Source organism: Chenopodium album, chromosome 20, assembly GCF_948465745.1.
Source record: "Chenopodium album chromosome 20, dcCheAlbu1.1, whole genome shotgun sequence".
Classification (NCBI taxonomy): Eukaryota; Viridiplantae; Streptophyta; class Magnoliopsida; order Caryophyllales; family Amaranthaceae; genus Chenopodium; species Chenopodium album.
Genome location: NC_137853.1, coordinates 8,847,750 through 8,991,928, shown reverse-complemented (window position 1 = coordinate 8,991,928; position 144,179 = coordinate 8,847,750). Strand labels below are relative to the sequence as shown.

Here is a 144,179-nt window from a genome sequence, read left to right as displayed (position 1 = left end):
GAAGGTGGTGTCCAGTGCCAAACAGTACAGAAGGCCAAGGTCTTATCTCCTTTTTATCTTATGGTTGATGATATTTTAGCTCTTTTTAAGTACTTTAATTTGTTTCGTTTTCTATTTCTCATGTAAAGAGAGCGGGGAACACCTTAGCTCATATGGTAGTTTGGTGGGATACTAGACACTGTGATGATCTGAATTTGTATGTCTTGGTCCAATTCCTCAAAGTATCTTAAATTTGGCGGAAATTAACATGTTTTTATAATATTTTCCTTGCGTATCTAAAAAATGAGTAACTTTAAATAACTTTAACCCGTATTACAATATATTAACACTCCCACTTTTTTTTGGAGAATTTGTGATCGGAATTATATTGCGGTGGTTTGGGATCCAATATGAAAAATCAAATTAATACGTAGTATAAAATACCTTTTTTTCAAGTCAAATGACTGTTTCATACAAATACGAAACATCACGAACTGGCTTATATTTATCCATAACCGTGAAATTAAGGTCTGTTCACATTTACTGAATTGAGCTGAACTGAACTAAACTGATTGGAGCTGAACTGAACTGAATTGAATACTTTATGAGAAAAGGAAATTAAGAGCTGAACTGAACTGAATATTTTATGAGAGAAGGAAATTAAGAGCTAAACTGAACTGAACCGACTTGATTGGAGTGGAACTGAACTGAACTGATTGGAGTTGAACTGAACTGAACTAAAATTAAGTTGAAGTGAACAGGCCCTTAGCTTATGTTATTTTTTACGGTACATTATTAAGTGTTAAAACACTTCCACTTGTTCGGTTTATTCGGGCTATTCGGGTACTAGCTAATCCCTTCAATTCCATTTGATAAAAAAAATCCGAATTCGGATACTAACTAATTTCGAGAAGTTGCAATGTTACGAACATGTTATTAATAAGAGTGAGAAACATCTTAGTCATCCGATTATAAAGATCTAAGGGTCTAGATTGGTTATTTGTTCTCATTAATTAAGCTTAATGTTATGTTGGCGTCAATGAATTAGTGTTTTTTAGGGTACGTGGATATAATTACTTACAGCACTTAGGAATTTGCGGATTTGACATGATATGATAATTAGGGACAAATTGTAAAGTAAGCTACTAAGCTCCCAACAAATCTATAATGGACCTTGTAACTTGGTAAGCCGTTAATTATCATTATAATAATAAAAGGACAAAGACAACCACAATTTATATGGAGACAATTTCGAAGACAATTACGAATTGACCCATCATCCAAGAGACTATTGACTCCATATAGCCCAAAACCATCTAGAATTCGGGGATAAAAGCATGGAATCAAGCCCATTGATATATTGGTCTTTACTTAGGGCATGTTCTGATTTACTGAACTGAGCTGAACTGAATAGAGCTGAAATGAATTGTTTATGAGAAAAGAAAATTAGGAACTGAGCTGATTGAAGCTGAACTGAATTAAAAATTTTAAGTTGAAGAGAACAAACCCTTAGTTATTGAAACATGTACTTATTTGCAATTCGTAGAGACATGTATACAAATATTTAATTAGCTCTACTATTGGAGATATCGTAGAGTATCTAGGATATTATTGTGATATTATTGTGAATATTTTAGGAAACATATCTTGTGAGAAGATATGATAGGATATTTAGGGTATTATTATATTAGTATTATATATACTACCTCCGTTACATATTAGTTGCAACTTTGGGCAATATTTGTGAGAGATAAAATATTCCAAAGTTGCAACTAATATGTAACAGAGGTAGTACATGTATTATGGCCATTGTTATGAATGAGAAATACAGAGAATATTTTCATAATTTGTCTCTAATTTAACATGGTATCAGAGCCAAAGATAATTATGAAAATGCACACATATAATCAATTCAGTTTAAAAAATTCTCTTACAAAAAAAAAAAATCATTTTAAAAATCGGAGTTTCTGCAATTTTTCCTTGTGAATATAACTTGTTAGGTGCAACCGTGTAAGTATGAGTAGTGTTTATCGCACATTAAAAAAAGAAAGCAAAGGGTTTTCCATTTGTAACTCATGCAGGCTACTCCTACAATTGCCAATTGATTTTAGAATAAAAGTTGAAACCTCACTGTAGAGTGTAGACTCTGGTTTGTGGGTTACTGAGCTTCTCTTTTACTGAATTTGAACTCTTAGACAATCTTGTATCCTCCCAATCAACATTCACAACCTAATTACACACCATCACTTCCACTTCACTAAGAAAGTGCAGGGCTCACTTGGATTTTGCCCTATACCAAATCAAAACTAGAAACATTAAGTTTGAATTATTAGATTATTCAAAAATTTAGATTGAATCTGTGCCTAATCATTCATCAATCCAGCTATTTGCCTAATGCTAAATTGGGCTACAAATATTATCAAATTAAGCATTGAGGGTCTATTAATTGGTCCATAAACCCATCAAAACAAGATCCATGTTTAAATCTTGACTAATCTGTTACAGGGCCGTACCATGCGGTCCATGCCCAAGATGAACATATACATTGAATGAAAGAAGGTGAAGATTACAAAATTGTTCTTTTTATATTCCAAAGCAAAAATGAACTTATACGGAATATAAGAATATTTATACTTCTAGAGCAAAAATGAACTCCCTTCTTTTTTTTTTTTTTTTTGAATGGTGAACTCCCTTCTTTTATTTATTTATTTATTTATTTATTTTTATTGTAACATTGTGAATGTAAGAATGTTACAGAGTTTTATGCAATTGAGTTGTATTTCTTCGTTTCTATTTGACATGTTTAATTTAGACACACGTAATAAGGAGAGGAAAAAGAATAATAAAGCAAGTGGGGTACATTAAAAGAACAAGGTATAAAATTTACCCCAAAAGAAAACGTGTCAACTAAAAAAAACAGAGGCACATATTTATTAAATAAATATTGTATAAATGGATAGTTTTATCCGCTAACATTGGTCAAGGTTTTACCAACAATTAGCTTGGAAGGTTTCCTCTCATAAAATTTAAGGTATTTTCATTAAGTTCCTTTATGTATTTGTTTTATTCCATGGAATTTGTCAACTAATCAAGGAGCTTACTACAATTTAACCCCCCATCTTGTACTGTAGTAGTTTCTTGTAGCAGTTCGTCTCAAATATCAAGGTATTAGATAATTGGAGCTACATAATTTTGGATTGGTTGTGGGTAGAGTCAATCAAGATCGCTTATTGCAGATCACTATTACTAGATTGTACTGTATAGACCAATTTTGCACAGTTTCATCATCATGTCAGAACTTGCAGCTCACATAGGGGTGAGAAGAGCATAGAAAACTGTGCTCTCACATAAAGATGTGCCAAAATCAATAGAGGGTGTGCCAAAATCAGTTTCCCTAAACTCCATATAAGAAACTTCCTTTGTTTTCTTTAATTTTTTTTTTTACTTGCAAAGTTACAAAAGTTTGACTTTTACGCTATTTAAATATTTCACTCTGACTAGTTTTTGATGATGTATATCTGTATATAGCTAAAGAAAAATATAATCATGTTAAATCTTGTTAAATTTGTCTCAATTTATACTTTCATTATATCAAGTTTTTATAATCTTTACGTATTGATAATTAAAGATATTTTTCAATTAAAATACTACCTCCATTAACATTTACTTGCAACTTTGGAATATTTTATGTCTCTCAAATAATACCCCGGCCAAAGTTGCAAGTAAATGTTAACGGAGGTAGTATGCATTAGCAAGCATGAAAAGAGAAAGTGTTACTAGTAAATAAAAACCATATAGGCATATATAACAAATTAACAATGAGAAAAAAAAAAGAGTAAAGTCATTCAGAAAAAAAAAAAAAAAAAGTAAAGAGTACAATTTAGAGGGTGTTTATTGTTGGAGCTAATTCGAGAGTGGAAATGGGAGTTTTAATCGCAAAGCTTGAAATCAATCACATGTTCGATTTTAAAAATTGACATTAGAATATTTGTCTTTTAATCCCAAAGAATTTGCAGCAAAAGAGGTTGGTACTAAGGAGATTAGAATAACATTAAATTACTAGTAAAACAAATAAAGTGCCCTTATTTTTATTTTTTTTTTTTTTTTTTTTTTTGAAGACTAAAGTGGCCTTTATTTGTTACGGGACCGAAAAAGACATTGGCTAATTATAAGTAATTTTTAATCTCCATCTCACGTGCTAATTCTCAAACTCCTCATGTTAACATAGCAAACGCATACTTTCGTGAATAACTATGCTAAACGTCACAATCTACCTTGAGGGTCCTTGACTCAATCTACATTTCAAAATCATACAAAAAAAAAAAAAAAAAAAAGGAAAACCCATTACGGGAATTATATTACTAAATCATAAGAAGCAACATCAACAATACAAGTAGGGATTACATTATTCTATACTCTCTAACCCATATCCCAAGGTTAGAAATTAGCCAAATCATGGCTGGGCTACTTTATTACCACTACGCTTAACAAACGACCACTTAACACTACTAAAACTAGAACAAAAATCTATAATATCATCCAACATCAAATGAGAATGCAAACAATACATAGCAAATTAGCAAGTTAATAGATAGGATGAGAGAGAGAGAGAGTCCTAGTGAGAGAGTGAAACCAAGCACTTCGAAAAAGCCACCGGATCCACCACCTCCTCCAACTCCACCAAACACCACTTCACCCCACCACCCACCTCTCCTCCCTCTCCCCCTCCCCAAATCTGCCGTCAAGAACTCCCACCCTTCCTTCCCCACACCAACTCCCCCAAAACAACCCACCACCACGCACCCCTTCTCCTTCAAAAAAGCACTTCAATTGGGTGGTAGTACGAACCCCTTGCAGGCCTTGTCCACCCTCCCAGCCTCCTCACCCCCCTCAAATTTCGATGAAACAAAAGAGGTTTTTCTTCCAATTACCCAGGAAGAATATAGTTCCCTTTGCCAACCATGGATTAATGCAATTATATCCAAACCTCATGGAAAATCCTTCTCCACTGAATACCTTGTGCAAACTCTGCCTCGCATATGGAAACCAAAGGCAAAGGTACTATCCTTTCCAATTGGGAAGGGATTCTTCATATCTAAATTTGAAGACGCGGCAGACATGGGAAAAGTCCTGTCAGGCGGACCTTGGTTCATTAATGGTACCTTCTTACATGTTCAGAAATGGAGAGCAGGGTTTAAACCCTCAGAGGAGAAGATCAACCGCATTCCAATTTGGGTCGAGCTCCCGGAGCTACCTATTGAATTCATGAATGACTGCATACTTAGGAAAATAGGGAACTCACTGGGAGTTTTCATTCGAGCCACTACCAGAAAATTAGAGCAGGGCAACCTCAGATATGCCCGAATCCTGGTAATGATGGATTACGAAAAACAGAGGAAGGACGGACTGTGGATAGGAGGATTCAAACAGAGATTGATTTACTTGGATCAAATCTCAAGGAGAAACCAGGGTCAGCACTCCACGGACATCAAACTAACGGATACAATGGCCGGAAATACCATTCCGGCAACAACGAAATCGCCGATGCAGGAACATCAAAAAGTTTGGCGCCAAATACAGAATAGGGGGGTAATATCCACCGGTAATTTGGCTTCCAAAAATCAAAAAGTAAACACGTGGGGCCCACACTCATCCAAAAATACGGAAAATCAATTTGAGATTTTATCTCAACTTGTGGGGCCCGAGGAAACTATAAATCCCACCAAAAATGACAGTTTGCCTTCTAATTCCTTACCTTCTCCCAACTTGTCACTTCAACTTCCCTGCAACACTCAACAACAGCTAACCCCTACCTCTCGCCGCCCTTCCCCCTCCTGTCTCATCACCAATTTTTCCTCCTTTCCCATAAAAAATTTTAAAATGACTATTTCCGAGAAACCCTTTACCCTTCTTTTATCCATCCCCTTTCACTATCTACCACTCCTCCCACCTTACCACCACTGCCATCCATCACAAGAAAACCAAAACAGCGACCATGGCAAGCATGTCTCTCCCAGACTACTTGAACAAGCTCATCAATTTAGACCCGGACGAGCTAGCGGATCAGGGAGGCTTCCTGAGACCTCCGATCATGCCCCCTTCGATTGTCCATCTTCAACCATCGCAGGACAGGAACATTATCACCAAGACGAAGCCGGTGATAACCTTCCCGGAGACAATGCTCAACCTAATGTCCTTCTACGCTCAAGGCCTGTTCGGGGAATGGCATGCGATCTCGCCGACGAGCATCAGGGGGCTTCTCCTAAGCCCGGAAGATCAGTCCCCCCTCTACTCCAACCTGCGAATGGCGTCCCCGGACAATCCTTTTTACCTTGTTCCAGCACATGTCCCCTCCCTGTCGGATGTCTCCATCATCAGCGAACCACTCGGGATACTATTCAAATGGTGGATGGAAAAACTGAACAAGGAAGGCTCACTAATGGCGGTACCATGGGAATTACAATTCATACTAGACCCGGTTCCCGTTCTTCCGAGCGTAAGAAAAGCGTTGTCGATTACCGACGACTTGCTGGTGCTTCAATCAGTGTCAGGCACAAACAACGTCAAACTCATGCACCTTGCACAGGAAGCCCAACAACTTCATCTCTCAGTGGGGTGGGGGAAACAAAAAGGGAAAGAGACCCAAATGTCGGGAATCAAGATAAAAAAGAACACCACCTCCATGTTCAGTCCGTTTCTGAGCAAATATGTCGACCTCAACACTCAGATTGCCTACCCCACGAGGAAGGAACTATCAAAGCTCCCCCACATGAAACCCGGAATGTCGATCCTACTATGGAATGCTAGGGGGATAGCCCGTGATGGCTTTAAACTCAACATCCGTTGCTTGATTAGGGATCACAACCCTGATATCATCATCCTAACCGAAACTAAAGTGCCAAAAATCAGCTGTGAACACATACTCTCAATCCTACCCTATAACTCCTTCGAGGTGGTGGATCCAATTGGCTACTCCGGAGGCATCCTCATTCTGTGGAACTCTGGTTTCAACTCTCTCCATGTTGTGAGTAAAGAACCACGTGCAATTCATGCTGTGGTACAGGTAAATTCAAAACACAAATTCTTTCTTTCTGCAATCTATGCTTCTACTTCTTTTAATGCTAGATTGGAAATGTGGGAGTCTTTGAAAAAGATGAGTGAATCTATGTCCTTACCTTGGCTTGTATGTGGTGACTTTAATGAATTATGTTATCAACATGAAAAATGGGGGGGCAATCTTCATCCCTTGCATCAAATGAGTGCCTTTAATGATACCATTGAACACTGCAATCTTGTAGACTTGGGGTATGTGGGGCACAAATTTACTTGGTTCAACAAACAAAAAAGAAATCCAATCTTAGAGAGATTAGATAGATTTTTGGCTACTGCTGACTGGGTTCAAATGCACCCTCAGAATGTTGTTAGAAATCTCCCTAGACTTTCCTCTGATCATAACCCCTTGTTACTGACTCTCACAGCAACACAAATTTTCCCTGGTGAGAAACCATTCAGATTTGAACCTCTCTGGTTAACTGACTTAGATTTCATTTCCTTTGTCCAACATAATTGGCCCTCTTACTTGGGAGATCTCCACAGCAAGCTGCACATGCTCACTGCAGATTTACAGACCTGGAGTAAAAATCACCCTATGAATTTCAGAAGCCAAATTAAAAGAATAAATGCTAGACTAAATGGAGTCCAACTAGCTTACCAATCAAATCCCTCTAACCCCTTCCTGTTTGACCTTGAGAGTAGCCTACAGAAACTTCTGAGTGAAACACTTGACCAGGAACAACTTTACTGGGCTACTAGAGCTAGAACTGACTGGCTGTCACAAGGAGATAGAAACACTAGGTTCTTCCATTGCTCAGCAACTATTAGGGACAGAAGGAACAAAATTCATGCCTTGAAAAATGATGTAGGGGATTGGATCACTGACCCTGGTCATATTCACTCGCATATTCTTGCTCACTTCATAAAACTCTTCTCTTCTGAGCCCTGTTCTGTCCCCTCCACCCCACACTCTTCTGGTAGTATACACTGTGCAGGGCCTTCCTCCCTGCCTGAAATCCAGGAGGCCATGTTCTCTATTGGAGCTCTCAAGGCTCCTGGAATTGATGGTTTCCATGCCTCATTTTTCCACTCCTCTTGGCCCTTTATTCATCAGGACTGCTTGTCATTAATAAACTCTATCTTCTCCTCCAAACAAATCCCACCAGAAATAAACAAAACAGTTGTTTGCCTCATTCCCAAGGTGCTTTCTCCATGTAAAATCACTAGCTTTAGACCCATTAGCCTTGTCAATACCTCTTACAAACTTTTGTCAAAAATTCTGGTTAACAGAATTAGACCTCACCTGTATTCAATAATTTCTCCAAACCAGAACAGTTTCCTAAAAGGGAGGGGGACAGAGGTAAATTACATAATTGCCTCTGAAGTCTTACACTCTATGAGGAAAAAAAGAGGTTCTAGAGGTCTTTTTGCTTTGAAACTAGACTTGGAGAAAGCCTATGATAGGCTTGAGTGGAGTTTCATAAGGCACTGCCTTCTCTTTTTCAACTTCTCACCTGAGACTGTACACCTTATCATGTCCTGCATCTCTTCTGTCTCTTCCCAAATTCTCATAAATGGTAAGCTCTCTTCCCCCTTCCACCCATCTAGAGGGATTAGACAAGGTGACCCCCTATCCCCTTACATTTTCATCCTTTGTCTTGAGTTCTTATCCAGACAGATCCATGATCAATGCAACCTGAATAAATGGAAACCATTTAGATTTAGAGGGGGCCAGACCTCAATCTCTCACCTCCTTTTTGCTGATGATGTCCTACTCTTTGGGGTTGCTGATAGCAAAACACTAAAATCCCTGAGTGACACCCTCAAACATTTTTGTTCCATCTCTGGTCAGAAGATAAATGAACAGAAGAGCCAAATTTATTTTTCTACTAACACCCCCATCCACATGATTGATGATTTTGAACAAACCCTAAATGTTACTAGATCTGCAGACTTAGGCATTTACCTAGGTTACCCCCTGTCTGAGAAAAAGCCAACTAGGAGGCAACTAAATGGCCTTATTGAAAAAATTGGGAAGAAGTTAGCCTCCTGGAAAGCAAAGACACTGTCAAGGGGGGGAAGACTCACTCTTCTCCAGTCCACTTTGTTCTCTATCCCCAGGTACCAAATGAACTGTGTAAAATTACCAAAGTGCATCCTAAATAAGCTTGACTCCATATGCTCAAACTTTCTCTGGGGGGGGGATATCACTAGAAAGAGGATAACTTGGATAGCTTGGAATTTTGTCTGTCAACCTAAGGAGAGGGGTGGGCTGGGATTCCTGAAATTTTCAGACCTTAATCTCATTAGCCTTGCTAGACTGTGCTGGATGGTGGATACCAGATCAAATTGGGCTGGAAAACTCCTTTTTGAGAAGTATGTAAAAAACAAACCCAACCCAACCCCTTTTAACAAAGGCTCCCACATTTGGTCTGCCATAGGAAAAGGATGGGAGCTCTTCAAACATAGTTTGATGTGGGAACCTGGGAATGGAGAGAAAATCACTTTTTGGGAAGATAAGTGGCTACATCATGAGACTCCAAGAACTTTGATTGTGGGACCTTTAACACTCTCTTCACAATATAAATCCCTCAGTGCAATACTTAGTGATAGAGAACAGTTAGAAGGTGAGCTAGGCTTTGTATTTCCAGAGGATATCAGGGCTCGAATTAACAGTGTTCAATTATCTGACTGTGAAGATTTTAATTTCACAAGTTGGACAAAAAGAGGGAAGTTTGATAGTGCTGCTGCAAAGGCTTGGATAATAAACTCAGATCTTACCACCCCTTGCATTGAGTACCATTGGAGATGTGTATGGGAGGTGCATACCCTGCCTAAAATCAAACTGTTCCTATGGCAACTGTTATGGGATAGACTTCCCACTGCAAGGAACTTGTATAATAGACACTGCAAACCCACACCATATTGTGCTTTTTGCCCTGCAAACATTGAAACCCTTACCCATTTGTTCATTGACTGCCCAAGAGCTATGGAATTCTGGACTGAGCTTAAGCCACCTCCCTCTACATTTGACTCACAGCTAGATACCTTCCCAAATTGGCTATCTAGGAACCTGAAAGACAAACTTCTAAGCCACCACAATATCCCTTGGCACATCACCTTCACCTTTGCTTTGTGGTTCATCTGGAAGAGGAGAAACTCCTGGATATTCTCACACTCAAATTCCCCTGTTCAAAAATCTACATCCCAATGCACTTGGGCTGCTGCTGAATGGTACTTTTCCAGTGTTAGTTCAGCCAGAACAGAGCCTAAGCCTATTGCCTGGGATCCCCCCCCCCCAAAACTTCATTAAAATAAATGTGGATGCATCATACATCAACCACTCCAAACAAGTGGGCTGTGCAGGTGTTGCTAGAGATGACAAGGGTATATGGATAGAAGGTTTCAAATGGAAAGGTTTCTCACCTTCAGCACAAGATGCAGAACTACAGGCAATCTCCCTTGCATTAAAATGGATCAGGAACAATGGATGGGATAGATGCCAAATTGAAACAGACTGCAGGAACATAGTGCTTGATCTAAATGACACAAGCAATAGTGTCCTAACCCCACCATTGCTTGAATGCAGGGCGCAGCTTCTTCAACTGCCTGAGGTCCAACTATACTATGGAGAAAGAGGGAAGAACAGAGTTGCTGACATCATGGCAAAGGAGGCACGGAAGGAGGCAACTGAACGGAACCAGCTTTTTGTTTTACAAAGTCCCCCTCCTTATTGTATAAACTACCTAGATTCTGACTGTATCTCTCTAGATGATCGTGCTTCTGATCAGACTGTACTTTTGTTCTCTCACAGTGAGAGATCGCCTTTTGTAAACTTAACTACCTCCTTAATTATTAACTAAGTTCCTTTTCTACCTCAAAAAAAAAAAAATCCAACATCAAATGAAAAGAACTTGAGCCCTTCTGTTGTCTTCGCAGCTCCTCAATAACCCCGAAACAGTCACTCTCTACTTCAATTCTCTCATAACCTTCCTCCTTGGCTAACAATGTTCAGCACCTTGAATCACCCCACAACAAACAGCAAAAAAAACCCAATCTTCCCACAAATTTAAAAAGATTAACAAAAAATTCCACGCATATGTATTAAATTAGTAATTCATCAAGCTGTTCCTAACTCCCTATACCAATCTTCCCATCCATCCATGAATACCTCGGCAATGAATTCTTCAGCTCTTCTCTCAAAATCAAAATCGTATTCAACCACCGTATCTTCTTCCCATCCTATCCCAGCATAGCCCCCACTATCATTGTCGTCATCGTAGACAAAACCATGATCGTTATCGTTGTCATCAACGTAACTGTCTTCAGATTTCCAGGAAAAACTGCCGTCGCTATCTTCATCATCATACGACCTTATGTTTATAATGAAGCCTTCATTATTACCACCATCACCATTATAATTAACACCATCTCGGTTACCGCGAAAACAGCAAGCTATGCCGTGGATATTGTATTTCTTGAGTATAGCAACAAGAATAAAGTTGAACAGCAAGTGAATATAAAAGATATTATCGGAAAAGAGTTGTTGAACAATTGTTTGTATGAAGGGAGCTACAATGAAGAATATGGTAGATAATAGGGCAGGTAAATTCGGGGGTGATACTTTTACAATGATGTACATTTTTTATTTTTATGTTGTGCACCAAAAAAAAAAAAACTATGTAAAAATGAAATTTATGCTTGATAATCGCGATTTGAGAATTGTTATTTATAGCACATTTTATTACGTTGGAAAACGCCCTTACAATGCAACTTGCATATACGATTACATATACGAGAGGGGAAGACAGAAAAAAAGGATCAAAATCTTCCGTTTGAAAATTCCAGAAGTGCCACGTGTATATCATTTGTGCCAAAACAAATTTGTTGGCTTTATGAGTTGTTATTTATAGCATATTTTATTATGTTGTTGGAAGAAGCCATGGCATGCAAGTTGCATATACGAGAACACATAATCTGTCACCTCTCCTTTCCTCCTCTCTTTTAGGGTTTCTTCAAAACTTTGACCGTCGGAAATTAGACTATTTCTGACCCTTTTCCCTTAATTTTATTTAGTTTTGCTATTTAGTTTTTCAATAAATCTACACAAGTAGTGTAGATATTCGTTCGTCTCCCTGTGGTGAAGTGTCTCCTTATGGCGAAGTCTTTAGTTTTTATTAGTTTAGTTGTTTGTTTATGTTCGTTTAGGGTTTGTTTGTGTGTTAGTGTTTATCAAAAAGGTAATATCTTTTGCCCTATTGTCAGTTCTCTGGTAAAGATTTGTTTGGGATCGCAACGGTTAGTTGTCAAGTTTTCAAATGCGTTCAAGCGAATCAGATGAGAATCATCCTTACGGCTACAACAAATCGCTAGACTGTCCAGATATGGGTAGGCTATCTTAGTGTGTGGTTCATTCAGGAGTTTGTACCATGCATCGTACAAACGATTTGCCGAAAGAACATATTAAACAAATGTAAAAAACACACAGCTGTAGTGTAAAGAACATACTGTTAAAATGTAATGAACATATATCTAAATTAAAAAGAAAATATGTCCATGTTCTTTGATTGTCAGTGTAATGTACTTCTATAGTTTTATTTGTGACATAATGTTTATTGCTTATTGTGTAATTTTTTGAAATTAGTCTTTAAGTTATGATGGGTATAATAAATAATCTACATTACATAATATTATCATGTTCTTTATTAATATTACAGATGTATGTTCTTTAGATATTAAAACACATAAATTGGATGTTGTTTATAAAATAGTTATATGTTTTTTACAAAACAGATGTATGTTGATTACAAAACAGCTACATGTTCTTTTCTCATTTTTTGTCTGTACCAAGCAAGGTATCATACATGCGGCTGTACCTTAAAATTTTTAAATTCTTAGGGTGTTTTGAGGTGGGTTAGGGTGTTATCCGTGGTGGCGGATTAAAATAGTGCAATGGTGAAAAAGGTGGCACTGTTGGTGGGACATGAAAAGAAAAGGAAAAAATAAACTTTTTAAAAGTCACATGACTGGCAAGTGGGTGGGTGGTCAACACTAGAGAAATAAGTCAATGGTGGAAATTCGGTGAAAATTATTAGTCTATTACAAAATTTAGATTTTAACAAATAGTTTCTTATAACTGTTTCTGTACAATATTCAGATACCTAAAAATACTCCCAAATTCGCTCCTTACTCTCTATAATCTCTCTATTACAATAAAGTGAATCCTCACGAGTTCTCTCACCATAAAAACCAAATACTATGAAATGAGCAACTCTTAACACAAGTATAGAAAACAACACATGAAACCTAAAACTAACATGACAAAGCTTACGTACACTTGAACGCCCTCCTCAGCTCATGGATGACTATGATTACTGGAAATTCACTTAGGACGGTGTCTTCTCATCTAAGTCAGCTTACGTACACTTGATCCAAGCTTCAGAGTGGTTTCCTCGGACCAGCTCTCCTTCTTATCCTCTTGCTTGGAACAAGTTATGGGCCTTACCCATTCTCCCCAAATGGAAACTCTTTATTTGGAAGATTTTACAGGATGCTCTTCCAGTGGCGCTTCACTTACAGAACAAGGGCCTCCCTATAGATTCTACTTGTTCCCTCTGACATTTGGCCCCTGAGTCAATGAAGCATCTTTTTCTTCACTGTTCGTTCTCTCGTCGGCTTTAGGTTTGTGGCCCTTTGGGAATTCGACCTCTTGCTCCTAATCTCTCTTTCCTGTAGTGGTTTACCTCTTTTATTAATCTCCTCTGTTATTAATCTTAAGGATTGGTTGGGTTTAGATTCCATTTTATCTTCCACCTAGGCAATCTAGAATATCAGAAACAAATATCCGCTTCAGACAGATTGCCCACCGTGAAAGAAAAACGCGCTTTTATGATACATAGGACCATTGCCCACCGTGAAAGTGCCCTTCACCCTACTAACCCTGATATCTCTGCCGATACTGAAATTCTTGACGTTGAACCTGTTAGTGTCCGTTATCACTTACGCAGCTTTACTGGGAGACGATATTTTAATCAATACGGCACTAACGTTGGCAATATAGGTATAAACACTATGCCAAGGGTAAAGAGTACAAGTTATCAACCCCGAGCTGCCGCTCGTGAAGCCGCTGAGGCCGCCAAAGCAGCTAAAGCAGCTGAGGCCGCCAAAGCAGCGGAATCTAGTAAAAGACCTGGACAAGGTCAGGTTGTAAGTTCTTCTGAAGAAGAACTTGAGGATGACATCCCTTTGACCCCTGAAGAAGGTCCGTCATCTCCTATTCATGATTCTGCTGTCAACTCAGTTTTAAGAGATGACGACGCTCAGGAAGACAGTGTAAATAATGAGAGTAGGGATGACATCGTTGACTTAACGGCCGAGGTTATCCAGGAAGAGAATTTGGACGAGGGGTATAGTTCTGAGACTGATAGGGCTGAGTTCCGACAACCTATAGTTCTTGCCAACAACGGAAAAGTTGCAAAGGAAAAGATAAGTGAAGCTTTTAGGAAAACGGCAATTACAAAGGACTATTGCCGTCGTGCGAAAAAGTTCTTTAACTTACCTGATGGGTACGAGTTGTCTCTCCCTCCATCTGGAGCTTCAGTGTTGGATTGTCCAGCTGGTTCCGTGGTTGTTTACATGAAGCACTTGGATTTTGGCCTCCGTTTTCCCCTACATCCCTTTGTTGCTAAAATCTTGAAGGCTTGGAATGTTTGCCTGGTTCAGTTAACCCCTCAAACTATTCGTGCCGTTATTGCTACAGTTTGGGTTATGCTATATCGGAACTTCCCTCTAACCCTTAATGTATTCAGACGGCTTATTACCCTGAAGAGAGATGGTCAATCAGATGGGTGGTGGTCTTTATATACCCAACCTCACAAATATACCGTCCATCCTAAACTATCTAGCTGCAAAGGTTGGAAGGATAAGTTTTTCTTTATGTCAGTTCCAGAGGATTTTCCTTTGAGGAGAACTTTTTTCAAGCCTCATCCCCATTTTGATTCAATCCCAGAGAGATCTCGGGAAGCATGAAGAAAGGGCTGTCAATCACTTTGACATCTCTGAACATGATGAAGGCGACGGCAAGGTCCGTCTAATTCCTGCGGTGTGGGTGCCGAATGTGAGTTACATTCTGGGCAACGCGCCACTATCTCGTGTCGGTCTTTGTTGGACTGACCAGCATGGTATAGCTTATTCTTTTTGGTTTTATTACTCTTATTCACTAATTATTCATGTTCTTATTTTCATAATGAAAACGGCGTAGTTTACTCTTACCCTTTTATTTATTTATTATTTTTTTATATATTCGCATTTAACTGATTGAATTTACATTCCTTTTTACCAGGTATTGATAAGTTGGATAATAGACAACTCGGTCTATCTTCTGACGGGACAAGGGTTATCAGGCGCTGCCCCAAAGCTTCCGACCCCTACGATACTCTTGCTTCTATCTGCGGGCGTGCTCCAGCCATTAGTGCTAAGAGAAGAGCTGAGATCATGGCCGATGATAATGCCAAGAAAAGAAAGCTAACACCTCTAGCCAATCGGCGAGGTGGCATTGTGATCTCCAGCCCCAGGCAACCTGAGGGGCGTGCCGAAAAGAAAAAAGATCAATCGGCGCCCGAGAAGAAGAAAGACCAGTCGGTGCCTGAAAAGAGCCCGACTGTCAACAAAGCTAAAAGCCCTGAGGCCGTTGTGAAGAAGGTTATTCAGGGTATTGAGATCGAAGATCTCACTTCCGCTGAATCTCCCCGTCAACCTCAGGCAACCACCGCAATTGCTCCTACAACGGCTGGGTCGGATTCCAGCATCCCAGCCTTGACTTATCGGTCCAATCAATGGATTGAGCGTGTTTCTGGAAGGTTTCCAGATGAGGTTCTGAAGGGGTTTGCTGTCCCTCCCGGCCATTCCGGCGACCGTTGGCAACCTGCTATGGATGTCGGTCGGAACGAATCCATGATAACCGATGACCCAATGCAAGGTGGAAATCTCGGTTATCGGCTGTTAAGCAATTTGACATTGCCAATGGACAGACCTGCTGGTCCAATCGGCCCCCTTGCTGCTACCCATATGCACAACATGATGAAGGTATGTACACATGATTATTTTATTTCTTTATATATATATTTTTATGTAGCGTTCTCGGCTTTCCTACTTTTACTTAAATATACATTTCTGTAGGCCGTCATGTCTGGCACAGAGCTGGTTGAGATGTATCGTTACTACCAGGAGAAACATCATCAAGCCTCTGCCAGCGAAAGTGCCATGCAGGAGGTCATCAAAAATGTTGAAAAGGCCCTCGATGATCTGAGGAAAATAAAAGAAAAAGATGACAGGGAGATGTCGGAGCTGAAGGTCAAGGCTGAGAGGGTTGCCAATCTCGAGCTAGAGGTGCAAAGCTTGAAGACTCAGATCACTGAGAAAAACAAGGCCGTTGAGCGGCTTCCCTCAGTTGAAAAAGATCTCCGGGATGCCAGGATTAAAATTAAGAGCCTTGAAGAAAAGGTTCAAGAGATGGAAGCCGACAAACCTGGTATCCGTCGGAGAGCAGTCGGCCGTTATCTAGCCTCTGATGAGTTCTGCTCCAAACTCCAAGATCGTTTTGATGGAGGTTGGACCGCTGCTCAGAGATGTATTGCCCACGCCGCCGGTTGGAAGAAGGACGATTGGGCAAAAATTGAAAAGGCTTTCGGCGAGGAAGCCTACAAGATCCCTTCTGGCTTTGAGGCGCAGCAATTTTCTAATGAGGACTTGTATAACCTGGCGCCAACTGTTGATGACGGCCCCAGCAACCCCAGCATTTTGGATTCCCCAGTGCCTGAGAATGCTCAATCTTGAAGGGGCGGGCAGTCATCACCGACATCCTCTTGTGGGTCTTGTATCATTGGGCCTTACCAGCCGTAACTCTTTTATTGTTTTTTGTATGTTTGAACATGTTTTGGCAGTGCTGTTTTATCGGCATATACCCCTCTTTTGTGGTGATGCCTGTCGGCTGTTAATTTTATCTGTTGTGTAAACTTATTTTTGTTTTTATCGTCTGCCACTTGCCTTCAAAATTCTACACTTTTATCATAACTGTGTTGTTCTTTACTTGTCATTTTCTAGTTTGCCCGTTTTTAAACAAGGTTATGATAATCATGTTGCCTCGCCTTGCTAGTTTTCAACGCATAAAAAATTGCAAAAAATAATTACTCACCTAATGCTTTGTCTGAAATCCGAAAACTTCCAGTTAGAAACCTTTTTAAAGACGCCAGCTTCCGAAGATACCAGTTCTAAAACCTGGCTCGAGAAATTGCATATAAAAATTACCAGCATACTTTAAAAACTTATCAGCATACTATGGATATCACAACGCATATGAACGCCATATCATTCCTTGTCCCCCCCCAGTGTACATAGTTCACGTTAGAGCTATGCACACTGAGCTGCGAACATAAAAGCGAACGGTTGTTGCTGGTTCAGATTATAACACTGGTCACCTACTGCTGTGTTGTTTTAGCCAGTTAGGTACCCTCTCGGCGATCATGTTCTGAGCTACTCCTCATGTCGGCGTATACTCGAATTGATTTGGCCGGTATTTATATTTTGAACCAGCAACCTCATGAGTTAACGTATACAACTGATCAGGTTGTATAACTGTTATCTTCATGGAAGCGGTTTTTAGCTGTCCATCCCACTTAACGATGTTCTGCTAAATGGAGGATGCCTATTTCAATGCGTGTTGTCTGAATACTTCTTCATTCATCACCGATATCTTTTTTGATATCAGTTTCAAAAAATAAGGATTTGTTCATTACACATAGTATTTTTTTAACACAGCGGAGTTCCATACATTTTTTAGAGGTGTCCCATCCGGGGTTTCTAGATAGAATGACCCTTGGATGACGACATCTCTTATTCGATAAGGCCCTTCCCAATTCGCAGTCAGCTTCCCATCTTCATTACCCTTACCGGTTGCTGCGGTTCTTCGTAATACTAGATCTCCTTTACTTAACGGCCTATGTGATACTCTTCTGTTGTAGGCCCGTGACATTCTTTCTTTAAAGACAGCTGACTTAACTGCTGCTTTTTCTCTTAGCTCTGGCAAGAAATCTAACTGTTGCCGTAGGAGTAAATCATTTTGATCTGCACAGTAATGCTGAATCCGGAATGTCGGCAACCCGACTTCTGCTGGTATGACTGCCTCCGTTCCAAAAACCAGAGTATAAGGGGATTCGCCTGTGGCTTCTCTCATCGTTGTCCTGTTGGCCCATAATATTTCTGGTATCAAATCTGCCCATAAACCTTTTGCATCTTCGATCTTTTTCTTAATTGCCGTTATTATCTGCTTATTTGCTGCTTCTGCCTGGCCGTTAGACTGTGGGTGGCATACTGCTGCATAAGCAAATTTTACTTTATACATCATTAAGAGATCTTTGACTGGTTTACAGTCAAATTGAGTTCCATGATCAAAAACCATCGCCATTGGCAGCCCGAACCTCGTGAAGATGTTTTTCCATATAAACTTTTTCACCTCCGATGCCGTTATCTTCGTTACCGGTTCTGCCTCTATCCACTTGGTGAAGTAATCAATTCCCACTATCAGATATTTTCTTCCGCCTGTGGCTGATGGGAATGGGCCTGCTATATCCATTCCCCACTGGGAAAAAGGGATTGGGTTCAGTATTGGAGTTAGATCGTTCGGGGGCAAGTTGATAACTGGGGCAAACATTTGGCACTTTACACATTTTTTAACATAAGCCTTTGCATCTGCGTTCATTGTCGGCCAGTAATATCCCCTTCTCATTGCCTCTCTGGACAAAGCTCTTGCTCCAAGGTGATTACCACAACTTCCCTCATGCAATTCTTCTATTAATCTTGCGGATTCAAGATCCGCTATGCACCTTTGCAACGGCAGTGAGAACCCCCTTTTGTATAACTGGCCTTGGTACATAACGAACCACACACTGTCCTTCTGTAACCTTCTCAGCTCCCCTTTATCTGTTGGCCCTACACCATGAACGATGTACGCCAGTATTTTATCGTACCACTGATCCTCCACTTCAACACAATTGACATCCGCTGGTATCTCATCTATGCTTCTCTGCTTTAAAATCTCAACCATAACTGTTCTTTCCAAGTCATTGAAGCTTGAACTTGCCAATCTTGCCAATGCATCTGCTTGAGCATTTTTCAATCTCGGAACCAGTTTAATCTCAAAGTACTGCAACTGAGCTGCCAACTGTTTCATTTTCTCCAAATACTTCACCATTGCTGGCTCTCGAGTTTCATATTCTCCACTAAACTGGATTGACACCAGCTGAGAATCAGTTGTCAAAACTAGCCGTTTTGCGTCTGCCGCTATTGACAGCTGCATTCCGGCTATCGCAGCTTCATACTCGGCCTCATTATTTGTTGCCTTGAACTTAAATTTCATGGCGTATTCAAATATTTTTCCATCTGGAGCCGTTATCACAACTCCGGCCCCTGCCCCCGTTGCTGTGGCTGATCCATCAACTGATACCTGCCATGTTCCCAACTCCTCTTCTTCATCTGTGTACGTGGTTTCAACAATAAAATCTGATAATGCTTGAGCCTTAATTGACGTCCTAGGCTTGTAACTTATTTCATACTCCGATAATTCTACTGCCCATGTCAGTAGTCTACCAGACGTATCCATTTTTCGCAGTGACTTCTCCAGGGGATGGTTGGTGAGTACTTCTATCGGATGTGCATCAAAGTAAGGTCTTAACCTCCTGGCTGCTACCAGTACAGCTAAAGCCATCTTCTCTATAACTGAATATCTGCGTTCTGCCGCATTCAAGACATGGCTGACAAAGTAAATTGGTTGTTGTTGTCTCTTCCTTTCTACCAACAAAACGGCCGCTATTGTTTTTGGTGATGCTGAGATGTATAATTGTAACATTTCTCCCTTCTCAGGCCTGGAAATTGTGGGAAGAGATTTAAGATGATTCCTCACTACTTCTAAGGCATCACTTTGTTCTTTTCCCCATTCAAACGCCTTGTTCTTTCTCAGCACCATAAAAAACGGAAGTGCTTTATCAGCTGATTTGCTGATAAATCTTGTTAGCCCTGCCATCCTGCCCGTTAACCTCTGTATGTCACGGATGGTTTTTGGTTGTTTCATTTGAAGCACCGCATTCACCTTATCAGGATTTGCATCTATCCCCCGTTCACTAACCATAAAACCTAAAAACTTCCCTGATCTCACCCCAAAAACACACTTCTCTGGGTTCAACTTCATTTGATATTTTCTCAAGGTTCCGAATGTCTCCTTCAGATCGGCTATATGGTCTTCTTTGTTCTTACTCTTTACTATCGTATCATCCACATACACCTCAACATTCCGCCCTTTCTGTTTCTCAAAAATTTTATCCACCAACTTCTGATAGGTTGCCCCTGCATTTTTCAACCCAAAGGGCATTGCCTTATAACAATACACACCTACATCTGTTATGAAGGCCGTTTTATTTCTGTCGGCCTTATGCATGCTGACCTGGTGATATCCTGAGAATGCATCCAGAAAACTAAGCATGGCATGACCAGAGGTCGAATCTACCAGCCTATCTATCCGAGGTAATGGGTAGCAATCCTTAGGGCAAGCTTTATTCAAATCTGTAAAATCCACACACATTCGCCATTTCCCTGTCGGCTTCCTCACCATTACTACATTTGCTAACCATTCGGGATATGTACAGGGTTCTATAAACCCTGCTGCCAAGAGCTTATTCACCTCGGCCTGGATCGCTTCTATCTTCTCAGTCGAGAAATTACGCTTCTTCTGCCTTATCGGCCTAAACTTTCTATCGACATTCAGCTTATGCTCCATTACCTCAGGATGTATGCCTGACATCTCACTGGCCGAGAACGCAAAGACGTCGGCGTTCTCGCGCAATAAACTTATCAGGTTACACCTGGTCTCCACATCCATATCTGCCCCAACTTTCACTGTTCTACTGGGGTCGCCTGGCTGCAATTCAACTTGGACGGTTTCTCCGCCCGGCAACGGCCTTGGTGTTTCTTCAGGTCTTGCATCAAAGTTTTTCATTGTCAAATCTTGCACCGTCGGTTCACCTTCCCTTGTCGGGTTGCATGGAACTGCGGCATCACCAACTGGGTTCTTCAAAGCTGTTACATAACAGGCTTTCGACGTAACCTGACCTCCGTACACCTTTTCCACAGCTCCCAAGTTTGATACATAGGCTATTGCCAAATGGTATGTTGATACAACAGCCTGCATGTCATGAATTATTGGTCTGCCGATAATTGCGTTATAAGCCGACTTGACACCTACCACCAAAAACTCTGCCATCACATCCCTCGCTTGTGGTCCATCCCCAATCCTTACAGGCAACACAATACTCCCTTCTGGCCTCACTGTCGACCCATTAAAACCGATCACTGGGTATGATACCGGTTTCAAGTATTGCCTTCCTATATTCATTTCGGTAAAAGCCTGCATAAACAACACGTTCGCTGAACTACCTCCATCCACCAGCACCCTTTTGATGTCAGCCCCATTGATCTTGGTTATCAGGACTAACGGATCATCATGTGGGAACACTACACCTCGTGCATCTTCTTCCGTAAATACAACTTGTGGTATTGATGCTGGCCGAGGACGATTATCTACATCTAAAGCACAAACTAGATGACGGTGCTCCGCTAAATGCTTTTTCGCTCCACTAATCGTCCCTCCGTGAATCGGCCCCCCCGTTATCACATCCACTCTCCCTGTAGATAACGGCGGTATTCCTGCATCCCCTTGTCGGACTATCCTCCCCTGTGTCCTTTCGGGCCTCGCTTCTATCTGCTGCCTCTCAACTGTTTGTGTTGGTTGTAGATTCCTGCCGGTATTCAACCGGTATTGGGTTAGGTGCCCTTTCCTGATCAACTCCTCAATGTTGTCTTTCAGTTGGGTACACTCTTCCGTATAATGCCCCACATCCCTATGGAACATACAGTACTTCTTCACGTCCCTCGACCTTGCCTTCATGGGAATCGGCCTTGACCAATCTTCTCTGTTCTGATTCACTGAGAAGATTGCAGCCCTTGGCGTATTCAGGGGGGTGTAAGTGCTGTATCTCATTGGCAGTCTTGTCGGTCTGGTATCTTGCCGACTTCCTCCTCCCCTTCCTGGGGCAGGAGCTCTCGGCCTGCTCCCTCCGGACGAGGTCCCCTCATTTTGACTTTGCCCCTTTCCAGCCACCATATGCCTACTACTCGTCTTCAACAGCTCCTCGCTCTTTATGTAATCGTGAGCTTTGCTGAACGCTGCCGCCAATGTCGGCAAACTCTTCCTTGTAAGATACCTTTTGAAATCCAAATCAACTAACCCATTCATCAAAGCCATCACGGCTATCTCCTGTTGTAACTTTGGAATAGTGTTTGCTTCATTGTTGAATCTCCTGATGTAATCCCTCAAAGATTCATCTGGTTTCTGCTCCACGGCCATCAGTTCTCCAGAAGTTCTCTGCCTCACGCTATTACTGACATATTGCCCTACAAACATCTTAGTCAGTCTTTCAAAGCTATCTACTGATCCAACTTCAAGGTTGTTAAACCAATCGGCTGCAGCCCCAATCAAAGTTGTCGGAAAGACCTTACACCAAACTGCATCTGAGTTTGTGTACAGCATCATGTGTCCCTCATAAGACGTTATGAATCTTGCCGGATCCCCTCTTCCATCATATCTGCAAGTCGGCATTTTCACCTTCTCCATCGGTTGATCTAAGATGTGCTGGGCAAATGGGGATGCCCTTAACTGCACTACCGTACGTACTGCTTGACCTACTACTTGCGAGCTTCTTTGCTGCTGAGTTCTGGTACTCACAACACGACTCGAGGATTGCTCATCCTGCCGTGATGTTGTATGCGTCCTTACTAACGACTCATATCGGGGTCTCCTTGACGAGTTCTCCAGCTGATTGTGTTGTTCCCCCTGGTGACGGTGCGATGTTCCTCTATCGGTCTGGGCAGCTTCTCTTTCAGCCCGTGCCGCCTCAGCCTCCTTTCTCTTCTTACTCATTGCACTCATCACCCTCGCGGCTGTTTCCAATTCATCTGGAGTAAATGCCGCCATAGGATCCTCTGCCTCCCCTCCTCCTGCAGGGGGGGTTATCGGCATGTGGAACTGATTACCCTCTAGGGTATGGGTTTCGTCTACTATCTCCACCTGGGGTTGTCCTACTGGTATTCCATTGTTAAAATTGTTTCCGGCCATGATTTATTGTTGTTGTATATATATTTTGTGTGAGGTTCTTAGGCGATAGAAGTGATCAACTGTCCCCTCCTTCTAGCGCCAAATTGTTTCTGTCGGATCCCAACTTCTCCAGGAACTCGGACCTGAGATTCTGATACTCCTATCGGCAAGCTGAGAACCTACACAATGAGAAGAAGTTAGCTAACCCCGGGGTGATCCGGGGATAACCACTCCAATGATAAAGTCAGAAAGTGTTTGAGAAGAGAAGATAAGTAAGAGAGAGAAAGTAGAGAGAGATTAGAGAGAGAGCAATTCATGTCCTCATTAATGAGGTCTTACCTACTTATTTATAGTAATCTATCTTGACAGGTGGCTTTCACCCATGCACAACCTTTTGTGCCAAGTGTCGAGTTTCTGTTGCCACGTGTTAAATATACATTTCTGCAGGCCGATATGTCCTCTTTCTGTAACATATCAGCATCTTCTTGTGATCTAGTCATGCCCAGATATCATCCCATACAAATACAATAATTAATACCAGTTTAAAATAGTCAATGACAATTGACAAACCTTATAAATTTAAAATCCCGGAAGTTAGTTGCTTACAAGGAACAAAAGAGAATAATAATAAAAAATAAATAAATAAAAAAAGTTAATTACCTCAGTAGATCTTTATGGTATATATCTTAAAATCCTTCTTGTTTAGTTTCAAAAAAAAAAAATCCTTCTTGTTTTTCCTATTCAGTGTTCATCTTCAGTTATTTGGATCCGCCCCATTCGCCACGGACATGACTCTTTGGAAGATGGCAGTAGGGCACGGTGGTGGATGGCGTTTAGATCTAGTGATTTTAACGGAGAGGTGGTGTTTCTGAGCTGTGTTTGGGTTCGGAGAAGGCCAGGCATTTTTTTTCTTTCACTTTCTCTACACGTTATTTATGATGTACTTTGTTCACTTCGACAATTATAATTATAATGCTACTCGTCATATATATATGCAACTAGACTTCTCATCTAATTAACTTAGCACTATTCTCTTCCCCTTATATTTGCTTAACTGAAGTTATTCATAAATTTAAAATTTTTTTTACAAATTCTTTATTATATTTATTACTAGATAGTCTTTAGAAAATTCTTTGAAACATATAATATATATTGTATGTATTCATATTACTTAATTACTTCATATAAGAAACATAAAATGTGCATTGGATACAAATAGTTGATAAAAAAGAAAATTAAATAAAGAGCATGGTGAATTTAAATTTGAAATTTGAAACTAAAGAAAAATATAATAATATAATATTTTATTTAGGTGGGAAAATTTTTCTTATAAATCTGTCATGTGACAATATGATGTCAGCGGTTGCTACTTTAATTATATTTATTTATTTATAGTTTTAAATTTGTACTACATTAAAATTATTTTTCTAAATATCATTATTTCAAGCTGAAAGGAATTGAACTTAAAATTAAATATGTTAACCTCGATTGTTCCGCGATTACCATCATCGAAGTTGATTAATAAAATACTGTTCTCTTTATTAAAATTAAATATAGTTGAAGCTTCTTCAAAATAAACTGGGATTTCGTCAAAAAAAAGATAAAATAAACTGGGATGAACCCATCCACTGAGGAACGTAAATTTGGTAACCAACTAACACTTGATTTAAAAAAAAAAAAAAAAAAAAAAAAACCCAAATGTTTTTTGTGTTACCCACTGAAATCATATATATTGATTATACTTTGAAAAAAAGAAAGACATACTTTCTACATTCTAAAATATGAAGATTAGTGTAATAATATCAATCACTTCAACTTTCTCTCTCTTCTTTTCCACAACTCTCTTCGTTCTCTTCGCCCTTTATTCTCCTGTCATACGACAAACTGTTCTCTGTTGTACTAATTTTTTCTACATTCACTTGCCATTCAACTTCATAATTGTGACCATTTTACTACTCAAAAAATGCAACAGGGGCCTGCATTACGACGACAAGCTTGGCAGGACATCGCCGGTTTCCGTCAATGGTGGCTGTTTCGGCACTGCTGATGAGTATGAGTACATTATTAGTATTGGATTTTGCGAGGAAGATAGCGAAGGTAATTATTCGCTTGGTTCTGATGATGAGGACGATGGTGGTTATGGTTCCGATGGTGGGATAGGATGGGAAGAGGATGAAGAGGAAGAGTACGATTCTGACTCAATTAGAGCGGAGAGCAGAAGAGTTCATTGCCAAGGTTATTAACGTTGGAGAGGAGAATGGATGAAAGACAACTTGAATTAGTCATGGTGCATTTTTTAGGATTTTTTTTTAGTGTTTATTTTTATGAAGCTTTGTTTAGATAGCAGAGAAGGAAAGAGGATGAAGGAGAACGAAGACAAAGGGAAAGGAAAGGTGAGCTTCATTTCTCCTTAAAATATCTGTAATTTTAAATGGGATTATGCTTATTAAGGAGAGGGAGAAATTGAATTCCTTTCTCCTTCACCCAATCCTTTACCCAAATAGAGAAATTCTTCGTTCTTCTTACTTCTTTCTTCTTTTTTCTTTTCCTTCCATCCAAACAAAGTGTAAGAGTCGAATTGATTATGCCTATGTTTGTATTGGTATGGTATTGCTAGCAAAAAAATTATGCTGGAATTGCATTTTACTAGTGTAGCTATGATAATGTAACATTATATACCTTTATATTTTTGCACCTTAAAATGAAGGGGGAAAAGTCTCGTCCACTCTTTGCATCCATCTTGTTAAATTAACTTTTCTAAAGTAAGAGTTGTTTAGTAATAGGTATAAGAAACTGACATGACATGATGACAATCATTAAATATATATTAACTCTGTTAGTGGACCAACTCAACCAAAAGCTTAAGCTGATGGTTGAGGCCCAGGAATATGTTTTATACTCTATCACTCCCCCTCACATGAAAGGCCCTTTGGATTTGAAATGTACACAGGTCCACCCATACCTGGTGAATTAATTCCACTTTGAAGGAGGGGTGGATGAGATTCGAATCCGTGACCTTTGTGTCACGTTGGCTCTGATACCATGTTAGCAAAAGCTTAAACTGATAGTTGAGGCCCAGAAATATGTTTTATACTCTATCACGCCCCCTCACACAAAAGCCCGTTGGGCTAGAAGTATGGATGCAGCATGGGCCCTCCTCATACCCTGCGCTAATATTCCACTTGAAAGTGGGGGGTGGATGAGATTCGAACCCGTAACTTTTGTGTCACGCTGGCTTCGATACCATGTTAGAGGACCAACTCAACCAAAAGCTTAAGCTTATGATTAAGGCCCAGAAATATGTTTTATACTCTATCAAACTCATATATTGACTCAAAAGATCTTCCTCTTCTCTCTGTTTATCTTCTTCCTTTTCCTCTCTTGTACAAAATATACAACAAAAATAAGTCCTTCACCAATTCCTCTCCTCGTTATTCTGCCAACCTCAATTCTTTTTCATGATCAATTCAGACAAAGTCATTTCATTGTCAACCAAATCAACCATATATTTCGATGAAGTAAACAGCAGGGCCGAATTGCGAAGGTGGCGAAGAAACCCGCATCAGTGTCGCCGATGAGTTCAGTCAGTGGTCCAAAATATTACAATATTTTGTTTTTCCTATTTAAAAAATAATAATAATAATAAAAAATAAAAAAAAAACCTTACATTTTTTTTATTACAAACTTCCTCTGTCCTTTATATTTTGCTGCATAGCTAATATTTGGTTCCAACTTTAAAAACTTTGACCATAACTTTTTGTGATACTGAATATAGTCAATTTTGTTCGATTCACTTCATTTTATATTTTCTTAATATATAATATCAAAATTGTTTTAAAATAATTTTTACACATATAAAACAAAATTTTATACGCTTTAAAACGGGAAATTCCCTGTTTCTCACGGTGAGAAACGAAATTTGTTTTTCATGGGGGCATTTTTGTGAATAAATCAACAACTTTTTCAATATTGTGGGCTCCACAGTTGAATAAAGTTGAAAAAGTTATTGATTTATTCGAGAAAATGCCTCCATGAGAAACGAATTTGTTTCTCACGGTGAGAAACTGGGGCTTCAATTCCTCCTTTAAAACACATCTTGAATACCGTAAAAAGTCAAAAGAGGGAAAAAATTATACGAAGGGTTTGTTCTCTTCAGCTTAATTTCACTTCAGTTCCTAATTTTCTTCTCACTAATAATATTCATTTCAACTTGGTTCAGTAATTCAAAACAGCCTCGAAATAGGCCATAAGGAGTATGATTTTTTTTTCCATCTTTTACTAATCAAACCATTTTAAAAAATAAATAAAAAAAAAAGAAAAAAAAAATATTTTCATCAATACTTTGAGATGGCTACTCACCTGTTTTAAGTGGGTAAATTGAAAATTATTTCTGTTAAGAAAAATGAGCAAGAAGCCTATAGCTCAGGGGAGCTTGACCTTGGTTCGAGAAATTCCCTATTTCTCATGGTTAGAAATGAAATTTGTTTCTCATGGGGGAATTTTTGTGAATAAATCAACAATTTTTTCATTATTGTGAGCTCCACAATTGAATAAAGTTGTTAATTTATTTACGAAGATATCATGTGAGAAATAAAATTTATTTCTTACCATGAGAAACTAGGGCATCCTCCTCTGATTCCCGAGTTGTGACCCCGCTTTGATGCTCATATCCTCCCTGGCCTCCCCTTGGGTAATACTCCCTTGATATTCCTGTGATAGGAAATCAAGGTGGGGCCCACCCCTTACCTCAAAAAAAAATAAAAATAAATGTATCTTAATTCTAATATAATCGAATTTATCTTTTCAATTTGTACAGCCCGCAAAGTGTGACTCATGAAAATAGTTTAAAATAAACTTTTGATTAAATTTTTTTTTTAAAACATTACAGATAAGAGGGGAGTATAAAAGGTAGGGAAGCGGAACGGAAAAAATTAGTAAGGATTTTGAGGCATGAAATGAGTTGAAGGCATGAAGACCGACCTCAAGACTACACAAAAAGTCAAACGTGTTGCATTATTTTATTATGGGATTTTATTACTGATACCGTTAAAGATTTGACTTTTATCAATGGTGCACCTCATTAAGTTTTCATTATCAGCGGTGCCCCTAATATTTTCACCTAATTGCTACAGTGATCATATGTTATTAAAACGTTTAGTAAACGTTAACTAGGGGTTTTTGGCTGGTTAAATGGGTTAGAAAGGTGTAACTACTGAAATGCCCCTACCCTAAAAACTCCCTCCAAAAATCAGTTCTCCTTTTCCCTTCCTTTTTTCGATTTTTCCCTCTTTCCTCTGTCTCCTATTTATTCTCTCTGCTTCTTTAGAATTCCCCTCTTCTCTTCTCTTCATCAGGTTAGATGACATGTTGGGTACAACGAAAATTAATATCCCCCAAAATTGGGAGTGATAGATAATAAACTGAAGTTGAGATTATTTTCGGCGGATGAGACAAAGTTCAGATTAATGAGAGCAATTTTTCCTATACCAAATATCAAGGATAAATATAAGAACAAAAGAATGTAGCAAAAACATCACAATCTACCTGTACTTTAGCTTCTACACTTCTGAAAAAAACATTATTATTATCGTTGTAACTCTTAAACAAAAAAAATTAATCGCAAATGCCACTATGTTTAGTGTAGTTGAAGTTGTCCCTAAACCATTCTTCCCTCCATCCATCAACCACCTTAGCAATAAACTCTTCAGCTCTATCTCCTCTCTAAGTCAAAATCATCGTACTCTTCCTCTTCATCTTCATCCGATCCTATCTCACCATTGTCGTCCTCCTCATCGTCACCGAAACTATCAGAACCATGACCATGATCACACGATCCGATATTATTAATGAAGTGTTCAAACTCAATTTCACACTCATCATCAGTACCAACACCCTTAACATTCTCGGAAACCGACGCTGCTGTATCACCGTGGTTGTCGTCGGAGCTGAATTTCTTGAGTAGAAGAATAGTAACAAGAATTAAGTTGAATAGGAAGTGAATGTAGAAAAGATTAGTAGAAAATAGAACAGTTTGACGTATGATTGGAGAAAAAAGGCCGCCAACAATGAAGAGAGGGATGTTTCTACTATGTCATTTTTCAAAAAATGACACCATAATATGATGAGGTGTCATGTTATGATTAGTCCATTTTTTATTTATTTTTAAATACCTAAATATACTCTACATGTATGTACAACTGTAAATACATGTATTTTTTTAAAGAATACATAATTATAACTTTTTAAAAATTTATTTTTATCTTATTAAAATCATTTTTAAAAATTAAATTCTAATTAAAATTTAAAAAATAAAAAATTCATCATTGTTCTTCAATCATGATCTTAATTTAAAAACCCCCACAAATCTTGTATAATCTATTCGGAATTCAGACCAAACCAATAAAATTCCGTTCAAAGATCGGATTGATTGCATTGGTTTCCGAATTTGCTTTCATAATTCGTATACAAATTTCGTTTTAGGGTTCGATTGATAGTGTTTATTTATGTAAAAATCAAGTTGTTTGATGGTTTTGAGGATGAAAATAACCTTAGGAGCGTGTACTATGATGATTTAAAACAAAAATATTTCAATTTTTTAACGGGTCAATGGATAATGAAGGCGTGATTTGCGTTTTAGAGTTCGTAATATATATTTCTTTCGCAAACCTGTTAGATCCATAATCGAGACCTACAATTATTGTAATATGTTTGTCGTTAGGTAATTACCTGTATTTAGTTAGGTCATTACTTAGAAAAAATTAGTTTTAATTTGTAATTGGAATTTGCTTGTGGCATTCATTAGTATTAGTTTTGGTCATTACCTAAAAAATTAAGTTTTATGTTATAATTGGAATATGCTCGTGCTCAGGGCACATATGAATTACCTAACAATTGCATTTCCAGTTTTAGAGGAAATCATAATTTTACGCTAAACATATAACCAAAAAAAAAATTTATGGAATTCTTATCATATCATTTTGGTAAAAGAAGATTTATGGGATTATTATCTTATTATATTTTGGAAAAAAATATTTTTGAAATCTTGGGCATATAATTTAATTAGTTCCTGTAATTTTGGTATATTCCTAATTAGTTGTTTATATGATTTGTATACAAACATAGCTTTGTTATATATATGATATTAAAATATCTAAGTACGTTGTTACGAATTTACGATTAGTGAAGATTTGACAGAAAATATTAGTTTTGAAAGATTATTATTTTGATATATTATATCAAAATATCGAACTACATTGCTACGAATTTACAATTAGTGAAGGTTTGACCGAAACATTTAGTTTTGAAAGATTATTATTGATCTTAATTATAGTTTATTGATAGCATTCACCTAAATTTTTGTCAACTGACATATCCATAATAACGTTTGCCCCTTTTGTTTTAGCAATTTTATAGAGAAATATTCTCTCTCAAAAAACTTTCTTTTTTTAAAAAAAAATATCATAATATTAGGAACCATATATATATATATATATATATATATATATATATATATATATATATATATATATATATATATATATATATATATATATATATATATATATAATATCCATAATTTTAGGACCCATCATATTTATTATCGTTAAGGAACATGTTTTTTGCCAATTTTATATACATCATATATTTGTATTTTTCTTTACACTATTATGCCTACACATATTATGAGAAAGTATATCATAATTTAATATTTTGTCACGTTTATAATATAATAAGATTAATATAGACGGGGATAGGAATACCAAATACTTCCATCACAAAGCATCGCAAAGGAAAAAGAAAAACGAGATTGTCGGCTTGCTTGATGAAAATGGTGGCTGGTGCGATGATGAAGAGGAATTTGAAGGTATTGTCACACGGTTCTACGATAATCTTTTCACTTCAAATTCTGGCACCGAGACCTGCTGTGATGATGTCCTTGCTGCAGTTGCCCCGTGCATTACTCCTGAGGATAATGAGAGACTTCTTCGGCCTTTCAATAAGGAGGAAATTTATGCCGCAATTTGTGAAATGCACCCTTGTAAAGCCCCCGGTCCTGATGGAATACATGCTGTGTTTTATCAGAATTTTTGGCACATTATCGGCAACGATGTGTCAAAATATGTTTGCAACATTCTCCATGGTGTATGCTCCCCGGCGCCCATAAACAATACCAACATTGCTCTCATCCCAAAGGTACAATCTCCCCGTTCAATGTCTGAATTTCGTCCTATTGCTCTCTGCAATGTCTTATATAAAATTGCTTCAAAAGCCATAGTCATGAGATTAAAATATGTTCTCCCTGGAGTTATTTCGGAAAATCAAAGTGCTTTCGTTCCAGGAAGACTTATCACCGACAATGCCCTTATTGCCCTAGAGCTTTTCCATTCCATGAAAAAGAGAAGTTCGGGGCGAAAGGGAACCATTGCTCTAAAGCTTGATATGAGCAAAGCGTATGACAGGGTTGAATGGCATTTCTTAGAAAAACTTCTTCAGCGTTTGGGTTTTGCGGATAGTTGGGTGAAGGTCGTGATGAGCTGTGTCACAACTGTCACTTACTCTTTCATCATTAATGGTTTTGTTTGTGGGAATGTCACTCCGGGGCGTGGTTTGAGGCAAGGAGATCCTCTCTCTCCGTATCTATTTATCATGATTGCTGATGCTTTTTCTGGTCTTTTGACAAAGGCCGTGTCGGATCGAGAAATTCATGGGGCAAAAGCAAGCCACAATGGCCCCGCTATTTCTCACCTCTTTTTTGCTGATGACAGTTTGCTTTTTGCTAGAGCCAACCGAAAGGAATGCTCCAAGATAGTTGATATTCTCAACAGTTATGAAGCAGCTTCCGGACAGAAAATTAATTATGAAAAATCGGAAGTCTCTTTTAGCAAAGGCGTGAGCACTGAAAAGCAAAAAGGTTTGTCTGACTTTTTGAAGATGAAGCAGGTAGATTCCCATGGTAAATACCTTGGCATTCCAACAATTATCGGGAGATCGAAAAAAGTAGTTTTTGCTGCTTTGAAAGAGAGGATTTGGAAGAAACTTCAAGGTTGGAAGGAGAAACTTTTATCTAGAGCGGGGAAGGAAACTTTGATTAAATCCGTCATCCAAGCCATCCCAACCTACTTGATGGGTGTCTATAAAATTCCACAAAGTGTCATTGATGAGATTAGATCCATGACGGCCAGATTTTGGTGGGGAAATTCGGATTCTCGACGAAAGGTTCACTGGATTAATTGGGACTCTTTATGTGCCCCGAAATGTCTAGGTGGGCTCGGGTTTAGAGACATGGTTGTCTTTAATGATGCCATGCTTGGGAAACAGATTTGGAGACTTATCTCCCAACCAGACTCTCTTCTAAGTCATGTGCTGGGCAAAAAGTACTACCCGAATGGAAATGTCCTTGATGCTTCTCTTAGCCCGGTCAGTAGCTTTTCGTGGCGTAGTCTCTGGGGCTCCATCCCTCTCGTTCAAGAAGGCTTAATTTGGCGTGTGGGCAATGGTTGCAAAATTAAGGTATGGGAAGACTCTTGGGTAGCAGATGAACATGGCAGCAAACTCACTTCTCCCAGAAATGATGAGGTCTCTTTTGTTCGGGATTTAATTGATTTTGATAAATCTGACTGGAACTTGGAGCTGCTGAATCGAGTCTTCAATGAGAGGGATATCAATTGTATCCTATCCATCTCTCTAAGCATTAGACACCCAGAAGATTGCATCACTTGGGCGTTCTCTAATGATGGTCTGTACTCAGTCAGAACTGCATACATGATTGGCAAAAAATGCAACCTCGACTTATTTCATCAGGCTTGGGTCAAGGTGTGGATGCTTGAAACTACCCCTAAGGTGCGACATGTACTCTGGAGGGCCTGCACCAATTCCCTTCCTGTGCGTGCATTGCTAAAATACAGGCATATTTCCGAGGATGATAAATCCCCATGGTGTAAGAAGGAAATCGAAACGGTGTATCATGCTCTCTTTACTTGTGACACTGTGAGGAACCTGTGGACTGAAGCAAATTGCGAGAAGTTAGTCAAAGTTCAGGAGTTCCCAGACTTCAAAGATCTATTTGACTCTTGGAGCTCGGAGGATGGTATGATGCAGAAACGAGGAGCTGCTTTAATTTGGCTAATCTGGTCGAGACGAAATGATAAAGTCTTCAATGACAAGGAGGTTCCTCACCCTGTTGTTGTGTCCAGAATGCAGCAGCTGGTGGCTGACTATGATCAGTACAATTCCCGCATCTATGGCAGCAAGCCTCACTCTAGAAAGCGCAAAAGTCCTTCAGTCTGGTCTGCCCCTCCCCAAGGCTCCATCAAAATTAATTGCGATGCCTCTCTTAGCACTGATGGTTGGGTAGGTGTGGGTGCTGTTGCCCGAAATCACAAAGGTGAAGTCTTGTTTGCTGGGACGAGAAGAACTAAGTGCAGGTGGCCCCCTGAAGTTGCTGAGTGTAAAGCCATTCTATTTGTTGTGCGTCTTGCTCGCCACCATGGCCTTAAGGATGTAATCCTTGAATCTGACTGCTTGCGGGTTGTCTCTCGTCTCTCAAGTGCTGCTGTTTTCCTATCTGACCTTGATAACTTGCTTGAAGATGTGTTAGATGTTTGTACTGCTTTTTCTGCTTTTAGTTGGTCTCATGTAAAAAGGGAAGGGGATTGGGTTGCGCACCACTTAGCTAAATTGGTGCCGTTTGGGGATGAACAAGTTTGGATTAATCATTGTCCGAGTGATGTAACCCCGTATGTTGTTATGGACAATTTGTCCACTGATTAATGAAATTCTCCCTTTCCTTTGCGTCAAAAAAAAAATATACTAGAATATAAAAAAAAACATTGTTTTTCTTAATTTAGTGACCAAACATAGTTTAAGTCATTATCTAACCCACAAACAATTTCAAGAAAACTTAATTACATTTATCGGATCAAAATGCGACCACTTCATCTTCTACACACAAACTTGATAACCTTGTTCTGTGACAAAATTACACAATTTGAGTCCACAAAAATCATATTTTCGAACGATTCAAAGCGGAATTCATCCTTTACAAATACTTATAAATGAGATTGTTGTTGAGATTTTTTTATGAACAACAACCTAAAATCAAGAATGGCAAAAAACTCAATTTGTTTACGAATTTCTATTCAATTTTAGTCCAAATTTGCAAATTCATCAATAACTAACATTGATTTTGGGAATAGGAGACTAATCTATGACATGATTGATGAACAATATGAACAATTATGAACAATATGAAGTATGAACATTAATGAACGATTGTTGAACAATATGAACAATGTTGAATGATTTTAATTTTGTGATTTTTAATTATAATTATAAATTCAAAAATTAATTAATAATACAAAAAATAGATTTTTATAATTTATAATTATATATTTTTTTAAAAAAAATACATGTATTAAAAAGAATACAAAAAAAAATACAATTTTAATACATTATTGGTATTAAATATAATTCAAAATGAAAATAAAAATACTAAATATAGGCCAATTAAATTTTGCCACATCAACAAATTGTGGTGTCATTTTTAAAGAATGACATTGTAGAATTTTTAATGAAGAGAGTGGTAGCTAAAAGAAGAAAGAAATTTGCTGGGATTGATATTATTACACTAATTTTCATAAGCATGTGTTTTTTTTTCGAATTATTAACCAATCTGATTTTTGAAAGTATTTATAGCACATATATAAAAAAAATTGTCGAAGAAGCTTCAACAATGTTATAATATTTTAGTATTAAGAACAATGATGAGGTGGAACCGCGGGATTACCGTGGATATTTCGAGTTGGGTTGGGAGTTTTACGTGCAAAACTATATAAGCATTATAATATTGGTCGGTTATGATGCATTATTGCATTAATGATAAGTCCGGCTCTAGCTCCCGTTTAAATCGGGTTTAGCACAAATTCGATTGGAATAGGTTTGTATTTTGGATGAAATTTAAATTGGATTTGCTGATAAATTAATCAATCTTTGAATAATTTTACTATGGATTAAACTTGTTTAGTTCCAATTCCCATGCAACGCCCGATTTTAAACAAACATATTGTAAGATTTGTTTATAATACAGAGAAAGAAAGTTTTCTATGTTACTTTGTTAATTTTTGTATGCATGTTAAGTTGGAATTATTCCAGTATAATCTAAAGTTGGAATTATTCTACCAAAATTGATGAAAGTTAGGATTATTATTTCTAATTTTCCTATATACTCCCTTCGTCCCAAATTACTCGCAACGTTTTAACTTTTTTTTTTTTTTACTATTCACACATCTCACTTTGACCATATTTTTTAGCTATTATATCAAAGTCAATGTAATCATGTAAGATGTTGTTGGGTCTATTTTAATGTATAATTTTTTAATATGAATTTTTTATAGATTTTATAAATATATAATAAAAGATATTGACGGTCAAACATGTACATCGGCAAGTGTGTCCAGCAGTCAAAATGTTACAAAATAAAAAACTAAAAGCATCTGAACTTGGGGGAAATCTTTGTTTTATGTCTGATGGAATGAATGCAAAAGACTATCTGTAGTTTAATCAAGTTGGGCCTCCGATAAATGGATTCTCGTAATAGCTCATTTTAAGTGGTTTCACAAGATCCAATCAACAAAGACTATAGTCCGTAATTTGCAACATCATTGATCGCCCATACCCATATGTTAATTGTCAAACATCAATGTCTCTCTCTTAATATTCCAACGACGTGATGAAAACCTTAGAAACTTTATTTGAAAATAATTACAGAGAGTTGTATTATAGCATTAAGTATTATCATATCATTCATCATTTTAACGCAGAGAAGTACATACTTGGTTTTCATTACAATTTACAACTTAAAGGTACAGTCTGAATATACCAAGAATAGAGAATATACATAGTACAACTACGAATTGTTAAGTAAAGATACTTTGGATAATTTACAGTGTCACCCACAACACTAGACAGGAAGTGATAAAAAAAGAACTTCCTAATCACCTAATTAGTTTCTTTGTACAAGCACTCTTAATAAGGACTTCCCTTACTTTCTTAGGATGCCCCCCTTGATCCTACCCATACAAAATTATACTTTCTTTATACATATATAGCAAACATAATTATCCTAGTTTTTTAAAAGAAGGATTAAAAAAAAAAAAAAAAAATCATTACGAAGAGATGCATTAGTCATTTAGGTTGTCACTACACCATTCTTCCTTCCATCCATTGATAACCTTGGCAATGAATGCCTCGATTCTCTTCTCTAAATCATAATCATATTCTTCTTCTTCTTCATCATCGTCATCCTCCTCATCCCATCCTACCTCACCATCACTTCCATTGTCATCATCATCCTCGTCGTAACCATCTGAGCCATGATCATAATAATCGTTGTTGTAATCATCTTCGTCATCACTCTCATCATAATAATCATCACCCTTGTGGCGGTGACTATCACCACCTTCCTTGTCATCCATGTAGACGTTATTTAAGTCTTCATCATCATCGTTGTTCATCTTTTCACCATGCTCCTCCTCCATCTCATAATCAAAGCAAATAAGAGGAGAGAACGACGTATCATGCTTGTTGCTCGATTGTATGTAGCATTCCTTGAGAATAATAGCTATAAGTATAAAGTTGAAAACCAAATGAAGAAAAAGATTAGTAGAAAATTGTTTTTTGAGGAGATCTTGGTGTATTATTGGAGACAAAAAGTTAGTTGCTACTAAGAGAATGGTGGCTAAAAGGAGAGGCAAAAGTAAAAAGATAGAAATTCTAACACTAATCTTCATATCTTTATTCTAACTTGCAAGAAAAATTACAACAATACTTGATACAAAAGTATATGCTTAACTTCCAAGGTTTTATGCTAGTTAAAGAGGGGCCCATGCTAATATAACTATATAAGAGAATGTTTGTTATTGAATTATATAATCAAGCTAATTTTCGTGGAAATTAATAGCATAGGAATGTGCTTGGTAGTTACCGACAAACTTTATTCATTAATGGATATTGTTTGGATTAGTTATAATTATGATTTTAACGGTATTAGATTATAACTTTATACTTGTCTAAAAAAAAAAGATTATAACTTTACACGTATGTAATGAATATTCTACTTTGTTATACGTGAAGTACGGAGTACTAATTAAGGTATTCAAGGGGTATAAATTAAATAATTAATTGAATGTAGGGCTTATGTTTGACATTTTAATTTAAAGGGATTTACATTTTTTTTTTTCTTGAACTTCATACATACCCTCTTGTTCTAAAATATTAAATTAAATATTTTTTAGGGCAAAATGATAAATTTTTGACTGCATATATATATCTTGACAAAACAATGTTATGACAGAGGGAGTAGCTGATGTTGTGAGTTACTTACTAATATATAACACATATATGAACATTGATATAAGTGATCAAAGTAATACATTCTTTGTAAGAATGAAGTAGGTATACTATTAAACTAAATCCTCACACAAGTCTATCTAACTCAAGTTAATTAGCGAATAAGATCTCTAAAAAGCTAAGAGATAGAGGGAGGTTAAAGGAATTCTTAATTCCAAAATGTCGTTAGTAGGAATTGATAGTATACATCAAGAAATTGTTTGCATTCAACATCTTAATAAAGTAATATTGAAAAGTTGATCTTGACTTCATCATTGTGAAAAGTTCAAAAAGAAATTTAAAACTAATAAAGGATAACGTAAGATATTTTCGTAGGGTGATAGTATAGTTGATGTCCGAATGCCGATACTTGCGGAGCGAAGTAGTAATAGTGTACAAATTCTTAAATGGACCTGGTTCACACTAATTTATTGTGGACCACTAACATTAGAGAAACTATAGTCGTTTTATTAATAAATAAAAAAAAGTCACTGTAATAAAATAAAGGTCATTATATTGAAAAGAAAAGTCATTTTGGTAATATATAGGCTATAAGAGGTTAATTTTTTCAATGAAATATTTTATAAGGTCAATATAAATAATAAAGGTCACTATGTTAAAATTAGAGTCATAACATCGTACTTCAAGTTCACAATCGTATTACACGTTATACAACTTTTAATAAAGGTTATTATGTTAAAAATAAGGTTATTATGTTAAAAATAAGGGTCACTATATTCAATATAATGTCAGTTGCTTGTGTATAAACCTCGGGTCCACAATAATGTTATTGTGGACCAGGTCCACGCAAGTATTTCTGGTAATAATGAAATTTCGAAGAAAAGCAGAAATGTGCCGCAAAAGTCGCAAAGTGATGACTTATAAATTGATGATGTAAATATGCCGGCCCAAGCTCCTTGACGCCCAAGCTCACTCGTAGCATGCCTACCTCCCTCTAGTACTACTATTATTATTATGTGGACATGGAATATTACGTACACATATGTTCGTATTGATGATCTATGATTTCATCTAGGTGGATCCTATAAGGATTAATTCTAAACTTGTCTCAACTTGTTATTTTAAGAATAGTTATTATTAATACATTTGGGATTGTGTATTCCAAGATGCTTTTTTTCATGTTTGGACTCAAACCATATAGCATAAGTCAGAGAACTAAGGGCATGTTCTAATTGACTGAACTGAGCTGAACTGAACTGAGCTGAACTGAGCTGAACTGAACTGAAATGAAATGAACTGAACTGAAATGAATATTTTATAAGAGAAGGAAATTATGAGCTGAACTAAACTGAACTGAACTGAACTCAGCTGAACTGAACTGAACTGAACTGAATTTCAACGTAAGAGAACAGGCCCTAAGTACGACTTGATCTATGATTTTGAAGCTCATGCTTCAAAATCCGGTTTGGATTTCTCTAATGAGAGTGGAAACTCTCTAGTTTGAGGTTGTCTAGTGAATCAATAATTACTCTCATTTTTAATGACAATAACAAGTGTCTAGTATTTTAAGATCTCATATTGATACAAATATACAATAATTATACCAACATAAGGTCTAAAATACCAACAAAACTATTGATACTTTTATAGTTTTGTATCATACATAAACCTGGGTATAAGATAGACTTGCAACCCATATTTAATTCAATATCTGAATCAAATTGGATGCATGCCTTGTTTGGGCCTATAAGGGTTCAATTTATATTTATAACTTTATAAGTATAGTATCTTACAAGAGAAATATGAATTTCATAGTCAACTAAGAACAGAGTTTTGGTTTTCTTAAAAAAAATAAAAAAAAATAAAAAAATAAAAAAAATTATAATAATAATAATAAATAAATAAATAAATAAAGAACGGAGTTTTGGTGATTTAATTAATATTAATTTTCGGATTGGATCAAAACTACTACCTCCGTTACATATTATTTGCAACGATTAGATATTTTTCCTCTCTACTTTATGTCAAATCGTTGCAAATAATATGTAACGGAGGTAATACATAACTCTTGATTGGATTTGAAGAAAAATTGGTTTGTATAGACTCAAAATCCAAAGATCGAATTTAATTTTATTTTGGATCATACTTGATTAGTTGAGCAAAACACAAATTAAAAATTAACCTTTCACTCCTAGCAAGTAGCTACCAGGCCTACCACTAATGATTTACTGCCATGCAAGATGCAACTAGTCAAGGTGATGACTGATTAGTTATCAGTTACCGCATTCTCAAAGTGGAGTTATCACTAAGGATTTTATATCACCAGTTAACAAGTCATTATTCAGATTTCACCTAAACGCCAATTTAATACTTGAAAGTTGGAATCTTGATGATAATGGTACACTTTGGAAGTTTGGATAATATACATAAACAATGGTTTTGGTCCTTTTGGAGCTATGAAAGTTACATAATTAATAATTTATAATTCCACCGTTTATTCACTTGTACAATTATACCTTGTACAATTATATCATATTGACCTTTAACATACAGGGTAATTGCCACTTAGACACTATTCACACTCATATTCACTTTGGTCATTAGTGTTATTTATTAGATACAGGGTAAAAGCATATTCTTGTTAGATCTTATTAAATACGAAGTACATCTCAATATAAGTGTCAAAATATACAGAGTAACATTTTATAATTTTCACTGACTACAGTGATGATATTAAGGGTCGATGACAAACACACACAACTTAACTAGATTACTGGAACAACTAAGGGTCTGTTCTCTTTAGCTTAATTTCAGATTTTCAGTACAGCTCCAATTAGTTCAGTTCAGTTCCTAATTTCCTTCTTTCATAAACAATTCATTTCAACTCTATTCAATTCAATTCAATTCAGTTAAGTTCAGCTCCAATCAGTTCAGTAAATCAGAACAGGCCCTAAGAAAATACAGAACTACAATAATGACATGTAAACATAAACGAAGTGCTCAGTATTAATATCAAACAGAATTTTTGAGTACAAAAGAGTCGTTGAGATTTGCCATCAAACGCCCATGTGATAAATCACTTCAATTGACTTTCCAAAAGATTAGTTTTAAGAGAATGATAATACACTAATGAAGACCAATAACCATTTTGCTCAGAATTTTGATGTCGTATGAACACAAGTTTATTCTACATAAATAAACACCTGTAGAAAATACCTATCTATTAAGTTAAGCTAAGACTAAAATTCCTACATAATCAAGGATTAACAAACCACTGTCGTGAATAAGCACTTGACCCGTGCAAGTGTGAATATCACACAAGGTTATACAAGATGTGACAAACAGAAGAGATGTATTTCATGGGCAGTCACAATAATTTATATATGGCCAGTAGTAATTAGTAGCATCTCTTGTTGCCAATCATCTAGGTTTCCAGTTCTTGGTTTCTAAGTTTTAACCATCGTGCATAGATTCATTGTGATCAGCTGAGCCATTCCTATTGTCTCCTTGGTAAGACGAGTAGGTGGTACCTGAAGTGTGGTACCCTTGGCCCCCGTAATTGTCCTGCATTCCTGTATTTGAAAAGTTTACGGTAGAAGCTGGTGGACCGCTGATTATGTACTCTGATTTTTGTTTCTTTGGCTTCTGTTCGTGCTGGTTTCCAGCTAAGAAACTTCCTACCACAATCTGAAAGCAACAGAAAATTAATTGTAGAAACTGCTGGTTAGTAGTGGCCCAACTAATGTTAGGATCCTCAAGAGGAGACAAAAAAGAAAAGAACAGGAGATAATATAAAAGTGGATCATAGTAGAACGAATGTGGATCGGATGGTAAAATTTTCAGGTGATAGTGATGATTATGGAAATAATAATATTGGATTGTGGTAGTCTAAGCTTGGTTTGCATTATAGAATAACATCATTTGGCATTACCAGGCTGAATTACAAAAATTCACATTTCCGAACTTTATTTTGGTGTTGATCACAAATAACCTCTACTCTCTCATATGTATGTCTATTATATTGGCAATGCTGCTGAAGCAACAAATGTGATATAGAAAAAGTATATTCTTCATATGAAGGAAGATGGAAAATACCTGCACAGGACTAGCAGCAACGAGCAAACCAGCAACACCACCACCTACAACACGACCATCGGGGCTTGCCAATGAAACACTCATCCCTCCTGATCTGTTCCTTATCCCACCACTCTCAGAAGGCATGAACGAGCCAGTTAAAGAAAGTATCTCAAAACGGCCCTGTTGAGATACAAAAGGTAACAAAAAGTGCTCAAGAGCTAGCCCAGGAGTATAAAGTTCCAGCATATAATAAAGTTGACATGCTGAGACCCTTTGGAATATCAATTTATATACTTCACAGTAAATTTAGGATAACAATAGTCCATAAAGTAATCAAGCAATTAATTTGCATCATCAATTGATTGCTTAGTACAGTGGATTATTATCTGCTATGAGGAAAAAGTGTATAGCAGAAATAGTATAAGATTTTATCATTTAAGGTTATAAAAATTTTAAAAGAATGTTGCGAGTTTTTCTTAATAGCAGATAGTGATCCGCTGTACAAGACATGAACTAGAAGAACATGAATTAAATTCAGAAAGGACAAAACATGAACTAGGAGAAAGAACATTAAGAATGACCCTTAAGAAAGAACATTAATTTTTGGCTTTGAAAGGAGTGAGGCTTGTGACAGAGATTTTTGGCTAGCAACACTTTTGAGTTTTAATAAATATTTTAAATTTTTTTAACAAGCCGAAGTTCAGAAGAGAACAGTTGGCATAATATCATGACCAGAAAGGTTCATTTTGTTGAGGTGAGCAAATGTTTTTAGGCAAAGTCGCTGAACAAAACATTTTGCAAATCAGAAAGAAAAAGAGTGAGAGATCACTACAAGTTGTTTACATACAATAAAATATGCATTGTAAAAGTGATTTGGGAAAAGCTTCAAAAGTAGCATGTGACATTAGATGTTGCCAGATCATTGAAAAGGAAATAGTAGAATCTCTTTGCATAAATTACAGTTATGGATATAAGATGTAGCACCTCATATGTCAATGTACCACCAGAAGAGTCAGGCTGCCGAAGTGTTACACTGGAAATTACGCCAATTGCAGATAAAATACATATAGCTCGAGGACCTTGCTGAGAAAATGATATAACCTTCATAGTAACATCCTGAAACAATCAGAGACGTATAGTGTTAGTAACACAGATAAGTGACATAAAAAATGGTGCACACAGTTTCACATAGAGCTTGTTCAAACTTTACAAATTTTGTAACAATCCAGGTAAATGAGAATTTACACAAGCCAAAATAGAGCTTGTTCAAACTTTGCAAAGCCTGCACTATCTACATGATGCTGAAGTAGAAAGTGTTTTTTCAGGTAGGTCACAAGTAAGCATTGTTGTAGAAGTGGTACTTAAACACTTCAAAAAGGTATATGTAGTTTAAGCCTTAACAAAACTTATCAGCACAATGCATCATTACCTCCAACCACCACCACCTTAGCCACAGAAAACTAAAAAAATGATTCATATGCCTTATATCATTCTTTTCATGCTTCCTAGTGATCCTTAAGGACCACAACATAAAGAATATTTGATAATTAACCAGAGAAAGGAGCTAGGTGCACCCTCATCACACTTTGACAAGTGTCAACTCGTCTCTTTCCTCTTTTAATAAAAAGATGTGGACACTTGTCAAACAGTAAAGCTGGGGTTGCAACAAACTTCAGATAATTTAGTTTTGTGCTAATCAATTAAGATTTGCACTCTGGCAGTGAGGCTGCTAAGCCAGATCAAATGGATAAAGCGCGACTACAAAATAAAGCATTACAGCATTACAGCATTATAGCATGATCTTCTATTACTCACCTCACCAGCATTGACTGTAATGATATGAGGTGTGAAATTAGCACCAACTGAGCAAGATACCCATTCACCTGCAACCAAAACACATTTACTTTCATTACCAAATGAGACTACGGAAAAATATTTAAAACCTTAAGCACATCTCAAAGGAAACAGGGCAACCAGCACATATCAATTAGCCTAGATGCTCTTCAGTCAGCTATCACACTTTATAAGCATTCACCTTTTTATCCCAAAAAAAAAGACGGTGTCAACACTACTTAGCCATAGCCTCCTTACTGCCATTAATAAAACCAAAATGAAGGGAAAAAAAAAAAGGCTTATTGTACCTCTCGAAATGAACAATCAGTCCAACCCACAAGACCCGTACATCTAATGGTTACAAATTAACTTACAATGAACATTTTGTAAATTGTAAGCATGTGGATCCTTTCATCACTAATATATATTCGTTCAACCAGTATCCAAAGTCCGTCACATCATACCAAGTGTACCAATTGAGCAAAGAACAGGATAACTTAGATACCTATAGCCAAAGGCGACGTGGGGCTAAACAACAGCCTAAGGCATACGGAAACACACAACAGCAAGCAACAAAAAGAAATGCACAAACAGTATATTCACCACCCCTTTCATACCGTCATACCAAGTGGCAAAGGCAAAGGCAAAGCGAAGATAAGACACCCAATAAAGGTCATACATACCGATAAACTAAGCTAAATATCCAGAAAGAAACCATTCAAAAATCTGAAAACAACCTCTGCTAACCCCCCCCCCCCCCCCCCCCTTCTTTATAAATCAACCATCTGTGCATAGACAGGTCACCTGACTAAGTTTAGGTTTTATGCAGAATCAGCAAACTTATACTTTATCAAACCAATCATTGCAAGTAACCTTCCACAACACCTCTTTTTATTCTCCTCCAACATTAAAGTTCTCACCCACATACACACGTCCTACAATCTGATTTATATCTTCTGGAAGATTCCAAACCTAGGACAACTAACCACCCTCAGTCCACTAAAAGGTCACTAACGTTTTCTTTCCGATTGACCCATTTACACCCACCACCCCCCTTAAAGATCTTATTTAGGGTGCATATATACAGAGGTCCCACTTCAATTCCCACCCAATAACATAACCCATCTCAAAAATTTCATAAAAACCCTTATCAAACCCACAAAACCGGAATTTGATACATCGATTTCAAGAGTTAGCGACTCTCACACCGTGATTAACCTGTTATAAAATCGGCCTATCAGGGTCAACCAAACATTTTCTCGCAAAAATCCATGGTACCACATGTACTAATCCTACCACAAAAATTCAGATCTAATAAATCATAACCTCCCCCACAAAATATCAAAACCTCCAGCTCAAAAAGTCAGAAACACTACTCACTCTATCACATGCATAACTATAAACCCATCCAAATAAAACAAAATTAACTTCAAAAATAAAAAATAAACTTATTAACATCAACGGTTTATCTAACTCATACATACCACTGTTTTCAGACTCAAACTTAGGCTGAGCTGCTTGTGTGGGCTGGTGTTGCTTGACATTAACCGAGGCGGCTTTCGCCTTCGGCGCTTTGCTCACCGGTCGCTTCTCGGCTGAGAAATCGATAACGTTGGCGGCAGCCGAGGCCGGGGCTGAAGTTGATATGGGTTTCGCTGAAAGAGCAACTGTTACAGCACCATCAGGACCATACTTTCTTGGTCTTCCTCTTTTCTTCTTCGACCCCGGATGCACCTCCGTCAGCGCCACCGGAGACGGCGATGATCCGGCGACCGGAGTATCGCTTGAGTTATTTTCAATTCTAGGAGCTATTTGATAGTCTGTTGGAGCATCTGACCCCACTACTGTTACTCCACTATTACTTCCTCCTTCCTTTGCTTCCATTTCATTTACTAATTGTTTTTACTGAAAATTAATTTTGAAAAAATGAATTTGAAGAAATTATTTATTTCCTTTTTTAAGAACTACCCTTTTTTTTTTTTTTTTTTTTGAATTTTTCAGCAAAATAAAAATAAAACCCAGCTAAAAAATTAAAAATGGAAAAGGAAAAAGGTGGGTTGTAAATTGTTTGATTTGAGTAGAAGCTAAGCTTGTTTAGTGATTAAAAAATGGATTTATGGAAATAAAACATGGGTTTAATTTCCACCATTAAAGAGTGAAGAAGCAAGGTCTGAAAGAAGCTGAGTGTATTTATATTTTTATTTTCCAGAAAATTTTTGGAAAATAATTTTGGGTATTTTGAAGAAGGGGAAGAAGAAATATTTGGGAATTTTTGGTATGATGAAATAATTAGGTCTAATTTTGGTTGAGGTAAACTGGGTTTTATTGGTGAGAGATTAAAAGACATTGTTTTAAAAAAAAAATATTGTCGGAATTGTGATTATTAATTAATAAAATAAATAAAAGGAAATATATTAATTATTGCATATTGATCATTATAAATATATAAATAAATATTATATTAATTTGGCATAAAATAAAGAAAGAGATATGCGTTTTAGTTAAGGAAATGGGTTGGTGTCCGGAAATAAAAATAAAATAATTTTGGTAAAGTTAAATTAGGTTGCCAACGCAAAAGGACATTTCTTGAGAGATAAGGATAAATAAAAAGCAGATCCACAAGAAAGAACTTTAAATAGTAGTAATTGATTATGACAAAAATCAATTACTGATTTTATAATAATAAATTGTTATTAATTAAAAATTCATGTATATGGTCTAAGAAAAAAAAAATGTATATGATACTCTGTATCTTAATTCCAATAATCTTATACTATGTAGAAGATATTGTTAGAAAATAATTGTCTTATTATATTTGTAAATATTTATAATTAAAAATCTCATAAAAGAATTGATAAGATGAATTATTATTTAATTTCATTTTAATAACTCTTCTTCTTGTAAGAAAATAGGTAATATTCTTGTATTTCTACAAATACCCTATATTGGTCATGGAAAAATGCTTACTAAGTTACTACGTATGAATTAAAGACTCAACAACTTAAATTACGTATCTTATATAGTTATATTGGCCTGGTCATGAAGATTATTAATTTTCTCATACATTATTTCAAAAAAAAAAAAAAAGAAAAAAAAAAAACTCATATATACATGTAATATAACTTTTATAGCATACTAAAAAGAGCATTTCAAAGATTTTTTTTACAAGTTAGCATTTTAGCAATACAAGTTACAACCTATGGATAAATTATATTACGTACATGTATGCACTACTCTACATACCAAGCTTCAATTATTAGTGTACAAGATGAAAAAGTACAATTTTTTTTTTTTTTTCTGAGGGAAAGATGAAAAAGTACATTACCTAAGTCATTTGAGATTTTTTACACACACATGTATAAGATTGTACTTATAAACTACTTACAATATGTATATTTATAGTCGTTTATTTTAATTCTACTATATATAAGATGGAAAATAATCTTAAATTTTCAAATAATATGAAAAAAAAAAAATAAAAAACACCCAATTAATCTTGGACATATTATGTAATTGAACAGTACGAGTATAAAAATTTATGAGAGTTTTATTTATATTGGCAACATATCGTACCATATTTCTAATGAATACATGATTAAAAAAAAAAAAATACACACACGATAATATACTCAATCCCTTCCAAAAACAAAATACTTAACCCTTTCAAATTACTACCTCCGTTTATTATTAAGTGCAACTTTGGGCTTGACACGGAAACCAATGCAAAAGTTGATAATAGTGATTAATGTATTTTAGGGGTATGTAATTAAGTTGGATATTTATTCTACTATCACATCTCATAAGTTAAAAATTTGTGTATATCAAGTATTTATATTATTCGTGGACCGAAATTAGTAAGTTACGGAATTAAAAAAAAAAAATTGAGCAGAATTATATGAAGCCACTGAGCTTAACAATTAAATTAACTCGATCTTGTCACAAAAAAATAATAATAATAATAAAATTAAAATTAACTCAAACAAAATCATGAAAGGTTTTTTTTTTTACAAATTCAAGTATATATCGATTTTTAAAAATAAAATAAAAGAAAAAGGAACAAAATGTATTCATTTGACTTATTTTCTATACGTTTTTCTATCTATAAAGGAATTGTTTGTTGGTAAAACATTTTGTTTGAAATAATCTGGAAAAAATAAATAAATTTTGCTTCAACTTATCTGAAATTAATTTTGTTTGTGAATTATTTGAACTTATTTTATACTTCATTAATCAACATAAATTGAGTTACATAAGAAGTATATCATAAAATAATAGGTGATAGCTAGGTAAATGATGGCATATGCGAAGTATCAAATAAAATTTATAGTTCCACCAATACAGATTGTAACTAATATTATAAAATGAATATTATCATTTAAAAAGGCAAAAGGATGAAGAATTTGATTGTGACTTTGTTTGAGCAATTTCCATAGTCGCATGCAGGGGCTTGCTTGTAATTTCTCAAAATATAACAAACTTGCTAATCATTGGATTCCTTGTAAAGTTGTAATACGAAGTATACTCGTATTAGTTTGTGTTGTATTAGCTAGCCAAGTGCCAAAGCAAACTAGCTCTAGGGCTGTACCTAAGCTAATTGGTTTGTAATATGTAAATTGAATATAATAAATATGGATTACAATTTATGAGTCACGTAAATTTCAAGCGACTTGCTAAGATGCTAACCATAGGAAGATATATTGTACTCCGTAGCTAGAAAACTGATGTTGCCTGAAAATATATAATTTGCATAAAAAAATTAAGAAAAAAATTAAAAAAAATTAAAAAAAAAAAAAAAAAAAGCTACTTGTACATAATGCATGATTTGTGCACCCGGGTACCATGCGCATGGTGCACCCGATTAAACAAAAAAGAGGCAGAACCGCGGAACGAACTTTATGTGTTTGAAAAAGAACATGTTTATTTTTAACAAAGAACTTATTTCAAAAAAAAAAAAAATAGAGAACATAAAAACATTACAAAAAGAACATGATAAAACTTTATTAAAATTTCATTAAAAATTACACATTAACGGAAAAAATCTTTACCAAATATATCATTTTCCCAAAAATAGTTTTTTCTCTCTAAAAATTAATTTTCCATAATAACTAAAATTTTCTCTCTCTAAAATTATTTTCAACTAAAAATAATTCATGATTTCATTTTCAAATTAAATTTCAAAATAACATATATAAAAAGAACATAAGTTAAAGAACGACGTATGTTAAAGAACTCATTACCTCAAAGAACATACGAGCCAAACTCAAAAAACATATTTTGTATTAATCAACATATGTTAAAGAACATAAGTATAGATGAACATAATATCAAATATATATAGGTATGTTCTTTGTCAAACATAAGTATATTCTTTGCCATACACGGTATGTTCTTTGTCAAATAACAGTATGTTCTTTCCGCTATTCGGATATACCATGCGCATGGTGCATTCAGGTGTACAACACTATTTTCAACTCGTACAAGATTAATATATTCTTTTTCGTATACTTTTAAAAAGAATATTAAAAAGACAAGGATATTTTTTTTCCCCTTGTCTTGAGTGAGAAATTTCCAGAGAAATGGTTGAAAATTTTGAAATAATGAGACGCTATGATAATTTTTTTTTCATAAATATCAAAAAGTGAAGATTTTTGTTTTTCTCTGGGTCATTAAAGTATGAAGATGTTGAAAAAACAAACAAAAATAGCTCCAAAAAAATTCTGAAGGGCCACTCATCAGCCACTTTATTTATAAAACATTGACTAAAAGCATCCAAATACATGTACATATAACACAATATTTATTTCAAAATGATGGAGAAATAGAGAATCTAAAAAAGCAGGCCAAAAATAAAATGATTTTACTAAAATATATTTAAAAAATTTAAAAATTAAAAAATAAATAAATAAATAAACCTTTTTTTAAAATTAAATTTGGGTTGGGAAACAAACAAGTTTATTTAGATAAGAACCGGCTAATTTTAAATAATTATTTATCTGTATTTTCAAAGTAGGGCGGCAAATTCAATGCAGTGTAGTGCAAATTCTTCCCCATAATTATCAACTCAGAATTTTATATTTTATAAATCCCAAGTATTGAGATAAAATGGTTGTCCCATATATAGAAATAAGCAAAATGGTTTAGTGGAAAGGAACTTTTTATTTAAAAATTGCTAAGTTTATTTTAAAAATAAGTGATAGAATTTCAAGTTGCTCAATTTAATATTCATCACCCATTGAATTAATGAAATTAGGTAAGTTGTAGAAGAAAAGATTTGTTTAACAATAATACTTAATTATAACTCCCAAAATAAATGCTTAGCATTAACAAAATGCTCAAAGATGAGTGGTTAAACAAAATCAAATTTAATTAGGGAGCACTAATCAAAAGTTTACTCTTATTCATTGGATTATCTCATTACATAGTCAAATTGTGAAAAGTACTTTCGTGGTTTTTACTTTTTAGACTCAAGCTGCACTTCACTATAGTGATGCATGCATTCTTGTGTTTACCATACTCTAAAAAGAACCTCAACATGTATTGTGTATGTTACTATGGTGACATGGTGTTGTGCTTACAGATGCAAACAAGTTCATCCGAGTTGAATGATTTTTTTTTTCTCACTTGTGCAATTTTTATTTAAGGATGATTTGTGCTTAAGCATGGCATTAGATTTCTTCTTTGAAAAGGGTGCGTTCTCTTCACCTTATTTTCACTTATTTCAGGTGTAATAAGTTCAGATAAGTTCAGTTCAGGAAAAATAAGTTATGTTAAGTGTTATCAAACTACAAATTACAACTAAGGGCCTGTTCTCATATGATTATTTTCAGTCCAGTTCAGCTCTAATAAGTTAAGTTCAGTTCATTTCAGTCAATGAGAATAGACCCTAAAATAAGTTTGAATAAGGTTTAATAACTTTAGATGAGCTCAGGTTAGTCCAAATAAGAAAAAATAAGTTCAGATAAGTGAAAACTAGGTGAATATAACACACCTAACTCTTTAAGCGCGCATGTTTAATTTATAAATAGTCTTTTAAAAATAATATCAATGTAAGATTGTATGTGTACGTTTCTCTATATGCAAGCTTTGTCGATTATCTTTAGGAAAAATACACTTTAATAATCCCAACTATGGGCGATTTACCTACAATAATCCTAACTATTAGGTCAGTTTTCCTCCAGCTACAGTCCCAAACCGGTCAACAAAAGTCAACAACCTACTATTGTAGGTAGTTTGACACGTGTTAGCGTGTGAGTGGTTCAAAAAAAATTAAAAAAAAAAACAAACAAACAAAAAAGAAAACCAAATAAAAAATTCTGGCAGCCACCATTCCAGCCCTAACCACCACCTCCACCTCCTGCCGCAACCCTAAAACACCACCTTCTCCAGCCACCCAAGCCGGGAACGACTCCCACGACCAGCCGCACCCTTAAAACCGGCCAAAACACCTAACCCTTGCCCGTGAAACCACCAGCAGCCCCAAATTGCACCAAAATAACCAAGATAAATGCTTGAGAAAGTCTCCCAAATTCGTCTGAAATCGGAGCCTTTTGATGGAAACCGCCATCAACCCTTTGCCGAACCTATTAGAGCACTCACATTAGTGAGCAAAAAAAAATTGTTCATTCTCTCTCTAGCCACTTTAACTCTTCCCAACCAATTTGCTCATGAGCATTTTTGGTGAGGAAATTTTATCCCACTAGTGATCAAAAAATAATTGAATTGCTCATGAGCATATTTTATTTTGCTCATTGATGTTGTAACATTTCTATCAATTTTGGATGAATGCTGGGGTCCACGAGATTATTGTTCATCATGAAATTTGCTCATCCTATGAGCAAATTCTGAAATGCTCATGAGCATTTTTTCATTTTCCTCATTGATGTAGTACCAATTCTACCAAATTTGCTCACCATTTTTGCTCATGAGCAAAAAAATGCTCACTGATGTGAGTGCTCTTAGCTGGAGAAAGGTGGTGTTTCAGGATGGGTGTTCGCGGGTGTTCGTCAGAATTCGGTGGGTATTCGTGGGTGATGTTCGTGAGAATTCGGTAGGTATTCGTGGGTGTTCGTGAGAATTCGGTGGTTGTTCATCGGTGTTCGTCAGCGTAGGTGTTTGTCAGCGGAGGAGAGAGACAGAGGCACGAGAAGGAGAGAGAAGGGAGTCTCATGGGTGGTTGCGAACAACAGTGTGGGGCTGCGCTGCTGCGGTTGGTCGTAGGGGGTAGGTGAATGGTCGAGGCAATGGTGGAGGGGCCGGAGCCGCGGTGTTGGGCTAAGAAAAAGGGTTGAGCCGCCATGGCCTAGGGTTTCATGGTGGGTGTAAGGTGGCTGAAGGGAAGAGAGGCTAGCTGGGATGACTTTTGATTTTTTTTCTTTTTATTTTTTTTATATCAAGCCAATCATGTGTTGACATGTGGCATTTTTTTTCAAAAAAAAAAAGATTTTACCCTTTTAGCAGGTAACTGGTTTTTGGGACTGCTGGAGGAAAACTCACCTAATAGTTAGGATTATTAGAAAATAAACGTTAGTTGGGATTATTGTAGGTAAATCACCCATAGTTGAGATTATTAAAGTCTATTTTTCCTTAACTATATATCATCCCACAAGAAATTTCTCACCCAAGACAAGAAAAAAAATAGTTAATGAATGTTTTTCTCCATGACCAATATTTCATGCATTCATTACTTCATTAGCTACAAGAATTACAATACAATACGATATAAACCCTCCATACCCAATATTTCATGCTTTCATTAGCTACAACCTACATACATACGAGAATTTGTACTCCATGTATTGTAAATATATTCATTTTTCTGTCAAATGTAATAAAATTCATTTCTTTGAAAATATATTAAGCGTTATGATTTACTTAAGTACGATCGAGTAGCTGTTAAGTTATTACTTCGACTTTTTTTCTTCAAACGAATAATATATGGAATTGAAGAACTTACAAATGAACTACTTTAACTACTTTCTCTGTTTTTTATTACTTGACCTACTTCTTTTAGGCACAAATATTAAGAAAAAACTACAAAGAAAACTAAAAGACCATATTGTCCTTTCCCACTACCTCCCCCTGCTCACTGACGCCAAAGTTCCAAACCCCCTACCCTTCTCCATCACTGTCACCCACCTCACCACTACAACCACCTGCAACTCTACAACCTCCACCACAAATACAACCCCTTCACCACCGGCTAACCCTTGTCTGATCTCTCCTCTACGGCTACAACCAACCCCCTCAAACCATTTTACATCACCAAATTCGACCACCACATAAATATCGTCAACAACAATCACCGGCTAACGACGACGAGACCAACTGTCATCACATCAAAACTAATACTCCAATATAACATCATAATTTTACCACCTTCTTCAATCCCCTTGACCACCGTCCATAGTCTCATACCACACCGCCGAATTAAATACCCACACTCCACCAACCACCGTCCCTAAGCATATTTTTCAGAATTTGAGAGCTTGGTGGTCGAATTTGGGTGTTTCAGATCTACTATTGTAGGCCAAATTCGACCACCATAGCCTCGATTTTGGTGAATATTAAGTATCGCATACATGAGCAATTTTACAGAAATTGCAAAATTGAAGCTTGAATTTGGTTGTGGGTATTGTAGATCGTGCGTTTGGTAAACTTGGAGTACTTTGATAGTGGTGAAAACGGTTTAAATGTATCGCCGCATGTAAGTGTCCCACATTGGTTGAAGAAGAGAGAGTTAAATACTTTATAAGGCTAAGGGGCTACTCCCATCATTGCCATATGGTTTTGCGATGGAACCTCCTTAGACTTGTGAAGTGAACTCTCTCTCTTGGTTTGCGGGTGTGGCTCGGGCCCGCGTTTAATATGGTATCAGAGCCAAGCCCACGGTTTGGGACCTTTAATGACTTGAGTATATTGCCAGGTCCACGGTTTGGGACCTCTAATGGCTTGAGTATATTGTTAGCCTAAGTTTGGGACCTTTAATGACATTAAGTATTCTAGGCCAAATTGAATTGGATCAAGTGATTCTTGAGTTAAAGGGACCTTACATGTGAGGGGGAGTATTGAAGTATATCCCACCTTGTAACACATGTAAGAGTCCCACATTGATTAAAGACGAGAGAGCTAAACACTTTATAAGGCTAAGGGGCTACTCCTCCTATCGCCATATGGTTTTGAGGTGGAACCTCTTTAGTCGTATAAACACTAGACGAAAAAAGCATTTGGCCACCGGTTCAAAACCCCCTTATGCCACCAGTTTTGAACCGGTGGTCATTTGGGGGGTGGCAATAATATATTTAAAAGCCACCGGTTCAAAACCGGTGGCAATAAATATTTTTGCCACCGGTTAACCGGTGGCAATATTAATTGGCGCTTTTTTTTTGGGTATTTATTAGTTTTGCCACCGGTTAACCGGTGGCAATATGATGTATAACATATTTATTTTTTTTCACTTGAACTATAGTCAGAGTTATGAGTTCATATTTTTGGTTTGCTTATTTCACTTGAAATATGAGTAACTCAACATCAAAATCAACTGAACTTGTAAATGAAATATATAATCAGAAATAAATTTATCATTAAATTGTTATTGTACAATAACCAAAAAAAATAAAAAAAATTTACAACATCAATATAAAAAAAAATTACAACATCAATATCTTCTTGATTCTTCTATGTGGAGTCATAAACTAGTACCTGCATAATTAAAAACACCAAAATTAATTAAACTTACAATATGGATGCGAAAAGAAGAAGAAAAAAAAAAACAGAAAACATGAACTTCAAAATAAAAAAGAAAACCCAGAAAAAATAATGAAAATTAATCAGACCTACCCACCTAAACACCTACAACCACCCACGACTTTACCACCTACAACCACCCACCACCCACGACTTTACCACCATACCCACCACCCACTTAACCCAAACCCTCACCGAACCCCACCAAACCCAGATCTACCCACCTAAACACCGAACCCACACTCCAACCCACCCACCTAAAACCCTCAATACGTAACACCACCACCAACACCACCGAATCGACACTCCAACCCACCCACCTAAAACCCTCAACACGTAACACCACCACCAACACCACCGAACCGACAATCAAACCAACCTAAAACCATCCAAAAATTAAATAAAAAAATCAAAAACAAAAATAAAAACATTAAAACGTACCTTAAAAGTAAAAAAGCTTCGAAATTCCCTCGAACTTGGTTTAATAGTCAAATTCGACTATGAAAACGCTAGATCTAGCATTTTCATGGTCGAATTTGACCTTGAAAACCATCACCACAAATGAAAGAGCATGACAAAGGAGGGATGTTGTTGTTGATGTTTGAGGGGAAAGAAGAGGAGGGTGACGAGAGAGAAGGAGAGAAGGAGATGAGAGATCGCATGAGAGGAGAGAGAAGGTGGAGAGAGAAAGAGACAGGAGAGAGGAGGAGATGAGAGAGAAAGAGACAGGAGAGAGGAGGAGATGGAGATCGCATGAGAGGAGAGAGAAGGTGGAGAGGGGAGAGTGAAGGAGAGAGGCTGAGGGAGAGGAAAGTGTTAGGGTTAGGGGTTTACAAAGGGGGGGGCGTTGTTTATTTTTTTTTTAACTAAGCCACCGGTTTGAACCGGCAGGGAATTAATATTTTCCCCACCGGTTTGGTCTAAACCGGTGGCAATACTAATCCTTCAACATCCCGCCCATTTTCCCCTTAATTTTTGCCACCGGTTTTCGAAACCAATGGCCATTGAGCGGTGTCTTTTTGCTTTTTTCTACTAGTGAAAGTGGACAGTTGTGTCGAGTGTGGCCCAGGCCTGCGTTTAACATGGTGTCAGAGCCAGGCCCACGGTTTGGGACCATTAATGGCTTGAGTATATTGCCAGGCCCATGGTTTGGAACCTTTAATGGCATTAAGTATTCTGGGCGAAGTTAAATTGGATCAAGTGATCCTTGAGTAAAGGGACCTTACATGTGAGGGGGAGTGTTGAAGTGTATCACCACATGTAAATATCCCACGTTGGTTGAAGAAGAGAGGCTTAAACACTTTATAAGGCTAAGGGGCTACTCCTCCTATAGCCATATGGTTTTGGGATGGAACCTCCTTAGACTTGTGAAGTGAACTCTCTTTCTTGGTTTGCGGGTGCGGCCCAGGTCCGCGTTTAACACGGTTGGAGGTGATGAGAGAAAATGTGGTGGGAGAAGGGTGGAGGCCATTGTCAGTGAAGAGGAGAGAAAGGGTGGTGATGATGTTTAAAAAAAAAAGTGAGGTGTTGGATGTAGTGGCTGCCATGGTTGAAGTGGAGGAAAGAGGGAGGATGTGGTGGTGGCTGGTAAACAATTATCCATGGGGTTGACTGAGGTGAGGAAGAGGGAAAGAATAAAGGGTATAGTGTAGTGTTATATTGAAATAGATATGAGGGTAAATAAGTAAAAGTGTATTGTTATATTTGCCATAAAAAGAAACAGGTCAAGTAAAAAGAAACTTCCTAAAAAGGAATACAAGTCAAGTAATAAAGAACAGAGGAAGTAGTTTGTTTTGCCCAATCTCGATCACGTAGATGATGATTTAGGGTTGATCTCACGTGAGGAATGAACTAATTAATAAATCAGTAGCTAGTATAATCATATATAAGATGATATAATATATGTAACCTAATATATACATTATACGTACACACAAAAATATATTTTAAACAAATTAAAAGACAATTAGGGCGATTATTTATCACATCTAATTCATTATCAATCCTCATTCAATCTTAGTAAATTAAATCATAATGCTCAACATGAAACATGCAACTTATCCCCCATGCATATTTTTTCATACTTAAAAATCATAAGATCCAACATTTGAGACTAGTGAGAGCTAACATTAAGCATTGCACCCTAAATTAAAACTCTCAAATCCTAAGAATCAACTTTTCTTTGTTTTCAAGGAGAATATCATGGCCTTATTTGGAATCTTCATAATCTACAAAATTGTACCAAACTTTTGTTGAACTCATGACATCAGTCTTCAAAAAACCAAATCTGTATTATTTTTAATCAAGCAATGATAATAAACATGTTCCTAAGTCCAAATAATTGAGAGCTTTTAAAATCCAATTAGTAACATCATTGCTAGACATGAATTTGTTCAATTTGACTTGTTTAATAAACGAGACTGCAATTTTGATTAAATTACTTATTTTATAGACTATGAGCGAGCATTTTTGCAAACGGTATTACTATAGCCAAAGTTCAAGGGAAAACTTTTGTATACACCCGGTTTTCAGTAATTTACTGTACATCGGTTACACTTTTGTCAGATTTAGTGTCACTTTTGTCAAATTTATCAATAAAGCATAAATAACTCTTACATATGTCACGGTAACTTTTGTGCGTTTTAGTGTAACTTTTGCACATTTTATTGTCACTTTATAACGGATGTTCAGTAATTTACTGAACATCCGTTTTATTTAAAAGTTTGTGAAGTTCAAGATCAATTCATCGGCTTAATACAGTAATATAAAAATATACCATCCATTTGATCTCTTCTTTTATTTCAATATTGTAACTTTAATTTTTTAAAATATATATTAATTCTAATAATCTTATTATAGAGAAATGTTTATATACATTGTATACCCAAAAAAAAAATAAAAAACGTAATAATAAAAAAAAATACTATGTATTCTATATGCAATTTTTTCCTTCAGAATTTACCCTATATTATCCGTAAATTAACTTCGGTTACCGGTGACTAATATTTATTTCATTCAATATATACTGAGATATAGATATTGACCACCTATATGGCTATATGAATACGGAGTAGTGGAGTACGGAGTATATCATAGCATACAAGACACATTGAATATGATTCTCTGTATTACTGTATACAATCAACCCAATCTTCTGAAGATTAAAATTTATATCCAAGTTTATATTACTTGTATATCATATCTTTTTTTTCTTTTTTTTTTTTTTTTTTTTTGAAGGAAAGAATGTATATCATACGGAGTATCAAATAAACAATACTAGATGAAGCCCGTGCGATGCACGGTTTGTTTGATTTTTTTTTTTTTTTTTTTTTTTGTATTTATTAGCTAAAATTTGTTATATATTTAGATAAAGTTCCTAATATTAGCTAATGTTTCAAAAAAAAAAAGTTGCTAATATTAAAAGATAATATTTAATATTTAGTTATTTTAAACTTAAAAATCTCATTCGCCAATTTTACTTACGTGGCATTTGAATTATTTAATTCTAAAAGAAATTAATAATCTCTTATTTAATTGGCTATTACTAAGATTTATAATCCTACATGGCGCGCTAAGAAAATTAGATCCTGCGTGGCTCTCTAAAAACTCGGGAAAAAACTCCCCTTTATATATATATATATATTAGATTCTCTTTGTGATTTTCTAAGGTTAACATTTTGATCAAATACGCATGATGTTGAGATACAATTTTATCATTAATTTATCTAATTATATATTAGTACAATTATATGAAATTGATTTTATGAAAGTATACATTATGTCGAATGTAACAATGTATTGAGCAATAGCAATTTTTATATATTAGTAAATTAATCAAGTCAAAATCATTTTGTGTGAAAAAAGTCAAAGTGTAACACTTAAAAACAAACAGAGAGAGTAATTTATAGACAATCATAATTTTCTAATGAAAAGATAGATAATGTAATGTTTGATTGGGAAATAATTAGAATGGAGATGGAGATCACCCCACACACACACACACACCCCAAAATAATAAATAAAATAATAATAATAAATAAATAATAAATAATAATAATAATAATAATAATAATACAATTTAGGGTTGGGCGATTAGGGTTGGGTAGTTTTAGGGTTGATCACCGGCTTCCACGTCAAGTTTCCGGCTTCTTCTCCGGCGAAGTGTTAGGTCTCAGGCAAAGGGCGTTTTCTGGGTTCTTAGCAGCAATTTTCCGTCGACATTCAGGCAGTTTCGGGGCTATTTTCTGAGAGGTTGCGCGAGCATTTCAGCGGTTTTCTGGCAGCATCTACAAGCTTGGTCTACTCTGTTTTTAGTCGTGATTTTGGGTGCGTTTTTTGATCGATTTTGGTGCAATGATCAGGCGGCTTTTGGGTCTGTTTTGAGGGATGTTTTCGGGCTAGTTTCAGGCTGTTTTTCAGGTGACATTCTGATCGATTTCAAGTTGTTTCTGCTCTGTTTTCCATCGTGTTTTTGGGTCTGTTTTAGTCGTGTTTTTGGAGCGTTTTTGGGTGCGGCTTTGGGTCAGTTTTGAGGGCTGTTTGCGGGCTGTTTGAGGGCTGTTTTCAGGCTGGTTTCCTAGCAAATTTCTGTTCGTTTTTAGGGCATACTTCAGGTTCGTACTGCTCGAGTTTAAGGCTGTGGTTTGTGGCAGTTTCAGGTGCAGTTTCGACTGCTTTTGGGTGCAGTTTATGGTCTGTTTCTGGTGCATTTTCCAGCGTCTTTCAGGTCAGTTTTCAGGCGTTTTGGCTCTGGTTTAAGTCTAGTTGTGGACTGGTTTTTCTGGTCATTTTTTGGACAGTTGTTTTGGTGCGTTTTGGTGGTGTTTTTGGTGTGTTTTGGGTGCAGTTTTCAGGCAGCTTTATAGTGGTTTAATTAGCAGTTTCCAAGTGTCACTTGGGAGGTTATTTGCAGCCTATGTCGGGAGTCATTGTGAAGTTTCATTGTCCGTTTGTGGGTCTTAGTGGTTGTCAAGATGGGAGTGGAAATGGCCTTACTCGACGTTCTCTAATCAGGCATCTTAGTGATCGTCATTGTTGTATCGGTGCGCGAGATATCACCCGACATTCTCTTACTTCTAATTTGGCTGTTTATAATGAGGCAGAAGTTACTTTTAGGCGTATGGGGATTTGGTTATGTGGAGTTTGCTATAAAACGCACACGTTTCGTTCTAAGTGTCGTCATGATAGGGATGAGGATGTGTCACCCCCTGATGAAGGAGATGGTATTGTTCGTTTTGTGCTTCATAATTTCAGCAAGCCGCAAGCTCCTTCTTCTTCTTCTCCTGCTCGAGTTGGTCATGTGGATGGTGAGGTGCGAGATAATAACGGCGGTTTTGATGTGGCTCTTCTTGATTGTTTATTCTCTAAGGGGTTTCGCACTGTTAAGTCTATCCCTCCCAAGTGTCGTTTGGGGTTTTCTCGGGTTCTGAAAGGCACTCTTGATAAGGTGATCTCTAAGCCTGATGACATTTCTAATTGGGTCTCTTTGTTGGTGTTACCTCTTTGCATCCTTAAAATCTTTCGCCCGAGGAGTAGTCGTGAGTCTCGGTCTTCGGTCAGACGTCGGCATCAGGAAGAGAGTATTTCCCGTGCTATTTGTTCTTGGGGTGTAGCGGGTGGTAATTTGCAGCTTGTGAGGGAAATTTTGGCAGAGGATTCTCCTACTTTGTCGGCGGTTGATGATGAGGACATTGATTTGGAAGAGCGTAATATAAAGCAGTGTCGTAGGAAGATTTGCGATGGCCATTACACTGCTGCAGTTCGGATTCTTTCTTCTTCAGGCGTTGCTCCTTATAATGACGCCACTCTTGCGGATTTACAGGCCAAGCACCCTTCATCTCCAGCTCCATCCTTGCCTGATATACCTATTGATCACCTTCATCTTGTTACGACTTCTGCTGTTGTTTTGGATCGGATTAAGAGCTTCCCTCGTGGCACATCATGTGGTAGGGATGGTTTGCGTGCTCAACATCTTATGGATTGCTTAAGTGGTGCAGCTGTGGCAGTCTCAGATGAGTTGGTTGTCTCTATTACCGAGGTGGTTAATCTCTTTCTAGCTGGAAGATGTCCTATGGAATTAGGAGAGTACATTGCTAGTGCTCCTCTTACGCCACTTGTCAAGCCCGGTGGTGGTATCCGTCCTATTGCTGTGGGTACGGTTTGGCGGCGTCTCGTTTCGAAGGTGGGTGCTGTTATGGTTGGTCAGTCTTTAGGGAGTTACTTTGATGGCCTTCAATTTGGTGTTGGGGTTTCTTCAGGTGGTGAGGCAATTCTTCATGCGGTGAATCGGTTGATTGAGGACCGTGGTTCTGATGTGGGTCTATCTATGTTGTTGGTGGATTTTCAAAATGCCTTCAATCTGGTTGATCGTTCGGTCATGTTAAGTGAGGTACGTCGCCGTTGTCCAGGCATTTCGCGATGGGTTGAATTCTGCTATTCTAATCCAGCCAGGTTGTACTATGGGGACCAAACCTTATGGTCATCTCAAGGGGTGCAGCAGGGTGATCCCCTTGGTCCTTTGCTTTTTTCTTTGGTTTTACAACCCCTGGTATGTAAAATTAGGGAGACTTTTGATGTATGTCTTCAGGCTTGGTATTTAGATGACGGCACGATTATTGGTGACACTTTGGTGGTGGGGCAAGTTCTGCAGTTGATTATGGAGGAAGGACCTCGTTCTGGGTTATGTCTTAACGTGGAAAAAACTGAAGTTTTCTGGCCTACAGAAGACCCTCGAAGCAGGCTGGTGGGTGTCTTTCCGCCTAATATTGCTCGACCTTTGCGTGGTGTTAGGTTGCTTGGAGGTCCCGCTAGTTCCGATTCTGGTTTCAGTGGTGACCTTGTGATGCAGAGGGTGACCAAGACAATTGTCCTTATGGATAAGGTCGCTATGCTTGATGATCCTCAGTGTGAACTGTTGTTACTTAGGGCATGTACTGGAGTTTCAAAACTCTACTTTGCATTACGTACTTGTCCTCCTAGTACTTTTGAGGTAGCTCAGCGCACTTTTGATGGAGCTCTTCGATCTTCCTTGGAGCGTATTGTTACCGCTTCGGGGCCTGGGTTTGGTGATTGGCAGTGGCGGCTTGCCACCTTACCATTTGCGTTTGGAGGGCTTGGTGTTTATTCTGCAGGTGATGTTCGTCACTATGCTTTTCTTGCTTCTCGGTTGCAGTCTGCTGGGTTGCAGACACAACTTCTTCGGCATGCTGGCATTGTTGGTCTTGGACGAACCTTTGAGGATGCGTTGTGTCTATTTAATGGAACAGTGGAGTCTGACATTTTGAGTAATCCGAGTGTGGTCGCTGCCCCTAAACTCATGAAGAAATTGGCAGATATGTATTTCACAAAGATTACCGCTTCTGCAGAATCTGCTTATTCTTTAACTCCTCGACAATCAGCATTGTGGAAATCACAGCAGGGTGATCACACCTCAGCTTGGCTTCGGGCGGTTCCTATTTCGGGGTTGGGTCAGACGATGAACGCCAAGACTTATCGATGTGTGTTGTCCTATCGGTTGGGTGTTCCTTTATTCTCTGTCTCCACGTCGTGCTCTGCTTGTTCGAGGGTTTTTGCTGGAGATATTTTCGGTGATCACGCGGTGTCTTGTGCTGGTATTGTGGGTATTAAACATCGGCATAATGTTGTTCGGGATACCCTTGTTGATGTTTGTTATCGTTCTGGGATTTCGGCGAGAAAAGAGGTTGACATTGGGTTGGCTGGAGGGAACGACGAGGCCCTCAGACCTGCGGATGTGTTACTTTATTCATGGGACCGTGGTCGCGATGTCTGTGTTGATTTGACAGGGTCTTCTCCTTTGACACAGTCGGGGCTATCTGACTTTATTCCTGGGCGGGTTGTGGCTGATGCTGCTCATCGGAAGCGGGTTAAGTATGAAGCTCGATGTCAGGCTATTGGATATGGTTTCATACCCTTCTCCTTTTCTTCGCTTGGGGAATTAGAGAAGGAGGCTGTTGCGTTACTGAAGCGGATTCAGAGGTTCTCGACGACGCAAGACATTGGGGCTCGTGCTGCAGCTCATATCTTCACTAGGGTAGGTTTTGCTATAGCTAGAGGAGTGGGGGCCCAGATTGTATCTCGGCTTCCCACTAATTTATTGTAGGTTGTATGACTTTTGTTTTTGAGATATAATAATAATACTAATAATAATAATAATAATAATAATAGTAATAATGGTAGTGTAAATCTACGTTTGGGCTGCCCAAAAAACTAGAGATTCCAAAAATTACCTATAACAAGTACAAGTATTTTTTTTCCACACATGTCAATCTATAATTTGAATCACTACTGTTTTCAATTAACATAGCTAAAATTATGTATAAATTTGATATTATATATTTTGTATAAATTATGTCAAATCCAACAAGATTTTACATTAGTAACATTGCTTATATTTATTTCTTAGCTATAAATTATCATAGTAGTCAAAGTATGTGAATGGTGCATAAATTGAAGTGTTGCAATTTTTTTAATTTTTTTTTTTTAAAGTACTTGTAATAGAGGAATTACATAATATAGAGAATTGTTGACTTTACAAGGTATTAATCAAAATAATTTGAATTTTTTTTTTTTAAAGATGAAGTTCTTTTTTCTGGATATTACCGTTAGCTAATTAATTATAAAAGGTCATGTAAGATAGAATTATTTTTATAATATACTCCGTTGTAAAGTCAACCTATACAAATTACTTGAGTTGGGAAATTTTGAAATCAGACAAGTTCACAGCGAATGAATAACCATGATAAATTGTCAGATTGATGATTATTTAGCTAAGAGTATTAAAAAATTGTGTTTTAATTTTTTAAAAAGGTTTGAGAAGATTCGCTTTAAAATTTAGCTAGGCAAGAATAATATGGGCCTCTTAAAGGATCTGATGAGCTTTATACGAACAACCTCTTAGCCCAACTTCAATAGACTATTTCATAAAATGATAAGTTTAACTGGCTTGGCTGGAATCAAGCCCTTAGTAAACATTGTCAATACTTTTTTGGTCCTAGTTTTGTCCAAATTTATATGATGCCTTGAGTTTGGTTAAAATTTGAAATATTGAATTTGAAAAGCCACTATAAAATGCTTGGTCACCTTTATATCTTGTACTTTGTAAAATAAATTGCTAGTTAGTAGAGTTGGGCATGAGCTGCGCCGATCCACCATGAAAATTGCCCAATATAGCACAAACTTGTCGTAAACATGGCATGACATGACAAGAAATACTGATGAGCCATGAATCTTGCATTGACATTATTTTCAAATTTTTTACGAGTTGGACACAACACAATCCCGCGCATAGACCAGCTTATTTCTAACAGATAACATAAAAATAAAAAGACGCTAATTAAAGGGTCCTTGCTCCATACCACAACACTTGCAGGTTGCAGCCCCATTTTATGTAAGGTCAATATGAGATCTACATGGTACAGCACAACTTTTCCTTAGTCCATTATATAGGCATGACTGTTGAGTAGCATGTGTGGGCTTGGCTTGCTCAGCCCAACTCTTCTTGTTAATTAGGATTGTTATCATAGTAGATCAAACATACTCAACTTGATGTAGATTGACAAACGCAAAAGAAAAAAGATATGGCCTGATTTGAAAGTGGGATTAGTGTGGTCTATTATAGTAGTCATGATTTTGATAAAATGAGTAATACAACTGTGTTAACGTTCATCTTTTAAAAAAGGGTTTTAGGGCTAACTGGGTCTAATTGGGGTTGATTGTGTTCAATCAAATAAAATGTATATATAACATACAACATCAGGGGTAATCAGATTTAATCAAGGTTAATAAGTTAACTTCTGATCAAATTAAGTAAAAATTACATAACGTACTCTAAAAATAAAATAAAGAAAACATGGACTTAGTTTAGAAATTTTCACACTTCTTACTCCTTATCAAATCATATTAAGCTAATATCATACTCCGTATTATTAATTTCTCCACTAGTCAGACAATATTATATATGAAGTACTAGAATTTGCAAACTCTTAGCTTACTCCATCTAAGAAATAATGGAGATTTTGTGGAAATTAATATTGCTTTCATTGTCCTCCCCAATGGACAATGGTCATGATACATGCTACATGCAAGTATGCAACATGCGAGCGTAAACTGATACGGGTTACGGAGTATTGGAGTTGTGCAGTGTTTTGGTCTATGCGATATGAATTGTCAAATGTCAATAGCTTTCCTCAATCCCCCGATATAATGATAGACAAGTAGAAAACGACATAATGAAAAATGAAAACAAGTATACAAGTACCATAGTTAGTTAGTGATTAATGCATTATATGCGGAGTATAACTAACAAATGTTGACTGCCAAAAGAAAACAACAAAATATGCTAGACATTCTATATATTGCAGGTTGCAGACCATAGGTTAAACAATTGTGTGTGCCCTTTCTATAGGCATAAGTGCATAACTACATACAAATCCAAATATGACGGGTGGTTACAGTTTTATGTATTTACCATGGAACTTAATTATCCTAATTGAAAAGGATATATGGAGTATTTCGTATTACTCCTTATTTATTATTTATTATTTATTTTTTTGTTATTTACTATGTTCATATTTCAAAGATAAGTGATTTTAACTTTATTTAACTAAGACTAATACGATAAACACTATTCCTAACAGTAACTGTTCAATATGTACATAAAGGGGCCAAGCTCACTTGTTCGATTCTTTGAGACCGAGAAAGGCTTATTGCCCATGCAATAAAAATTGTGATTTACTCATGTTATAATTTTATTTTTTTTAATTGTAATAATTATGTGTTATAATTAATAAATTGTAGTAGCTACTCTATACCTTTTATTAGAAGTTGTTTCAAATAATAGCTTCCAAAATCCAATACCTCTCTAATTCACATTCATTAGCTGTCTAAATCTCCTAAAATACATAAATCTATTTACTTGTAGGGCCTGTTCTCTTCATATTATTTTAGTTCAGTTTAGTTAATTCTTAATTTCTTTCTCTCATAAAATATTCAGTTCAGTTTTTAATTTCTTTCTCTCATAAAATATTCAGTTCAGTTCAATTCAATTCCAATAATTTCAGTTCAGTTCAGCCCAGCTCAGTTCAGTTCAATCAATCAGAAGAGGCTCGTACTCTTGTAACTAAATATGTCATTTTTTGAACTTTTAAACACAATTCACTAAAACCAAAGTATAAGGGCCTGTTCAGATTTACTTAATTTCAGCTCCAATCAGTTCAGTTCAGTTCAGCTTCTAATTTCCCTCTCTCATAAAATATTCATTTCAGCTCAATTCAGTTTAGTTCAGTTCAGCTCCAATCGGTTCAGCTCAATTAAGTAAATGTGAACTGGCCCTAAGAGTAATAAGACAATCTTTTAGAAATTGAAATGAGGGATACGAGTACCTTGTTTCAAAAATTAGGAAGTAGTCCGTACTAATTAAGTGGAACAGGCCCAAATGAACACTCCAAAATAAGAAGAACTTGAGCAAACAAGAGCTGAAAAGACAGTCAAAGTGTCAAAGTCAACGATTATAAAAAGAAGAGCCAATATCAGAAGAAATGCAGGTGCAGAGCACGTGATGAGCTGTCTATATAGGGAGTTGAGTCAGACAGACAGTGTACTTGCCAACTAAGCAGCCCCGAATTGTCCGCCGTATTGTAGTGGTAGCCAGCCCAACTCATCACGCGCATCTCACGTGTCTTTTTATAACTTTTTTATTTAAAACATTTATTTGAAAGATTTTTGTTAAAATTGATATTTATGCATGTCATATTATTGCATTAGAAGGCGCACCTAAAAGACCTAGTAAATCATAGCTATAATACCTGCATGTTCGTTAAAAATCGTTATTCGGTTTAATTTTCAACTTTTTTTTCTCATTCTTTGTGTTCTTTTCATGCATTCTCATTGCTCCTTCCCTAATTTTTTGCACCTTTTTTCAGGAATTTCCCATGTAACTACGCCTCACGCCCATTTAAAAAATTCACTATGTTTCAAAATACCATGTTTGGACTTTGGTGGTTGTAAAACTATTTACATAAGGTAACTCTTAACATAACATCATATGCAAAAAAAAAAATAACATAACATCATATGCAAAGTAAAAGTGATAAAATAGTGAGATTGTGGAGCTTCAACTTGAACCATATTCAAAAGATCGATGATCTTTCAACTAATATTTTTTTATTGTTCAAAGCTCAACTTGGTAATATTAAATCATACGATTAAAAATTGAGCCAAGATTAGTATGTTACAAAGTTTAGCTTTCAACTTGCACAACCTGTGGCCGGCCAACTCTCTATGTGCAACACCGCAACCCTTACCTAGATACAATTTTATATACTTCTTTGGTTCTTTATTAATTGCAAAGTTAGGGTTTATAATCCATATTTCATATTATTAATTAATTAACATTATTTCTATAAAATCATCATGCTCATAAGCTCATTTCTATCTTAATCCCTAATATGAAACACTTTGACAAATGCCATAAGGATAAAGCATGCATGGATTTCTTATTCAATGAAAAGGACTTATAAAACTACGATAGAAACCAATATGATTAAAAAACGCATATTATTTGAGGAGAAGAAGACTTTAATTAATTAGTAGTCCAATTGATTGACGTATCCTAGATAAAATGAAGCATGCAAGATTGCAAGTTGATTGTTGAGTCACAAAAAGAAACATGCAAGAGCAGCAGCAACAGCAGCAGCAAGCAAGTAGCTAAATTAGTATAAAATTCCCGTTAATTAGGGCGTAGGCAGGATCTTCTGAAGGATTCAGCATTTTGTCCAATCTTACAACATAAAGATATAAAAGTTGCTTCTATAAGTTCTGCTTTTTTGTAACATAATTATAACAATAATAATCTTTCTACTATTATTTTCATTTTTTTTTATGTGGTAATGTGCGTCATGCTTAATTTGTTTCCTGTCCATTTCCACGCCTTTGTTTCATGCCTTTATATTATCCTTATTCCAATGTGGATTTTTAGTTTTTATTAGTGGATCTTCCATCCATTGATCAATTGCTTTTTCTTCATTTTACAGGGTGGAGTATATTGTATACGGAGTACTCCGTAAATCTTATTATAAAGCGAGAATTACCTATAAAAAGATACAAATAAAGTATCAAGTAAAATTTGATCTAATGAAAAAGTTTGTATCTCATAATTACGTGGTTGTGGAATAAGACCCCACTAGAAGCTCTTTACGTGGTGATTTCCTTACCCTTTTCCCTACTCCCAAAGTTCTTAGTCCACTAATTCGCGTGGATCGGATGAACCTATGAGAGGTTTTGACTCAATAGGGTCCTCCTTACCAAACCGAAGAAGAAAAAAAAAATGAAGTACTTCACTATGTCTTAAGTGTAGTGATAAAGCCGTGAATCATATCTAACTAATTTAACTAAGAAAGTCTTTCATTTATACTCGTAGTTAGTACGGAGTACACTGTATGATTGTGTTATCATGTGATTCATGTCTGCATATATAATTGGTGCTAATTTCTTTCTAAGTTCATATGTAAGGCATTTAGTTATGCAATTTGAAAAGCCAATTATTACTGCTTTATTCATCATTGACTAGCTCACAATTATTCAGCAAGTATTAAAGTCTGAGCAAAATTCTTTCACTCACGGAAGAGGTTTAAAACAGAAATACAGTAGTACATTTTGTACAAGAAGCATGAAGTACTATATGTTTTATGACCGTGAATTATAAAAAATTAAAATGGGACAATTTAAAAAGTTAAACTACAACCATTCCTGTTCATCATTGAGATTTTATGATTCTCAGTATGTTTTTTATTTTTGTTAAATTATACTCTAATGAGTACTTTGAATCTTTGATATTGGAAAAAGTAAATAAAATATTACTTCCTCTGTCTCTTTATAATTGCAACACACACTTTATCACGGTATTTTAGAAAAGTAGGCCTCACATGTCATAATACACGTAAAATGGGATTAAAAATTTGTTAGGAGTATAATTAAGTGGGTCATGTGTTTTAATTAAAGGTAATACTACAATTTTCACCATAAAAACCTTCCTTTTATGGTGTGTTGTAACTATTGAGACATTTTCATTTTTAAAAAGTGTTTTAACTATATAAAAAAAAAATAACAGAGGAATTATCTCATTGTTTTCACCCTTTAAAAAAAAAAAAAAAAAAAAAAAAAAAAAAAAAAAAAAAAGAAGAGAGTATTAAATTAAATTGAGTATAAAGTTTAATTTGAATTTTTACTAAGGATTGACATGTCATGGTAGTTGATTAGTCTTATGAGATGATAGTAAAAAAGATCAAATTTTGTTCACATCCATTTTGTTGCTCTAATTAGAGTTTTTTTTTTTTTTAAATACATTAATAATCTAATTTTATGTCTAACTTAGGTTGCTATGTCTTTAATATAAAAACAAATTAAATACAGAGTATATAAATAACGTAAGTAAACAAATATTCCAGGGTGAAGTAATTTTTTTTTTATCAATATGTATTCAAGCGTGAAAATTTCCAGCCCTTATTGTGTTCATTTACAAATTCTCAATCAATTTCCACTTTACAAGTTAATGGCCTGTTCTCATTGACTGAACTCAGCTGAACTGAACTGAACTGAACTGAACTGAAATGAATATTTTATAAGAGAAGGAAATTAGGAGCTGAATTGAACTGAACTGAACTGAACTGAATTGAGCTGAACTGAACTGAACTCAACTGAGCTAAACTGAACTCAGCTGAACTGAACTGAATTTCAACGTAAGAGAACAAGCCCTAAGTAGTGTACTATTCCTCTTAATCACTCATATTAGTGGCAAAATTACGAGGTCCAGATTCATAGATATCTAACATAAGTAAACATGTATTTTATTAGATTAATTTGTGTTTCTAGCTTTTGATTGACAGAATTATCAATTCTTGACAACAGTTTCTACTAAAAGCAAAGATTATATTGCAATGAACTAATGACCTTATCAATCAATTATAAAAATTAAAATGATAAATTGATAGATGATCCAATTGTTGAAGACAAAGAGTTATAATAAGGTGTTTGGATCACGCAATCAATGAAAGCAACCATACCAATTAGTATCAACCATATTCGACAACATGATGGTGTGTTTGTCTATTTGACAAAGCTAACAACAACACACAAAAGCGAAATGTTACCATTTTCATGTATATTATTGACAACGTCCTATGAAATTATGAATAGGTCTATGTTTACTCCCTAATGTTGTCACTATGAGTTTTGAATTTTCCTGATTGATACGATGCAATAATTCTTGTAAAGGATAACTATGTAGTGATTTTTCAAAGTGCAATATTAAGAAAAGTTGATATATACAAGTTGAAGTAGTTTCTTCTTTCTTATATCAAATCAAATATTGTCCTTTTAAAAAAAGTGATACTTTCTTTGTTTTTAAACAATCGCAACACTTGTGTTTGTGTGTAGCATTAAGAAGACAAATAAATAGTACATGGAAGTGAAAAGTCTATCATGCAAGTAAGATCATTTACCGGAGAGAAAAACAAAACGAGTACTACGTGTAAAAAATTAGCACACCCTCCATTCTCTAGATCTGATCCATTAGTATTTTTTACACTATTCACTTGACCTGTACTGTTGTGACTAATGTTGAAGCATTTCACTAAATATTATGGTGGTGTCTTGTGTAATTTAGCCTCATTTCTTATGTAATTTATCCTAAAAATTAATAAGTTCATGCTCGAATTTGTTAAGTTAAATTCAAAAGTTTTGGTATTATGTTTAATATTAACCCAAGATTGAACTCGAGTTGAGCTCAATGGAGCATAAGTTTGATTGAGTTGAGTTCATGTAGCTCAAGACTGAATTACATTCATTGTCATCAGTGTTACTCTCAAGACCGTACAAGAGTTTGCCAAAATAAATACCCCATCCGAAACCCAAAAGCTATCAACAAAAAAGCCTTGGAATTGACCCAAACTTCATCCAATACGTAAGAGAAGAATGATCTCACTAAACCTTGTCTTAATATGCAAATACCATTTCTTTAGAATTGACTATAAGTTAAAGTAGTTAACCCAAAGTCTCGATTTATAAATCACACCCCACTATATAACCCCACCATTAACCTAGTTAAGCAATAATCCAATTTCATAATTGAAAATTCCACTTTAATAATACTCTTCCAAGGTCCCACTTAACACAAAACATAAACATTTCAAATTAACAAAAATAAAAATGAGAAGAAAGACAGAATTGAAGTCAATTTGTCGGAATAAACTGGTCAACCAATTGAACTAAACAAAGCATATTTTCTGTACAAAAGATATTGATGTATGAAACCAAATTATACCTCTAAAAAACCTAAATTTACCCCCTATTTCAAGCAATTTGACCAACTATTCTTAATTTCTTCACACACCCTTTTTTCCCCAACTTTTTTTTTTTTTCAAAATTCCTCCCTTTAACAACATACTTACCCTTTTGAATTGGTCCACTGGCCCCCACACTAACATGTTTTCCTTTGCCAACTACTTACTACTAACCAAATCTGCCTCTAGATCTAAATAGTACTTACTAATTCTAATTAATACTAATTTAATTTCCACCTTTATGTACAAAGTAGGGACTAATTTGCCCAAACCACAAGCAAGGTATATGCCAAGCCAAAGGTAGTGGGTATGCACTGAACTTCATTCTTCACTTTTCCCATACAACAAATTTATGTGCCTTTGAGTTGGCTCTAAGAATGTGATCTGATCAGCCCAAGGTTGTATAGATTCTTCCTTACTAAGCTCCCCAGTGATAGTAACATCGCCCCGCCTACGCCTGCTCCTGCCTCGTCCCTTTCTGGACTTTGATGATAGATTAGAGGCAACTCCTTCACCTTCAAGTTACTCAGACCAATTTTTTCCCTGACTGCGTCGACTGTTTTTGAATCCGGAGTGTATCCTTCTGCATCTGTTACGTAAAAGATGTTTTGAGCCATATCTTCTGTTGTGGAGATCTCTGCTCTAGCAACATTTAGGCCATTCTCTCGGAATGTTCTTGTTACATCTGCTAGTAGACTTGGACGATCCTCTGCATAGAGTTCTAGTCTCACACCCTGTAATAACAGAAGACAAATAACATCAGTAACTGTCATTTCATAACATTAGATGAAAATTTTTGTACGAGTTGCCTAACAATTAGGTGACAAACACCATGTGAAATGAATGTTACGCCCTCAAAGTGGTAGCTAATATCCTAATATCAAGTAATTAGACTAAAATGGCTAAACAAGATAACTAGATAGAGTTCGATTTGGTAAGGAAAAACACATAAATATAAACTAGTAACATAGATGGATGTAGGGGAATGAATCAGGATTATACCTGAGATGATCTCCTCTGAATAGAGGCTTGTAAACACTGAACAACTCGTTGCCTTTCAGCATCAGAGCTAATTGGAGTACCATCTGTATGCCTAATGTAAAATTCCTGAAAAACAGAAACAAACAGAGCAATATTAACAAACTGTCTCACATGAAAATCATCCATTTACAATCAAACAAAACACGGAAGGTGCTCGAATATATACCAGATAAGCTCGGCTCCCTTGAGTATTGATTGTGCCATGAAAAACGACATATTCCATATCCGTCAAGGTACAAACAACATCGAACAAGATCTTAGGCCGATCTTTGCATTGAATATTCACAACCGAGTACCCTCTCTCGTTCCAATTTTGGACACTAACATCCGGAAAATCATATTTCATAGAGCTGGTAGATGGAGTTCTCTCATAATCGCGATCATCAAACATCATTTGATGAAGTCTTCGCTCAGTATGAGTAACAGCCATCGAAACAGTAGTCTTGGCACTCCTAATGTCATTATCCCCCTTAAGAACAGGCCTTAACCTCGCCTCGATTCTCCTAATCCTTTGCGAATCCTCGATTTGGCACCCGGAATCACAGTCTTTAACATAGATAAGGGAAGCAATTCTTCCATTGTGAGTCCATACTTTAGCATCCATTACAGTACAATTCAAATCTGCTAATACAGCAAACACCTCTGATAACAGACCTATTCTATCTGTGCCTGTTAATTCTAGAGCCGTAACGCCTTTGTATTCGCAGGATCGCGTAAAATGAATGCTACCAAGTGACTGTCAATAACATAACCAAAATAGGAAACATATCAGCTATCACCCCTCTATTCCGAATCAATAATCACGTTCATAGTGTAATTTAAACTAGTAACGCGACAATTAAATCCAGACAAATAACAAAACCCGAAATAATTAGTTAATTACCTGTTCCATGTAGCTAATAACGCTTTCATCTTTCAATTTGTTTCCGTTAAGATCAGTTACATGGAAAACTGCAGGACACAAAATTAAAAACAGGGTTAAATTTTTATTACAAAAATTAATGAAAATGGTATCTTAAATTTCTCAAAATTAATTTTAATTACTCACCATCCATGAACCATCTGCCATCGGAAGAAATATAAGCTTTCTTAATGGAAAGATTAAGATCTGTAATCACTTGAACCGCTTCTAATAGAATCCCATGTTTTCTAGCACTATCAACCTACCAAAAATGAAATTAAATCAAATTAATAAATAACATATTTTCCTATATTATAAAAAAAATTAACTAAATAAAAACCCAGAAATTATTTTAATTAGAGAAGGTTAACTAAAATTACCTTAACAAGGGTGGAATTAGGACAAACAGCATTGTCAATTGCAACTCTGTAAAAAAAAAAAAAAAAAAAAAAAAAAATTAAGGATTAGATTATCAGAAAATAAAAGTATTAAGACTATTACAGATACTTAACCTTGCCAGCTCAGCTCAGTTGCCACGTCAAGAAAGTTTGTTATAACAAACTTATTGCTGATTCCTTTTCTTTGTATTAAAGGCTGAATTTAGTTTTCTGGTTGTTAGATAATCACAACAACTTTTACAGATTTCTTTAATACATTTTTCTCTCTCTTCTTTCTGCTATAAACTTCTCTCTCTAAAAGCTTGCTGTAATCTTCAGAAGTTCATCAATGGAGTTTATGCTATTCTATTAGTTTTCCTCTGTTTTCCAGATTATTTTGCCATATTTTGTCAAAGACAATTAATTACTCGTATATTTTTATGTTTGTGTTTTTTTAATAATAAAAGCTTTGAAATTCAAAATTTTTTGAAGGTGTGAACGGAAAAAGTCGGTGACCGGTCGCTTTTTTTTTTCTGGGAGAATTTTAAAAGATGGCGAGCTTCTGGAAAATACCGAAAATCTTAAAGAAGAAGCAACCAAAAAAATAGTCTAAAATTAATACAACACTAAAATGATTATCAAACATTTTGAAAATAAATTGATAAATTACCCAGAAAATAAATGATTCAAAATGATGAATTCCTGAAAAATTTATAACAAAATGATATATTCCTGAAAAAATCAAAACAAAATGATGATAAGAAGAAGAACAAACCTGGGTGTATCTAAGCGCAAAAGAAGCTTCTCGAATTCATTCAAACAAGCAGGCCACTCCATAACCAAATATTAACAATAATCTGATATTCTCTCCTTAAAACGACGTCGTTGATAGAATAAAACCCAGAAAAATAGGAGGATAGTTAGTTGAGAGATTGTCCGAGGTTGGAGGAAGACGAAGGAGAAGAATAATAAGTTTTGTAAAATTTTCTCTCTCTACTGTGAGGAATGAGGAAGGAGGAGCGGAAACCACGGTTTCTAAATTGTTATAAAGAGTTGGTATTTATATTCAGAAATTTCTTAGTTTTCTCTCTCCTCTTAATATGGTAACTTATTTTTTTTTTTAATGATTTTATGGTCTCTCTTCTACTTTAAAAAGACATGAATTTTTTAGGGTCGGGTTTTTTACTAGCCGTGGGCCACGACTGTGCCTCTACGCAAATTGTATGGGGTCCGCGAACATCACCTCCTGTGCTTAACTAACTTAAGCAGCTTACTAATCCGTCTATTTAAACAATGATTATACATTTAAGAGTCTTTAGCTAATCGTATTTAGTTAGGTAATGTAACTATGTTCGTGATTTGTGTGATTATATACGGTTAGTCATTTTAATGCATGTAATGTGTGTTATACACGTGCACGCGCTACACACTATATGTATCTATTTATGGAAAGTTTCACTTATGAAGGGATAACTGCAAATGTAATTTGAGCGGTTGTTATGTCTGGTTTGTGGGGAGCTAGTAAGGGTAATAACTCATTTACCGAACATTTTCATATTGTTTTGTAAATAGTTAACACTATCTAACAATAGAAGACAATTAATACTTTTAACTATACTAGCAAAGAGCTAAATATGATACGACTTTTGTTTATTGCATAATCCAAAAAATCATAAAGTTAGATTGGTTAGGAATCTTTTATTTTTAGCTTGTTTTTGTTAAACTTTGAGTACTTAATTTTGTTAATTATATGTACTATAATTAAAAATATTCTTAAAAATTGAGCCGAATATTTGCTTTAAAATTTACCATGTAGAATCTTTGCCTTAACCTCTCCCCAAAAGAGATTACAGGCCCGCAGCAACCCAACCAATGAGAGGAGTTTTATGTTGGTTGTTGGTGAGGAAGTACTAATGTAGGTTTGATATGTATTTGCAAATACATATCAAACTTTAAAATATTAAAAAATATTGTAAAGCACATGGGGGTGAGAGAAAGGATGAGAGAGATGGGCACGTGGGACCAGTTTTAAATGTACCACTGAAAGCTTATATAATATCATTGACTGTGTAGTGATACTATTTCTACACGTAGTTAGTACCACTGAATGAATATATAGTACCATTGAATGAATATATAATACCACTGAATGTTCAATGATACTATTTGATCATCTAGTGATACTATTAATCACCTAGTGGTACACTTAAATCCAGCATATGGGAGTATAAAAAAGGAGGAGAGAGATGGGTAAATTTCATGTGAAATATCTCTTATGCCCCTTGATATGTATGTACAGGTACTTATCAAACCTCCATTTGGAAGGCCTCGTGTAGGTAGAAATATTTTTTACATGTTGGTTGGAATTTCCAGCTCGGATGACGCGTGGCTTATTTACGTAATTGGTACTTTGCTTAAATTCCACTCTAAGAGACATTCTCATGCAAATCAACCCCCCCCCCCCCACCCCAAAAAATATAAAATTAAATAAAATTGTTTAATTAATCAATAAATAAAATTATCTGAAAACATTATGTTTTTGAACCGTTGCCAATATATTTTGCAAAATCTCCAATCCAATATTGCTTTCCCTTTTATAATCATGAGATTTTTTTTTTTTTTTTTTTAATTGCACCAAAAAATGCAATCATCAGATTTTCTACTTAATATATTTATAGAAGAATTACAATAATAAAGAAAAGATTCTTATCATATCTATATGATAATAAAATCAATAAATAAATTTCCATCTTAAGGTTTATGTTTCCTATTTTACATCATTTTTTTTTTTTTTTCTTTCCATAAAAGTTGACAGAAAATAATTATACTTGTATATATTAACATATGTTTGTAGACATGTATAAGATTACGCTCTTATCTTTTATAATACGATGAATCTTTTATAATAAGAGATTCTTATCAATATACAAAACATACATATCCACAAGATCATAAGTATCCATTTATAATAAAATCAAATGTATGTGTAAGGAATCACTCACGATTGAGCTTATGCAAATATATCAATAATCTACTATGATCCTAATTTAAAAGGAATAAAAGGGTTGATGTGATTTTTTCCTCGATTCTATTCTTTACCTTTATTAATTTCATTCTTATAAATAATACAGTAATTTGTAACGTGCTTATTGTTAAGAAAATACGAACTAACCTAATTAATTATTTGATGACTTTATGAGTTAAATACTTAAATATAACTACCATTGTTTTATTATGAATTTAAATAACATTCATTTCTCAAGTACATTACATTATGGATGGACGGAAATCATTGATGTTAAGATTTAGTGAAAAAGTAGGAAAAATGCATGTCGAAATCAGAGTGTAATTGAAGATACTCCATGCAGCTAGCATCGAAAGGCGAATCTCACGTAGAAATTTGATTAGTGTGATGTGGCTCTTGGCTCTTGCATCGTTGGAGGAACAATCATTTATGTTTCCATACGAGAAGTGAAAATTGGGTAACTTGATGCTTTTATCAATTTGCACTGTAATATGTGATATAATTACAGTACAAGAAAGCATCATTATCCTACATTTCGAATTCTATTCTTTAATCAATTTAACATATATAATTTTACGGATTTACATTGAATTTAAACTGATTGAAATATATTTTTATATCTTAGAGATTAAAACTAATTTGAATATTATCAAATTACTCGTATTCTTAATCCATGTGAGGTCCATTTTTATTTTACTCCTATTTTTGGTTTTATCCATATGAATTATTTATTTATTTTGAATGTATCTTATTTAGGAGTAATTTCTTAATTTAATGTAAACTCGTTAATAATCCATACAAGTTAATAATTTTTAAAAAGATTTTTATACATATATTTCTATATACTCCAATACGTAATATTTTTATCATGGGAAAAGTGATATAATTACTTCTCTATGCTTATTGCTCTAGTTTCACATGACTTTGATTGTTATGATCAGTCTTACATATGTGTAATGTATAAATTCAAATTAGGAAAGATTCAACATAAAGTACATTGTATTTTGGATTGTTGTACAAAATTCGACTAACCTATAAATTGTAGAAGGAAAATAAGTTATTATGATGTACACTGTGAAATAATTGGATCGATTCAATTTAATAATATATCCAATGCACTATATATGATATGTCATTTTAGTTGGGAGGGAGTATAAATGATACAATAAATTATTTGCTTAATGATGCAACATTACTTTCTTATAATAAGCATGATATCTTTGCTCAAGATCATCACTATGTAACAACGAATTGAGCTAATATGTACCTAATCCTCCATGATTAGCATATCCTTCACACCAATATTACATGTACATGATCAGTGCACGGTACACGTACTAATTCTACATTTGATCGTTGTAACAAGCCAAAATGACCTAACCATATACTTAAATAGTTAATAGGGTATAGTTGTCATTTCTTAATAAGACAATAACATAAGATTAAAAATAGAAACCAACCTTTTTGATGACTAATGTTTACCCAAAGTGGAATAAGTGAACTGTAAAGCACACAATAGACATTCTTCCACATTCTAAGAAGTTATTTAGGTACTTTAATTGTAATTACATCCATAATTAACGAATTTAATTACGTCAATTATTCTAAAAAACTTTACACTATACGGATTTGTGGACCCTCATTATATATCCGCCTTCTTTTCCTTGATTGGTGGCTTCAATTTTAAACGGTGTAGATGGGGGCCACGTATTGAAATACTCGTATGATCAGAGTTATCAGACGGTCCAAAATTGCTGCTATAGAATTAGAAATACTTAGGACCCTCCATGTGGGGCCCAGGTAAGATGACTTTGATCCTAAGCATCACATGCACCCAATCAGAAAACACGTTTCTGGTTCTACGTTGTGTGTCTGTTTGTAATGACCTACTTTTGTGTCCACGTGGCAGCATCAGAACGGTGTGTTTGTGATGTGTAGTGGAGCTGCGTTGCACCAGATCATTATCTCCGACCTTATTAATATGCTTCTTAATGGATGAGGTAGAATTAATTTTAGCTTGTTTTCAAAATGTTGATTGGAAAATTTAGTATCTCGTGGTGAGGGAATATAATTTTGATGAGTATCAAGGAGGAATATGGTAACTTTAATGATTAAAATAATGCTTTTAAATAATTGGATCCATCTATAAACATCGAACCATGTAGCATTCATCGAATATAGTTCTAAACTAAAAGATTTTTCGAGTGAAACTAAAGCTTTCTATATATTGATTGTATTTACTTTGGTGTGCATTCTTTTCATCTAATTAAATACATCAAATTATCCATCTAAAATATTGTAGATTAAGGGTCTGTTTTGTTTAAATTATTTTCAGTTCAGTTCTGATAAATTCAGTTCAATTCAGCTCAGTTCAGTCAATTAGAACAGACCCTAGTTCTGTCTACCAATATCTTAATATGAGTAAAATGAAACCTTTTTTTTTTTTGACGGGAGAGTAAAATGAAACTTATTTGAACTTACCTGTGTTTAGAAATCAATGATAGAAACGGTATTACTGGTAGACATTGTCTATGAATATTTTTCCCTTTTTGTTCTTAATTGTAAGAAATTCTCTACCATATACAGTGTTGATTATATCAAGTAGGAAATGATAAAACTAATCATAATTTGATTCAGATCAATTCAATGTTGATTTGATCAATTAAAGATGTATGGTTCAAAAAAATAAATTGGACTACTATGAACATGGACGTACAAGAACGAGTAATTGTCATTTGTCAACAAGTCAACTCTTGTAAAGATCAAAGTTAGCTGTAAATCAGAAAGAGAAAGAATCAAATCAATCAATCAATCAATCAAAGCCTTAATCCCAAAAGTGGGGTCGGCTAACATGAACCAAATTTGATTATTCCGTGTAGTCATCAACATAAATCTTTCTCCTCCATCCCTTACGATCCAAAACTTCATCCTCACGTAAATCCATGCACTTCATATCCTTCCTCACTCCTTCCAACCAAGTCATCTTTGGTCTCCCTCTTCCTCGTTTAATCCCTCCATGGTCCCACTCTTCCACTCTTCGCACCGGTGCACCCTCGGGTCTCCGTCTTACATGTCCAAACCAACGCAGACGATTTTCCCTTAATTTATCTACAATGCCCGCCACACCTACTTTCTTGCGAATAACCTCATTTCTGATTCTATCTCTTAAAGTGTTTCCACACATCCACCTTAACATGCGCATTTCCGTAACCTCCATCTTTTTAATATGCTCTTTCTTAGAAGCCCAACATTCTGTACCATAGAGCAACACTGGTCTTATGGCAGTCCTGTAGAATTTTCCCTTCAACTTTAAGGGAATGCTGCGGTCGCATAGCACTCCCGTGGCCGCTCTCCATTTAAGCCACCCTGACTTAATCCTGTGGGTCACGTCTTGATCAATGTCACCATTCTTCTGGATGATCGACCCTAGGTACTTAAAACATTCACTCATGGTCAAATCCTTTCCATCCAAACTCACCACTTCATTGCTTGTCCCCCTCTGAGTGCCAAAACGACATACCAAATATTCAGTCTTACTCCGACTTAGCTTAAACCCTCTAGATTCCAACCTTTGCCTCCATTGCTCCAACTTGACATTAACCCCATCCTTAGTCTCATCCACCAAAACGATATCATCTGCGAACAGCATACACCATGGAACCTCATCTTGAATTGGTCTAGTTAATTCGTCTAGAACCGTTGCAAAAAGAAAAGGGCTTAATGCAGACCCTTGATGCAATCCGATTGTAATAGGGAAATCTTTTGTCAACCCTCCGCATGTCCTCACATTTGTTGACACATCCCGATACATATCCTTAACTAGGTCTACATACCTTCGTGGGATACCTTTCTTCAACATTGCCCACCAAAGTATCTCTCTTGGCACCTTGTCATATGCCTTCTCTAAATCAATAAAGACCATATGAAGATCTTTCTTCTTTACCCTATAAAACTCCATCATTTGTCTTATCAAATGGATTGCCTCCATAGTAGATCTCCCAGGCATAAAACCAAATTGGTTATCTGAAATGCTTGTGCATGCCCTCAACCTTTGTTCAATCACCCTTTCCCACAACTTCATAGTATGGCTCATAAGCTTAATTCCTCGATAGTTAGAACAATCTTGAGCGTCTCCTTTGTTTTTATAAACCGGGACCAAGGTGCTCTTCCTCCAATCTTGTGGGATCCTTGTAGCCGTCCATATCTTGTTGAAAAGGTTTGTTAACCAATCAATACCAATCTTACCCAAACACCTCCACACCTCTATCGGTACCCCATCAGGGCCAACCGCCTTCTTAGGTTTCATCTTCCTCAGTGCAATCTCCACCTCTACTCTCCTAATCCTTCGCACATACTCCATGTTGATTTCTTCATCACTCATAGAGGTATCTCCTATCACAACTCCATTACTTCCATTAAATAATTCATCGAAGTACCCCTTCCACCTGTCCTTGATGCCCTCCTCTTGCACTAGGACCATTTGGTTCTTATCTTTGACACACTTCACCATGCCAATATCCTTCCTTGCCTCTTGTCTTCTCTTTGCCATCTTATAAATGATCCTTTCTCCCTCCTTGGAATCAAGCTTTTCATAAACCTCCTGATATGCCTTTTCTTTTGCTTGGCGAACAGCTGCCTTTGCCTTACTCTTAGCCTCCTTATACGCTGCAAAGGTTTCATCACTCCTACATTTTCCTAAGGCTTGATAGCATTCCCTTTTTTGCTTAATTACTGCTTTCACCTCTTCATTCCACCACGAAGTATCTCTCTGTACCGAAGTTCTTCCCCTTACTTCCCCTAAGACCTCTTTGGCCACTCTTAGGAAACAGTTCTTCATTCGTAACCAGGTCATGTCCGGATCCACCTCTCCATCCCAATCCGCTTCTTCAATTACCTTTTCTGTAAAAACCTTAGCTTTTGCATCCCTTAGGGTCCACCATCTTATCCTTGGTTCTTCTTGTCTAACTTTTTTCTTCGCCTTCTCTTTCAGACGAATAGTCATTACCAATAGCCGGTGTTGGGTGACCACACTCTCCCCTGGGATAACCTTACAGTTTATGCAACTTTGTCTATCTATGCTCCTTGTGAGCAGGAAGTCTATTTGAGTTGCATTTGCTCCATTCCGAAAAGTTATCAAGTGTGAATCCCTCTTCTTAAACCAAGTATTAGCCAAAATTAAATCATATGATTGGGCAAAATCCATAATAGCTTCACCACCGGCGTCCCTCTGCATTTTACCACACGATCCTTCACCACGTCTTCCCATGATTTTGACATGTGTCAGCTCCAATTTACTCTTCACAACGTGCTACTGTATTATTACTGAAAACAAAGACAGAAATGGGCAAAAACCCAAGAATAATTATTTACAGCTCATTTATTATGCGACGGTTAAAATAAAATCGGAATAAATTCTGCGTTATTTTAATAATTATTCAACGACGTCGTTTTAGGATGGAAAGTGCATTAATGGCGGGAAAATGGTTGAAATTCCCGCCGGATCTAACGGTGGGGACGCGGCGATAATCGTGGCAGTGTTAAATGTCCAGAATGTTTGGAGGGGTAATCTTTGTGGGGTCCATCGAATTCTGACCTTTGGAATGGAGGCATATTATTTTTTTAATTTTGATAATTTGGTGTGAAAAAAAGTAACGTTTTGATAAAATGAAGAGCTCAATTTTTGTATGCCACATGGAGCACAACCAAGGCCCCAAGCCTCTCTATATAAACTTGTTGAGATATTTTGTTTAATTAATCAAAATTAAAATTGTAAAAATCTTCTATGTTTGCGAAGATATTTTTGGAGATTTCAATTGATAACTTTTTCTCTTCAAACTTATTAATTACTTATTATTAGCAGAAGTGAAGTAGGACGAGGAAAAAAAAAAAGATTTAGGCCTTATTCTTTTGAGCTTTTAGGCAGGGCAGAGCAAGACTAAAAATAGTATAGTGCACCCGGGTGTACCATGCGCATGGTGCATCCGGAAGAACATTAGGCTTATTTTAAAGAACATGAGAAAAAAAAAAAGAACATACGAGTGTTTGAAAAAGAACATGCTAGTATTTGAAAAAGAACATGCATAATAGAGTTCAACAAAAGAACATGTTTGTGTTTGACAAAGAACATGGCCTCCGAAAAGAACATTAGGCATATTTTAAAGAACATGGAATAAAAAGAACATGTTAGTGTTTGAAAAAAGAACAAGCTAGTGTTTGAAAAAGAACATGCTGGTATTTGAAAAAGAACATGCATAATAATCTTCAACAAAAGAACATGTTTGTGTTCGACAAAGAACGTGGCTTTCGAAAAGAACATTAGGCATATTTTAAAGAACATGGAATAAAAAGAACATGTTACTGTTTGAAAAAGAACAAGCTAGTGTTTGAAAAATTAACCTTGCTTGGTTATCTTCCAGTTGGCTTCAATTCGTTACTATTCTTCTTTCTCCTCCAATTGTTCTTTTTTGAACAGCTTGTACTTCATAGCTTTATTTTATTTTTATTTTTTTAAAAAAAAACCCCAAATTCACAAAATTAAACACTTTGACTTTAAAATTATTGACGAAAAATAATTTGCATGTACAAAATTTATACTTACATTTTACTTGAATCCACCATTTGTTCAAGTTTAAAGGTTGAATTGTTGAAACAAGTTCAATTTTTTTCTTGAGTTTCACTTTGAAGATGAACAATTTTGCTATTTTGATTTTTTTTGAAAAAATAGAAAAAAATAGAGAGAAAATTTATAGAGAGAGAAAATTAATACTTTGGAAATGGTTTTTACCCAAACAGTAGAAGAAGTGCCATTATTACGAGATTGAAGCAAAATGAGACCAATTTGAGAACTTCATTGAAATTCTTAGATGAAAACAATGGTGTAAAGGAGAGAGAAAATTGGCAGCAAGAAAGAGAGTGATAGGAAGGGAAAGAGGAGTGAGAAATTGCAGGAGAAGAGAGGGATGGATTTGCAGTTGCAATAAAATAAAAACATGTTCATTTTTTACCCATGTTCTTTTAAATATATTAAATGTTCTTTTGGGTGCACCATGTGCATGGTGCACCCGGGTGCACCAACCACAAATTAGAGCAAGACAAAGCAAAGCAAATTTCAGCAAAGCAGGGCTGGGCTGGAGTTGGGCTTCCACACACTGCGGAGCAGATAAGATTAGATTTTAGCAGAGCAAAGCAGGACAAACATAGTAGAGCAGCTCTAAAGATTAGGGCCTTATTTAAGTTTAAATCATAATATCTGTTTAAGAATAGAAAAGTAGCCTAAAGGTCTGTTCTCTTCGGATTATTTTCGGTTCAGTTCCAATAAATTCAGTTCAGTTCAGTTTTTTATTATTTCCTCTTCTCATAAAATATTCAATTCAGTTTAGTTTAGTTAAATTCAGTCAATCAGAACAAGCTAGCCCTAAGTTTATATATTCAAAATTATATACTTCATAGTGTTTTTAATATATATATATATATATATATATATATATAAAATACTCTGTATATATATTTATTGTTGTTACATGTTACTGATGTTAGAATTAATAACGATAGCTGTGAATCAGTTATCGATTGACTAGATGTGAAAAAATCTCTATCTTCTACTTCCAAGAAATTATAATTTAATATATTAAGAGTTTGATTTTCTAGCAATTTACAATAATTATGTAGTGGAGCATAAAAGTGTGTGGATCCTTGCTTGAAAGTTTACCAAAGTAGATCGGATAGAGAACTATTTCTAATGGATATATTTATCTATTTTCAATTACATGCAACAAGTTAACTTTTACTGTTATATGTTTTATTTGTGACTAATTTTTATTTTTATTTATTTATTTTTATTTTTTTTACATTACAAACTGCGAACTTTGATTACAACCTATTCATTTATTTGTATTTGATACACTTTAACTTTTCGGTCTCCAATTGAATACTTTTACCACGAACAGTTTTAATTAGATTTATGTTAAAATTATAAATGGTTATTTTGAATCTAATATTATATTACACAATATAATCAAGGTGTTAAGAAGTTGACCACAAAGGTCAAAACCTGACAAATAATAGGGATTAGAGAGAGTATGTTCTAAATAGATGACACAGTAGTATGAAAAGTATTAATACTTGTACTAACTAAGTGAATTTTAATCTGTCTTAAAAATGAGTACAAACACATTACAAACCCGACCATTATCAAGTTCTCTTTCACGAGCTAAGAAAGTCATTAAAAAACGAAATAATATAGTATACTCCCTCCGTCCCTAAATTACATTCCTCCTTTCTATTTTTGGTATTCCAAAATTACATTCCTCCTTTCTATTTTTGGTAAGTTTTTTTAGTAAATCAACTCTCTTTTTTCTGTTTTATATTTAATGCTTTTTCACTCATCCTTACCTAATCTCACTCATAATCCTTGTGTCAAATTACAATGAATATGATTGGTTAAAACTTTTTAATTAGGAGCATGTGATTGGTCCTTTTTTTTTGCAAAGGATTGATGACTTGTCATGAGTAATAACTAATCTATCTTTGTACTTCCCATTGTATTATCTAATTATTGTTATTTGTCTTATTCTTCCCTCCTTAATTCCCGTGTAAATTTCCAAAGAGGAATGTAATTTAGGGACGGAGGGAGTAGTATGTAATTTTCAATCTGATCTACAAAAAAATAAATGTATTTAAATATAATAAAATTATGAATAATAATCGTAGATTATGTCCCGTTACAAAATCCAATTGGAACACTTGGGAGAGAATACCTTTGAGTAACATGAGCCTTTTTCTTTAGGAATTGACCGTTTGAAAAAGACGTTTATTTAAACTAAATTCATGGCGCCAAATTCAAAAAGCTAAAGTGGTGGGCTAGTGAAGTAGTGATAGATAAGATACTTTGGATTATACTGTAATTTTAATCTAGTGGAGTATTAAATAAAATGAAATAAATACAAGGGCGCCGCAAAAAACTCCGGGAGACAATGCGGGCATGTTTTCATCAACAACGTGAGCTGAACATAACGACACAAGATATGAAATTACATGTAATAAAAAAAAAAATAATAAAATAAAAAAAAGATATGAAATTAGTTAATCCAATTAGATAGAATAAAATAGGATATACAAGTTGTAAAATTAAATAAATGAACATGGCAGAAGGATGAAGACATTAAATAGTGGAGTAGAAGAGTAAGAAAGTGGATATTTTTATTTAATGAATAGCGGGAGGCATGAACTAACATTTCTATCACGAGCCTTGCATGTCGCATGTCCGAACCTCATCTTGTAATTTATCCCCATATATTTTCGATATAGGATACTAAATTAGTACGGAGTAGTATTAGTATTAGAGCTTGTTCACTTCAGCTTAATTTCAGTTCATCAGTTCAGCTCCAACTATTTCAGTTCAGTTCAGCTCCTAAATTTTTTTCTCTTATAAATTCATTTTAGCTCTATTCAGTTCCCTTTCCGTTTAGTTAAGTTCATCTCCAATCAGTTCAGTTCACCTTCAATCAGTTTAGTTCAGTTCAGTTCAGTTCAGCTCCAATTAGTTCAGTTCAACTCAGTTCAGTAAATGTGAACAGACCCTTACTTCGATTTTGGATTGAGGATATTCGGTATTTTAGGGAATCACCCCATCAATAATATGTTTCGAGACACCTTGTTTGTATTAGATAAATAGTTGGTTACATTAGTTGTTTGTGTAAAATGATCAAAAGGAGTTTAGGCATACTCTATCATATGTGTACTTGTGTATTATTTAAGAAAATTTGATAATTGATACTCCCTTGAACCTAAATTTTCTTCCCATTTTACTACTAGTAAGAAAACTTTGAGCATTTTGTATAGCTTTCTATTACAACTAAAATAAGTTATTATTACATTTTACGTACTTAAGAAATAAATTTAGTTAAGTGATTAATTATTCAAATAAGTGAAGGTGAACAGAATAAACAAACGTTTACTTATAACAAGTCATTGCATTTTCTTATAAAAAATATACCCTAAGTACCTATTCCAAAATAAAAGAAAAATAGTTAAATGGAAAGAAGGATATTGGCATACACCACTATGAAGTAAGTATGTTGCAGTGTACCTCACTAATTAATTGTATTTATCGAGTGGTCATGATCTTTAGACTTTTTTTTGGGGTGGCTGATTGGCCACGATCTTTAGTTTATTTGTACATTGATTGACATACTGAAATATTAAGTTGAGTATAATGCTTGTAAAATAATTAAACATAGCAAAAATTAAATATATATGGTTGTTCGTTGTTAGTATAAAAAGGAACATTCTATTAAAAATGAGGGGAAAACGGCATTGTGCATGAAAGAGCCAAAACACATATATACATGTACACACCTAAATGATACAAGCAAGTATGTGAAACTTGTACGAAAACTGATTAAAGTAATGTTATGAGGAGTTTTTGAACAAACTTAATTATTTTAAAGCTTAATTATTTTAAAGCTATGCTTATCAATATTCAAGCATATGAATATATGATGTATCATTTCAACATCATAACAAAAAGGGATGAATTAATATAAACGTTTGTGGTTCAATTCTTGCAAAGCATATGGGTGAATTAATTATTAAATTATTTACATACCCACATCTAATAGAGATTAGTAGTTGCAATACTTGCAAAGCTCAGCATTGAAAGCAAATTATAATGGGTTACATAAGGGGGCAACAAGAGATGTACTTGGATTGAATTGAAATGAGCTTAGCTTATTACATTTTGTATTTATGTTGGACTCTCTAATATTTAATCCACTATGTATGCAATTTGATTTTCCTCTAGCATGTAGAAATAATAGTGAATAAGTTTTATTGATTAACTTGAAAATTTTATTATATCTTATGAATCTACTACATAGACAATCTAGATTGAAATTTTTTATAACGCCAAATATTATGCAAGAAATGGAAAAGCTTAAAGGGGTCAAAGAGAGTAATCCATTATAGCTACGTACGGTTTATATTGACTTGTTCAGTGACTATATATATGTCCAAAAATTCATATTTAACTAATAAATTAAACGTAGAATTAAACTTTGTCCCTTCAAACAAAAAAAACCATTATGCCTTAATTAAGAAATGTTTAAATAGATTTAGAAGGGTTACATTATACTAATTATAAATTAAACAACCTAAAGTAGGACGTGCAACTATCATGCTAGGACATGTCAAAGTACTTGCACGACAATACGCGGTGATTAGCGAAACCAAGTTCATTAATCACTATATTATTTCCCTAAAATCATGTAAAACTGTCTTCCAACTCATGAAATCAAACATACTTGTATTTTGGTTTATATTATATGGAATGGTGGAAGAATGATGGCCTTATTTTGAGGGGGAACGAATTAAATTTTTAATATCCGAATCATATATTATAGTACTTGGTATTAAATAATATGAGTATATACTCTAATAAGAAGCTAGGTAGGTATAAAATTAATGAGTTGATGTGAGTGGTGAGGCAGTAAGTTGAGTTAGTACATGTAATGTAATCTTACAGTTGTAACTTCAATTTAGTCAAAGCAGATAACACGTGAGAGTGTCAGCTCGCACGTTGGAGTATTGGACTCATTTAATCACTTCTGCTTCAAATTATGGGTTCATGACATTCTCATTACCTTGGAACAACTTTCTTTAATTTCATTGGAAATCTAGCCAATAATAAACCTTAAACATTGCTAATAATAATGATATCAAGATCCTATCAATCATATAGGTTTGTTGATTATAATTGAGGAGAGTGCTTGTTTTTAGTAATATACAAGTATAATCATATATTACTACAAGAAAAAGTTGAATTAGCGACTGATTTTTGCGACTACCATAATAATCAGTTGCAAAAATTATTTTTGTGACTGAAAAAGACGAGCAGTCGCAAATTTTGCAACTGATTTTGCAGTAGTTGCTATGCGGTCGCTAATTAGCAACTAATATTTGTGACTACCATAATAATTAGTTGCAAAAATTATTTTTGCGACTGCAAAAAATGAGTTGTCGCAAATTTGCAACATATTTTATAATAGTTGCTATTCGGTCGCTAATCTGCGACATTCTTACAACTTTTTGCGACTAAATTGCAGTTGCTAAGGCTAACAAATTTGAAACAATTTTTTTTAAAAATTTGCGACTCATATTGCAACTAACATGGTAGTTGCTACTATTGTTTTTAAAATTTATTAAAAAGGAATTAAAACCCTTAATATATACTACCTCCGTTAATTGTTTTGTGCAACTTTTGCCATTTTGGGATGATCGGAGTTATGTGCAACTTTCCATTTTCTTACTATTTTTAGTAAAAAAAAAGGTGGAAATTACTGAATTACCCTTACTTAGTCCCTCGCTAAACGACGCCCACAAATTTATCACATCGCCCGCATTTAATGAATGAAATTACAATGTTACCCCTAGTGCCAAACCGCCAAACAACCGCCACTACTGCCCACCTCCGCCTAATAACCACCCTCACCACTGTCCACCACCACCCAACAACCACCCCCACCACAGTCCACCGCCGCCCAATAACCACCCCCCAAATGTCGCATCTCCACTGCGGATGACTAAATAATTTTTTTTTGCCGGAAAATGCTCCAACCGCCCTAAAAAAGCGATTTGACCATGGTCAAACCGCTCAGGCAATACGGTTTGACCGTGGTCAAAACGCCCAGGCTAGGCGGTTCAACCATGGTCAAACCGTATTGCCTAGGCGGTTTGACCACGGTCAAACCGCCAAACGGTTTGACCACGGTCAAACCGCCTAGGCAATACGGTTTGACCATGGTTGAACCGCCTAGCCTGGGCGTTTTGACCACGGTCGAACCGCCTAGCCTGGGCGGTTTGACCACGGTCAAACCGTTTTCCCTAGGCTGTTTGACCATGGTTGAACCACCTAGACAGGACGGTTCGTCTACTTTTCCGGCGAAAAAAAATAAAGCGGTGGTGGTGGTGATTTAAAGTGGTGGATGTTGTTTTACGTCGGTGGCAGTGGCGGTGGTGGTGTTGGTTGGTGGTGGTGGTGATTTTAAGTGAGGAGAGAGAAAGAGGTTAAGTTAGAGATTGGGGGTAATAACGTAAATTCATTCATAATTTGCGGGCGATTTGAGTAATTTGCGGGCGTCGAATAACAACCCCCTTTTTTAATTGTTACCCTTAGTCTAACTTAATTACACTAACCTTACATCTACTCTAATCTAATCAGATTCCCTAAACTAATGACTCCCTCCATTTATTACCCCAATTCCCACTCACATCCTCAACCACCTACAATTAATTGCGATGATTTGCCTCCTCTATTTCTTCTGGATATTTCTACTGATGAACCCTAGTTCATCATTTGGGGTTTCTCTCTCTCTCCTCTTCTTCTTTGATTTCACACTTCATCTCTCCAGATCTAAACTCCTCTCCTTCTCTCTTTTTCAACCTCACATCCTCTGTCAACCATGATAAACCTAGATCCGTTGAAAGAAGCTTACATGGCCACCAACGACAAGGGTGAAGAGAACTTGATCCAGAATCTCATAGACTGCTTTGAGACTGGTTCATCCTTCCCTCGTGCTTTCTACGAGTCCAGTGAAACGGGTCCCTATTGTACGTTATACACGTATCGGGCTCTGGGTCAAGTGCTGAAAAGTGTTGATGAGGAAGAAAAAAAAAAGAGGGAGGAGTGAGAGGGTCAGTCCCGTAGGAAGTCCCTTGATTTTTCTGAGATTCAGGTGGAAATGGTGGCGGAAACTAGAGAGGGGAGTGCGGCTCCTCCAATAAAACCTAGATCTAAGAGGGAGAGGCCTCCCTTTAAGGTGCGTGCTACTCGGAAGGCGGCGCGTGTAGCGTTGCGAAGGATGCGTGGGCTTCCTGATGAGGAACTCATCGTCCTTTCATCTGATGAGGAGGCTGATGAGGCACCTCTGTCTCTTGAACCGGAATCTGACTCTAGTTCTGTTCCTGTGGTGCACTGCTCTGTGAGGCGGCTGAACCCTAGGGTTCAACCCTCCGATTAACTGCTCTCGTAACGATTCCTAACCCTAATTTCTTTATTTTAAATTTATGAGTCCCTCTTACTTGATTCTATGCTATATTGGTTATTTACTTGTGATTATGAGTCGCTGTTACTTGATTCTATGCTATATTGGTTATTTACTTGTGATTATGTGCTGGGTAATTGGTTTCAACATGATGAATTGTTGTTGTTGGTCAATTGAAGCTGATGATGTTGACGGATTTTTTGAGTTATTGGTGATGTTGGTGGATTGTTTGGGCTGGTTATTTATGTTGTTGGTGGATTGTTTGGAGTGGTTAATTGTTGTTGGTGGATTGTTTGGACTGGTTAATTGTTGTTGTTGGTTAATTGAATATGGATAATTGTTGTTCTTGTTGGTTAATTGGAAATGGATAATTGTTGTTGGTGGATTGTTTGGACTGGTTAATTGTTGTTGTTGGTTAATTGAATATGGTTAATTGTTGTTGTTGTTGGTTAATTGGAAATGGATAATTGTTGGTGGTGGATTGTTTGGACTGGTTAATTGTTGTTGTTGGTTAATTGAATATGGTTAATTGTTGTTGTTGTTGGTTAATTGGAAATGGATAATTGTTGTTGGTTAATTGGTTGCTCTTTTCTACTCTGAAAAGTATTGGTAATTTGTTGGCCCTAGTTATACTATTGGACTGTCCTATGGAGATGGTTAATTGATTACCTTGCTGTTGATGGTGGTTTGTTCATGATGCTGGTCTCTACTGTTGTGTTGGCTATATTATGGGTTGAGTATGTATATCTTTGTTTATTTATGATGTTGGTTGATTGTTTGGATAGTTGTTGTTGTTGGTTTATTTGGCATGAATTACTTATGGCTTGAAAAGGGAATTTGATTGATGAATGATGATGCTACCTAGTTATTGGTTTATTGTGGTGAACTTCTGATTTTTATGTCTTGTTCTCAATGATCAATTGTGTAGAGAACAGTGGTACATGTTTGAGTCCCCCTTTGCTGCTTGTGTATTACTCAGTAGGGAGTCCCAATATTACTCTGAGTACATTGTTTAAATTGAAGTCCATATGATGAAGGGACTCAATTGAATTACAAATTGAACAAGTTATTTGCTCCAACTATCACAATAATGGGATGGTTGTTGAGGCAAACTTGTTTAATTTGCTGTATTCAAGATTCAAGTATTCTTCTGATGGATTGTTTTTCATACCTCATAATGCATTCATTCCTTTCATTCCATTCAAAATGTGGCTACAAAAAGCCTATTACACAACAACTAACATATCACTGCCTTAGTGGTCTATCACATTATCCATTACAAAATACACCTAACCACCTAGTCATAAACAAGACTAATAAAAATAGTGCCCAAAAAAAGAACTACACACTGTAGATGGTTATGTGTGGCAGTACATGTTGATGTTCTGAGTCTGTTTCTTTCCTTGACTTAGTCTGCATCCACCTCCATGTCCTCCTCTGCATCATGATTACCTTGAGGTGCTGGCCTAAACATTGTGTTTAGATACTCCACAACCTCTGTTACTACTTCCTTCTGAACATGCACAACATTTGGCAGAGTTCCCAGATTTTCTAGCTTTTTCTTGTTCATGTGTGGGATTTTGTACTTGTTACCTCCTTCTGCTTTCAGTATCTTGATCATGCATCTCTATAAAGTGACCCAAATGTACTTGTTCACTTCTGGTTTGAAGGTGTTATATGACTCAATAACTTTCTCAACAAGTTCATCTACATTTTTGGGAAAGGACTGGTACTGTAAAGATTGAATAGACCTAAACAATCCTAAATCCAACACATTTAAATCTGGTGATTGTGCTGGCTGGAAGACAAAATGTATGTTGAATCCATTTGCTGTTGTTGCTGCAATAAACTCATCATCTGTAGGTATTTGATGTGGTCTTGCATTATCCCACTGAATAATTACATTCTTAGGCTGACTTTCAGGCCACTTAGCAATTATAGCTGGTATAACTTTGTTGAGCAACATTTCTCTAATGACTTCTCTGTTTACATTTTGGAGGGCCTTTGTGACCATTGTTCCTGCTGCTCTGTTTTTACTTGATTTCTTAGCCCTCTCTTGAACTGTAAAAGGGAATATTCCATATTTCCCATCATGAATGAGTTCCCCATTAGTCCCATAAAGTGGCTTCCCAATTAGTGCCATGAACATGGCCTTTAACTTAAACCTTCTTGATTGTTGTGCCATGTATGGATCTTCTTCACTTGGAAGGAGATAAAATCTCCTCTTGTCTGGGTTCAAGTAGAACCATTTCTCATCAATGTGTATTACTCTGTCCATATCTTCAAATGTTGGGTCCTCATTTCCTAAGACAGGATTAATATGAGATAGAACCCACTTCATTCTTGCTACTTTATGGTCAGATGAAAGTGCTGGCTTGTTACTTGCAGTATGTGTTCTCAACCTCCCATTTTTCTTCAAATAATGAAGAGTGACATGAGAAATATTCAGTGCTGATGCATAAGACCTTTCACTCTGCCTTAAATGAAGGGGCACTGACTGTAGAAATTCATCTGTGAATTCCCTTGGTTTTGGACCTGTTCTGCCTATTTTCTTAGACCTGACATCAATCAAATTTCCCTGAGCCATCTGTTTTTTTAATGTCAGTGAATATCCTTGTAATTGTTGATTTGTGAACATGGAATTGAATTGAAAGTTACACTTTATAACCTCTTGGCAAATTACCATCTTGCATTTTGCACAACATTGCATCAACAATCTGTCTTCTTTGTTGCATTGTTAGTTGTTTCCTGTTAATGCTCTGAGTGCCTTGTTGGTCATCTTGCATGCCCTGAACTTCAGCTTCTGGTTCTGATACATGAGTCCCATTTTCTGTATCATCCTCTTGCTGCATATTCTCATTTTCAGAATCGTATTGCTCAATGTCTTCATCTTGCATCTCCTCCTCTACATCAAAGTATAATTCTGCCAACTCTTCCTCTGTCAATAATTGGTCAACATCATAAAACAGAGATTCATCAAACTCTGCCATGGCTGGTTTTGTACTTGTGTGTTTGCAGATTGCTATAGATGTTGATAGGCTAGCTGATGATGGTTTTTGAGGAGATGAAGCAGCCCTTCCTTTTGTGTAGATAAAGCAAGATGATGACGGTTTTATGTGAAGATTTTGTGCAGCACTAATTAATTTTTTTGACTAATTATGGGCTAATTTAGGGTGCTTAGTGCTAACTTTTGGCAAACAATTTCATGATTTGGAAAACAGAATGTTTGTAATTAATGGTGGAACATTTATTGTCTTTTGGTAGTTTGGGGCTAGTATTTATAAGCCTCTAAAACAATGAATGGAATGTGGAACTTCTTATGCAATTTAAATGACAAGCTGCTTTTTTTTTTTTAAATCTGTTGGAGGGAATTAAAATCCCACCAAAAAAATTCAAACCTTTTGAATTTTGGCTGAAAATTTCGGTGGGTAAGTGATTCCCTCTAAAATTGATTGATTTCCCCACCAAAACACATGGGGGTGGCCTACCATTATCTCTCCTCCCAACTTTAATTACTTTTACAAATCAATCGTTAATCTATACCCCTCAAATTTTGCATTGGTAACCGAAAACCCCCTCAAAGTTGCACAAAACAATTAACGGAGGTAGTAATAAGTTTTTTTTTGGTACGGAAATATAAAAACCCTTAGTAAAAGTAGTACAATAAGTTGTTGCCGCCAAAAAATACAATAAACAATTATATCAATCCTTCCTTAAAAAAATAAATTCATCACTCCTTATTTACAAACATTGCTGCTCGAGTGCTCGATACTCTTCATCCTCACAAAAAAAACAAAGGACAAAAAACGAAGGCCAGTGCAATTCAGAACTTCAGATCAAACCCACGTCGTCTTCATCGGTCGCCGTTGCGCCATCCATCTCCTCTCCGGTTAGTCGCATGCTTCCTCTTCCTAGTGTCCATTCAATATTTCTCGTATTGCAATTTGCTAATTGCGATTTAGTATAATTGAGTATTTTGTCCAATTTTTTAATTTTAGTCTAGTTTCGTTTGCAAATTGCGAATTGATTTTAAATTTCGAATTGATTGAATTGCGAATCAAATGAGTTGTGAATTGATTGAATTGAATTTAATCTGGTTTATTGCGAAGATTGAATTGATTTTGTTTGACAGGCAATTGCGAATTTTTGGGTTATTTTTGAAGTCAATTATTAAAAAACCATTAAAACATGATTTATTATTCAAAAAGCCCTAATTATTTTTAATTTCTTAATGACTGATTTTATTTGCACTGCTGAAATTTGCAAGGTCTGGATCTGTTCGAATTCTCTGTATAATTTTCAGAAATTGAAATAATAATTAAGTGAAATGTATATGCATTTTTACATTGTAATTAAGGATAGAAATGACAATGATGAAGAGGATAAATAATAACCAAGATTAGGTTTCCTAAAGAATTTTAATTTAGTTAGCTGTGGTTGATCTTGTGGTGTTGCACTGTTGCCGAATTTAGGTTTCGTTACCTGGTTTTGAATTTAGGATAAATAATAACCATTGCATTACCTGGTTTTGAATTTATTATATTGCAGTAATTTTGTGTCTTAGGTGCCAGAATTGTGGCAGAATTGTATACTGCAGAATGAATAATATCTGACAATGTAAATACTCTCTGCAATATGTTTATATAGATGTTGTAATTGATAGTTTATATGACAGAAACTTATAAACAGGATTTTATATAAATGAATTAGTCAGACTGACTTAAATCCCTATATAATATTTTTAGATTATTTTTCTTATATTTTTCCTTAACACTAGATATCCTATTCTCATATATATGATGCTTCATATTTTGATGTATGTAGTTTCCGCTGTTCTTAAATTTTGTTCCCTGATTTGGTAAAATAAATTGATTTGTACCTATCATTGTTTTGTTCTGCTTGTTTCACTATAAGCATATGCGAATCGTGGATACATACATTGATGCATTATGTTTTTTTTTTTATATTTTTTTGTTCCTATTAAGTTTCTTTTTTTGGTTTCTCTATATTTATGTTGTCCCACCAAATGAATATTGAACACTTTTGTTTCCATTGTTTCAAAAATAAAGAAAAAGGATTGTGTATACACTATATGACTTAACTGCTGCACCTTTTCTTGCTTATCTTTATTTTGTCTTCTAAGTAATTGCCTAAATAACTAAGTAACATATATAATAAGAATAAATTACATATATAAGAAGACTATATTACATATATGTGTATGATTATTAATGTCGTTTAGCAGTTAGGATCATGGAGAAATTGAATCGAAAATGGATGTATGAGAGATTAGAAGGTCGACTACTAAAAAAAGAGTTCACAATTGGCGTGCGAGAGTTTATTGAGTTTGCTAAACAACACCGTGATTTTCAAGAATCTTCAAAGATCAGATGCCCTTGTTCAAAGTGATGTAAAAATGTTCCTTTTTTAGATGTTGAAAGTGTAATAGAGCATTTGTATAAAAAAGGATTTCTTAATGACTACTATGAATGGGTTTGTCATGGAGAGGATTTTGATTCTTTAAAAGCATCAGATGAGCCGTCGGATCCGTATGTTGACATGATTATTGATGCATTTGGTCAAGTTGATGGTGATCCAATGCATGAAGATATTCGGATTGTTGAAGAAGAACCTAATCCTCAAGTTAAGAAGTTTTTTGAGATGTTAGCAGCAACACAAAAACCATTGTATGAAGGAAGTCGATTATCTGTTTTAGAGATGGCTTCAAGGATTACGAGCTTGAAGTGTGAATACAACTTGCCCCATAGATTTGTCGATAATATTTCATCGCTCATTAGTGAAGTAATTCCTGATGAGAATTCAATGTCCAAGATGTACTATGACACTAAAAAGGTGGTAAAGGGCCTTGAACTTCCTCATGAGAAGATACATGCATGCCCTAAAGGATGCATGTTATTTTGGAAGGATAAAGCTCACCTTGAAAAGTGTTCGAAATGCGGGGGAGAGCGTTATAAGAAGACTTCTCGTGGAAAATGTGTGCCGGCCAAAGTGTTATTCTACTTCCCGATCGCGCCAAGGTTGCAAAGGCTCTATGCGACCAAAGACCTTGCACATGAAATGCAGTGGCATTCAAAAAATCCTAGGGTAAGTGGAACACTCGCCCATCCAAGTGATAGTGAAGCATGGAAAAATCTTGATAACACATACAAGGATTTTGCAAGTGAGCCCCGTCATGTTAGATTGGGTCTATGCACAGATGGTTTCTCAGCACATGGAAAATTTGGAAGGCAATATTCTTGTTGGCCAGTAATTGTTACCCCATATAACTTGCCTCCATGGTTATGTATGAAGAAGCCGTTTATGTTTTTATCCTTGCTCATTCCGGGTCCTAAAAACCCAAAAGGGAACTTGGATGTGTACATGCAACCCTTGATTGACGAATTGAAATCTTTATAGGAAGTAGGTACAATGACATATGATGTATCCACAAAGCAAAATTTCAAGTTACGAGCTGCCCTTTTATGGACGGTTAGTGACTTTCCTGCGTTTGGGATGTTATCTGGTTGGACTACATCGGGAAAGATGGCTTGTCCATACTGCATGGACAAGCATAGATCTTTTTGGCTAGACAACGACTCTAAGTATCATGGTTTGATAGTCACCGTCAATTTCTCCCACCTACACATCCTTATAGAAAAAACCGAACAGCTTTTTCCAAAAAAAGAGCAGAAACTCGATTGCCTCCTCTAATATTGACGGGCCATCAACTATGGGAGCAGGTTAAGGAGATTCCAAAGTCCATTGATCCAAAAATCCGTTCGACAAAATCAAAGAAGGTCAAGATAGGGTGGCATAAGCAAAGCATCTTTTGGGAGCTTCCTTATTGGAAAGATTTGTTGATTCGACATAATTTAGATGTTATGCACATTGAAAAGAATTTTTTTGATCAACTCATCCACACAATAATGAATGTGAAAGACACCGCAGTTGATACAGATAAGGCTCGCCTAGATGTTCAGCGATATTGTAAGCGAAGAAGCTCAGAGCCTATTGAATCTGATGATGGGAGCTTGATCTTCCCAAAAGCACCATACACTCTTGATAAAGCACAACGTAGAGTGTTGTGTGAATGGATAAAAGATCTTAAGTTTCCAGATGGATATGCTTCTGATTTTGGTAGATGTGTGGATTTGCAAGCCTGTAAGATACATGGAATGAAAAGCCATGATTGTCATGTGTTCATGAAAAGGTTGTTGCCCGTTGCAATGAGAGAACTTCTTCCTGATAATGTTTGGAAAGCAGTCACTGAAATCAGCCAATTTTTTCGCGATCTATGCTCTTACACTATTAAAGTTGATGATGTGACTCGTTTAGAAAAAAACATTCCAGAAATCTTATGCAAGTTGGAGAAAATATTTCCACCTGCATTTTTCAATTCAATGGTTCATTTACCCGTTCATTTGCCACATGAAGTAAAAGTGGGTGGTCCTGTGCAATATAGATGGATGTATCCATTTGAGAGGTAATATACATTTTCCCAAGCCACTCCATTGTTTTCAAGTTTCTTCTATATGATTTATAATTTTACATGTGAATGGGTCAATTTAACATATTTTGTAGATTTCTTAATCATCTGAAGAAGAAAATTGGTAATAAGGCACGAGTGGAAGGCTCAATTTGCAAGGCTTATCTTACAGAAGAGATTTCTAACTTTTGTTCTTATTACTTTTAACCTCATGTTGATACGAAATCTAGAGATCTAGGACACAATGTTGTTGATGATGATGATCTAGATTCAACTATACCAGAATTATTCCAATTTAGCAAAGGTCGTGGCAAAGGTGTCCAAACAAGGTTTTTAGATTCGAAAGAATTTAAGCATGCACACCACTATGTTCTTTCCAATTGTGGGGCGTTAGGAGAATATGAAAGGTACAAATTTCTATAATTGGTAGTTATTTTATGCAATTTGCTAGATTATTAACGTTTTAAGGTTTATAGGAAGTTTGAAGAGTCGATGATGCAAAAATATCCTGGTATTGACCTACATGATATTTGGAGCAAGTTTTCACATGAATTTTCCAAATGGTTTCAGGATTTTGTAAGTTTTTACAATCAAGTTTCGACATATCATTCGCTAAATATGACTAAGGTTATATATTTTATTAATTAATGGCTTGAATTTGAAATTAGGTTATCGAATCTAATGAGACTGATGAAGTGATTCGAGCACTTGCCATGGGTCCGTCTAGACAAGTCAAAACATGGAGGCAATTTGACATCAATGGCTTTAAGTTTCACACTTTTGATTATGGAAAGCACAAGGCAACTATGAATTATGGTGTGGGTGTAATAAGTGAGGAGGAAATTGATTACTTCGGCATTTTAGAAGAAGTCATTGAGCTGGTCTACTTGGGGACCGTAAATGTCTTCAAAACCTTCTTGTTTAAATGTAATTGGATGGATTCAGTGAATGGCATGAATATTCATGAGCAGTATAGATTAGTTGATGTGAACCACTCTAAGAAATACCCTGCATATGATCTTTTTGTTCTAGCACATCAGGTTTATCAAGTGTATTTTACCTCTTATCCAAGCTTAAAGAAAGATAAGAGTCAATGGTGGGCTGTTTTTAAGACTAAAGCTAGGTCAAGTGTGGATGCCCCAATCGATGAGTCAATTTTCCAAGTAGACATTGCTGAGACCCCAACCCTTTGTTCGTCGGATGATGATGATGGTGTTATGTACGAGGATATGGATGAAATGGAGGAGGACGGCTCAGGTGGTGAAGAGGAAGAACAACATGAAGAAGATGAATGGGATGATACTGAATCTGAATCTGAAGAAGAGGTTGATGGAGAGTTAGGATACACTGACAGCGATGATGAGGACGATGACGAGGATGATGATGATGATGTGGATGAAGAAGAAGAATAATTTCTAAGCTTGTAGTTTTCAATGTGTTTGCTTTGTTATGGGCTTATTTGTTTAATAGACAATGTGTTTATCTTATTTGTTTGGTATATGATAAATGTTTTAAAATTTCTTGATCATATTTGTGAGCTTACTTTTTTAATTTTTTTTTTTTATTATGGGTTATTATGTATAAAATAATTATTGTGCTTCTGATCTTTCTAGTTCTTTGGAAACGAAATCCTTCATGAAAAATTCAAAATTTGGTCGGGGAGGTAATCAAGGCGGTGTCCGAGCCAATAATCAATCGGTTGATCAAGACAATCATGTGGTCACACGACCGACACCACCACCTTCTAATGGTCCTGTGCAAGTAAATTCTAATGCTGATGTTGCTGTTGAGAATGATGTGGCACCACAAAATTTGAATGGAGTGGAACAAGGAAAGATTGAGCTCTCACCAGATGGGCTATGGTCAGTTATATTTATCTATGTATTATATTTGTTGTCTTAGTAGCTTATTATCATTATTTATGCTTGTGCTTAATCTTTCTTGCATCAGGTTTGATGACCATACCGTTAGTGGAAATGTCACAAAATCTTGGAAGGCACACTACAACCACCCATACATGAATTTTACTAAGGTGCCACTTATGGTTAGGGATCGTTGGTTCACTGAGTTTAAGGTATGTTTAGAATTTGAGACATTCTCTTGTATTCATTGCTCTTAAATCATATTAGCCTTAATACTATGTTTTGTGTTTTGTATGCTGTTCCTTTTGCTCTATCTGTCAAGGACCGATAATTACCAATGTAATTATGCTCAAATTAACTAAGAATTTAGAGGAAAGCTTAATTGATTACTAATTTCTGTTTGGTGCATTGACTTAATGAACTTCGTAATTCTATTAGTCCTAGAAGACTTAGGTTTGATCCTTCTGTAACGGAACATGCCATTCAATTACATTGCTATTCTACTTATACTCAGCTTCCCCTCTCACAAAGACTCTCACACTTAAATGCATTTGTCTTCTACTGCTGCCAAAACAGAACAGCTATCACAACCCACCACAACATCCATACCACTCTCCATAGTGGATGTTTTGTGTCCTGTTCTCTCAATTTTTTTGGGGTTTGTTCCAGTTTGTAGAAGATGGACCCAGGCTAACTACCAAGAAGTCATCATCTAACTCTTGTCATGAAAAGGATGGGTGGTAAGTGAGTATACTAGTGTGTTCATAACACACCATAAGTCTCTGACCTCTCCCATCTCCTACTGTACCAATTCAGTTTATTTGAAAAAAAGAAGAAAAAAAAGGTTTGGGGTTCTGCTATTCAGTCTGTGAATCTGTCCTCAGGTGGCTATTGGTCAGTTTTTCTTCTGTAGAGAGTTGAAACTATTGAGAAAAATGCCTGTTATACAAAGCTTCAATAGCTTTGATACCATTCATTTCTTTTTCAACGTCCCAGCGAAGGGATGTTGAATTTGTTTACTGCTCTAAGCAGAAGTGTTTGTATGTGCATTTTTATTAATTTATCCATTCTTTCCCTAGTATCTCTCATTTTACTACATATAACTTGTTTTTCTTGCTCCAAAATAGCTGTCCATCTTACTATTGGTATTACATGATTTCATAAATAGTGTGCCTCTTCTTTATAAGTATTTCCTCCAGACTCACCCACTCGAGAGTGAAGTGAATTATCGTAAATCATTGTGGTGGGTGTTTTTTGGTCAATTTCTGCATTTGTTTCTCACTGATTGTGTAGTTGTGCCCTGCATACCCGGAGCTTTGATTTTGCTCTTATTCATTGGATATTGACTATTGAGATACTTCTTGCCTTTTCTCCTTTATGTTACACTTTGCTCATTGACCTATATGCAGTATAACACTAATTTCTGGAGAAAAAAATATGTATGTTTAGGTTACTTCATGATTATTGCTGTTATGGTTAATGCAGAAAATCACATTTGATAGATATGAATCTTGTGGAGAATCAATGAATCATGCACGCGTTGATCAGTTAAAGCCTCTGTCATAGCCACCCGGACCTGAGCACTCACACTATGAACCATCACAACCATAATGCTGCCATCAGAGTCCCTAATCACAGCCCCTAAGCTCACACCCCACCCTTCCAACACCGCTGCATCAGTGTTGATGCGCACAGTGCCAGCAGCACGACACCTCCAACAGCCACGACCCATAGCAGCAGCACTTCTAATCCCACCAGAGACTACTCTTGTCCTCTTCCTCTTTTAGCATAGTGCAAACAAATGACCAAAACAAATGACCACTAGATTATTGATTCACGAGTTGCCCATGGTTTTCGTCATGCCAATATTTTAGTGTATGTTAATGAGATAGATCGTTAAATTTTGGTAGTTAATTGAGCTTTGGCTTACTATAATGTGCTGTTGTGTAATATCCTGCACTCCTGCAGCCATATCAGGTTGTAAATTAGAAATAAAATGATTTATGTATAATATGCTATTTTGAGTTAAATTATAAACTTTACATGTTAATTCTAATGCAGCGTACATATACTTGGAGACCTGAGTTCGATGCTAAGGCTAGGAAAGAATTTGACAAAAAAGCTGGGGACCGACTTAGGGGCACATTGAACCAAGTTTACAAAATGGCTCTCCATAAGCAAGTTAGTTTCATGACTGACACTGTTCGAGCTGAATTCATAAATAAGCGTAAGCATCCTGATTTTGTAAAACGTTCTAACCAAGCAAGAGATAATCGGTTATCTAGCCAAACATTAGAGAAGTTTGACCCTGGCCATCGCCAAGGTAGCGTATCTACTCCTCAAGTGGTTAAAAAAATGGTAAGTGTATGATTTTAGCAACAAACTTAGGATTTTTAATATAAGATAGAAGCAAGTAGAAACTTTTTAGCCACTAATATAGATGACTAAACCGGTCTTTATTACAATTGCTCTATAGTCTATGTCTTCCTATTTTTTTTGTTGTTTTTCTGTAAGTGCTAACAACTTCTTCTAATACAAGGCAAAGAAAAAGGATGAAATTTTACCAACTGCTGCTGAAGTCTATGAGAGCACTCATTCTGTTTGTGTGGGCAATGATGAAGTTGAATTGATGGGTGACAAGTCTCAAAAAGTCATGGTATGAGTATACTTATATATTTTTCTAAGATTACAAAAAAATATATGGTAGTTAATGTTTGGAGATATTATGGATTGTTTATTTGTTTGTGTGATTGAGTTGGAGGATGAGAATGATTTGCCGGCATTAATCATATGATTAATGTGGTATGGCATAATGTGAATTGAAACAGGTTTATTTTGAAGCCATACCCTATAGGAGGGAATTCTTCAATTTACAAAGGAGACTCTGTCGAAATTTTTACTAATAACTGCTTACATAAATTATTTTGCTATAAGTGTTGCATCTTTTATTTTAAAAAAAACAACGATAATAAAAATACCCCTGATCCTCTGTTCCCCGATAGTTGTACCTTTGTAATCTGGAACATCTATTAAGAGGTAAAATGACAATTTTACCCCTAACCCTCACATTCAGGAATTTCCAAACCATCACCACCCACCCTCAAATTAAATTAAATTGTGTTTTAGAAGTCCAAACTAGTTTTAGGCTCGGACGATGTCCCAAGTCATTGCTTGTATTTTTATTATAGTTGTTTTTATTTAAATGTATTTAGTTTATTTAAGTTTTAACATTTGAGATCATAGTTACTAATACATATCTTAATGCAGGGAGAATATATGGAAAAATTTGAGGAATATAAGAACAAAGGAATTGAGATAAACCCCGACAAAGTCTACTTGGAGGTTGTAGGTGGGCAAAAGAAAGGAAAAGTCTACGGTTTAGGGAGTGCTTCACAAATGTATTACAAGAGCGATCCTACTTCTCAATCTACTGCATCATCTTCCACTCCTTCCATGATTTCTCAATTAAGTTCTCAAGTTGAAGAACTAAAGAAGATGGCGGAAGAAAACCATAACAAGGTGGAAGAAAGCCAAAAAATAGCGACAGAGAGCTTAAAATGTGCTAAGGAATTCGTCAAAAATCATGAGATCGAAAAAGCTACATGGAAGAAGGAAAAATTAGCTATGCAAAAAACATTGCAGGAAATGGCATCACTTGTAAAACAAGTTTACCGTCCTTATAAGCCTCCTACGCCTGCAGTCACCCGCTCTCGTGATACAACTAAGTGATTTTTATTTTATTGGTGGTAATTTTATGAACAACTGGTCTTTTACATTGTCATTAGTTCTTATTTGAAGCAGCTTTTTTTATATGGGAGGTGACTTTTGGAACAATTAGTCATATGAGTTAAATATTGTTTTTTAATACATTGATACAAAATTGATTATATTTTGGATATTTGAATAAAATTAACATTTTGGTTATTTGAATTTATGCGTGGGTACCTTTTTTTGTGATTGATATTGGTTGTCGCTAAATTATGGTCTCAAATATTGATCGTCAGTCGCAAATATTTAGCGACTGCAAATTTGGTTTAGAGACTGATTCATTAGTTGCAAAATCATTAGTCTCAGTAGTCGTTAATTTGTCACAATTAATTAGTTTTGTAGTCGCAAAAATTTGTTTCGTAAGTAGTTGCTAATCCGTCGCAAAAAACATTAGTCTCAGTAGTCGCAAATCCATCGCAATTAAACTAGTCTCCGTAGTTGCAAAAGTTTAGTCTCGTAGTCGCAAAAGTTTGGTCTTGTAGTCGCTAATCCGTCGCAAAAGTAGTCCTAAAACATTGGTCTAAGTAGTTGCTAATCCGTCGCAAATATTTTACGACGGACAATAATTTAGTTGCTAAAATTTGAAAGTTAGTCGCTAAATGGTAGTTGTAAAGGCATTGCAAATCCGTCGCTAAATTTGCGACTGTCCAAAAATTAGTCGCAAAAATGGATTTGCGACGAGGTCTTTGGCAACGAACCAAAGTAGTCGCAAATCCGTCACAAATCCATTTTTGCGACGGATTTGCGACTACATTGGCCGTCGCTAATTACCCTTTTTCTTGTAGTGATAATTGTAAAAGTTGTAAAGGTTTGTAAAAAATTTCACAAACTCATAATATGAATTTTACTCTTACAATGATCATGTTATATGAATTGAAATATGCTCGTTATAAATAACAATAGTAGTAATTATGAAAATTAACAATAGTAGTAATTATGAAAATTGAAATATCGACGTGAATTTTGCAAAAATAATATGGATCATTATTATCATGATATTGTGATAGTGTTGCAAATTAATTATTAAACTATATTCAGATTAAATTCGGGAGGTTACTATTACAACAACGCATGTACACATGAATTATGATCATATAGCTAGCTGTGCATACTTAACTACTTAAGAATGATGTTAAGGAACTATTTTCTCTTTAGATGTATTGTGTTATGGGCCTTATGGCAATTTAATTTGATGAAAATGGAAGTGAAAATAAACCCTCTGTTTATAGTGTTATGGCTTTTATGAGATTAGTACTCTGTACAAATTATCTTAAAACTTGACCATGCTATTGTACTAAGGTAATTTATGTCATGAATTATATTAACATGATGACCAAGGTTCATCAGTAATTAACACATTCTATAAATATTAATTAATCATGAGTGAATTTTAGCTAATTTTGTTACTACATCTTATAATTAAGTACACAACTTTTGGACCGAGCATCACTTATAAATGCAAACTTATGATCCACCCAATATATGAGTATAAAGTTGTTTTTGTTTTCCTTTCTTCAATTGAGCGGTTTAAGCCTAAGTATTTCCTCTATTCCTATTTATTTGCCCTATTTTTCATAACAGGGTGTTTTAAAATTTGTTCCTTCAATTCTTAAACAAAACCTTAATGCTCTTTAAGAATGCATACTCTACATATATTATATATTAGATATATAATCACCTTAACAAATTTATTGAAAGATTACAAATTTAAATTATTTAAGCCAGCTAAAAAAACATGCTAAAAAATTGAAGTAATTTAATGTGAGTGAGATGTTAGGTTAGTTATTGTAATATCTATGAATTAATTATGACTGTCAATTCCTAGGATTCTTTTTTCTTCATAAATTAGGTACGTCCAATTCTCATAAAAATGACATTATATCCTTCTAACTTCATGCAATTAGAAAAGACGTGATGATTAAAGGGTATCGTTAACTTCATGCAATTAGAAAAGACGTGAAATCAACCTGGACAATGTTGCTACAAATTTAATACAAGTAATTGATATTAATGTTACAACAAATAAAATGAAAGTATGCAATTAAAGTAGTAACAATAAGTAGTGACCACTAACCAGCGTGTGATGAGTAGGATTTAGCGTACGTTTATGGCAAAGTTATTGTGATCGAGGCTTAGCTTGCGTGGCAGTGGGCTTGCCTTGGAAAACAAGTTAAAGTTTTGTATTGGTTTCCAATTTCTAACTACATATGAATTATGTGCATGTGTTTTCAGTGCAATAGTTCTTCAATGTTTACCAACAACATTAATTATTTGTGTGATAAATTAAGAAATTGTATAAATTGGTTAAACATGATTAAAGCTCTTAATTCATAAGTTGACTTATAAGCTAAAGAGTGCTTATTCATTATTATAACATTTTATTCACTTGCATAATCAAGTTCAACCAATGTCATGATTTTGGCTGAACCACGATAGTGTTATGGTATAAATCATCTTGAACATTAATAATATTAAGTCATCAAGTAATAAAAATTGAAATATGAGAAGTTACTATAACAAGACACTGGCAAAATTGAATGGGGATGAAGTCACTGTAATTGACTTCATTGCAATTTTTTACAGTAGTTGGAAAGAAACAGGTAGTTGTGCTGAAATTCCACCTTTCGCCACCTAAAATGCTCAATAGCAAATTGAGTTCGGTTTTTCTATTCTTGTTTTAGCAATAATTAATGCTTTAATTTTGTGATTTGGACATATTTGCTTCCTATTGACAGTTGGATATAACTTACATAGTCAAATTTACTGAGTTTACTCATTTGGTGTAACAGACAACAACAATAGATCACTACATAATTTACTACTGTCCGATATATATGATACTCAAAACCTTATATAACTCCATATACAAGATCAGTCGTTCAATTGAATTGGATAAAGCGATCATTAATAAACGTACTACTCGTATATAAGCTCATGTGTTGCTAGCTTTAATTTTATATAGAAGCTACTCACATAATTATATAACACCCTCTGAAAGTCATGGAAAACCTGCTGGAATAATTCATACTGTATAAAACCTGTTCAAATTCATCAAATATACAGGTATTCAGGTACTAGATTTATGGCAAATGTTAAATATTTATAAGGTTACAATAACTAATATAGGAAGTAGATGTTTAATGATCCCAAAATACCAACTACCAAGGGCCATGACAAATAAGCCCTACCAAATAACTATCTCATGGCGAGCCTTCGCTAGACGAATCATTCCTGCAGGCTGGTGATCAAAATAAAGGAAAGAAGCTACAAATCCTGCTAAACATCAGAGCATAGCTAGGAGTCCATTAACTACTTCATCTCGGCTATAAACTCAGCATCCCAAACTCGAACCTATATCAATGTCTTCCTCATGGCTAACAACAGGATTCTTTTCACCACTACCCAAACTCGAATCTATAACATTGTCTTCCTCATGACAGTCAGCAAGATTCTTTTCATAGGTTTCCTGCAATGTTTACAGAATGAAGGATAAATGAACAAATACCTAATAAAAAAAATCTTGTAAGAAACTATCTTAGAAAAGGATAAATGTTGTAAGAGAGTATCCTTGGTCGAAAAGTCATCGTGACTTTTATTTTCCAGCATTGATCATGTCACGTGTCAATTAAGAAAAAAGGAGGGAAAGGGTGAATTAAAAGTCACGTGATGTAGTCAACGCCGGAAAATGAAAGTCAACGGTGATTTTCCGACCAATGGTAGTCTACCCTTTTATAAGGTAGTTTCTCACAAAAATAGTGTTTTACAAGGTAACTTTTCACAAAATGTCCATTAAAATATGACAAGCTGGGGAGTGAGGAGATGGAGGGATGATTAGTCCCTCCATCCCCCCCAAGTGTTGGGGGTTCGATTCCTCAACCAACCCCTCAAACCTGTGATAGGGTGGGGGGCGGCCTATCTCATATCTTACCGTATAAAAAAATTTAATATGACTAGATCTGTCAATTTGAGACAACGGGTCGGGTTCAGGTCAAATTTAGGGTCGTTTGGTTTGAGTGGTTTGGATCATTTGAGTTATTAAAAAAGATGATAAGTGGGTCAAATTGGATCGATATCGAGTTGTTTGGCTCGGATTGGGTTTGGGTTCTCTCTCAGTAACTCAAGTTTAAAATTAGATCAGGTTATCGAATTGGGTCAAGAATTAACAGGTTTAAAATGACACATATACAAATTTTTTGTGCCTATATATGATGGATTGGGTTTTAAACGGGTCATCCCATGATCCATCCTTTCATTGGCTACACTTTACAATCTCTAATGGCTTATAAAGTTACATTGTCAATCTAACACATTTTCAACCACCCAAAAGCCCAGATCTACTCGCCCAAAACTAAAACGGTGCCGTTTACACCTTCAATGAGCAAGACTGTCTGAGACCAATCCACAAATACTCTCCCACACTCTTCAAACGTCTTCTCCAACCTTCAACAATGGCTGCCACTTCCCAATCTATCTCTAGAATAATACATTCACAACAATTCCCAGAATTCAGAAAACCATTAAACTCATCTAATTGCATTTCCCTCTCTTCACAGAATCCATTTCTGGGTAATCTTACTTTCTCTTTCATCAATCCTTCTTCAACAAGAACATCTCATTCACTCTCAATTTCAACCAAACGACGCCCTGTTTCTGCTGCTGTCACCGTTAGCCTCCCAACTGTGTAAGATTTTGCATTCTAATTTCTTTAATTTTTGAGAAATACCTTTTTAATATCTGTTTGAGGGTTTGAAGTTTCAATTTTTATTTTTTGTGTATTGGGCAGGAGTCCAAATGGGGTTGTTGGTGATAAAACTCCCAAGTGAGTTAAATTTTGGATATTTCATGGTTAATTTTAAAGTTAATTTATATGGGTTTATTGTGTTAATTGGGTTTTTGATGATGGGTTGAATTAGGTGGTCAGGGAGGGCTATAAAGTCATTTGCAATGGGAGAATTGGAAGCTAGGAAGCTCAAATACCCTACAACTGGGACTGAAGCCCTTCTTATGGGTGTACTTATAGAAGGTTAGTCCTATGATGATTTGATGAATTGGGGATGATAAAACATATGGTTATGAAATGTAGCTTCTTGTTTCGATTTTTGAGTTCTATTACTTATTATGTATGTCTTAATTTGAACGAATTATGCTACTGGCTGTAAGTTATGACAATTATTGTATATGCATTGAGTTCATGCTGTCCTTATCCTAAGTTAAATGGAACCAATCTAATGAGGACTATTGATTTCCTTAGTGTCATATATTGAGAAAATATTTACCGCCTATGGTAGGCGTCACTTGAGTCGCGCCTACGTAAAAAGCATGGTGTGAATATGCTTGACATTCATAGAAAGTGGAAATTGACATAATACGATTAGGGACAAGGAAAGTAGGGAGTCGCCGATAAGTTTTTAATGAACTTATACCGTTCACGGATCATTAAAGACAACCACGATTAAGGGACAACGATTGACCGTGAAGGTTACACCCCATTCATAATCCATGAGATTACTTACTTCATATGGTTCGGAACCACAAAAGGAGGATCGAGGATGATGGTACGAAGTGAGTCATGGAGTCACATTTACCCGTATTGGCCTCTACTCGATTCTTATAATGAAAAGTATTGTCGTGATCTCAAAGACATGCAAACAAAGATTTAATTTGCTCCAAACTATTATTATTCTAAATTGGTTTAATATTAATGCAACACATAATTCTAAAATATTGTTATCACTTCGATTAACAACAAGATTAAAGAAACCTAAACCGGTTGTCCAAATTATCTTATTAAGCGTGATATTCAATTACATATTCCCTTTAACATGCAATATGGTGATCATAATAACAATAGAATAACAACACTAATATTGGAAGCAATCTAACAATAATCCAACAATATAAGAATCGTTAGAAAAATAATAGAAATAAAAGGAACATAATTTCTTACTTTGATTTTGCAACACTCACGTCGTGGTTTAAGGACATAATTTCGGGTAAATAACGGACTCCTGGGAGTGCTTAGGGAAGGAATTTTGGAAAGAATAAGGTAGGCTAGTGTTTAGGCTAGAGCATAAAAGAAGGAATGAGAGTATTGATCGATGCCCCGAACACAGAAATGAGGGGGTATTTATAGGGTAAATGAGTAGAGGGAACACACGGAACCCTAAAAAAGATAAAAACCCTAAAAAGACTACTGCGACATGGCAAATAATGCCGTGATACGGCACAAAATCCCGTGACATGGGAGAACCTTGTGTGACGCAGGAAATAATTAAGTTACGGGATACAAAACGCGTGAAGGGTTTACGCGGAAAGGACACGGATCTGTCCCTTGTCACGGTACCGGCACCGTGTCACGGGAGAATATGCCGTGGCGCGACACAGTTTCCCGTGACGCGGCAAACCCTGTTTCCTTTTTTCCGTCCAAATACATTTTTACCCTAATTACGTTAAACCATTTTAAGTGCCGCTTCATAACTTCGGGCTATTTCAGGTTTATTATTTATTAATTGGGCTAAAAGAAAAAAATGTGAAATGAATAAAAAGGTTTGGGCTAAAATAAAAAAGGAACTATGCTTTGACTAAACATTAGGACTGATCCATTGAATATTTGATGAATTGAATTTGATTGAATATGAATTTTAAGCACTCCCGGGATTAAATACTCAACCCGACCAATAATGGCGGTGAAAAGTTGTTCATCATCGGGTTTGGTTTCAGGGAGACATTTTTAGGTGTCTACAGAAGCCCCCACTTTGACTAGGGATGACAACTAGTCGGATTTGGATCGGATGGAGCTTCACTCGCATCCATCTGCACCCACCATCCGCTCCACCCGATCCACCCGCTTACCCCATCATCCACATCCGATTCACCCATCATCCGCGGGTGAAATGGGTGGATCGGATGCTAAATGGGTGAAAGCTATTAAACCCGTTGTTAATATAAACACATTTTTATTAATTCATACAGTGATTCGAAGATTATTTAATTTAAGCCTAAATCATAATTTGTCGTCAATCGACATTACAACCTTACAAAAATGTACTTCGTTTAATATTATAAGCTTTTTACTATTCCGTAGTACACAATTACATTGGCATATGACGATAAACTTGCAAGAAATACATAGATCAAAAGAGCCGAGCTTGCCATGAATTAGCTTGTATATGAATGTATTTTTGTTTGTGAGCAATTTGAGACTAAGTTTGCATGATTTGGTGAAAAAATGAGCAAATCACCATTTTTGGTACTACTTTGTACGTGAATGGTGTTTTTGTTGTTCTTGTTGTTTCTGTGCACTTGAAATAATGGCATAATTGTTGTAGATCTTGTAAAACATGCTATGATGTACCGATCTATCATTTTTGTGCAATTTCGAAATGTGCTCTGTGTATGTACTATATTATCATGGAGAACATAGTATCATGCAATTAGGAGAACTGTAGTATTAGTTTGTCATGGAGAAACTAAGTACTAGAAATAACCATATTATTATTTTGCTAATTTTTAGCCTTGAGGTAAAAATTTAGCGTATAACCGAAGATGCTAAGTATTTAGATTTTTATTTTTGTTTGAACATAATACCATGCCTAGACAACGAGATCGAGATATTTCTACTCGTGGTTGGCGTCGGGCCTTTCGAGAGGACACTCCCACGGTTCCTGAGGGTATGGATGACGATGTCTTGGAGACCGAGCCTCGCCCCTCTACGGGTAGGGGTAGGTGGACTCCACCTTCGTGGACACCGGACAAGTTGGTTTTCTGTCGTGAGAACCACATTTCTCACCGTCCACTTACTGGCGTAGTTGATGGCGTGCTTCGCCATCATGGATCAGGAGCTGGAGACTTAATTCCCCGGCTATACGGGATCGTCATAGGAGATCCTATCACCAACGCCTTGTGGGAGTCTGCTGGTTTGGGAGATTTCTATTCAGCGGTTATGGGATTTCGCAGCCCCCGAGGTTGTGGTTTGACAGTTGTTCGAGCGCTATTGAATTATTTTTGGGATACTACCAACACTTTCCACTCCACTTTGCTTGGGGGAGCTTTCGGTGACCCCTCTAGACTTCAGCATGATTAGCGGCTTGCTCTTCACCACTCGGCCCATTGAGCAGATGCCTGATCTTACCTGGGAGTCGAGTCAGAGTTCTTGGGTCCTATTGTTCATCATATCAGGACTCAGCCGGTGCCCCTGGGTGATCATCGGAGCAGGAGATCAGAGCTGGCCTCCGTCCTTGCTCATGCCTTCGACATTGCTGATACGACTCCCGAGCAACGAGTACGAGTCTTCGTATTGATTCTCATTTCCGGGACTCTTTCTCATGATAGGAGTTCTCGTACGCTTCTCTGCTACTTGCCGTCTTTGCCAGGATTGGTGAGATTGGGTCCTTTAGCCGGACTAGTTTAGGGTATGCTGATCTACTTTTGTCACTGCAGCATGGTAGTCGGCAGCTGAATGATCAGTCCCCTGTTTCTGTTTTCGGTCTTTGGAGAGTTGTGGAGGTGATGATTTTCTTCCTTCGTGTTTTGCTCCTATTCTTTGGCTCATGTACTTATAGATTACTCTTATTGCAGCTTTGGTTCTATAAATACTTTCCAGGATTGGCCCCCTCGACCGCGTCATAGAGTGGTCCACGACTTCCCCATCGGCGTGACCGGGGCGAGTCTCGGGTGGAGTCAGTATCGAGTTTACGGGGATCGCTACGTTAGGGCACCACTACTGTTGGCGTAAGGATCAACCTTACGGAATACCTTTTCTGATTATGATGTTACCTCGCGGTATTCACTGTAACTTTGTTTATGGTTTTCAGGTCCCTGTCGATATCTAGTATCGACCTTGGGCCGGTTTGACTAACCTTCCCGAGGCTATGGAGCTCTCGACGTATCGTACTGTCTTCTTTTGTACATTACGGCCTGTTTGGTACCTTGGAGAGCACGTAGCCCGTCAGCATAGCACTGACCAATTTGTAGTACCATTGCTTCCGCCGGAGTCGATGTTGCATCCGACTAGGTTGGTGTCTCTCGTGGGCAGAGGAGAGCGATATCAGTTTTCTTGGCGAGAGCTCATGCGCATGGATGCTGATTATTCTGAGGACCTGCTTCTTTACTTAGCCCCTCCACCGAGGTTTGATTTTCTTTGAGGATTTTGTTGTTAGTCTGTGTTTAAACCGTCGAAATCCTCATAATCCTAATCCTTAAAATCCTCAAAGAAAATCAAACCTCGAGAAGACGCGGTGCAGGGGCTAAGTAAGGAAGCATGTCCTCAGAATAATCAACATCCATGCGCACGAGCTCTTGCCAAGAAAACTGATATCGCTCTCCTCTGCCCATGAGAGACACCAACCTAGTCGGATGCAACATCGACTCCGGCGGAAGCAATGGTACTACAAAATGGTCAGTGGTATGCTAACGGGCTACGCGCTCTCCAAGGTACCAAACAGGCCGTAATGTACCAAAGAAGACAGTACGATACGTCCATAGCCTCGGGAAGGTTAGCCAAACCAGCCCAAGGTCGATACTGGATCTCGATAGGGACCTGAAAACCATAAACAAAGTTACAGTGAATACTGCGAGGTAACATCACAATCAGAAAGAATATTCCGTGAGGTTGATCCTTATGCCAACAGTAGTGGTGCCCTGACGTAGCGATCCCCGTAGACTTGGTACTGATTCCACCCGAGACTCGCCCCGGTCACGCCAGCTAGCTCCGATGGGAAAGTCGTGGACCACTCCCCGACATCGTCGAGGGGCCAATCCTGGAAAGTACTCATAGAATCAAAGCTGCAATAAGAGTAATCTATAAGTACATGAGCCAAAGGAATAGGAGCACAACACGAAGGAAGAAAATCATCACCTCTACAACTCTCCTAAGACCGAAGACAGAAACAGGGGACTGATCATTCAGACGACTACCATGCTACAGTGACAAAAGTAGATCAGCGTACCCTAAACTGGTCCAGTTAAAGGACCCAATCTCACCAATCCTAGCCAAAGACGGCAAGTAATAGAGAAGCATACGAGATCTCCTATCATGAGAGTCCCAAAAATGAGAATCAATACGAAGACCCGCACTCGTTGCTCGGGAGTCGTATCAGCAATGTCGAAGGCATGAGCAAGGCGGAGGCCACCTCTGATTGCCACCCCGGGGCACTCGCTGAGTCCTAATATGATGAACAATAGGACCCAAGAACCCTGATACCTGACTCGACTCCCAAGTAAGATCAGGCATCTGCTCAACTGGCCGAGTGGTGAAGCGTAAGCCGCTAATCATGCTGAAATCTAGAGGGGTCACCGTGTTGGTAGTATCCTAAAAATACTCCAACAGCGCTCGAACAAATGTCGAACCACAACCTCGGGGGCTGCGAAATCCCAGAACCGCTGAATAGAAATCTACAAAACCAGCAGACTCCCACAAGGCGTTGGTGACAGGATCTCCTGTGATGATGATCCCGTATAGCCAGGGAATCAAGTCTCCAGCTCCTGATCCATGATGGCGAAGGACGCTATCGACTACGCCAGTAAGTGGACGGTGAGAAATATGGTTCTCACGACAGAAAAACCAACTGGTCTAGTGGCCACGGAGGTGGAGTCCACAACCCCCTACCCATAGAGGGGCGAGGCTCAGTCTCCAAGACATCGTCGTCCATGCCCTCAGGAACCGTGGGAGTGTCCTCTCGGAAGGCTTGACGCCGGCCACGAGTAGAAATATCTCGATCTCGTTGTCTAGGCATGCTATTATGTTCAAACAAAAATAAAAATCTAAATACTTAGCATCATTTCTTAAGTTATTTGGTTATTTATTCAAAAAACAGCTTAACAGTTATCTCAATTTGCATCTTCTGTTATATGCTAAATTTTTACCTCAAGGCTAAAAATTAGCAAAATAATAGAATTATTTTTAGTACTTAGTTTCTCCATGCAAACTAATACTACAGTTTTCCTAATCGCATGATAATATGTTCTCCATGAAAATATAGTACATACACAAAACAGAGCACGTTTTGAAATTGCACATAAGTAATAGATCGGTACATCATAGCATTCTTACAAGATTTACAACAATTATGTCATTATTTCAAGTGCAAAGAAACAAGAAGAACAACAAAAACACCATTTACATACTAAAAATGGTGATTTGCTCGTTTCTTCACCGAATCATGCAAATTTAGTCTCAAATCGCTCACAAACAAACATACATTCATATACAAGCTAATTCATGGCAAGAATTTCGACATAAAGGGTCAAAATAAAAAATCCCCAAATTGATTTTTCAAGGGTTTTCACGAGAAATTACTCATTTGAAGCAAAAATTAAAAAAACTTACATAGATCCTTGTAGGAATTCGATAATGAGGAAGATAGTAAGAGATTTGAATAATTTTGGTGGAGAATCGGGTGAGAAAAGCTCCAAAAACCGCTGCAAGTAAGTCAAACAATAGCAACGACACGAGTTAAACCACTGTGACATGGCACACCACAATCGTGACACGGTACACAGTGGCGTGTCACGGAACAGAACCAAACGACACAGACGGCGACAGCAACGGCGAGCTTGAACAACAGCAGGAACACCGCGACATGTTGTTAGAATGACGCGACACGGTGTAAACCAAGAAAAAAAGAAATATAAACTTCAAGAAAAAAAGAAAGATAAACTTCAAGAAAAAAAGAAAGATAAACTTTAAGAAAAAAGAAAGATAAACTTCAAGAACAGCAAAAATGGAAGCAAAATGAAAAAATGAAATGAAACGGAGAAAGAGCAAGAATTTTCAATTCTCAAGGACGCTAAAGAACGAGATGTGATTTCTCGCGGTTGACGTTGACAATATGTAGATGTGGGCCATATGGGGGGATTTTGGAATATGTTCTTTTAGGGGGTGTTTGGTTCAAAAGTAAGTAATTTAGGTCCGAGGTGTGAGGTTTAAGTACCTAAGAGAAGAGGTGGGTGATTTGGGTGTGACTTATACCGTACCTTTGGGTGTCTAATAAAAGAGAAAGATTCATTCCCTAACAAAATCAACCCCATAAGTGTCAAGTTTTAACCCCAGGCCACCTTAATTTCATTTGATTCCAAACCCATACCACTTAGTGAACCAAACACCCCCTCAATGATGTTTAGACGATAATGATACTTGTATATGTGGTCTAAGTGCGTCAAATTCAAGTAGGAATAGGAGAAAAGCTAAAGAAGCTATGTGAAAGATGAAGATTGAGAAGGGCCACTGTTATAGTAGCTTGGAAATCCCTTTAAGATGAGACGTTAGTGTATTCAGATTATTAATGTTATTTGTAAGGTTAACCAATTAGCAGTTTGCCACGTTACAATTCAATAAAAGAATCCAAAACTCAATTTCTTTGCTTTTGTAGCCCCACTTTAACTCATTTTTTGTAATTCTATGTTACATATTACTTTGTAGTTGCAACACTTTGATTCTTGAAAATTTAGATAAAAAATATAGTCATTGTTCACCGATATGTTAGAAATAAATTTAGTCAAGTGGAATCTTGTTAGATTTGTTTTATTGTGCATTGTTAACATGTTAGCTTTTCTTAATTGTACTTATAATGTAGTTAGAGATAGTAATAGACTAACAGCCAAAGTAGAACATTAGAGACAAAAAAAGTGTTGTAATCAATATATAATGAAGAAATGTGTTTGAAAGAAATTAGAGTCAATTTGGTTGTTGCTAGGCTTAAGGGTGTAAATGAGACAACCTTAAGTGAGATTCCACTTGTTTTGGCCCGACATGGGAACACCTTTTCTTCGTTGTTCAAAATTTTAGTATATTTTTAAATTCAAATATCATGGGAACTAGAATAAGCATTAAACTTTTAGAGCCTAAATGCATGGGTGTTTATTCAGAGTTATTTATATTAATGTATCTAAAACTGAAGATATTTTCTACCAAATTAACATAGTCTTTTTAGCTTAACCAAGTTGAAACTTAGGGCTAACTAGCTTGAGCTGATTTTGTTAGCCTTAGTTAGGTATCTAACTTGTTAGGCATATAGTTTCTCTAATGTTATTCTTTGTTACTGGCATTGGTTGATCTGATCATCTAAGAATAGTAGAAAAATGACGAATATAGTAGAAAGCTAGGTATTGAGTATTTGAGTTAATGTGTAACCTTAGGTCAAGGTGTTGGGTTTACACATATATGGTTTTTGTCAATCAAGGAATGTTCAGGAATGCCATAGTCTATGATCTCGTGGGACTCGGGGGGGGGGGGGGGGGGGTGGGGAGGGGGAGAAAGGATCCTGTGCATGGATCTCAAAGTTAAGTCTCCACTCTCAAATAGCACTTCCAAAAACTTTGCCACTCAATGTAGCTCAAAATTGAGGGGATTTTTTTGATTCAAGTGGGAGAACAGGAAATGATTGAGCAGGGGAGATTTGTGTCTTGGGGGTGTTTGTGTAGTATTGGGAAATTAATCTCTAGTTTTGCTAATACTTTAGTTAGGGTTTAGGTAGTGGAAGAATTATACTCCATTAGTTAGTGTTTGGTTTGAGAAGGGAATTGAAACCCTCACATTAACCAAACTATGCTGCTCATTTCACCTCTCTAGTTTTCCTTTGCACATCAACTGTAACCATAACTGTCAAAACTTCTACTATGGCGAAGTGCATGGCCCTATCCATGGTGGTTCTATGACATTACTCTTATAATCTCTGATGATGCCATTGTTTGCACCTTCTTGCTGTTCAACATTACCTCAGGTGAAATTGATTGTTTTATCACTGTAGAGTGTAGACAGTATCATTCAACCGAATGGAGGTTGAATTTGTTTGGTGGGTAATGGATGCGGGCATGTGGCTGTGATGATGAAATCTGCTTGCAAAGCTGCGACGCCAGTGGGTCATGGATGTACAATGATGATGCCTTTTAAAGAAAGGATAGGAGGTGTTTGGGTGAACCAAAACATTTAGGGGCAGGGTTATGGGAATCAGACTGGAGGACATTGGAGGCAACTGAAATTGTATAGAGGGGAAAGAGTATTGGAAAACAATGAACTAAACACCAGCCTGGGAAAAAGATGTTATCGGATGTCTTTTCTTTTATGGACATTGTGTACCAACTGGCCCTTTTATGCATTAAAGTTTGAGCTGCTAGAGATCTACATGATGAAGGTAGTTTGAACTTTGGAGGTTAGATTATATTGGTGGTGGGGATGTTGAAAGTTTCCTATTGATATTATGTATATCAATATAATCAAATTAAATTCCAACTTTGGTCCATTTCCTAATACAATAGTCTAATTAGAGAGGAAAGGGCTTCAGATGAAGTAACAAAGATGATGTACGAGAATATAACCTCAAACATGTTATGAATGTCACTGTTCAAATTTTGGATCGTTGTACTGTATATTTATTCAAGGATTGCTTCAAGCGTCTTTTGTAAAGTTGGAGATCATTGTACTCAGTACTAATGCTTGATGAGAAGTTGAGGTTCTTGGGGTATTGAGCATTAGATTTAAGAGGGAAGGAGGGGTGGGGGGGTGGTGGGGGGGGGGGTCATTTTCTAGAGATTTTATGCTGGAGCTATTATACTGTGTAGGATCCCATTTATCCTGTTTCCTTATTGTGTCTTTTTCTCTCTGGTTAACGTGGTTATCCTATGTGGCTGTTCGTTTCCCTTTAACAAAAGCAAAGAAATGGTAATAAAGTAGATATTATACTTATAAGGAAAGGTAGACAAGTATCAACCCATAAGAAAATCATGCAGTGGCTGTCTTTTCTGTGTTATCAAAGCTGTTAGCCGAGTTAGGAGTTTATAATCAAGAAGTTCAATATCCGCATGGATGTAATGACAATTCTTTCAGTCTTCCTAATATCAACTGTGTATGTTGAATTGAAAACATAAGCTATTTAAAAGGATTAGCTTTTTAAACCAGAGTGCAGCCACAGATCATGGCAACGATGTTGAGCTGGTTGCAAAAAATTGGTTTCTTCTGCCTTGATCTAAGAGTTCGTTTTCTGTAATTGCTGAAGAACCAAACTATCACAATTTTCATGCCGCAATGGTGAGATCCTGGGTTAATTACTGCTGTCTATCGCATTTGAACTGGAAATTGTTCATATCAGTAAACAGTGTTTGTTCTTGAGTTTGAAGATGTTCTATGAGGGCTATTCAGGAGATTTTTCTAAGGATTAAGTTGTTGCAGAATGCTACTCAGAAAGTCCGTTGATTTATTTTTCTTTCAAAATGTTCTTGCCCTTTTACATTGCGACTTCTTTGTTATTGTCTCTTTGTTGTCACTAATCTGCTTGGTAGTGTTTCTTTGTTGTCATTATTACTCTTGTGAGGAGCTTTTTTCTGGTATATTATCTCCCTCTTTTTAGTTTTTTGCACAGAATATTGGATAAACAAATTTTAAAATAAAATAGAAAAAAAAAGGCAAAACAATCTTTTTTAGCTTGAGATATAGGCCATATAGCCATAAACTGTAATCATCAATTTGTCTTAAGTGATTGAAGTAAATTTTTTTAGGTGCATTAAATATTTAAAGTACCTCATCTTTCGTTGGCTCTTACAACAGCTTTACCTTTGTTTATCTGCAGGAACTAGTCCTGCTTCAAGGTTTTTAAGGGAAAATGGAATCACACTCACTAAGGTCAAAGAGGAAAGTATAAAATTACTTGGAAAAGGTGATTTGTACTTCTTCAGCCCAGAGCATCCCCCCTTGACTGAATCCTCTCAAAGAGCACTTGATTGGGCATTGAACCAGAAGGTGAAATCGGGTATGCATTTTGTCCATATTATTTTGCAGCTCTTCAGCATGCTTGATTGTAGTGGTGTTATTATTGTCTTAAGATATTACTGATTTGCTGAAATAATGGCGTAGCTGGTCTTAGTGTTGTGCTGTTGTCAATAATAAATTATCTCTTTAAGCTTAAAGTCTGCAACTTGATGAGAGTGATGACCAATAAGATTATATAAAAAGATAGCTTCTTTCATTGCTTAGTTTGATTGAAGGTTAATGGAGAGGGGGAAGGATGGGGTCATGGGGAAAAGTTAGTGATGTAATTGTCACTTGCTGGTGACGGTGACTGGCTGGTGGGGGATCTGTGTTTTGTAATGAACTGTGACTTACTTCCTCCGTTCTTTTTTTCTTGACCTAGTTTGACTTTTGCACTATTCACACAATTATCTATAATACTAACTGTATTTTGTGATTCATAAGGTAAAACACAATCATGTGATCTTGTTTGAGTTGTCTCAATATATCCTATCATACTATCTATTTGTTATAATTTTTACTTAACAAGAATTTTAGATATTGATAGTTAGATTTATGCATTGACAAGCGTGATAAATGAAATAGGTCACGTAAAAAAGAACGGAGGATTTATATATTAGAAGCAGATGTATTAGTGATGACTAATCTCTAGGGAACTTGCCCAAAGCTTGTTCTTCCGTAATATATGCGCCAATAGATATGATATTTATTGCAATGTCGTAAATTCTGTTTGCTATTACTTCTGAAGTTCAACTATATCGTTATCTGAAAAATTTTCCAACCAAATCTTTTAAGGGGCCAATTATAATTCCTTTTGTTGTGGATTGCACCTGCAAAAAGTAGTGAGTACTGACGACACGTTACCACTATCTTTTGGATGTTAATTTCACCTTTGGTTATGGATAACCTTATGTTTCTGTCTAAACTTTTTCTATCAAAATTATACTACTGATTCTAAACAGAGAGAGCAAAAAAAAAAAAAAAGGAACTTCAGCTGACTCGTTACGCATTGTCCTCTACGCAGATGAAAATGGGGTAATTACGACGATTGATTTACTTCTTGGCATATGGTCTGAGGAGTCTCCTGGCCATAAGATATTGGCTGCCCTAGGTTTCGATGATGAGAAGGCCAACGAGCTTAAATCAATAGGCTCTAAACCTGGTTTTGATGAAGATAAATAATTCATATTTAACTTTCAATGTTGCTAACATTGTAATTCTTTGATCTTAGAAAGCATGTGAATGGTGACCGAGTTCATGTAACGTGCTCGATTCATAGCTTTTCGCTCATTCTTCAGTTGCGGAAAGTCCCTTTGCCACTCCACATGCTTTTTGTGTACTACCATTCCATCGATGGAAAATTTCCAGATGGGAAAATCTTGTTTTACTTATTTCAAAATTTATGAATTATTAAATCAGAATTACAATTGTTTGTACCTTTTGGGGTTTAGTATATAGAAATTTCATACAATTTATATGTGTATCCTACATTGGCAGTGATTCATGGAAATAGAAGGTTAATCCATTGATTTCCTTCGGTCAGATAAATTATATACTTTTTTGTGTTGTCTGAATTCTGACTTAGAATGCTGATCGATTGTGATCACGCTGTAACTTCTAAATTCTCTCTTTTTTCCTAGACAGAGCCCTCATCTGACAAAAACTCTTCGCCCGCTGAGGCACGTACTTGAGCCTTGCCTGCCTCTTTGGCCCAATCAATTCTTGCTATAAACACCAGTAACAAAAGCAAGCAGGTTGATACCCCTGCCAAGAACCCCAAGAAAAGACCACCAAGCCCGAGCTTTGCTTTGAAACCCAAGACACTCCCCAATGGTAAAGCTAGCAAGTAGAACCCACCAAGGCTTGCAAACGTACTGAGCCATGGCCTTGCTGTTCCTCGGACAATCCCTCCGGAAACTGTCAATGGAAAGTTTGCCACTTCAATCATAGCCATCAGGACCATCATTTTTTTGACCCCTCTGATTACCCCCTTGCTGTGGCTGAACAGTGAGCCCCACCAACCCCGGGCTGCCACCATGACCATGGCTCCCACACATCCAGAGAAGGCTGCTGTTATGAGGGACACATAGGCTGATTTGTAAGCGTTTTTTGGTTGGTTTGCCCCAAGTTCATTGGACACCCGGGTTGATGCACTTACAGAAAGTGAGAGCATCACCGAGAAGAGCAAGTAATCGAAGTTGATCACAATTACAAGCACCCCAACCGCTTCCTTAGCATTAGGAAGTCTCCCTGTGAGGAGGACTAGGATCTCGTAGCACCACCACTCTAAGCAGGTTGTCAGGCAGCACGGCCCGCATAAGCTGAGCAAGGCAAGCCATTCCTTGATACCCTGATCCCACCACCCCCCTTCCTGCCACTTTTCTCTCCCCCTCAGTTCCATGTGTAACACGTATAATGCGAGCAGTAGCGTTACTAGAAGATCACTTATCCAGACTGCTATGGCTACCCCTTCAACACCCTTTGCTTTTATCAGAAGTATGTTGATTGGAACATGGAAAACTACTGCAAGAGTAGAGCTTAACATAATAGGAACAGTGATACCCTGAGCACTCAAGTATGCTTTCAGAGGGCAAAGAAAGGCGTTCACCATCAAATCAGGGAGCAAATAAAGAAGATAGCGTTGAGCCATAGCTACCATATCCTCTTGTTGCCCAAAAAGAGGAAGAATTTTGCTAATATTCAGCCAAAGGATAGAGATTGGAAGGGTGGCAACAAGCAGCAAAAGAGTTGCCATGAAGAGGGTCCTATGAAGTAGTCTGTAGTTCTTTGCACCGTATGCTTGACCACATATCGGTTCCATGGCTCCACACAAGCCCGTCAATATTGAGTATCCGGTGACATTTGCAAACGTGAATCCTAGCGCACCTCCAGCCAGTTGTAGCTCACCAAGTCGTCCCAAGAAGGCTACCGTGATTGCCTGCTTGATGAACCACGTTAAGTTCATCACCACCAGTGGGACCGCCATCCCCCGTTGCTTCCTTAGCTCAGAAGTAACATCTTGGACCAAGTATGTTGTCCATGACGCTGCTGCAGGAGGTAAAGATTGATGATTACCTTCCGATCCTAGTTTCGGTTTTGGTGGTGGTGTTGTAGACATGGTTATTATTGATTGAAGGTGTGGATGATATGGTATGGCAAAGTTAGTGGAAAGGACTTTGATAAATAAGCAAGGGGAGATAGTGAGGGGGTGGGGTTGTGGTCAGATAAAGGATGATTAAGCGTGAGTGCATGAGTTTTGTGATGGTTTCGTAGTTGGTAAAGAAATTGTGTAAAATATCAAGAAAAGATGGCTTAGATTGTGGAATTACAATAAAGAATACAATAATGCATGAAGATTTTATCATCAAATGTGTAATGACAGACGATGAATCATAAGTAGCCATTGCCAAAAATACCTCACTCAGTTCCTTTGTTCAACATTTTACAATATTCGTGAGCTCTCTTTTTTTTTTTTTTTTTAAATGATCTCTCTAATCTAAATATCAACTTTTTATAATTAGAACATATTAAAAATTGAACATGTTATTAAAATACTCAAAGTTATACGCGATGAAGCATTTAATTCTCAGTGTATGGTGTAACATACGTAGTATATAGAACGAGGGAAGTAATATATTTCATACTTGTTTATGTTTTTGTATGATATTGTATAATATATAAATATAAAATGTCAATTAATTATGTGGCTTTTCTGGGAAAAAAAAAAATTACGTGGCTTCTTCTGTAAAATTTGTTACAGTATGTTAACGATTATTTGTGCATTTTTTTTTAATTCTTTTTTTTTACGATAGATGGCTAACATATTGAAAAAAAGAGTTTGAATATATAAAGTGATTTGCAAATTGCAACTTGTAACACTTGTAACTGCTCCATCCTAAATTTTCACCACCTATGAGTCATGAGTTTTCGTGATGATAATGGTAGATAATCAATTGAAATAAGAATAAAAATTTGTTATCACTTCCCATGTACATACTAATACTTTTTGTATATTATATTTGGAGAAGTGAAAGGTAAAATTTACTTTACATTAATTAAATATCTTAGCAAATAATTAAATATTTTAATTGGTGCTAAGGAGAGATAGGAACGAACAAAAAAACCCAATTACTTTCTTAAATTGATAAAGCTTAGTTAAGCTAGCCAAGTGAAAAAAAAAAATTTAAAAGAGCTAAATGAAAGATATTACTCGATGGTCATCATTTCTTTGCTCTTCAGATTTGTTAATGGCATTATCTAATGGTTTTGATCAAATTGATATGTATTTCAATTAAATATCTTATTGAGCATGTTATTTGATGTATAATTATTTTTTATTATCTACTTGTATATGTTTTTCTAATTCTTTTTGGAACCTACATCCAATTTATTTCTTGTATTGGGCAAAATATAAGAAAGTCGCAAACTAATCCATAGCCCCGCTTAGGCGCTTACTACATTCATTGAGTCAATTTCTTGATGATTAATATTCTTGACAATTTTTCACCAAAAAAAAAAAATTCTTGACAATTAATATGTAATTTGTGTCGTTAGCATGCCTAGGTATCTTATACATGGTAAGATTGTGTATATGTACAAAATGCACACACTTTTAACAAGCCTGAATGACGAGTTTTCCTTTTTCACTCAGTCTGAGAGCACAAGTGTTTGGATAAAAGACTACTCTCATTCACACAAATGCATAGTTGGTTTGCAAATGAACCTTGCTGCCTATTTATAGGCCACCCTCACCCATAAGGATGCAAAATTCTGAGCTAGAACGTTCCCACCTCCAGAACACTCTACACAATAATAGGGTTCTACATGATTCTATTGCAAAATTAAACCTATTATATGGGATTCTACATATATAATATGTTCTAGATAAAACTTATAACTATCTGGAAATATTTAACCAGTTAACTTGTCTCCAATGTTTTCTCTACACATTCACCTTCTCTTCACCAAACCATCGTTGCTGAATACTATAGTGCTATATATCTAATGACAATGAGGAACACGAGTTCCATTATTTTAATTATTAGCATAGTGAGATCCCATCACTCGTAAAATATACTCCTACTACATAATTGTTTAAAAACACAAAACTCGAGCTCTTAAAACAAAATGATAATTTCATAAATTTTAATGTATCACAGTAATAGTTATGCACAAATGTTTAAAAAAATCGGATGTACAATAGTGCTATTGTAAATCAATAGCACGTGAGCCTCTTCGTCACTTTCTTTTATCAGTTTCTCTCTCTCCTCACTTATTTCACTCACTACGGAAGCCACCGTCGCCGCCGCCACCACTGTCGCGAGCTTAAGCCTCGTCAACAGTGATCTGACGGTTATTGAGTGTTTGGCCGTTCATTCCTTCGATCGCGGCATCAAGCTCTTCGTTCCTTGCTTCCGAAGGTAATGATGGTGACGATGCTTGTATGGTAATTGGAAGCAGTAGCAGAAATTTTGGAATCAAAGTAAAATAATACTTGTATGGTTTACCTTTGAAAAAAAACAAAAAAACTAGTGAGATTTTGATACTTTGTTTTGCAATTTGCATATGTAGCTTAGTTACTTTGTGATAAAAAGGGTCACGTTTGTGAAAAAAAAGGGTCACTTTTGTATAAAAAAGGGTCACTGTTGTAAAAAAAAGGGGTCACTTTTGTGAAAATACGGGTTACTTTTGTAATAAAAAGGGTAACTTTTGTAAAGAAAAGGATAACTTTTGTAAATAAAAAGGGTCACTTTTTGTAAAAATGTTCAATGTACAATAAAATTATTGTAAACCGGGGGCACGCAAAAGTTTTTGATAATTATGAGGATAGAAATTAGAAAAGAGAACACGGCCAACAAGTATAATTTGACTAATGAAAAAACTTAAGTAATTTTTGCCCTAGTTGATAAATCGATTGGGCATTAAAGTTGCCCTTTCTTTGGTGGAGTTAAAGCTTGACCTCTTTGTTTTGTCCAATTGTTTGTTATTCGAGACAATCAATTTCCAATCACAAACAACAGAAAATAAAATTTTAGAATAATGCCAAATCAAGAAAGCTTAGAAAAAAAAAAAAAAAGCAGCCCCACTAGATGATTGACTGAATGCTGATAACATATCCAATCAAATAATCTAACTTTAATGAGTGTAAAAGAGAGTGTATCATTTGACCATTGCTAATTGAAATTTATGACATTATAAAGAGCTAAAGTTGTTACGTTGCACCAATTCAAGGCAACTAGGCATTAGGCAATTGGTTCCTTGCACCATGGGGTTGCGTCTTCCATGAAACTGAGCAAGAACAAATATGATAACTGCCTAACGTATAAAAAATATAAAACCCGAGTGAAAGGAAGAGCACAAATTCTTATATGTGGTGGCCTGCTGGCCACACTGTGTGACCATCTACTATAAGGATTACTTCATCAGTGTTAAAAGGGATTACTTGATCAGTGTTAAAGGGATTATTTCGTCAGTGTTATATGTTATTCAGTCAATGTTATTACAGGGATTACTTTGCTCTTTTGTAAGACGAGCTGACTAATAATTTTTTTTTACTAAATATATAAGCTAATAATAAAATATAGAGTCTTGTGTATAAAAAAAAAAAAAAGTAGAACATATATTTAGAGTAGGGGGTTGCTAAATATCGCCCTCAAATATCTAACTAACGCCCGCAAAATAAAATAAAATTACGTATTTATCCTTATAATAAAATTTCGTTAGATCTTATGGACAACGACGAAGTACAAGAAACACAACCTTAGACGCTCGTAGAAGGCTCGTCGAACCGTATAGAATCGATACGTCACAATAAATTTTTTTTAAAAAATTTGAAACCAGGAAACGCCTAGTTTTTAAGAATCCCCTAGGCAGAAACGCCTAATTTTTTAGAATCCCCTAGGCAGAAACGCCTAAATTTTTCGAAACATCCTAGGCTATTCGAAAAAACTAGACGTTTCAGCCTAGGGTATTCTAAAAAACTAGGTGTTTCACCTCAAACGCTCAAAAATTTCATACAACCACACGGTTGTTCACAGGAACTAGGCGTTTGAGCCTAGGACGTGCGAAAAATCAAGGCGTTTGCCGCGAATTTAGAAAAAAAATACATTTTCTCCGTCAGCGACCGATTTCCCTTTGTCTTCACTTGTCATTATCGCGGCTGTGTAGATTGTGAAACCGGAGGTAAGGAGTTGGTGGTTAAAAGAGGAGGAGGAGGAGGTGATGGTGGTGGTGGGTCGTATGAAGAGGGGGTAAATTGAGGGGGTAATTTTTTTGATAAAAAGGGTAAATTTGTAATTTTAGTTTATTTTGCGGGCGTTAGTTAGATATTCGAGGACGACGTTTAGCTTTCCACTTAGAGTATTTTACAATTGTGAGGAGATTTTTTGATTAAAAAAAATAATTATTAAAAAAAAGGTCCTAACTAATTTGCTAAAAATGCTCTCAGATTCTCCCTTGCCTTCTTCCCTCCCTCCATCTCCCAGAAAATTTCTCTCTAACAACATCTCTATGTCCTCTTCATTCTGTTGTTGAATTTTTGGTGCCCTAATCTTTCAATCATGCCCTTTACATATTAAGGTTTTGTGCCTCTCTCTATCTCTCGATTTTATTTTATTTTTCTTGTACAATCTATCAAAATCCTGATATAATTAAATAATTTATGCTTATGATTATTACTACAAAATTTGGTCACGTTTTAGATAAAGAAACTTACAATATAGTAATATGTAATGTGTTTGTTTGTTTGTTTATATATTGCACATGTACATTTGTTATGTTCAATTCAGCGTAATTTATTTCTTACTGTTACACAAAATGTTGACAACAATATTATTCTCTAGAAATCGAATTCCTTCATTCGTGCATACTCCACATTGCTCATTTGGTAGAGCATTACTTGCAATTATATTGTGTCATTGCTATATATGACAGAATTACACCTTTTTATGTTAAAATGAATGTGTTCAATCAAAATTGACACAATGTCTAGAGGTCGAGTCAATCAAATTGTTGTAATTAGGTTCTCCTGTATGATTTTTTGCTATGCATAACTTGTACAATTCTAGTGCAGGACTATTTTTTATCGAGTTGATGACATTTGATACAAGCAGTCGTAAATATTAATTTCGCGACTGAAGTATTGACAGTCACACAAATATTCAGTAGCAAATTCAACAATTTCATGTAGTGTATAAAGAGATTACTTCCTCAATTTGCTTTAAGTTGATCAACTTCTCCACAAATTTAGATATGTCGGCTTACAAGTCGCAGGTTATGAATGGTCAAAGAGAAAAATTCGTAAGGTATACGAACTCAATCTTATAACATTATATGTTCATAATCAAATTTAGCTATATGTTGCTCTGCTTTAACCTCATTTTTATACTAATTGGTCGTGTCGGATTCTGTTACCATGATACTGAACCAAGTTGTATATCAAATCAATAAACATATAAATTTTTAGACATAATCTTATTTTATAATGATGTCTTGTGTTTTGACAGACTTAATAAAATGGACTCATTCTCAACAAAGAACAATGACTCGACAAATCGTTTCGCCTTCAGTATAGAAGGACTGAAACGTAGTGTTTATAGTCCCAAAATTCAACAAGGTCTTTTAATATAGGAATGATGAGACCTCATGGACTAAGGACAATTGGTAAATCACTAAGATCAGGGGTTACTCGAGCAGTGTTTCCAGAAGATCTGAAAGTCTCTGACAAGAAAGTAATTGATCCTCAAGATAAATCTCTTCTTCTTTGGAATCGACTTTTCGTTATATCTTGCATCATTGCAGTGTCTATAGATCCTTTGTTCTTTTATCTACCTATAGTTGAACATCAGAAGAATTGCTTAGGCATGGACTATGGATTAGCTGTTACAACTACGACTTTGCGTACCATGATTGATGCTTTCTATCTTATTCACATGGCTTTTCAATTTCGTACTGCATATATTGCACCATCTTCTCGGGTTTTTGGACGTGGTGAGCTTGTGATTGATACTGGAGAGATTGCTAAACGTTACCTACTGCGCTATTTCATCATAGATTTGTTAGTTGTTCTGCCCTTACCACAGGTATAATATGTAATTGTAATATTTTCGTGATGCTGTCAAATAGAGGCATGGATGACCATATATGAATATATATGGCCTCGATGATGAGGTGTTGCATCCCATTTACTGTCAAATAGAGGCAATGTTATTTCATTGAATCATCGTTCTTGTTTGTACAGATTGTGGTCTTGAAATATCTTGTTAAAGCTCAGGGGAAAGGTATACTAGAGACGAAGAAATGGTTGCAAATAATTGTGTTTGCACAATACATCTTTAGATTTGCCCGGTTTTATCCTCTGACTTCTGACTTGAAAAAGACTGCTGGTGTCTTTGCTGAAAGTGCTTGGCTTGGAGCTGCTTATTACTTGTTGTGGTACTTGCTCTCTAGTCATGTAAGTGCGTTCAATTGCTATTACAATCGTTGTAATTTACTCCTCCACAATTCGTTACCTGAATTTGTTAAAATAGTCTTAAAGTGTACCACTGAACCATGTACCATGTACCAAGACTACCAACTCGTAGTTTGTGGGGGTATTACCAAATTTGGTACAATGGCCGTGTTTTGCTAAGTATCTTAGGCGTCATTGCAGATTGCTGGGGCGCTATGGTATTTATTTGCTGTGGAACGCATAGACACATGCTGGAAAAATGCATGTCAAAGTCAAGGTGACAAATGTGATAACGATTTTTTGTATTGTGGGAATCATGATATGGCATCTTTTGAGGTATGGCAAAATATTAGTGTGGAAGTTCTTAATAAGATGTGTTCAGTTGAGGAAGAAGATTCAAACTTCAACTTTGGAATATATACACAAGCACAATCCTCTAAAATCGTCGAATCTCAAACATTTGTCAATAAATTTTGCTACTGCCTTTGGTGGGGTCTTCAAAATCTAAGGTTATTCGCAACCACTAATAACTAAGCATTTCTAAATCTGCTAAACATGTTAGCTATTTAGCCTTACTTTTTATAACTCGTACGTTTGTTGTACTAACTGTTGAAAAACGTAAATTCCTGCAGTACATTGGGTCAAGGATTACAGACTAGTACCTATCCAGGGGAAATTATATTCTCTATATGTCTTGCTATATCCGGTCTTATTCTTTTTGCACTTCTGATTGGAAACATGCAGGTAATTTCTGTTTCGTACACGATTTTCTGCTGATTATGAAAAAGATTTGAATTTTAACTCTGTAATCTGATACTGTTGTTTGCAGACGTATCTTCAATCGCTTACTGTTAGGCTTGAGGAGATGAGAATAAAGAGACGCGATTCAGAGCAATGGATGCATCATCGTTTACTTCCACAAGTTCTTAGGGAACGAGTTAGACGATATAACCAATACAAATGGTTAGAAACACGAGGAGTTGGTGAAGAAAGCTTGGTTCAGAGTCTACCAAAAGATCTTAGGAGGGACATAAAACGCCATCTTTGTTTGAATCTAGTCAGAAGAGTAAGTCCTGAACTGTCAACTATACTAATTGTCAGACTGTCAACTATACTAATTGTCAAATTAATATGTATATTTCAATTGTTTGGTATCTTTAGGTTCCTTTATTTGCAAATATGGATGAACGACTGCTTGATGCCATATGTGAGCGACTAAAGCCTAGCTTATACACCGAAAACACCTTCATTGTCAGAGAAGGAGATCCAGTCGACGAAATGATCTTCATCATAAGGGGACACCTAGAGAGTGTAACAACAGATGGTGGAAGAACTGGATTTTACAACCGAGGTTTGTTAAAGGAAGGCGACTTCTGTGGTGAAGAGCTTTTAACATGGGCCTTAGACCCGAAATCCAGCATAAACTTACCACTGTCAACAAGAACTGTGAAAGCTCTAACAGAAGTAGAGGCCTTCGCCTTAAGAGCAGAGGAGCTGAAGTTTGTTGCAGGTCAGTTTCGAAGACTTCACAGTAAACAGGTGCAGCACACCTTCCGTTTCTACTCTCAGCAGTGGCGGACGTGGGCAGCTTGCTTTATTCAAGCTGCTTGGAGACGTCACATGAGGAGGAAGATTGCTGAGCTTCGACGATTAGAAGAAGGTGAGGAAGAAGAGTATGGGGATTATTCAGAACAAGGAAACAGGTCAAGTAAGAAGCGTAGAGCCAAGGGTGATGAAAGTGGCTCTAGCCTTGGTGCTACCCTCTTTGCCTCGAGGTTTGCTAGGAACGCTCTTCGTGGCGTTCATAGGCTTCGTAGTGGGAACAGCACCACCGGCTTGGCGTTGCAGAAGCCTCCTGAACCTGACTTCTCCAACATTGATTGAGGTTTGTAGTCATGGTTTTAGTTAGTAGTATAATTGTTATGTGATAGAGTTGTACTATGTTTTGCTCGGTTCAATTAAGTTGTATAGTTTTGATGGTATAAATGATATTGAATGTACTCTGTATCATTTGTATGTTACATACTTACATTTTGAAATGACCAGAGTAAATTGTCTAGGAAAAATAATTGAAATTTGAAGAAGCAATCAAAGAAAGAAGAAGCAATGAATCATATGAACTCAATGATTGTACACTAAATAAAGAAATTGAGTATTTGACTCCATGATCTTGTTATGCTTTATGTGTACTCGGTTAAATGGTGGGAAACAAAGTTTGTTTAATGTCTTACATATAATTTAACTGAATTTTTCAAAACAACCCCTAATAAATTTTCTTTTAATTCAATACATTTTCTGTCCTTGTTCACAATCTCTATTGCAAAAATTTGTTTCACTTCAATTATGAATTTCAGAAAAGCATATCTTTACATGATTATAAAATCTATTTGCCACTTAATTACTCACGTTTGTTTTCTTAATTGTTTTGTTATTATATTACTTAATGATAAAGACAAAAAAAAAAAAAAAAAAAAAATGTTTGTTTCTTTTAAAAAAACCAATACAAACTGTCCCTATATACTAATATACTTAGGGCATGCTTGGATTGGGGGTAAAACATTAAGGGGGTAATAAAAGTCAAACATGAAAAAACAAAAGTAATTAGAGGTGTTGTTGTAGGAGACATGGTGCTTCCCAATGAAATAAACTAGTTGTGCCATGAGGAAAAGAGAGAGATGGAGGAATTATTACTCTCATGTAATAGTTACCCACCCTCCCCCTAGTGTAACTATTACCCCCAAAATGAGGGTATTGATTCCTCTTTCTTCACCTCACACCATACCATCACTACATAATTTTCTTACAATCACACCATCACTATCTCCTTTTTCCCTATTTTCACATTCATTTTGCTTAGTTTGACTTTTATTACCTCCTTAATGTATTACCTCCAATCCAAGCATGCCCTTAATAACAATGACTTTTTCCTAATGCTCTGTAACTTTTTTTGTTCTCAAGTAGAAAGTTTGTTTGATTTTAGTTTCTCAAGAAAAGATGAAATAAACAATGTTTATTGGTATTTTAAAGATTTTTAATTTTAATCAAACTCGTTCTTATGGATTTCGTAATGGACCGTTTTTCATGAGTGGGCCCATCTTCTTTTAGAAATGGAAACATGTTTTGGGCTTTATAAGAACTTTCACGCATATTCTTAGGTGCACACTCATGCACCTAGAAATAGGTGTAACAACAGCACAATATGAACATCAACTTTTCAGAAAGTGAACATAGGTATAAAAAATATGAACATTATCTTTTCAGAAAGTGAACATAGGCATAAAAATGCGTGATTTTCGATTTCTTATGTGGTGACTTTGTGATTAACTTCAATTGATTAGGTTATACTACCTTTGTTAACATTTAGTTGCAACTTTGGGGTATTATTTGAGAGACATAAATATTCCAAAGTTGCAACTAAATGTTAACGGAGGTAGTATATGATTTTCTTAATTATAACGAATTGAATTTTATCTGATTTTCTGCATTTTTTTTTTATCAATGAACATAATCATGCAAAATATAAACATATGCATAGGTTCCCTTAATGTGAACATTAGATTTTCAGAAAGTGAACATAGGCATAAAAAATATGAACTTATGCATTTCAGAAAGTGACCATAACATTTCAAAATATGAACGTAAGCATTGGTTTTCTTAAAGTGAATATAAGCATTCAAAAGGTGAACATATACGTAAAAAGATATGAACATAAACATTTAAGAAAGACAACATATGCATAAACAGATTTAATTAATATTTCATGAACAATACTACATATTTACATTATGAATATTTGAAATTATATATGAACATATAAAATATTATTATGAATATAATGCATTTAATTATGAACATAAAAATTTGAAGAAATAAAAAATAATATGATTATGAAACATATGCATTATAAGTAATAAATGTTCATTTTTTTACATGTTCATTTTTTATTATTAAATGTTCATTTTTTTACATGTTCATTTTTTATTATTAAATGTTCATTTTTTTCATGTTCATATTTTTTTTACTAAATGTTCATATTTGTTTACTAAATGTTCATTTTGTAGAGCGTAGTGTTGATTATTACAAGGCAGGGGTGAGAATCGATCCCAGAATCTCCTGAAATCGGGAGGAAAGCTCTAACCAATTAAGCTAATCCTCACTCTCAATGGTTGTATTTATATGGTAGTACAGTAGTACTCCCATCATATACACTCTCAAAGTCTCAAACTACAGACTAATAAATGAGTAAATGTGTCTACTGCCTAGCTACATGCATTATTAGTACGGAGTACTACTATCTTGGTGAAGATCTCATCGAGAAGAGGAAAAAAAAAAAAAAAAAAAAAAAAAAAAAAACTTATCTTGGCAGTGATAGATCAACTGTAGCTCTTATCTATGGATTTTCTGAATTCAATGAATTATCGACGTTGGTTCCTTCCTGCCTATGACCTTAGATAGAATGTGAAGGTACATTTATTCTAGTCGAGTTTTGACATCTTTCCATGTTACTAAAGTAGTGTGAAGTACAGACATTTCAGCCGGCTTAAGTTCAAACTTTGTTATACATACTTAAAGTAGTTATTGGTTCGGACAATACTATAGCATGTTATGATAAAATTCAGTGTTTAGGGTTTAGTTAGGCTTGATACCATGTCAAGAATGTGAATCCTTAATCGTATTACTATGTGAAGAGTGTTTATATACAACCTAGAGTCCTAGAGCAAGCCAGCAAGGCCTATTAAACAACTAAATACAACATATTAGGCTTAACATGATACATAGAGCATAACTTCAGTAAAAACACTTTTAGATTGGAGAACCTACCTTTATAATGGCGAAAGGAAGGCTAAGATAATTTGGAACTAAACTAGGACTAATGCTAAGTGGAGTGTAGCTCATGCATGGATGAAATTGTTTTTATCATCCAAATTAAAAAATATACATAATCAAATGTTCTTGATGCTTGTAAGATCAAATTTAGTTCATCATCTACTTAATTTTGGTTATGAATGCATGATAGCCATTTATGTGAAATATCATATCTAAGTTGAATGCCATTTTTCATGTTTTTTTTTTTTTTTTTTTTGAAACAACTAATCAAATATTATCAAAATCAAAGGTGATCAAACCATTCCGAATATTATCAAATTAAAGAGAAATTAACTTGGATCATACGTACCCAATATGACTTTGTCCTAATTAATAATTTAATTACATCAAAAAATATGTGATCCGATCCATTTTGTTTTTTTTTTTCCTCTCCACACTTCGTACTCTCCCAATCCATATTTGACTTTACTAACATGAAATATTAAAGATTAAGAACTTTTTTTATCTATATATAAATAATTGTTCCTGTGATAGTTCGTTCAACTTTATTTTCTTTATAAAAATTTATAGTAAATTGTAAATTATTCATGTATTATAGCATGGATAAGGCATAAGAATGTCATATTGTATATCCTATATAAAACTTCTTTAGGTTTTTTTTTCTTAATCAATGCCTTGACACAAATGCACCACATTGGGTATAACAATATGATTTTAATGTTCACTATGCACCAAAAGAACACAAGTGTGTAAAATAAATACTACAAGTACATATGCTATAGAACATGTCATTTTATGTAATAATAGAACATATTTTACATTATTTTGATCCTAATGTCATGTTCTTGTACATAACTACGTAACCACATGTGTTTACAACACTAAATGGTATGGCATTGAAAATTAGTATCAAAATCATGCATTTAATTTGATTATTAAGGGTGTCTTACTTGTATTAATTTGATTATTATTAATTCGAACTAAATCCATATAAAACAATCTCACATTAAATTATGTCATAATTGAGAATTTTTTCCATTAAATTAAATTTTAAAAAATTATTACTTTGAAATCTCCTAATAACATATACGAAACACATAAACAATATCACATAAAACTGACCCGGCCCTGAATACAAGGATACTTTGGCCATATACTTTAACTCCACATTGTTCCAACATGAAATCCAAAAGATTGGACAACTTCTAGTATAGGAGTAGAGCCAAAAACAAGAAATAGGAGCTAGCATTGATGGAATTAAAAAGTGGGGTAATCACTTAAGATTGAAGCAAGCATTGCATACATACTCTTTGAATTGCAATCCTCTCTTTTGGAGGTGTTTGTAGTAGTATTGGGCTTGCATTAGCCTGACTACCTCGAAAAAGAGCTCTGATCTGTTTTAACTGTAACGGCAGTGCACGTGCAACTCAGCACCCACAATCCTCATTCACCATCTTGTCGACTCATTTATGCATGCCACTGCTCTTTCTTTCTCTCTCTCTCTCTCTTCTTTATGTTTTTTCTGCGTGTGTTCGTTCATATTTAATTTTTCATTCATTCTCGTAAATGGAATAATCTATTTGCCACCCTAGCTATACTTCTCAGTTCTCACACACTTCCATTCATTTCTTCCTTTGCTTTTAATGCTTAACGCACACTACTTTCACTCCACCCCCTTTTCTCGGAGGTCGTCTTTTACCCTTTATTTTTCTACTTATCTTTCATGCATGAATGAAGGAATGTTGGTACTTATTTTCTTTTACCCCCCTCCTTCCTTCGTCCGGGATTATTGATATTGTAGCCGGTAATGTGACAACTAAATCCAGACAGAGGTGGGAGGTGGCCTGGTGGTGTGTACGTGTTATTATATTATTGAGGACAACGGACAATATATGATGAAGTGTCGTGTTGATTAAATATGTGGTTTGTTTTTTCTCAACTTGTTTAATTAATGTTCAATGATCAGATACAAGTAGGTTGTTAAGAGGAAAGTTAGAGGAAGAATACAAAAATATGTAAAGGATTGGTTAAGATGAAGTTATGTTGATTATTGTTGGAAATTGTGAGTAAATGAGCTTTGGACCAAGAATAATTTCCATTGAATAACAATGTACAATGATATGTCATCCTCAATCAAAATTAATAAAAGCATCATGCAATCTCACAAAAATAATTAAACACCAACTTCAATGACCAACAAACTACCATAAACTTAAAAGTAAGGAGAAAAAAATTGCAGCAATGGGTGCACCAAACCTAAATCTCCCCAAAAAGAAAGGAAAAATAAAAAATTAAAAACACATGGCAATTAACAGTTTTTCTCATCAGCACTCATCTTCTACCTACAATGTAAGTAAAATTTGGAAAGTAAGAAAAAAAAAAAAGAAAAATTCCTAAAATGAACCTCTTGCTAGCTACTTACTTAGCTTGCACTACCAACAATTAACCAAAGAGTTTTCTCCAAGCGAAATACTTGACTGACCTTTCTTTTCTTGGTGATTCATTCATTGTATTGCACCGTCCTTGCATTGCGTTCATCATGTAACCAGCACCCCCGTCCACAATTAGTTGTCACATTTCTGGTTCAAATTACAGATAAATATTTCCAACGGAATATTTAAAACGGAGGTCGGCCAGAACCCCAGTACCCCTCCGGGGGCATTTGGACGGAGTTTAGCAGATTAGGCGGCATCCCTTGGAACAACCCGGCCCCTCCGTTTGGATCGTTTCCAAGCAACTGCTGAGCTGACGGCGGCATCCCTTGATGATCCATACCACCACCGCCAAGTTGACCACCACCACCTTGCATTCCTCCCATAGGACCACCACCACCACCTTCTTGGTCTTCCTCTAAGGGCAATCTTTCATAAGCAGCATTGCTAAAAGAAGCAGCCATAATAACAACAGGACCAGAAGCCAACAATTGTCCCACCACACTACCACCCACAACTTGTCCCTGCCCGCCCGCTAAGTATATGCTAAGCCCCGTAGCAGCGGGCGGAGCAGGAGGTGGAAGAAATGACCCTGCTAATGACAAGATCTCGAACCTCCCGTGTAGCGTGACAACGGCGGGGGGACCGCCGTTGCCACTAGAGGTCGAACCCGGCTGGCGTATAGTCACATTAGCAACTGTCCCAGTACCACTAAGAATACATACACCTCGCTGTCGAAGGCGAGCAAAGGTAGCAACACTTTCCATTATGTCACAACCATCAGACACCTCCATAACATGGGTTCGGAGCGCGTTAGCGCTATCTCGAGTAATGATGATAGGCGGCTTAGGCTTGTTCTTAGACCCAGCTGGTCTTCCCCTCGGCCGCCTCGTCATCATATTGTGGTGATCTCCACCTCCATCTTTGGAATCTTGGTTGTCGGTGCCGGTATTATCGGTGGTGCTTGTAGTATCATCGTCTCGCTCTCGTTTACCAACTCCGCCAAGGCGGGGGGAGTGGTCGGATTCGGAGTTGTTCTGAGGTTGGAGTTGGTGGAATTGGTGGGGGTGGAGATGGAAAGGAGGTGGAAGTGAGTGCCCATGTGCCGATGCCGAAATCGGATCCATATTCATCCAACTACTACTCAATAAGCTTACCTTGCTAGATCAACTTGTTAAGAACAAATGGAAAAAGAAAATACAATACTTTGTAGAAAGTAATAATAAAAGAAATTAAACAAGGCAAGAAATAATCTTGACAAGTATAATTAGTGGGTGATTAGCAAACATAGTGGAGGTGTAAAGGTTAAGAAATGGAGCGGAAAGGAATTTGGATTAGTGGAATTACAACGGATGGGTTGGATGTATAGTATGTAATATATATGAGTATATCAATCAAACCAATATAAGCTAATAAGAAGAAGATGACTTTTTTGACAAACTTTTTTTTTGGGTTTATCTAACTTTTTGCTGGCTTAGCTAGCTAAACTTTGGTACTTTGTTACAGCTTTCGAAGGTGTATTTTATTTTATTTTATTGAATCATAGAAGAATTGAAGAAGGAAGATAATAATAAACTCACCATAATATTTGAAGTTGAAAATTGTAGCTAGGTACTCAACTCTGAATTGAAAGGAGCAATAATATACAATAATCGATCCGAATCGGAACTAAATGGATTAGCTAGAGAAGAAGAAGATTTGAGAAGAGAAATGGAAGGATGAGGGGATGGAGTATGGGTGTTTTTGGGAGAGATGTGGGTTAGGGTTAGATGAAGAGAGGAGGAAGAGAGAAATGAGTTAATGATATGATGGGGAGGTTGGGTTTTTGGTAAATATAAAAAAAAAAAATAATAAATAAATTAAAAAAAAGGTAAAGAATAAATGGGGTCCATTTAATTTCAAGTCTTGCGCCTCCCTCTTCTTCTTCTCTAATAATATTGCTGTCTATGTCAGTTGTATCATGAGAGTGTATAGGCCAATAGTTTCTAAACCATCATTCAACTATATCCTCGTTTTGTAGGTTTTATTTTTTTGCCTTTTGTTGAAAATTTTCATTTTACTAGATTTTTTCTTCTTTTGTTAGATTGTTGACTTTCTTTTTTCCTTTTTTTTACAAATAATTTGATGGCTTTAAATTACGATATTATTTATAGTCTTAATTAGTGTCCTTTTACGTTTGGAAAATTATATCCCAACGTTTATTGGTTTTGTTCATATATATATACGATGTATTGTTAATAGTGTTACGACTGAAACAACATAAAATGTGCACTTAAATTATTTGTGCAAGATAAGTCTTGTTTTGGAATTATGCTTACTCACACTAAATGACTAGCATTAATTGTTAATGAAATAATTGATATAAAAGGGTTTTGGAGATGTTGAGTATGAAATAAGAGTGTAGGATCCCTAAATTGATATTTAATCAATGAGTGTAATGATTACATGGTTTAAATAATAACTTTTTTCTGTAGAAAAGTTTAAATGATAATTAGTTGTATCACAAAGTGGCCAATAGGGCAGTATTTACTATTGAGATTAAGATTGTAGCCTAAATAAGTAGGCTTTACCCTTACTAACTCTATTGAAAATTTAATACTCTTATTGATCATCAATATTATTGAGAAACTGTCGTTATATTGACTCAAACTAATAAGCTTGGTCATATATTCTTCATCAATAACCCTATTGATTTTTGGACAAGTTATGTACTAAAATATCTTCAACAATCATGCAAGAGTCTAATCAGTGAATGTATATATATCCATTAAAGTAAGATATTTTTAATTTGAAACAACGTTTTTAGGTTAATAGTTCAATATGCCCATTATTTACCCCGTGGACACTTAATTTAGCAAACAAAGCTTCCTAAGACATTCATTTTATAGATTGATCATTGCCATCTCTAGGAAGCTAAGCTAATAAGCACCTGCCTAATATGAAGTATCCTTGACTTGAATAAGGCCATAATTCATAAAAATTATTAATTCCAAATAAGGTACTCCATATGCTCGGTAATTCGGGTACAAGTAGATAATGGCTGATTGATATTAAAAAATTTCTTTTAAGACCTTGTTTGGAGGTAGCATTTGAGGCAGTAGATAGTGTTTGCCTAGGTAAAAAATACTAGTTCGAAAAAGTAGAAACATTTGGCAAGATAGTAGATACTGATAGAAAAAGCGTTTGGGTAACGTTTCACAAACGTTATACTTTTATATAGTAGCATTTAAAGATGATGAGTAGCAATTGTCAATTTATATTTTAGATTTATAGCTTCTATTGTAGCTTACAAATCCGATCCAATGGCTACATTTGCAAAACACTAATTTAATACTATCATCAAATATTTTGACAATTGGCCTTTACCTTATACTAGGTGAGAGCTAATTGTTACACCGTACCCAACAATTAAAAGCAACACTTTACCACAAGTTTTTTTCCTAATAGGGCAACATAGTATCTATAAAATAATCATTTACTTGTTCCTAAATGATCTCAAAATAGATGGTTATAACCTGGTCTTTAGACGCATTTTAATTATAGGGCTTATTAAGCTAGTGTTAAATGTGAGAGTGAGTATTGTATATACTTTTAGCAAAAAATCTAGAGTTACTTAATCCCAAATCTAGTCTCTCATTGAATTACTATTGTCGTCAAATTCATTTACTTCCATAATATGCATGCTTGACCTTATCCATTCTTTATCCATGGACAAAGTAGTTTCAATCTTTTTGTTTGATTTTGAAAAATGTAACTTTAATTGAGACGAAACTTGGATTTTTTGCTTTGAAATATTGAACAATATATCATCTATAGATATCCTTATTCTTTATATTAAGATATTGGTATCAGGATATGTTGCTTAACTAAAAGAATAATATAAAAAATCGTCAATATATTAAATTAGTCAATCAAAGTTTATATCCTAAAGTAATAGTTCAAATATTTGCTTATAGAGTAATTACCATAAATTAAATCCTACATGTTAGAGCGTGATATACATCCTTCTCTCAGAAGAGCACATAATAAGAGCATATAATTTAGAAAGTAAGTTATAATAATGTTCCAAATTAATGAACATATATCATCGTCATGTGGATGTGAAATATGTACATGTAGGTAGTTTTGCTAAACTAAACATGAAAGTACAATTAACAAGGAGGACTTGTAGGTTTAACAAAATAAAAATTATGTAATCGAGACATTATGAACTTGAATATAAAGTCTAAGCTTGGTACCGTCGGTGATGAATTTAGAATCTATAGTTCTTTATGATCTTCATAGTTAGGTTACTTGTGAACTTAATCACTTCTTGTTAGTTCTTTTGTACAGAAAGATCCATAATTAACATAGTTGTATGATGAGATCTGTAAGATGACCTTACAGGGTTAGGACTTAGGAACTCCACCTAAGCTTAATTTGAAGTTATCAATGACACTTGTGTGATGATGCTATACATATATTTTCCGATATTAATTATATCTTATATCTTTAATTAGCACATTTTCTCAATCATCATCATTCATTAATATACAATGAATTGTTACATATTTGGGTTAACTTCTAAGTTGATTCTATTACTTTTACAAGTCAAAATGTTACTATGTAGTCTATGTTTGGAAACTGTTTAAGTCATTTGGATAACTTTTTTAAAAAAAACTTATAGCATATGATAAACAAAATTTGTATGCATTTAACATTCGTTGTTCATCACCTCATCTTACGACTCCCACTCCCACTCCCACCTAAGAATTTGTTATGAGAATATAAGAATGATAATTTGTTTTGTAATATTCTAGTAGTTGAATGAAAATAAGTAATAAGCGACAACAAAAATGGTTAAATAAATAAAATAGAAGTGATAAAATAAAATGATGAGTCAATGACAAAATTAAGTTTGACGAATAAATGTAGTCCTACCATAAACCATATAGAGATCGAGGGGGGGAGGTGGGGCCCTTTGGGACGGCTGATGAGAGCGCAGGTGGAGCCCACATTAAGCAAGTCTGATGTCTGTACACCAACAGCAAGTTGAAGTGGGACCCACACACCACATCCAAATACTCGTCACCTGATTGATTCCTCTATACATTTATCATCTTATCGCGTTCCTCTTTAATTGTCCACCCCGTTACATAACTAGCGGTAATTTTTGACTAACCACTTAGTCAAAATAACGCAATCAAAGTTTTACAAAACTAAATTAAGTAAAAATCACGGGTGGAATAAACATCTACCAAAATTTCACTACGAAAATATTTAAGAATGTGAATACAGTGTTTGATTGATGCAGGATGCTTAGAAAATTAGTTGAGAACGTTGTGTCGTGCTTTAGAGATGTCCCGAAGTATTTATAGCCCTAATTAGGGTTTTTTGGGTGCCATTGGAGATTAACTTGGAGGTAGAGTGGTTGGTCCAATACTCTCGGCCTGCTAAATAAAAATTGGGAGACTTGATCTTCAACGGAAAAATATTTTTAGGAAAGCACTATTAGATAGTCCGTAGATTAAGTTAATACTTATTAATTCTTTAAGGATCGACTTAGAGGTTTTCTTGCGGTCGCTATTTGCTTCTTTTGCTAGACGCTGGAGTAATGACATTATTGTGGTCATTAGGTCACTAATGTTGTCGCATCTTTTCAAAATTACCCACAATTATATTTAGGGTTCAATTGGATCTTTAAAAGGAGGGTGTGTACATGACCTAGCCTATCTATTTGTAAAGTGTGAAATGTAGAAGAAACTCATAAATATTGTAAAAAAAATAATCATAATTAAATCTTTGATTTTGAATATGTAAAAAAAAAAAAAAAAAAAAAAAAAAAAAAAAAATTACTACTCGTAGCTAAGATTTGACAACTTGGTTAAGAATAATTTTATTTTGCTAGAAATACAAGGTACTCCGTAACTCCCTAATCCCTATGGTATAGAACGTCGTACGTTAGTTACTGGTAGTCAGTAACATTGATAGGTGAGTATAAACTGGAGTATGAATTAATAGACATCAAATCAAACGTCGTATCATTAGAAAAGAGTACAAACAAATAGATTTCACTGTTTGTATGAATATCTGCGCTTCACTTAGTTTGACCCTTTAATAATAATCATCGTGTTTCTATGTACTTGGCCGTGGTACGTTAATTTACTTTTATCTTTGGTTTTGAAAGTGTGATCTCATACGTTTATTTTCAATTCAGTTCAATTCATCTCTAATAAGTTCAGTTCAGTTCAGTTTATCTCCTAATTTTCTTCTCTTATAAAATATTCATTTCATTTCAGTTCAGCTCAGCTGAGTTCACTCAATGAGAACAGGCCCTTAGACCTTTGAATTATAGAAGCTTCAGGTTTCAAGTTTTTCTAGCACGGGGATAAAGTCAATTTTTTTTCATTTATTTGTAGTGATTAATTTTTAATTTTGATGATTGTATAGTATGTTGAGATTAGGGGTGCTAATTGAGTTGAGCAGCTCGCGAGCAACTCGTACTCGACTCGGTCAACACTCGGTCAAAACTCGACTCGAGTTAGCTCGACTCGACTTTAGATGTTAACGAGCACGAGCTGAGCAACCTCTAACTCGACTCGATAAGCTTGTGAGCAACTCGATAATAAATTATTAATATAGAATTTGCAAACAAAGTTATTGTCTTTAAACAAATTTGATACTTATTAAACCTTAATTTATATCATAAAAAAAGAAAGAGTAGATTTTTAATAACATCTATATATAATAAGGAAAATAATATTAATTGAACAAAAAATAAATAAAGACATATAATAATAGAAGGACCAAAATTTTAACGAGCAGATTGTGAGCTACTCGACTCAAAACTTTAACGAGCACGAGTCGAGCAAGTTTTATTTGCTCGAAACTTTAGCGAGCACGAATTGAGCACATGTAAAAAGTTTTCGAGTTGAGTCGAGCACCCCTGAGCTCGTGATCGACTCGCTTGAGAAGCACCCCTAGTTGAGATTAAGACTTTATGTTATTATTGGTCCAAAAATTTCACTCATGTCACGTTATTTTATTAGAGACTTTAAAAAATTATTTATTTATGTATTGTTCTAAGAAAATTGATAGAATGATGAGCAAAATAACTTACAAGCTAAACAAAACCTAATATCATCTATCTATCTATCTATCTATCTTCTATACTATATACTAAAGTAATTACCAAAGAGGACACTTGGCACAATTCTATGAAAAAAATTTCCTCCAGAATTGCTATTTTTTAAAAATGAATATTATCAAAAAAAAAAAAATTATAATTAGTTTAACATAAAAATATTTATGTAACATACAAGAAATTTAAGGATAATCATTTAATAAATTTAAATTTTTTTAATTAAAAAAAAAAAGAAGTTACATACTTATAAAGTTGTAAGTCATTGTTAATCAATCTTACCATTAATATTTTGATAGGAATTTACCATTATGAGTATGTGCATTGCACAGGCCTTAAACTAGTTATAGTAATATAAAATAATGCGGAGTAGATACGATGGTCGATGGATGGCGACTTTCTAACCAATAGGTCAATCTTAATTTTCATACAAAATAGTTTCTATAATACTTTGTGTGTGTGTGTGTTAAGTAGCATACAATGAATTACATAAGCTTTTAAATAGCATGCAAAGTAGATAAATTGAGTACTCTACCTAGTGTGCTAGTTATAATGCACCAATTCAAGCAAAATAAATTTGATATATATGACCTTCAGAACAGATGCTACTATATATATGAAAGATAAAAGAGCCAAATAAAAATAGGCCTATATATAATCAATGATTTATCCGTCCTATTCTCACAATAATCCTTACTAATATTCAATAATCATTTATTCTTATCTAATTTTAATTATTTTTCTCCCTTCGTGGTGGTTCTGACTCACTCTTTATCTATCTTGTTCCTCCAGCTCCTACCTAATTAATATTTTGCTGAAACTAATATTGACCTATTGTATCTGGATAGTAGTGATTGCAAGAAGGGATTGGAGGGCAAACCATGTGAATTACAAAGTATTTAAGTACATGTAACATACACATACAAGGTTGATCTGTTTTCTTTTAAATATATTGCAACGTACATTTTGTATATATTTTTTTAATGTTTTTATAAACATACACCTTTAATCATCTAATAACATATATTAAAAATATTTATATTTTGAAATTAGACATAAATCAAAAGGTAATACAAACACATACATTTTATTTCAATAAAACAATATGTAAACTTAATATCTGAACATGATTACATGGAAATTATGTCTAAGTAGTGTTGCAACTAAAAAGACAAAGTATTTCACTAATAAGCATTAGAGACTAAGGGCATGTTCTCTTTGGCTTAAGTTCAGTTCAATTTAATTTAGTTCAGTTCAGTTCCTAATTTTCTCCTCTTATAAAATATTCAGTTGAGTTCATCAGTTCAGTTCAGCTCAGCTCAGTAAATCAGAACAGGCCCTAAGAGAGGAAATATCCAAAATGTGCCTCATGAACCTTAACACGACCTATTATAAGATTAAAGAGTGTATGAAAAGTGAGATGCATGGTTGATTATAAGTTGTCGATGCACCCATGATACACTTCTAAACAACTACGTCCGAGAAAAGTATCGTTTTTGTTTCGTGAGATCTTAAATTAATCCGCATTGT

The 144,179-nt window shown here is 35.7% G+C and overlaps 8 protein-coding genes and 2 pseudogenes across 8 annotated transcripts; 5 read left to right on the top strand and 5 right to left on the bottom strand.

The window, feature by feature from the left end:
• The first annotated feature begins 4,557 nt into the window (after positions 1-4,557).
• LOC145597741 (uncharacterized) lies at positions 4,558-10,912 on the top strand. Its single transcript, XM_081653984.1, has 2 exons — positions 4,558-7,042; positions 10,622-10,912. Exon 1 carries the CDS (start codon positions 4,576-4,578, stop codon positions 6,784-6,786), a length of 2,211 nt encoding a protein of 736 aa, XP_081510110.1. The 5' UTR covers positions 4,558-4,575; the 3' UTR covers positions 6,787-7,042; positions 10,622-10,912.
• A 29,794-nt stretch (positions 10,913-40,706) lies between these two features.
• On the bottom strand, positions 40,707-46,073 carry LOC145598274 (AT-hook motif nuclear-localized protein 1-like). The gene is made up of 5 exons (XM_081654604.1): positions 44,971-46,073; positions 43,469-43,536; positions 42,638-42,769; positions 41,672-41,833; positions 40,707-41,263 (listed from the first exon to the last, which is right to left on the bottom strand). The coding sequence occupies exons 1-5, from the start codon at positions 45,368-45,370 to the stop codon at positions 41,030-41,032; spliced, it is 996 nt and encodes a 331-aa protein (XP_081510730.1). The 5' UTR covers positions 45,371-46,073; the 3' UTR covers positions 40,707-41,029.
• Positions 46,074-70,464: 24,391 nt separating this feature from the next.
• LOC145597647 (ACT domain-containing protein ACR8-like) lies at positions 70,465-73,936 on the bottom strand. Its single transcript, XM_081653861.1, has 7 exons — positions 73,679-73,936; positions 72,907-72,952; positions 72,674-72,788; positions 72,509-72,576; positions 71,792-72,361; positions 71,587-71,691; positions 70,465-71,318 (listed from the first exon to the last, which is right to left on the bottom strand). Exons 1-7 carry the CDS (start codon positions 73,738-73,740, stop codon positions 70,956-70,958), a joined length of 1,329 nt encoding a protein of 442 aa, XP_081509987.1. The 5' UTR covers positions 73,741-73,936; the 3' UTR covers positions 70,465-70,955.
• A 17,658-nt stretch (positions 73,937-91,594) lies between these two features.
• Positions 91,595-92,554, bottom strand: LOC145596754 (uncharacterized). The gene has a single exon (XM_081652956.1). The coding sequence runs from the start codon at positions 92,552-92,554 to the stop codon at positions 91,595-91,597; it is 960 nt and encodes a 319-aa protein (XP_081509082.1).
• Positions 92,555-96,396: 3,842 nt separating this feature from the next.
• Positions 96,397-98,865, top strand: LOC145596752 (uncharacterized). Its single transcript, XM_081652955.1, has 5 exons — positions 96,397-96,591; positions 96,708-97,450; positions 97,684-97,860; positions 97,930-98,029; positions 98,122-98,865. Exons 1-5 carry the CDS (start codon positions 96,397-96,399, stop codon positions 98,863-98,865), a joined length of 1,959 nt encoding a protein of 652 aa, XP_081509081.1.
• Positions 98,807-103,239, top strand: LOC145598818 (uncharacterized). The gene is made up of 5 exons (XM_081655205.1): positions 98,807-99,315; positions 99,404-99,527; positions 101,377-101,673; positions 101,855-101,971; positions 102,583-103,239. Exons 1-5 carry the CDS (start codon positions 99,089-99,091, stop codon positions 103,042-103,044), a joined length of 1,227 nt encoding a protein of 408 aa, XP_081511331.1. The 5' UTR covers positions 98,807-99,088; the 3' UTR covers positions 103,045-103,239.
• A 4,232-nt stretch (positions 103,240-107,471) lies between these two features.
• On the top strand, positions 107,472-120,305 carry LOC145598452 (ATP-dependent Clp protease ATP-binding subunit CLPT2, chloroplastic-like). Its single transcript, XM_081654808.1, has 5 exons — positions 107,472-107,764; positions 107,867-107,902; positions 107,997-108,106; positions 118,644-118,823; positions 119,847-120,305. The coding sequence occupies exons 1-5, from the start codon at positions 107,532-107,534 to the stop codon at positions 120,002-120,004; spliced, it is 717 nt and encodes a 238-aa protein (XP_081510934.1). The 5' UTR covers positions 107,472-107,531; the 3' UTR covers positions 120,005-120,305.
• An 88-nt stretch (positions 120,306-120,393) lies between these two features.
• On the bottom strand, positions 120,394-121,952 carry LOC145598451 (protein DETOXIFICATION 56-like). Its single transcript, XM_081654806.1, has one exon. It carries the CDS (start codon positions 121,938-121,940, stop codon positions 120,459-120,461), a length of 1,482 nt encoding a protein of 493 aa, XP_081510932.1. The 5' UTR covers positions 121,941-121,952; the 3' UTR covers positions 120,394-120,458.
• A 5,120-nt stretch (positions 121,953-127,072) lies between these two features.
• Positions 127,073-130,154, top strand: LOC145597885 (putative cyclic nucleotide-gated ion channel 8; annotated as a pseudogene).
• Positions 130,155-135,045: 4,891 nt separating this feature from the next.
• On the bottom strand, positions 135,046-137,454 carry LOC145597992 (AT-hook motif nuclear-localized protein 18 pseudogene; annotated as a pseudogene).
• Positions 137,455-144,179: the final 6,725 nt, after the last annotated feature.

Bases quoted from the DNA above. Each gene is read 5' to 3' on its own strand.
- LOC145596752 (XM_081652955.1), top strand. From the start codon at position 96,397: ATGACATATGATGTATCCACAAAGCAAAATTTCAAGTTACGAGCTGCC. The intron at 97,451-97,683 runs GTAATATACATT...TACGAAATCTAG, and splicing joins TGGATGTATCCATTTGAGAG to AGATCTAGGACACAATGTTG. The intron at 98,030-98,121 runs GTAAGTTTTTAC...ATTTGAAATTAG, and splicing joins CCAAATGGTTTCAGGATTTT to GTTATCGAATCTAATGAGAC.
- LOC145597741 (XM_081653984.1), top strand. From the start codon at position 4,576: ATGAGAGAGAGAGAGAGTCCTAGTGAGAGAGTGAAACCAAGCACTTCG.
- LOC145598818 (XM_081655205.1), top strand. From the start codon at position 99,089: ATGAAAAATTCAAAATTTGGTCGGGGAGGTAATCAAGGCGGTGTCCGA. The intron at 101,674-101,854 runs GTAAGTGTATGA...TTCTAATACAAG, and splicing joins CTCAAGTGGTTAAAAAAATG to GCAAAGAAAAAGGATGAAAT. The intron at 101,972-102,582 runs GTATGAGTATAC...ATCTTAATGCAG, and splicing joins ACAAGTCTCAAAAAGTCATG to GGAGAATATATGGAAAAATT.
- LOC145598451 (XM_081654806.1), bottom strand. From the start codon at position 121,940: ATGTCTACAACACCACCACCAAAACCGAAACTAGGATCGGAAGGTAAT.
- LOC145598274 (XM_081654604.1), bottom strand. From the start codon at position 45,370: ATGGAAGCAAAGGAAGGAGGAAGTAATAGTGGAGTAACAGTAGTGGGG. The intron at 42,770-43,468 runs GTGAGTAATAGA...TGATTGTTTCAG, and splicing joins TTACAGTCAATGCTGGTGAG to GATGTTACTATGAAGGTTAT. The intron at 41,264-41,671 runs GTATTTTCCATC...TGTTGCTTTCAG, and splicing joins TTGCTGCTAGTCCTGTGCAG to ATTGTGGTAGGAAGTTTCTT.
- LOC145598452 (XM_081654808.1), top strand. From the start codon at position 107,532: ATGGCTGCCACTTCCCAATCTATCTCTAGAATAATACATTCACAACAA. The intron at 107,765-107,866 runs GTAAGATTTTGC...TGTATTGGGCAG, and splicing joins ACCGTTAGCCTCCCAACTGT to GAGTCCAAATGGGGTTGTTG. The intron at 107,903-107,996 runs GTGAGTTAAATT...GGGTTGAATTAG, and splicing joins GTTGGTGATAAAACTCCCAA to GTGGTCAGGGAGGGCTATAA.
- LOC145596754 (XM_081652956.1), bottom strand. From the start codon at position 92,554: ATGGCTCAGGGAAATTTGATTGATGTCAGGTCTAAGAAAATAGGCAGA.
- LOC145597647 (XM_081653861.1), bottom strand. From the start codon at position 73,740: ATGGAGTGGCCTGCTTGTTTGAATGAATTCGAGAAGCTTCTTTTGCGC. The intron at 72,577-72,673 runs GTGAGTAATTAA...TGTGTCCTGCAG, and splicing joins TGGCAGATGGTTCATGGATG to TTTTCCATGTAACTGATCTT. The intron at 71,319-71,586 runs GTATAATCCTGA...CTGTTATTACAG, and splicing joins TTCAGAGGAGATCATCTCAG to GGTGTGAGACTAGAACTCTA.